Source organism: Hydra viridissima, unplaced genomic scaffold (assembly GCF_058129835.1).
Source record: "Hydra viridissima isolate aposymbiotic clone 2 unplaced genomic scaffold, HvirCarnegie_v1 scaffold_8, whole genome shotgun sequence".
Taxonomy (NCBI): domain Eukaryota; kingdom Metazoa; phylum Cnidaria; class Hydrozoa; order Anthoathecata; family Hydridae; genus Hydra; species Hydra viridissima.
The window spans coordinates 13,743,228-13,887,406 of NW_028324307.1; the positions used below are offsets into that span (position 1 = coordinate 13,743,228).

At 29.5% G+C, this 144,179-nt stretch overlaps 13 protein-coding genes, 1 long non-coding RNA gene and 2 pseudogenes across 26 annotated transcripts in view; 7 read left to right on the forward strand and 9 right to left on the reverse strand.

Moving 5' to 3' along the window:
- The first annotated feature begins 3,891 nt into the window (after nt 1-3,891).
- On the forward strand, nt 3,892-4,743 carry LOC149885227 (Golgi-associated plant pathogenesis-related protein 1-like). Its single transcript, XM_090094655.1, has 2 exons — nt 3,892-4,512; nt 4,606-4,743. Exons 1-2 carry the CDS (start codon nt 3,892-3,894, stop codon nt 4,741-4,743), a joined length of 759 nt encoding a protein of 252 aa, XP_089950781.1.
- A 3,484-nt stretch (nt 4,744-8,227) lies between these two features.
- Nucleotides 8,228-25,631, reverse strand: LOC145186230 (serine/threonine-protein kinase 31-like). Of its 2 annotated transcripts, none has more exons than XM_090095561.1 (29): nt 25,508-25,631; nt 24,030-24,118; nt 23,180-23,267; nt 21,158-21,198; nt 20,862-20,896; nt 20,618-20,652; nt 20,446-20,505; nt 19,742-19,846; nt 19,562-19,636; nt 19,039-19,203; nt 18,792-18,855; nt 18,591-18,694; nt 18,128-18,207; nt 17,961-17,982; nt 17,083-17,865; nt 16,826-16,926; nt 16,547-16,580; nt 15,064-15,189; nt 14,815-14,850; nt 14,673-14,741; nt 14,406-14,483; nt 10,271-10,402; nt 10,075-10,194; nt 9,733-9,969; nt 9,509-9,634; nt 9,302-9,364; nt 8,964-9,173; nt 8,693-8,791; nt 8,228-8,609 (listed from the first exon to the last, which is right to left on the reverse strand). In XM_090095561.1, the coding sequence occupies exons 1-29, from the start codon at nt 25,559-25,561 to the stop codon at nt 8,421-8,423; spliced, it is 3,420 nt and encodes a 1,139-aa protein (XP_089951687.1). In that variant the 5' UTR covers nt 25,562-25,631; the 3' UTR covers nt 8,228-8,420. The 2 variants fall into 2 exon arrangements, with proteins under 2 accessions (XP_089951687.1, XP_089951685.1); XM_090095559.1 differs by having other exon boundaries at nt 17,949-17,982.
- Nucleotides 25,632-26,686: 1,055 nt separating this feature from the next.
- LOC149885228 (uncharacterized) lies at nt 26,687-29,344 on the reverse strand. Its single transcript, XM_090096557.1, has one exon. It carries the CDS (start codon nt 29,270-29,272, stop codon nt 26,789-26,791), a length of 2,484 nt encoding a protein of 827 aa, XP_089952683.1. The 5' UTR covers nt 29,273-29,344; the 3' UTR covers nt 26,687-26,788.
- Nucleotides 29,345-32,442: 3,098 nt separating this feature from the next.
- On the forward strand, nt 32,443-56,180 carry LOC145186426 (gamma-aminobutyric acid type B receptor subunit 2-like). 6 transcript variants are annotated; one of them, XM_090096095.1, is made up of 16 exons: nt 32,443-32,463; nt 35,767-36,155; nt 36,269-36,406; nt 45,353-45,526; nt 45,858-45,986; nt 46,354-46,419; nt 46,881-47,069; nt 47,349-47,673; nt 47,780-47,863; nt 48,250-48,400; nt 52,901-53,033; nt 53,182-53,292; nt 54,954-55,076; nt 55,160-55,340; nt 55,460-55,617; nt 55,762-56,180. In XM_090096095.1, exons 2-16 carry the CDS (start codon nt 35,814-35,816, stop codon nt 56,002-56,004), a joined length of 2,547 nt encoding a protein of 848 aa, XP_089952221.1. In that variant the 5' UTR covers nt 32,443-32,463; nt 35,767-35,813; the 3' UTR covers nt 56,005-56,180. The 6 variants fall into 6 exon arrangements, with proteins under 6 accessions (XP_089952221.1, XP_089952222.1, XP_089952220.1 ...); XM_090096096.1 differs by lacking the exon at nt 32,443-32,463 and adding an exon at nt 35,070-35,175 and having other exon boundaries at nt 55,753-56,180; XM_090096094.1 differs by lacking the exon at nt 32,443-32,463 and adding an exon at nt 35,070-35,175.
- Nucleotides 56,181-59,406: 3,226 nt separating this feature from the next.
- LOC149885229 (uncharacterized) lies at nt 59,407-62,631 on the forward strand. The gene has a single exon (XM_090096639.1). The coding sequence runs from the start codon at nt 60,027-60,029 to the stop codon at nt 62,592-62,594; it is 2,568 nt and encodes an 855-aa protein (XP_089952765.1). The 5' UTR covers nt 59,407-60,026; the 3' UTR covers nt 62,595-62,631.
- Nucleotides 62,632-68,600: 5,969 nt separating this feature from the next.
- Nucleotides 68,601-72,476, reverse strand: LOC145186232 (uncharacterized). Its single transcript, XM_090094656.1, has 3 exons — nt 72,229-72,476; nt 70,113-71,375; nt 68,601-70,027 (listed from the first exon to the last, which is right to left on the reverse strand). The coding sequence occupies exons 1-3, from the start codon at nt 72,275-72,277 to the stop codon at nt 68,715-68,717; spliced, it is 2,625 nt and encodes an 874-aa protein (XP_089950782.1). The 5' UTR covers nt 72,278-72,476; the 3' UTR covers nt 68,601-68,714.
- A 572-nt stretch (nt 72,477-73,048) lies between these two features.
- LOC149885230 (uncharacterized) lies at nt 73,049-75,586 on the forward strand. The gene is made up of 3 exons (XR_016454677.1): nt 73,049-73,884; nt 74,601-74,646; nt 74,743-75,586. It is a non-coding gene; the product is annotated as an uncharacterized LOC149885230 (long non-coding RNA).
- Nucleotides 75,587-81,289: 5,703 nt separating this feature from the next.
- LOC145186429 (uncharacterized) lies at nt 81,290-86,984 on the forward strand. The gene is made up of 3 exons (XM_090096604.1): nt 81,290-81,341; nt 83,375-83,430; nt 83,868-86,984. Exons 2-3 carry the CDS (start codon nt 83,394-83,396, stop codon nt 86,495-86,497), a joined length of 2,667 nt encoding a protein of 888 aa, XP_089952730.1. The 5' UTR covers nt 81,290-81,341; nt 83,375-83,393; the 3' UTR covers nt 86,498-86,984.
- Nucleotides 86,985-89,427: 2,443 nt separating this feature from the next.
- LOC145186233 (uncharacterized) lies at nt 89,428-93,457 on the forward strand. Its single transcript, XM_090096703.1, has 2 exons — nt 89,428-89,492; nt 90,307-93,457. Exons 1-2 carry the CDS (start codon nt 89,447-89,449, stop codon nt 92,925-92,927), a joined length of 2,667 nt encoding a protein of 888 aa, XP_089952829.1. The 5' UTR covers nt 89,428-89,446; the 3' UTR covers nt 92,928-93,457.
- A 5,778-nt stretch (nt 93,458-99,235) lies between these two features.
- LOC145187134 (uncharacterized) lies at nt 99,236-101,089 on the reverse strand. Its single transcript, XM_080063443.2, has 6 exons — nt 100,975-101,089; nt 100,699-100,827; nt 100,228-100,487; nt 99,908-100,147; nt 99,654-99,798; nt 99,236-99,536 (listed from the first exon to the last, which is right to left on the reverse strand). The coding sequence occupies exons 2-6, from the start codon at nt 100,818-100,820 to the stop codon at nt 99,278-99,280; spliced, it is 1,026 nt and encodes a 341-aa protein (XP_079919569.2). The 5' UTR covers nt 100,821-100,827; nt 100,975-101,089; the 3' UTR covers nt 99,236-99,277.
- A 14,292-nt stretch (nt 101,090-115,381) lies between these two features.
- LOC145186237 (transcriptional activator protein Pur-alpha-like) lies at nt 115,382-118,360 on the reverse strand. The gene is made up of 7 exons (XM_090096369.1): nt 118,180-118,360; nt 117,132-117,244; nt 116,748-116,850; nt 116,607-116,652; nt 116,199-116,493; nt 115,986-116,055; nt 115,382-115,765 (listed from the first exon to the last, which is right to left on the reverse strand). Exons 1-7 carry the CDS (start codon nt 118,262-118,264, stop codon nt 115,737-115,739), a joined length of 741 nt encoding a protein of 246 aa, XP_089952495.1. The 5' UTR covers nt 118,265-118,360; the 3' UTR covers nt 115,382-115,736.
- A 3,118-nt stretch (nt 118,361-121,478) lies between these two features.
- On the reverse strand, nt 121,479-124,072 carry LOC149885231 (uncharacterized). Of its 5 annotated transcripts, none has more exons than XR_016455055.1 (5): nt 123,560-124,056; nt 123,015-123,179; nt 122,631-122,821; nt 121,771-122,072; nt 121,479-121,644 (listed from the first exon to the last, which is right to left on the reverse strand). XR_016455055.1 is itself a non-coding variant. In XM_090096190.1 (5 exons), the coding sequence occupies exons 1-5, from the start codon at nt 123,633-123,635 to the stop codon at nt 121,624-121,626; spliced, it is 813 nt and encodes a 270-aa protein (XP_089952316.1). In that variant the 5' UTR covers nt 123,636-124,031; the 3' UTR covers nt 121,479-121,623. The 5 variants fall into 5 exon arrangements, 4 of the variants coding, with proteins under 4 accessions (XP_089952316.1, XP_089952317.1, XP_089952318.1 ...); XM_090096190.1 differs by having other exon boundaries at nt 122,573-122,821; nt 123,560-124,031; XM_090096191.1 differs by lacking the exon at nt 121,479-121,644 and having other exon boundaries at nt 121,795-122,379; nt 122,573-122,821; nt 123,560-124,072.
- A 750-nt stretch (nt 124,073-124,822) lies between these two features.
- Nucleotides 124,823-129,673, forward strand: LOC145187141 (F-box only protein 30-like). Its single transcript, XM_090096554.1, has 4 exons — nt 124,823-125,384; nt 127,962-128,094; nt 128,186-129,105; nt 129,294-129,673. The coding sequence occupies exons 1-4, from the start codon at nt 125,088-125,090 to the stop codon at nt 129,435-129,437; spliced, it is 1,494 nt and encodes a 497-aa protein (XP_089952680.1). The 5' UTR covers nt 124,823-125,087; the 3' UTR covers nt 129,438-129,673.
- Nucleotides 129,674-133,210: 3,537 nt separating this feature from the next.
- LOC145186740 (uncharacterized) overlaps nt 133,211-144,179 on the reverse strand; it is a 14,047-nt gene continuing 3,078 nt past the window's right edge. Inside the window, exons 3-10 of one of the 3 annotated variants that reach the window (XR_016454974.1) lie at nt 142,995-143,155; nt 142,263-142,395; nt 136,960-137,111; nt 136,655-136,729; nt 136,398-136,447; nt 134,249-134,374; nt 133,965-134,118; nt 133,211-133,599 (exon numbers count right to left, since the gene is read on the reverse strand). Coding sequence is in view for 1 of the 3 variants with exons in the window: in XM_090095906.1 (XP_089952032.1) it covers nt 134,050-134,118; nt 134,249-134,374; nt 136,398-136,447; nt 136,655-136,729; nt 136,960-137,111; nt 142,263-142,395; nt 142,995-143,155 (766 nt within the window). In the remaining 2 variants the exon portion in view is untranslated. Of the gene's footprint in view, nt 134,119-134,248; nt 134,375-134,957; nt 135,685-135,776; nt 136,448-136,654; nt 136,730-136,959; nt 137,112-142,262; nt 142,396-142,994; nt 143,156-144,179 lie in introns of those variants that run through there. The other 2 variants (XM_090095906.1, XR_016454975.1) reach the window with 2 other exon arrangements.
- On the reverse strand, nt 138,336-139,179 carry LOC149885232 (uncharacterized; annotated as a pseudogene).
- Nucleotides 143,699-144,179, reverse strand: part of LOC149885233 (uncharacterized) — a 2,650-nt pseudogene continuing 2,169 nt past the window's right edge.

The window sequence follows — 144,179 nt, forward strand, 5'->3', positions numbered from 1 at the left end:
TTCCCTTCGAATCTTTTGTTTAGATCTTCATTAAAGTATTGAGCAAGCTCTGATGACACCTCGGTTTTTGGCTTGATCATCTCGCTTGCTAATCTTCCTCTGATGTTGTATAGGCAATTAATAACGGAGCAGATGCTAACATTCTTTTCGCTGCTGCATTTCTCAGAGAATTCTGAAAAGTCATTCAGAAGACGGATGACAGTTTAAATAGGTTCCACTTCATCTTCTGTTGGTAAAAGATTGGTCAACTTACAACCTCCAGAAACAGTGGGGTTCGGATTCTTTAAAGAATGGATTGCGGAAGAAGATCCACCACAGACTCCATTTGATGGAGGTCAGAGTTCTATCCTGTGGGGCATCTCTGCACTAACTTCGTTCTGGAGCTATTCAAGACTTCGGCAGCATTAACTAAAGTCATAGCTTTTTAAGAGGACTGTTTAAAGTACCTACTAATTTTGTTATTTTGTCAGTGGCGGATTTACCATATGCGAGGCCACAGGCAAGTTTTCTATTATATTAGTTGAGTTTTTAATTCTTGTGTTCTATTGTGTTTTGGATATTTATTAGAACGTAACGAAGCAAAAAACGCACATAGGTTTTAAATGTACATTAAGTATTTTTTTTATTTTGGATGAAGATGCACTAATAAGACTACTCAAAATGCGATACCATTTATTTTTTTCGCAGATTTTAGGAGGATCGATTACATTGACTTAAAACTTAACCTTTCTGACTTTTAAAGAAGCAAACTCATCAATTAAATCAGAACAGTCCAAGGACCGACTTATTTTATTTTCAATGGGAATTAAAGCTAATGCAGATAAGCGGTCTTGACCCATAGTGGAACGTAAATAGTTTTTTATGAGTTTTAATTTGGAAAATGACCTCTCTGCGCTTGCCACTGAAATAGGGGAAGTTAGTAAAATTCGTAGGGCAATAAATAAATTTGGAAAAATTTCGATTAAAGAATTTGCCATAATATACTTCAAAATTTCCAGTGCATCTTTCGATTCCGCCGAAGCTTCCATTCTTAAAAATGTATTTATTTCCGAGTATAACTCTTCATGGTTCACGTCCGATTCTTCTGTACTAGGATTTCTCAGTGATATTTCTAAATTTTTACAATCATTCAACAATTCATTTGCATCTAAACTTCGTATTTTTTCGGTACGGGTTAAAAAACCTAATATTTTGATTCTTCTGTACTAGGATTTCTCAGTGATATTTCTAAAAATATAAAAGCCACAACAATAATAAGGGAAGTGCCAGTCGTAAATCAAAGAACCCAAGATGGCTTTAACAGCAATGCAAGGGGAGTCTCCAACTTTAGACTTCACCAACTCACCAAGGATATTCACCAAGGATATGAAGGCTGATAAAATTTTTTTATATTACTTGTACTAAGAAAAAAAAAAAGCGAGGCCACCTGAGCGCGAGGCCACCGGCAAATGCCTGCTTTGCCTGTGCTTAAAACCGCCGCTGTATTTTGTGATTGAGAATTGACCACTTCGAACTCTTTTATCATCGACAGCATCACTAACAACTAAATTCAGACGGTGGTTGACACACCAAATTGCACTTTGTACTCCAATTGAATTTCTAACACCTGTTTGGGTATTAGCTGCACCGTCAATCGTTATCCAGGTTTTGACCTTAAATACAAGTTCAATTTTGTTAATAGATTCATTGAACTTTTTGGCAATTTTATCCTCAGCATAGTGTTCAGGGAAGGAGAACATTTACACCAAGAAGCGCTTTAGTTGGAAATTTGAATCTATATAGTGGAGTGTAATGCTCATGAAAGACAAATTGGTGTGATCAGTGGTCCACATGTCGAATGTGAAGGCCACTCCATCAAGATTTGACTTATATGTTTTGAAAATGTTTTTTACTTGTTCCTGGATGAATTTAAAAAGGAGAGGAATGTATTTTGTAGACATTCTTTGCAATGGCTCTGAAATGACCGTTAGTTGCAGTTTTCATCAATCACCCTTCTCTTAATGTCAACAACAGTTCTTATCTGATTAATATCAGTGACTTTCCATTCTGGTTTGGTAGCCTGTTTTCTACCTTGCCTGGTCTGAGTGTCACAAGTTCCAATTGGTCCTGGCTGTAGTGATGCTGGTGTATCTGTGTGTGTATGTAGACATCTCCTCTTCTTTCCTCTTTCTTGCGTTTGTTCAAAATCTGAGTCTTCAGAGGCAAGCTCATAAAAAAGTCGGGAATTGTTGATTTTTCCTTTTCTTTCCTTTCTAATTGTTTATATAAATTCAAATAGATTGTTATCAAATGGTTTCTTAAAGGACTTAAGGTTTTTTTCGTTGATCAAGTATGTTTTGCCACAGGCCTTACATTTTGCCTTGTTTTCCTTCCCCTTGTTAAAGAATTCCCAAATATTAGATAGCTTAGGCATCTGAAAAGAGAGAGAGAAAAAAAAAAGAAGAACATAAAAATGAAACAAATCGGATTGTTTTTATCGAATTTAAAATCACCAAAAACGGATCAGACAATAATACGGATTATTTTTCAAATAAAAATCCGAAAACATGGATCGAATTACATTTTGGTTAACGGACTTTTTTATTGAAATATTTGCTTCACTATTTCATTAACATTTTCCACAATAAAACATGATCTTTGATGCATGCAAACATTTTCCAAAAAAGAAGTAATTATTTAAAAGTTATTTAAAATTTTTTCTTAACATTTGTCTTAATAAAAAATGATATTTTAGCGGCATGCATAAAGTTTTTAATATAAGAACTAACTATTTAAAGGTTTTTGCCTTAAATGTTGAATGGAGAGTAACAATTTTTCAAATTAGTTTTTATTTCTATTTCTATTTAAATAAAAGAAATATAACCTAAATTTTATCGGACCAGTTCGCTAACCGAAGCAATTCGCTAAGCGAATTAAAATTTAATTGATTCGAAAATATTTTTCGGGTTAATAATCCGAACATCAAAGAGAATCCGAAAATAATTTTTCCCACGTATTTTGTAAATTAATTTTCGAATTATGATTTAACGACCGGACTGTTATAATCCACAAAATAAGTCGGGTTGGCTTTTTGCGGATTTTACGAACTAAATCGCCGGTACCTAAAAGTATTTCTAAATAATTCAAAAACTGAGCGTCAAAAACATTCCAACTTAATTTTGTCACGTGGCATAACAAGAAATATGATATTTAGCATGTGGCAGGTTAATGCCTATTTTGAGCTAATACAAACAATTATAAAAATTAAGCGTACATCTAAAATGTATTTAAAAGTACTAATTAATAACAATTACGTTGAGGTTTTGTGGCATAATCCTTATTATCCAGCAGTAAAAATTGTAGCAACTTTTAAATTTCTTTTGGGATACGACAAAAAACCTATAACTTTATTTTTACTGTAAAATAATCAAAGATTAATATAAAAATAGTTAACGAAATTTGAATATTTAACTTTGATGAAATGAAGTTTAATTTTTAATTAAGACATTTTATTAATGCGTAAACAAATAGGGGGAGGGGGGTAAGTTACTGTTATAATGCGTAAACAAATCGATATGCATATTTTTTATTTACATCTGTGATGCTAAAAATCCTTTATAAGAAATTACTCCAAAATCTCCAAAGATTTTTACTGATTTAGCACCAGTTTGTTCAAGATTGGGTTTATAAAATAATTAAAACTACCCTTTGTGTTTTTAAATATTCCCCAAATTAAGTATACAGACTAATTATGCTTTTACAAATTATGCAAGTATTTATTTTTTTTTAGTAATTAACAACTAACTAAATAGAATAATTATGTCTTTACAAATTATGCTGAGTCATTTTTCTTAAGTAGTTAATAAGTTAATAAGTAAGTTACAAATCAAAAAATCTTTAGCTCAACTAGAGATGTGCAAATTTCGTATCTTTACATTATTGATAGCCTGTGTGCTTGCTGAATATGAAATCAAAGAACGTGTACTTTCATTAATTGACAATGATGGAAACTGCGCAAGTTTCTTCACTACATGTTTAGAACAGTGTAAAATTGACGGCACTTATTCTTCCTTCCGGGGTTGTGGAGAAATTTATATCGCCGACATATGCATTGCTTTTAATATACCCGTTTGCAAATGTCAATGCAAAAGGAAAAGGAAAATATTGCCTCTAATATCCAAAGATATTAGGATAGAAACCGGGAAATTCGTTGACAACGCTTTTTGTCTAAACATGCTGATTCAGCATAACAACTACCGAGCTCTACATAATTCACCACCATTGGTATTGAATAATTCTCTGAATGTGTTTGCTCAGGAATGGGCGGAGTATTTAGCAAAAAACAGTCTCTTTGAACATAGAGCAAACTTGTTTTCTTTAAACCGAGGGGAAAATATCTACTATGCATATGATTCCTCTTTACTGCCAAGCGGTGAAAACGCTGCCGTTAGCTGGTATAACGAGATAGTCGATTGGGACTTCGCATCCAATTCCCCAAAATCATCAAATGCAGTGATTGGGCATTTTACTCAAGTCAGTTTTTCTCAACTTTTTTTTTATATTTATATTAATTTATTACATATAAAAAAATTTCAGAAGTTTTGTGTGTGTTTTTTTTTCGTTTAGATGGTGTGGAAAGCGACCTCACAACTGGGATGCGGCCGAGCTTATCAAGGGAACACAGTTTACGTTGTTTGCAACTATTACCCAGCCGGAAATTACCAGAATAAATACAGCGAGAATGTGCTCCCACCCAATTCATGAAATAAGAATTTTATTTTTGATGTACAAAAAAAATTTACAACGACCTCAATTGCTATTCTTTAACAGCTATTTTGTTTCGTTGCTTTGTTTTTTTAAAAGCTTCTTTTGCAATTTTTTGTAATCATGATGTAATCGACGTAATTAAATTTCTTTTTTATTTTTTGTAAATGTTTAAAAATTCACTGAAATTTTTAGACTCAAAATTTTTTTTCTTTTATCGCGTTCTTAATAAAAGTAATCTCATTTAAAACATATTGACGTTATCACGTCGTAAAATTTCACATCTAAAAACACAGCATAAAATTGCTGGTGATATATTAAATGTTTCTGCCCTTATATTTTCCATTTTAAGTTTTTTTCGGTTAGTGATAAAATGTAAAATTATAGATAGAAAGAAAAAATAGTAAAAATAAATGCGGAATCACTTATACATATAAAGTTGTGCAAAAATTACTTAAAACAAAGTTTAGATAAATAGGCTGGGTTGCAGAGAAATTTTACAATAGAACCGTAGCCATTCTCTGGATTTAAAAGGTCAGATTTACTAAAAATTATCGAGTGAAAAAGCAAAATTACCGAGTGAAAAAGCAAAAGGTTCGCATAAATGAATACAAGTTATCATCAATTAAGAGTAAACGTTTTTTGATAAAAATATTTTTCTGGGGAGACAAAGTAAGCATAAAAATAAGCTGTAATCTTTCAAAACTATTTTCATTAATACTTATTTCATATTTCTAATATATGTCTTATTAATGCTATGTGTACTTAATTATGCAGTGTTTCTTTTTTATTACCAATAATTTAATGATGATCAAAACCCGTTAACCCTCTTCCCTCCCAAGATTAAATTTTAGGTGTGCCACAACTTTGTTAAATCTCTTATCAGTCTAATTATTCATGTAACACCATTTTTTAATTATGCGAATTTAGAACTCTTAAGTAGGTTACTCATATCCTCATAACAAAAAAGAAAGTACACGTCAATAGATTTAAATAGGTTTAATAAAAACTTTACTATCTTTACTTAATGCTTAATCTACTCGATTAAACAAGAAAGATGAACTCGATTAAACAAGTAAGATAAACGGAAATGTAATTAAAAGATTTGAATTGCTAATGTGTATTTCACACAGTGAGCCAAAAACACCTTTTTTTTTGTGCCATATATATATATATATATATATATATATATATATATATATATATATATATATATATATATATATATATATATATATATACATACATATATACAGTACTGTGAATAAGTTTTAGCCCACCATATTTTTTTGATTTTATTGTAAAAATATGAAGGACGTTTAAGTAAAAAAAAAAATCAGGTTTACAGAGTTTATATTACAAACAAAAATATCTAGAAATAATTTGATAAAATATGATACAAAAAGAAAAAACAATTAATACTTCGTATGTCAGCCTTTAGCGTTGATCACAGAAGCGAGTCTCCTGGGAATGGATTCATATAAAATTGTAATGAAATTTTGTGGAATATCGGCCAATATGTTCAATAATGTTCAAATCTGGACTTTGAGGAGGTCAGTTCATTACTTCGAGAAATCCCTCCTCACACATGTCCTGTAAATTTTTTTGGCCATTCGGGAACAATCTTTGGGATCATTGTCTTGCTGTAGAATAAAAATATTACCAATTAGTCTTATTCCAGATGGTATTGCATTATGTCTTAAAATTTTTATATATTGTTCTCCTGTCAGTTTGCCATCAATTCTGATTAAATCACCAACTCCAGATGATGAAATACAACCCCAAACTAAAACAAAACCTCCCCCATGCTTGATTGTTGGATGTAGACGATCAGGGCAATAAGCCTCTCCAACTGCTTCCGAATAATTCATATTTTGATTCATCTGTGTATAGTACACGGTTTAATTTTTCTTGCATCCAATTATTATGCTGTTTTACATATCTAAGTCTTTTTTCTTTATTGTAACGACGTAATAAAGGCTTTCGAACTGCAACACATCCTCTTAACCAAGCTTTTAGCAAATGTTGATGAATGCAAAATAAGGAAACATTTGTCCCAGTCGCAGCCTGAATGTCTTGGGCCAGTTCACTGGAGGTTTTTTTTCTGATTTTGCATTTAGAATATCCTTTTCACATGTTGATGGTGGACATACGACAGGATCTGCAACATCATTTTGTGTCGTTGCAAAAGCAATTATGTCTTAATGTATGTCAAGATGGATCTAAAAATTTCTTTCTTCTTTTGAAGCAGTGCTAGTAATTCAAGCCAGATTAAGGTAATGTATTTCTAGTACTGCAGAACAACAGTTATTTTGCTCATCCTAAACATTTACTAAAACGTATTTTGACATGATTGATTAGGAGAACTACCAAGTAACACCTTAGCCGTCACATATATCCAGCGATGACCTTAAGATTTTAGGCTAATGGAACAACATTTCTATGGCAAGTGTTAACATTTAATAGAAAAATTGAATTAATATTTTTTTTAAACATTGGGCCACGTAACAACTTTTTAATAGTTTCATTACTGCAACTAAACATTTATTACAATAATATATATATATATATATATATATATATATATATATATATATATATATATATATATATATATATATATATATCATAAAAAGCTTTTATCGAACATAAAAACTTTTATCGAACATAAAATATTAAATATTCACAAGCCTTCAAGAAGGCAGTCAGAGGAGTGAATCGATAGACAATATGAGTATTAACATTGTAATCTAAATTCGCAATAAATTACCAAATATTACTATAACAGTGGTTAAATAGTTTTTGCAATATTTTAAGAAAAGCGCTTAACTGCCTTAAATATTATTCAAAAAGACAAATTAAAATCGAAAATTTTTATTATTTTTCTTGTGCTTTAATGTGACCTAATATGTTATGTACATGGAAGAGTAGTTTAAAATGCAAAATTTTAAAATAAGATAAAATTTTGGCAGACCAAGGCCCACTGTACATCAGGGATCAGTTTTATTGATAATCTTTTGTTTACTTTTCATAAATATTGCATCATATGCTTTTAAGTTTACTAGCATTTCTTAATTGTGTTATATGGAAGTTTCTACTCCGACTTGAAATAAACTTTTGCGTGAGAAGACGCTAGATTTCTACGTAGGATTTCCTTATGAAAATTTGAAGAAAAAAAATGTTTATTTTATAGCGAGGAGATTTATGTAATATTTAAAAAATTCATCGCTTTCCTGTTACTTAAATGTATATTAGGTTTCTAAGAAAGTATTTCTAAGAACTTATTCGTTAAAAAACAAAAAGATTCCAAAAAATCTCAAGAATGTTGGGAAAAAATGTATCCAGTAAAAGTGTTTGATCATGATTATGGCTGTAAAAAAGCGCGAAGAGTTGCACGATATAATTGAAAATGAAACTAAAGTTAAAACACAATACGCTAACGTATGGAACTCGAACTTAGCGCGTAAAAAAACAAACTCGGTACTTTTACGTTGGATAAAGGAATTTTTTAGTCAACCGAATTCATCACTCAAAACAAAAACCTCGATCATAAAAAGCAGCAAGAAAAGGCATCTGTAGCTACAAAACGTGCTTAAAATGCATTTATAAAAAGGCTATATGTTCTCTTCAAGCTGAGTATAAGCCGTTCTGTAATTAAAAATGAAGTAAATAGCTTTTCAAAATTCATCGTCATCTGGTATGAGCGATTTTAAGGGGTTTTTGCTCAATGCCTTGCGTGAGTCTTTTTTTCTTTGTAGCATATCACTCCATGCTTCGACTGCAGCTTCGTTATTTTTTTCGTCATTATCGCTATCACAAAAATCGCTGGATGAAAAACTGTCTTCCGATACCCCATTTAAATTTGTCTGAAAATACAAAAAAAGTTAGCGGTGTGGATGTATTTCCTACGAAAACAAAATGCGAGATTATAAATGATCGCAAATTTTACCTTTCCATTTAGATCATCCTGATTATCTTGGGGTTGCGTCTTGATCAACTCACCTTTCTTTTCTAATTCAATCAGCAATTCCTCAGAAGCATCAGTGTTCTTTAGATAAAAGATTAAGAGTTGTTAAATCAATATCATCATTACAAAGTAAAATGATAATTCTTTTATTAACTGCTTAGATAAAGCGACGTATTGAAGATTTTACACCCATAAAAAAGATCGCTGATCCGATTATAAGTATCAAACTAATTAAAAATAAAAATTCATGAACCTCTTTAGTTTTACTGGTTTCTTCAGTTATCAACGACTCCTCACCAGATAGTATCACAGATTTTTTTGCACGTGTCTGAGATTCAGATACAATTTCGACCTCCGACTCCAGATTTTTAAAAAAAGAGTGGCTTAAAACTTCAGCAACAGTCGGCCGTTCATTCGGAGTTAAACTGAGGGCTTTACGAAACAACGATTTTAAATCTCCGTTCTACGAAAAGCAAAAAAAATAAAAAACAAGAAATAATGATAATAAAAAAAAGACAATAAGTAGAAAGATAATATTTTTATTATAAAGACTTTAATGTATGTGTCAATTTGACGCTTAATAATACATGCCTCAACAATAACTTCGATATCGGAATGTATATTCTGTGAAAAAGGTCCATTAGGATAAAGCGCCTGAAAAGAGAGAACATAAGTTTGTTATCAATCATAATTTGTATTAACAAAACAAGAAAAGTTAAAACTTAACTCATAAAATAATTCGGATGAAATAAACAAATCAAATTTACTCTGTGACAAACAAAACTTATCAATACCTACCCATAATGCCAAACCAGCAAAGCAAACAATGTCAGATTTTTTTGATGGCTCTTCTTGGAACACATCTAAAACGGGGTACCCCGATACGAACTTGTGTATTAACATGCATGAATTCATTTGGCGTTCCTATAAAAATTGACATCATTTCATCTTTAAAGATCAGATTGAACATAAAAATTTTCCGCAAACGTTAAGGAAAAAGAAATGAAAAGCACAACTAATACCAGTGTTTCTACAATGTTTGGTTCACTCAAGACTACATGATATTTATTTGCTTCGTTCTTTATATAGACATTGCTCGGTTTTAAAGACCCATACGTTTCTTCACAAAACTGTAATGCCAACAATATTTGCTTTAAAAGGATACTGATGACACTCTTGCTTGGTTTCCTTCTTTCAATGAACTCCTTGAGATTTCCTTCTTCAAAAAACGGTGTATGAACAAAAAGTTTTCGTTCTCCCTTAAAATTAGATAAGATTTTTTTGAAGACCAATTTTATAGTGAAATATTTTCTCACAAAAGTTGTATTAAAGTATGTCATAAAAAAAAAAATCTATGAAAATACCCTTTCTTTAAATAAGCATTCAATTTTCTGCCAACTTTGATTTTTATGTTGTTTTTCGTACTCTACGATTCGTAACAAAACATCACTGTAGACCACGACTTTATCGTCTAATATTATCTCCTAAAAACCACCGTGTTAAATAATATTGAGTTAAATCTTAAAAAAGAAACAAATATCTTTAAAGACTTGCACTTACTTTGATCACGCATGGTTGCCTATTGAAAAAAGCTTTATAAGTCGTTTGTTTAGGTTGCGTTCCAAGAATAGGCATAGGAGAATGGGCATAAAATTCAATAGTTCTACTGCTTTGAAGTAATCCATTAGTCAACTAAATATTATTAAAAAAATGCTAATGTATACATATATATATGAAATAAATTCTGTATACATTAGCACAAAAAAACCATGTCAATAAAAATGTTCCAGAACGATCTACAGGTCCTAATTGCAAGTGCAAATTGCGTTGTTACAGCAAAGTGCCGTTGCGATTGCGTATCAATATTATTGAACGAATAATTGCGTTTGACTCTAAAAACGAACAGGATGTTTATTTAAGTAAATTGTTGTCCGTTAAGAAAATAATCCGAAGAAACTTAAATCCGAAGAACTCTACAGAAGATCCCTTAAGGATCTTCTGTAGAAAATCATTCGATTATAATATTGAACTCCAGGGGGAAAAAATGAAAGTTTGAATAAAAGCGTTTACATAATTACATGGAATAACACCAAACCGACTTCGAAGATTGACAGATTTGAAAGTTTGTGATAAAACACCAGTAGATATGAGAGGGAAAAAACGAAGTTCTAATGCAATACCAGAAGAAGTTTGTATAAATATATTTGACCATATTAGCTCGTATGATGTGAAGATTAATCATTATTCCGGGAAAACAATAATAATACTTAACATAATTAATAATTATTCCGGGAAAACAATAAAGTATCTGGACGCACAGTTGAATATAATGTTGTACTCTTTGCAATAAACATCCAGGAAAAGTTTTATGTTTTCTTCAAGAGATATTTTAAAGAAAATTTTAATTTACGCTTTGACCGCCCCCAAATAGATGTTTGCAGTAAATGCGAAGAATTAAGTTGCAAATGTAAGTTACCTGTACTAAATGAAAATAATAAAAAGGTTGCTGTCACAGAATTAATAGTGCACAGAAGGAGAGCCCAAATATTTTACCAAGAAATGAAAGTATTAAAAGAAAATACAGATGATTCAACTGCTGTATTATCTTTTGACTTTATGCAAAATTTGCTATTTCCAAAATGTAAACTATACAAATTCTGCATACATTCCTGTTCAGGAAATATCATACACAGGCGGCCATGGGTTTTTATTTTTTGCATCCATAATATTAAAAACGATAGAGCAAAGTTCTACATGTACCATGAAGGACACGGGAGAAAGTGTCCCGACGAAGTGTGCACATTTTTGCTTGATTAAATGACAAACGAACTGCCACCAACAGTAAGGAGTCTTACATTGTTTAGTGATTCATGTGACGGACAGAACGAAAACCATACATTAATAAGATTTTGAAAGAATTTACCAGATAAAAAGGTCTTTGAAAACATCACGCATTAATTTCTAATCAGGGGTCATTCCTTTTTACCCTGAGATTGAGACTTTGGAAACATAAAAAGGTTGCTCCATCGATTCAAACGAATTTACACTCCTAAGTGATATGCAGAGCTCATCACGAGAGAAAGTAAAATATAAATCTTCTGTTAAGATGATCAATCCCACAAATATTCTCTCCTTTAAGTCATGAAGACCAAATAAGTATATAAAAAAAACAAAAACAGTAAGTCTGATGAAACCTCTGGTAGTGGGCATCCCAAAAAATCAAAGAATTCCCTTCCAAATATCGAAATTTTTCCAGTATGATTACAAAGCGACCAATTGCTTTAAGTTAAGAAATAGAAAGGTTTTCTTTACATGGATTTTGTAATATATGTGGTTTTTGCAGATCATGATTCAATTATTGATAAGTTAACAAAATACAACGAAAAGTTGTGATTATAAAAATAACACATCAAACAAAAAAATAGTACTGCATAAACATTAAAACACTAAAATTAACATCAATATTTTGTTGATTAGTCCTTATTCTTTACATCTTCAGCACATCTTGATGCCATACTGTTAACAAACCTTTGACATTGATTGACAGTAATGGCTGGTTCCAGACTTTTTGAATATTCTAGAACATTAATTTTATTTTCCTAAAGCCAAAATTTTACAGATCTCGCAGTATGCTTTGGGTTGTTGTCGTTCAAACACAAATAACAGATTATCACCATCATACAGCTCCATTACATTTTAAAACATATTTTTGTATTTGTATTGATAAAAAGAGTATACTATGGTTTGTTTTTTTGCTTCATAGGATATCTAACATATATCGCCATCAGACTAGAAACAATTAAACTTGGATCCATCAGTCCATAAAAAATTTTTCCAAAAGGAAACATTTTTATTTAGGAACATTATTACAAATCTTTATTAATTTGGTTGATTTTATTTTGAAACTAGGGGTTTTTTCTTTGTAATACAGCTAAAAAGGCCAACCTCTTGTAAATGACAATGAATGGTTGGGGGCTGACACAATTAAATGTTCTTCAGTTTTGGTTTTTACCTAATTAGAAGTTAAAAGAGGATCTTTTTCTTAATAATTGAAGTTTTTCTCAGCAGTGGTTTTCAAACTTTATCATCAGTGTTATTGTATTTTTCAAGATATTGTATTTTTCAGCCTAATTGATGTAAAATTTGAGAAACGTTAAGTCTATTTGATACACATTAAATTTTTTTTTTTGCACAGCATAACTATGGTTATTATTAGATTTCTTTCATCAGATCAGAAAATTAGCTTAAAATTTGTTAAAAAATACAAAATGGTAGCTGTCACAGTCACTCTGCAATAAACTAAAATACAAAAGAAGTATGAAGTCTTACATTAATTGTTAATAACTTGACCTGAGAGTGTTTAAAAACTTGATCATCATTGGGCTAACTCTAAATATTGTCCAAATACATTTTAGAACATGTATGCTAAACATTTTTCTTTTAGCACAGTGGCAAACTATTATATAAATATTAAATTGTAATACCACAGTTATACTGTATAATTTTGTGTAAGATATCATCTAGTATTTTTAGGCTACATGATTGGTTATTTAAAAAACGTAAATAAAATTGTTTTTTACAATTAATACATTCCGCAATACAAAACTAAATTTGAAATAAAAAGTTTCATTTCTAAATAATGTAAATTTTTTTTATTTCAGATGTAAAATATCAGTGCCAACTAGGCCTAAAACCCAGGTGTATTTACTTAGACTTTCTGTAACAGAACTGACAGAATGTAACCTTCCATAAGTATGACTTATTTTTTCACCACAGTGAATTAACAGAAACTTTAAAAAAGTCAATATCTGTTACAGTTAACGAGATTGCTAAGTTTTGGCATAAAGCTTGAATGCTTATAAGAGAACATGAAATGTCAAAAAAACTGAATCATTTGAAGAACGGGTGTTTGCTAAAGAAAAATAAGGAAAATCTGCAGCTCAGCAAGCAAGACAGGTTTCTTTTACCTCCAGATTGGATGACTTATTTGATGTTGTTCATGTTAATGCTATGAGAATGAATTCTATTCAAGAAACCACAAGCTTCTTGCTTGCACAGTAAGAGAAAGAAACCACAAGCTTCTTGCTTGCACAGTAAGAAAAAGAAAGGCAAGGATCATTAAGTTAGATTTAAGATTAACAAGAAACGAAAAAAGAGTCACTGAAAGAAAAAAGAAACTAAATTCCAGGCATTAACAAATAGAGGATCAGGATACACAGTACAAACAAACTGTACCAGAACAGAGCTCATCATTTGAAGCAGATAATTCAAATGTAAAAACTGATGAGAGTGCGACTGGAGCAGTTGGAGGCTTTACATGTTGTGCCCCAAGAAAAAAAAAAGAGTGGTACAAATACTGTTGTTACACCAGATCTGGCAGCTGTTCTAGACAGAATAAAATTACCTGACCACAAAACTGCATTAGTCAAAATATAGAGTTTTTGGTTATTAATCTTGAAAAAATATAACATACATACATACATACATACATACATACATACATACATACATACATACATACATACATACATACATACATACACACACATACATGTATATAAATGTACATATATATATCATATCTAAATGTACATATATATACACATACATATACATATAAATATATATACATATAACATATGTATATATAGCGAGAGAGATAAAATACTAACAAGTTAGGAATGTAACAACCTACTTTGAATTCATGCAAATGTAGTTCAGGATATAATTTGTTTAACTCAGGAAAGTCATCATAAAAATTCAAAAGCACCCTCTGAAAGGAAGAAAAATTTAAATTGATCAGATTTTTTACAATTAGTTTCATGTTAAAATAGATAAAACTTAATGCACCAATCACCAGATTTAAATGCTTTTGCTCCTCAAGAAACTGGGATTTAACAAACTTCATTGTTATTTTAGCAATAAATACTTCTTAATAAATCATAAAAATCATAAAAAATACCATTTCTTGAAGTTCTTCAACAAAAGCACCATGAAGAATATTACGTAATTCTTCTATTTTAATTTCAAGCTGAAAAAAATAAAAAAGTTTAAGCAAACAAATATTTGCTTTTAAAAAACTGTAAAGCAAATAACAAAAATACCATTTTTATATTTGTGCTGTCATTTTCTTCAGAATCCTAGAAAGACAAACAAAATGAATGCAAATCACTTAAACAAAACTAATAATGCCTTACTGCATTGCACATGGATTGAAATACAAAGTAAAACTGATTTTAATATATTTCTTAAAATAAGCTTTACTATATAGTGTAAATGATCTTGTTTAAAAACTTGATTCAAAGGTTTTAAAAGTTAGTAGAAATGAGGACCAGACTTTGACTCATTTTTACCTCTTCAACATCATTAACATCAGCAATAAGATGTCTATGTCTTGATTTTAAACTTTTGAGTTTTTTACGCAATTTTGTAATGTTACTTGTTTCAGGTTTGTTGTTCAGAATACTTTCATACTTCTCCTGAAAAAAAATCAAAATTGTCTTTCAGAACTTTGTAAACAAATACAAACCAATAATTATTAAACAGTTTATGTAAGAAAACAGGCACACAATGATGTTTTGGGTTGTCTTAGACTGAAATCAGGTTAGTCATTGAAGTTCAAACCCCAATTTTGAGTCTATATTTTTATAAAAACGAAGTTGTCGTTTTCTGAAGTCCACAAAGATATCAAACCAGTTTGGAAGCACTTTTTGCACTAAAATGAACTTGAATTGGTCAAGTGCAAGCTCTGCGACCAAGAAATTAAGTGCAATCGAGAACCTGAAGCTCCATGAGGAACCAGCTGAGGACAAAGCAGTACATCACATTTGCTGCTGTTGTTACTCCTAAGAGGAAACTCGAAGTCATCAAACCCATTGAATCATTTTTTAAGACAAAGGATCCTGCTGATGTTGTTTTGGCTGAGCTTACTTCATGTGATGGGCTGTCCTTTTGTATTTTCTCAACTAGTCAACGTTTGAGAACAGCTCTAGAGACACAAGGATGTAAATTGCCCAAAGATGCTAAATTGATTAAACCTCTGCTGATGAAACATTATGAAGATATCAAGAAAACATATCAGCAGCAATTTGTAGAAAAGAAGCTTGTTGGTCACAAATTTAGCTTAACCCTTGATGAGTATACTTCGTCCAGAAACAGAATATATATGGACATAAATGTTCATATGGAAGGTGATTATTGGAACCTTAGAATGATCAGGGTACATGGGTCTATGCCAGCAGAGAAATGTTGTGTAATTGTTGATGAGAAACTGAAAGAATTTAGGCAACATTTTGCCTGTGATATTGTTGCAGTAATCACAGACGGAGTTGCTGTAATGAAAAACTTTGGTAGCTCAATTTTACCAGACCATCAGCTCTGCCTCGCACAAACTAACCATTAAAAAGAATTATTTGTTTGCTGCTCAGTTGTATTTAACATTGTTGCTATATTTATTTTTGTTTTTGCTGCTGCTGTTCCCCTGAAATACATATTATAAAAAAATACACTAGAAAACCGGAAAACCGGTTTTTAAAACATTGAAAACTGTGGTTTATTCGAAAAACCGGTTTTAGAAAAAGCTTAAATATTTCCTTTCCCTAGTGCATAGTCTATTGATATACAATTAAATTCTCTAAATCCTCATAAATAAATTTCTTATCATAATAGAAAAGTGGATCAATTTATAACCTTTAACTAAGTCAACCCATGTCTGTTTTATGTTCTTACATAAATGAAGTTTAAAGACAAATTTCTCTAATACTTTTTTCCACTCATTAATTCCATATCTTAATTTTTATTTTAAACATGCTGACACTATAAACAACTGAATCTAACCTGTAGTTCTTCATATCTTGTGATCAAAGTTCCTCTAAAATATATACATGAATTAATCAGGTAAATGAAACACTGTGTTTACACAAACCATATTTAGGATGTAGTGAAAAATTCATTTTTAACCTTTGAAAGAAAAAAAAACTTTCAAATAATCACCATAAACAGACAACTGTGAGTAAATAACACATTTCTACATTTAAAACATCTGACTTAAGTTTTTTTAAGTAAGAAGCAAAATGAAAACAATAAACAAATTTTGAATTTTAAAATTTCACATACTGTAACATTTGAATATCTGATATTTCAGATGAAATTGTCTTTTCTAATGCAATAACCACATGGCTTAAGACATCACATTCACCAAAGGATTTTTCTAATGCCTTATAAAATATAACTTGTTAATAATCTTGGTTTTGTGTAAACCTGAATATTTTTTCATTACCATAGTCACATACAAAAACACTTAAAGCATTAAATTAAAAATATAAAATTAAAAAATTCTATTCCAAAATGTTCAAATAAGTGTAACATTCTACCATTATTCCATAAATCTCTTCATGAATTGCATCTTCATATTCCTGTATCAAGACATCAATATTTTGTACATCACCAACAACATCTGTAACTATGCAATGACAATCCCTTAGTGACTCACTAAGAGATTTATATAACTTATTACTCTTTTCATTAGCAAATAATTGCAATTCATGAAATTTGTTCTTTTTTTCTATCATTAAGTTCTCATATTGTTCTACAGCACTTTGCAGTGTCAAAAACGATATGGTGGGATGTGAGTCCAGTATTTCTTTATAATCAATATTGAGCTCACTAAGAGCATTTTTTAACTTATTCAACCTATCTGCTACTGGTAACAATGCCACATGCTTTAAAAAAGACTTTATATCACAAATAGCTTTTTTGATTGCCTTTTCACGGGCTTCTATTAAGGATGGGAGTTCTTCTTTATCAATGCAACTAGATATTTGGAAATTCTTATCTTTTACAGTACTTTGTGAGGTTAAGACAGTTTGATAATGCTTCATCTGCAAAAGATTGATGCTCTCATGTGAACACAAAACTAAATCAACTTTTTGCTGAAGTTGAGCAGGAAATAATTCATTGCATATTGCAACTTTACCTCTAGCTTTACGCAAGTCCTGAACATTTATAAATAGCTTTTGCAATCGAGATGTAACTGCTGTCTTCATAGCAACCTCCATCTCTAATTTCTGTCCCTCAAGTTTATTCTTAAGTGCAATAACTTCAGATTCTGCTTTTTCAAGTTGTTTTTGCAAAAGATCAGCTCTTTCACCATTGACCTAAACATTAAATGACTTAACGCTCTGATTATTTCTTTTATTAAGACTTTAGTTTTACATTAATTTTTAAAAATTCAAGTTACCAAAGAACTGACATTTAGATTCTCTGTCATTGGACTAAAATACAAAAAAGATTAAAATAAAAAAAACAAACAAACAAAAAAGCAAAAAGATTATAAAATTTTATAAATTTACTAACTTTTTTCATTTATTTTCTTGCATTGAAAAAACATTTTTGTAAAACTTTTTTGATTTATGTTACCTTTTTTTGTTTATTATGGTGTTGTTTAAAGGTGAAAAAGAAGGATACGTAGATTTGCCATTTAAGATTTTTACTGGTGACTGAAAAAGACATTTTTTACAACAAGATTATCATATATATATGTATGCATGTATATAAATACATATGTATATATATATATATATATATATAATAAATTTAAAAATTAAACATTTTTTTCTTCTTTTACTTTGTTAATCTACAACAAAACAAAAGAAAAAAAAATAAATGAACAAAAAAAACTTGAAACATAATTAAAAATATTTCAAAAGTGAAAATTAAAAATTTATTTAAAAAAGCTAAAAGAAAGAATTAACATTTTATTTCATTTTTAAGGCATTTTATCAAACCATTTTTTTGAAATTTGCTTTTCTTTTATTCCTACTTTCTCTTTATGTATTTTGTTTTGACCAGTCAGAAATTTAATCAAACAAATATTGCTTACAGCTTTGTTTTTCACAGCACCTGTAGAAATCAACTTTTCAATAACATCTAATCCACTTTCTGTCGTATTAACAGAGTGAATTGTACACAAAACTGCATCATTTTCTAAAAGTTTATAAAGTGAAGCATTTCTACAATTCTGCAATTATAAATGTAAAGGGAGATTTACTCACTTAATGAAGTTTATCAAAATGAACATTACCTAAGCTTTCAGTGCTGATTTCAATAGAGCTATCATTAATCAAGTTGACCATAGTTTCTCTTCCCTGAAGAAAATGTTGTAATTAAAATAATACTGGTTCTGTATCTTTTCTTTTTTTAAAAAATAAATACTATGCAAAAATAGAGCAATCAACAAAAAAAAAATTAAATGTATATAAAACATATAAGAGTTTTTTAAGTTTCATTCCAGGAACAAAATAAAAAAGAAAAAAAAAATTTAAACAAACCTTTATAAACAATTCAGATGTATTTTCATTATCCACAAGTTCTACTCCAGCTAAACAATAACAAGAGGCCACAGGAGGAAAACTAGCCAGTGATATAGGCAGAGGAATAAGACTGCTTCTTTCAACAACTTCACTATTTCCATAATCAATATAACGAACTTGTACCTACATTAAAATCAAACAAACAAAAAAAAAATGAAGCAACAACTAATTTAATTCTTTTATAAAAAAAAATTACAAAATGTTTTTTTAACTTTTTTTAGCTGTTGTCATGTTGAACTAGCAAAAAAATAAAACTAATATTTTATTTTAGATTTTTAAATTAATAATAGTAATTGAATAATATAAAGATGAATTTATCTTTATCTAACTAATGTACTGTATCTAAAAATCTGATTGACAAATAGAAAATAGAAAAAGCAGTATTCTGTGTTTTAGTTATGTCCAAGACACATTGATTTGCTAAAGAGCTATTAGCAGAACAACTGAAAAAAACGTTTTTTTGCGGAGCAAAACATTATACCATGTTATCAGGTAAAAACTTTTCAATACAGCATCTATACCACTCTCCATCAACAGCAAACATACTTCCATAAACCTGAAACATTAAGAAAATCAAATCACACAAAAAAAAAAACTTCACTCCATTTTTTTATTTTACTAAACTACTTAAGGAACATTGAAATAAAAATACTAGATGAACCTGGTGCATGGAAAGTTGTCCTACAACCTTTGGTTGTGTTGAGCACAAAGTAGACAACTGCTCAGTTATTTCTTGAAGAATTTCAACAAAAGCTTGATCAATTTTCTACACAGAAAATCATATATTATTAAGCAGGAGAGCTTTACTATTTAAAAACCAATTTTATAGTTATGAGATATTAGATTGCAAGGTGAAAATATTTCATGATAATACATAACTTGAAAGCACACAGGATTTATTTAAAAGAGAATAAAGAGAAGTTTTGATGTAATAAAAGTTTTATCACTTAAAGGATTTTTAATATTTGTATTTGTTAAATTATTGTTTCTTTAAATATAACTATAAGAATTTATATAGATTTTTCATAACATGCTTCTGGCTTAGGTAAGGAAAGCTAATTAACTAAATGATTTTAATCAATAACTTTAACTACAAAACTTGCAACAGACCAAAAAATGTTTCTGAATGGAAAAGTTAGTTTGTGTCTTCAACGCTTCGACTACCAACAAATTGAAAGTGGAAAAAATAACTGCAAAACAAAATAACTTTTTTTTTGAAGTTGAAATGATTTTTTCTTCACTAAAATTACTTCTATAAGATAATAACTGATAGTAGCAGTTTGTTAATTAGATTTTGTTTGCAGAAAAATTTTTGGGAGTAAAAGAAAAGATAATATTTTTTAAAAGTGTGAAGAATATTACTACCTGAGCATAAAATTTTATTGCTGATTCAACGTAAACAACCATCACCAAAAACCTTTCACTCTAAGCCAAAAAATATAATAAAAAAATAGAAAAAAATAACTAAAAAAAAAAAATTGCTAAAAGAATAATGATGTTAATTCTACAAAAATGAAAAATGCGTGAGAAACTTTACCTTACTTTTGCTTTCATTCAACTTGAATGGTGTTACTTAAAATAAAAAGCCAATATAGTAAATAATAAATACAAAAGTTTTATGCTAAAATCTAAATTTTATTTCAGATAAAAATTTGTTACATAGCATTTAATGTTATACAAAAGTATAAAAAGTTTGTAATTTTTTCATAGCAACAAAATGTTTACTAAAAGAAAGAAAGAAAAAATTAATAAAAAAAGAAATAGTTAAATAAAATAAGAACCTATTTCATTTTGATGAGTGGGTGTTTCGAAGTAGCTAGTAATCAACAACAAGACACATTTGCAATTATCAAGTAATAGATTATTTGTCTCAAAAAACGTTCTTGACAAATTCGTCAAGATTGTTAATAAATAATGCTGTTTACATCTCAAAATATATTGATCATGATAAATTTGATTAAATAATCAAGTAAACCAGTAAACAGAACATGTGTTTATATACACTGGATAGGAGAATCCCATCTTAGCAATCCTTATTCAAATGACATAATAAATTGCTCTTTTAAAAAAGATTTACCTTTTTATTGCAGGGCTTTTATTGTTATTGTTGTATCTTACCTGAAATAAATGTTTCAAGTAAAAAATTTATTAAAACCTTAGAGTAAACTTAGATAAGTATTTTTTATTTCTATAATTTCTTTAGCAAATTCCTTTAATATAGCATGGCAACTCAAAACAAATTTTAACTGATCAAATTTTAACTGATCAATTTTTAATGATCAGTACATAGAATTAATCTTTCAGAATATTTTTACATTTATAACTTGTTGTTACCAAAAAAAAGCATATATGACCTTGTGGTTTAAAAGTGACAAAAATGAGATGGTGTAGAAAGATTGGATGGTGGATGTGGACTGATTGGATGGTGGGTGTGGACTGTTAATCTAACTAGGTCTATTCTAGATAAATACATTTGTTCATCCTTAAAATAAAACAGTTTAGGTTAACTTTAGCATTATGAATCTTGAAAGAAAGAAAAAAGCAACAATTACACAACAAATCTCATTCTAACATTAGTATTAATATCTGAAATTAATAAAAGAAGGAGAAAAGAAAAAATTGTCTGAATGATTAAATTAAGTTGTTTAAATAATTATTTTTTGTTTATATAACAAAGTAATTTAAATAAAATTTGTTAAATTAAAATTCTAGTTTATTTTTTCACTGTAATCAATATTTACCTCATTTAATTGAAAGCTTTTTTTGTTTTTTTTTTTAAAAAAAGAAAAAAAATGTTTAAAATTAATTATATCATAGAAACCATCTGAAATGCAGTTTTTCATTTCACCAAACTTGTTATTGCTAACTCTTTGCTGCCATAGAAACTCAGCTATAAAAGATTGAAAAAGTAGCCTACTGGTCCTGTGTTAACAGTGCAACTACTTTACTTGCATCTAAATGTTGTCCAGAAGCTGAGTGTATAGTTGTATCATTGGGATTGACAAGGTTTGTTTGGTGAACAATTGCATCATGTATACAAACATTCAAAAGTTGTTGAATATCAGCATAAAATATCCAAACATCAAAGAATATAAAACTACGAGCTAAAACCCATTGTTCCACTATGAGTAGCAGTGTTTCTTGATGTCTGTCAGGCACCTCTTTAAGACAGGAGCATCCCAAATGTTAATCTCAATAACCCTGCCACCAGTGACCAAGATTACATTTCCTATGAAAATATTTCAAATTGTCAATCTTGATATTTATTGGATCACAAATCTCATCAAATCCTACAGGATACTATTGTTTCTTATAGTTACACCAGTCTTTTATTGTTTTTTCTGAAGAAGCAAAACTCTTAAGTGATTTGCACTTGTGTAAAATCAAAGCATTACATGTACAACTGCAAAATTGGAGACCTCAGAAGCAGATGACTTCTTTCAAAAAAAAGAAATGATGGTACACAGATGACTAAATTTGTCTGGATTTTAATACTACCTCTACCCATCTTGGTTTTGACTGTATTTGTTCAACTAGGATGGTAATGTTCAACTTAGATTGTTAGCATTAATCAATGCCTTGCTGTCTATTGCAAAACAGAGAAATATTAATTGATTTCTGCATATAAGGATAAATTTGTGGTATTCTCAAAAAAGATTTTCTATTGCAGGTAAAACTTTACCAAAAACTGTAATACTGATGGTCAAGCAGCCATTTTTCAAAGTAAACCAACTAGCTTAAATTAAAAACACAATTTAGAAAAATAGAGGTTTCGACAAGCCTTATAAAATGGAATCAATGACATAACTATTGTTACAAAAATAAAAAAAGGAAGAATACTCAGTTTAAAATAAACAATTAAAACAAATAATTAAGTAACTTCTATTTTAACAAATAATTTTATTTAATAACATTTGTAGCGTTAATTCATTATTTCCTTCCTACATTAATATTAGGATGTTAGCATTTGCAGTTTAATTATTGTTTTTTTTTTCTTTCAAGATTTACAATGTTAGAATTAGTCCTTAGCATTAAAACTTTTTTTTTAAAATTACTTTTTCCTAAAAAATTGCTGTGGTTCATTTGTTCTAGAACTTACAGTCAAAAGTGTGCCATCTTCCATAGCATAACGCTTTAAAAAATTTGCAGCATATTCTGCATCGCTTTCTTTGAAATACTTTACAAAGCTAAAATTCAATAAAAAAGAAAATTACAAAATTTAATTTTACATGCAGGATGATCAATTGCAACTAAAAAGTTATAAACTGGTTGTGACTTTTCAATTTAATATTCAGCTAATGGGCAATAAATGGAAAATTTTATATCCAGTAAAACTATATATATACACACATATACATACATACATACATACATACATACATACATACATACATACATACATACATACATACATACATACATACATACATACATACATACAAAAAGGCTTTAGTGAAGCATCTTTGTATCACTAATCATAAAAATTAAAATTTTTTATGTAAAATTTGTAACCATTAGACTTAAAGGCAATAAACTTATTAAATTGACATTTTATAGTCATCTATCGATTAATAATCAATTTTTAGCTTCACTAAAAAGATCAATATAAAACAAAAACTGAAGGAAATTTAAAAAAACTTAAAAATTTATTAGAGCATTCATTAATGAAAATAATAAATAGTATATAAATAGGCTGCAAACATCTTCGTAAGACTGGGCCAAGCTAACAAAAATGGGATGAAAACTAAATCCTTTTTTTTTTTTTTTTTTTAAAAAAAAAAAAAGGATTTAGTTTTCATCTTATTTTGTTTTCTTTTTAAAATGTGTCCTTTACTATAAATAAAAGTTTTTATAAATTATGACAATTATAACTTCACAAAAATTAGAAGTATGTCAGTTATATCAATTATCAATAAGATATAAAGAAAAAATATAATTATTATAAATACCAGATTTTGTTCCCATCAACTTTTTTTGATGATGTAAATTTCACACCAAAAATATTTCCTGCCACACCAAAAATATCACGAATCTTTCTCTATGAATGTTCAATTTAAAAAAGTTTTGAATAAGAGAAAAAAAAGTGTCTTTGGTCTCTATAAGTAAATTATCTCTGATATACTTACAGAAAAATTTACAGTAAGTACATAAATATGTTAAAATTACAACAAGAGAACTTGTAGTGTATGTTTTAACCATAGTATATGGCTTACATTAGAGCTACAAACTGATAAAATGCTACTCAAATAAAGAAAGAAATACTTTTGGAAAAGTTTTTTATAGAAAGATATTAAACTATACAAACTCACTTTTTAAAAGAAATACTAAACTTACAAAGGATACAAAAGAAGTAATTTGCATAGAGTTTTTTGTGTGCATGTGTGTGTGTACAAAATAGGGAAATAACTTTTTTATAGCAGTTAAGAAGTTTTTTGTAAGTGATTCTACAACCCTGAAAAATAGCAGGTTCTTTTGTGAACAACACAAACAATAAAAGATAATTATCTTATTTAAAATATTTGAGCTTACACACTTATAGGTATTACTTTTCAAAAAAACAAAAACTTTACAATGCCACCTTCAAAGTCAAAAAATTTTTTGATCCTGCTCAACAAAGAAATTCACAGCTTTTATTTAATGAAACTTCATTATGTCCATGTTTTTTATATTTGTAGACAGTTTGTCTGATGTTCTTTGTTACTTTTTTTTTTTTTAAAAATCTTTGATCTGTTGAGATTTTTAGGAAATTCTCTTGTTGCATACAAGTCTGTTTTGATTAAGTTATACCTTTCCACATTTATACTCTCACTACTAATAACACTACCAAAATATCAGATTGAATTTATCTACAATGCAATCAATTGTCTTAGTGGTACCTTAACATCTCTAATAAAATAAACTTAGTAAGTTTAATCAGCTTACTAGCCTGTTTTAGAAAAAGATCCACAGATTCATTGTACTCCCCTTTTTCAATCCTAAAAACGGACATTAAGGCAATTATGCAGACTGGAATCCTGAAAACCCTGCTGACACATCACTCTGATTTAGTATGAATATGGATGGCAATATAAAAACTTTTTTCTTCATTTTTTTTATCTAAGGAACTCAATCATTGAATCAGGAAACTCAATTTTTGCTTTGCAAACTGTTGAAATAAGACATTAAATAATTTTGCTTCAGTTATCTTATGTAAAATAGAATTGATACAGACAGCAATTTTTCCAAACCTAAAAAATCTCTTTTGATGGTTCCTTTAAGTTTTCTTAATTTTTCAGTTCTTTAAGTTTCTTAATTTTTCAGTTTAACTTTTTTTTATTGTATGCAATGTTATTATATAAAATATAACAGACATTTTTAGTTTGGTATATTTAAAAGCACAAGAAGCCTGTATAAAGAAGATAATTCATAAAGTATAAATTCAACTTACCTCATCCACTCCCGCAGGGATGTTTGCTACGTATACATCATATGTTGTTGTCATTTTAAACTTCTAAATTTTAAAAGAAAATTTAATATGGCTTTGTTAATGATAATATGTTTCCATAATAAAGATGAATTTTAAAAAATTAGTGATAAAATCTTGTAAGTTAGATTGTTATAACTACATTCCCGAAATTTAGACAACCAAGCGAATAAAATTTTATTATATATACACGTGCAATTAATTTCATGAAAGAAATGCACGAAAAACTTATGCTTGAAAGAAATGCACGAAAAACGCTTCCATGCGTCAATCCTCTTGATCCATTACTGATTAGTATTTAAAGCTCTTTGTAGAGGTTCTACAGAGATTTTTAAAAAAGGAAAACTATAAATCTTAGTCGGTAAAAATAGAGTTTTGAAGAGAAATTTTTGAAAAACCAATCTGTATTTTGGTAAATACAGAAAATTTACTACATATAAACAAGCAAATGGGAAAGTACTAGAAAGTTTCTTATTTTAGGATACCTTTTTTTACAAATCTAAAAGTTTCTTAAGAGTTTCTTAAGTTTCAGATTATCAAAGAAAAAGAGAGTAAGAGAAAAAATAAGTAAAATGCAATTTGAAAACATGTTAACAAGTAAGATAAAATGTTTTACAGTCAACTAAAATTATTTGAATTCCATCAATATCATTCGATGAAATATCATTCTAAAATTTGTCCCTGAACAGAGCACGAAATTCTCCTGTGTGTTCAATCTACCGCCGATCGTAATATCCACGAATTGGATAGTTTCATGGCTTACTATATAACAGGCCTTGCCAACGCGCGGCTTGCGTAAAAAACTGGAGGCAAGATTAAAAATATTACTTCGCAATAATTTACATTCTCAGTTAGGTGATTTTTGCATGAATATAATATTTGTATGATATATCTACTAAAAGTAACTTATAAAAAGTGAAAAGATGAATTTATTACTATTATTTTTTTAATTTTGTTTATAACTAACATTGTAATATAACTAACAAATAACATTTATAACAATTTTAAATTAACTTAAATGTATCTAAAGCTAATTATGTTTAAACAATTTAGTTAGTATATATAGATTTATATTTTGCTGTAATTTAATGTTAGCATTTACCACAAAATTTATTAATGGGTTTTTTAAGTATTAAAAATAAATTTTTGAGAAAAAAGAGATAAAATCTTTAGAGAATAAAAAGTAAATACAAGCTTTTTAGATATTTTACTAAACACTATTTTACAGTTTTTGTTAAAAGCATTTTACTTTGTGCTGAGTTTTATCAGCTTCTGCTTTGGCTCCTTGTGTGAACGAGGTGAATAGAGTCGACAATAATTATTAAATAAAATATTTGTCATTGTTAATCCATGATGTCTTTGCATACCTAATGAATAAAATTCTGATAGCATCATAAGGAGGTTACACAGTGATGACCGACAAGTGTCATTATATACTTCATAAAAAAGAATGTAACAGTAAGTTGCCCATTGACAAACTTTGTCACCAGGAATTGTTAAACCTCCTCGATTTAAGTCCTTTACAATGTTTCCATACGCTTCATAGAAATAAAAGGTGTCATCTGGATTTTCATCTTCACGAATAATGTACCCTGCAATATAAACTAATGACATTTTAATATCGACGGTCAATGAGTCACACAGAGCAGGTAAATTGTCAATAACGTTGCAAATACCCTCGCTTGGTAAAAATATACATTTTGGACAAGAGTGATCTGAACCTAGATTGGCTAACACATCTGAACTTTTCTCAAACTTTAATAGCAACTTTGTACGGTATATAGTTACTTTTTCAAGAACTTGTTGAACGGAAATAAAATAAGTTCCTCCTGAGCCTTGTCTTAATTTTCCAAAAAGCTTTTCTAATGGATCTGTTGTAAAGTTGCCTAATAACACATACTGATGAGTTGTATCTAAAAGATATTTTGACAACTGAACCAAACCATAACAGGTCTGAGCTAAACAACTAGCAGTGTCTCTTGTTAGTAATTTGACTCTTTTTCCTTTTTCTGTATTTTTTATTTGTATAGCAAAATCACCCATTGCAGAAAGTTTGCTTAAATTGTCATCATTAGCAGAAGCAATAGCAGCTCGATTAGAATCTTTCAAACAAATGTCTGCATACGGACTGTGAACATTACAAATTTTCCAAAATTCAATGACTTTAGAGATGAAAATAATCGTCCCTTCATTATCATGCAGGTCTGGATGACTTTTTAATGCTGACAATGTTTCATCGCAAAACACTTGCAGACAAGTGATAACTTTTTGTCTTTCAATCGGCTTTGGATAAACAGAAACTTCCGTTAATTTAGACATTTTAACAATGTTTTTCGTTTCAAGCTTGTACAAATTAATAATATCAACCCACCGTGCTATTTTTTTTTCACCATCAATATAAAATTCAAGTTCTTGAGTTTTTTCTGTAATCCAGTTATTACGTATACTTTTTAATAAATGAACATAATCAAATAAAAGAAAAATATTGTCTTTAGTGCACCATGCTTCTTTTTTTTCAAAAAAGTTATAAAATTTCTGATTGACTCTGTTACCATCACAGACAATAGCAACAACATTGCCCCCATTATTTTTAATTGCATCAAGAATCAGGGTTGTCTGTTCAAAAAGAAACTCAGCATCAAGTTCTCTGACTGGTAACATTTTGTAAAGAAATTTTGGTCCATTAAACAATGTTACAACCAAAAAGCTCAGTACTGTGTTTGCTAATAGATGAGGTTTGTTAACAGATTTACCAAATACTATGCCACCATGATACTGCAACATTGGTTTAACATAAACCTCATCAAGAAGTAAAATGCATGTTTTTTGTCTATCATCTCTGAGATTAGAGAAAATATGTCTGATATAAGTGGTATCATCTAAAGATTTACATTTAGATGTAATTCTTCCTAAAGTGCGTAAACTTGGAAGTTCAAAATCTTCTCTGATACGATTGTAGGCTGATCGTGAAAGAGAAAAATACTCAAATGCTCGCACAATTGTTTCAACTGGATACTTTTTTTCCCCAATACATGTTTTATTCATTGACAAAATTTGTTGATATACAACTTCTTTTTTAGGTGTTATTTCACAACAATTTAAAAATCTTAATGCTTCTTGGATATGAGAAAATTTGTTCATAATATAAACTCGGTTAGATGATAAAGTCATAACACTAATTTTAACTCCACAATGAAATGCTTCAAAAATGAGATCTTTATTTATGCAAAGAAGAAATCTAGGAATAGCACTTTCCTTTAAAAAGTCTGAAGACTGAATATGTAATATATCATTGCATAAATAATTAATAATAGCAAAATTAAATTGATTACTTTTTAACTTTTCACATAAAACATTAATACTTTCTATTTTTTCTTGTGAATTAAATATTGCTAACTCATCCTCTTCTTGCCAGCGAGCACTATTAAGACTTTTTGATGTTTTTCTAAGTGGCATGGGTACAGTAGGAACTAAACTTGGCTTTATGCAATCAAATACTGACGGAGCATCACGAGGTCTCAGCTTCCCATAAACAGTAACAGTTGAATAACTTTTTGGCCAATGTCTTTCACATACTACGGTGTTATCAGTATCAGGAACATTATCTCTTGGTATTATAGCAATCCAACGTTTTCGTTCTTCAATGTTTCTTGGAAGTCTAAATGTTTTAACTCTATTCTGAGGATTATAATTGCCATTGCAATTTGTTACACAGCATCGACGAACCATTTTCTAAATACTAAATTAAATCCTTTGCTTAATCCTTCACCTCTCAACTAACTTTTTTATTTAATTTGGAAGCTAGTTAAAATAATGACGGGTGTTTGGTTATTGTTAATTTTATGCAAATATTAAATTTATGCATATATATATATATATATATATATTCAACTTTAATTAACTTTATCAAATAAATTTTAAATGAAAATTATTTTGTTAATTTTATAATAATTATTTAATGTTATATAATTATTATTGTTACAAAAAAAACACCCCCGTATTTATTTTGTAAAACGGCTTTCTAGTTTTTCAAACATAAAACTATCTTGCCTCCAGTTTTTTACGCAAGCCGCTCGTTGGCAAGGCCTGTTATATAGTAAGCCATGGATAGTTTTCATCGGTAAGAGATGGGGGTGGGGGGGGGGGATGGTGGCACTACATAGTTCATAAGACCTTCTGGATTTACTTTATAAACTTCCAATCCGTCTGCCGTAATCAAGTATCTAGTTTTTTCGAAATTTCTCCACCACGTTTTTTGCATATTAGTCACCTATCAGTTAACAATTTGTCTCTCCTACCCAATCGGTGATTAAAATCCTTCGCACTTTAACATTTTCTTTCAGTGTTTTCTAGTCACAGGTCAAGGTTATTATCGTCGCACCTCTTGAATGTTTGCAACAGCTCGTTTACCCTGACCTATGCCACAATGTACAGGTTGCCATATATCTGTAGCTCCTGATATACCAAACTAATCCACTTACCTCTGAACGAAATAATTCACTAATTTGTGCAGTTAGATTATCACAATATAATTTTAATTCTTCATTGTTATCAGTTTTGACAGCTGGTTTCTTACTCACTCGGTACTAAACTCCGAATGCCTTTGGTTGCCAATAGACATCAACGTTTTATGGTAAGTTTACTTCTCATCGGGGCTAATTCATTTCCCTTTGAAAAATCACCGCCAACCGAACTTTGTTCTCAGGTGAAGTACAAACTCGAAGAGTACATCGTCGTTTGCATAGACCTGGTCCTGGTTAATCTCTGCGATCAGTTTTCTGTATGATGTAGGTTTTCTTCTGATATTGTAGGTTTTCTTCTGATTATATTGTAGGTTTTCTTCTGATATTGTAGGTTTTCTTCTGATCCACTATGAATTGCATGAGTACTTGATCAACGTGGAATCGACCGTTCTTCCCCATGTGGCATTACATAATGATTTTTTGTTACCTGATTTTATAACGCCTTCGCTAAGTTGGGTATGAACTTTGATCAGTTCCGGGTTAATTTTTGCTTCTATTGATCTGATTCTATTGATCTGCTTCTATTGATCTGATCATTGCACGCGTCCTAACTTGATTTTGTAAAGTCAAGTTAATTTGGTAATTTCACTTTTAGAAATTACCAGCGTTTGGATGTATTTGTTTTTAGATCTTATTCACATTTATGTATAACAATGCAAATGGAACCTTTAACCCTTTCACTCGTGCACCAACAAAGTTGTCATTCAGTTTACTAAAACGGGTTTATATCTCTGGTGCTGGGTCTGTTCTTTTTTATTGTTTATGTTCAATAACAGCGGCATCAATTGCAAAAGGCAATTGTTTTCCCATTTAGTAATTAATTATTTGTCAATATCATATCTAAATGATGCGTCATTATCAAACTGTGAGTGATCACATTCCCTGATTACTTTGCATTTGAAATGATTGGTATACGATCGACGCTTATCGGCACCGCAACGACCCTTCTTTTTGTTCTTCGCGTCATCAATTTTCGCGTATTTGTACAGAGTTAAGAATTTCCTTGGTTACAAAATTCACTTCAGTCTCGATGTCATTCACATTATACAGTAAGGAACCGTTAGTATTACCTTTTCAATCAATGCTAATCGACGTGTTTTCTTTTAATTTCTGGCACCAAGCTTCCTGCGTTTGAGTTAAGTCGCTCGATACATACGTCACATCAAAATATGGCAAGCTTACTTTATTCCGCAAACAAAGGAGCAGAAATACTAACAAAGGAGTCTCGATGTTTGATATTTTTACTGAAGTAACATTTAAATGAAGTTGTCTGTTTTTTGCAATTGTCCTATGATTTTGCAATTATCCTATCTGAATTATATTGCAACATAAATTATTTAAACTTGCTCATATGTTTTCGGTTTGAAATTTCCATTCGGTTGATTTAAAAGTTTTTTTCCTTTTCCTTTAACTTCGAATTCCATTCGATTGCGCGTTAAAATTAATTACTCTTTAAAACTCTTGTTCTCCATTGTAGATAAATTTTCTTTTAACTTCCTGTTATCTTGATGAATATGTAGATGTAAAATTGAGAAAAATTCCTCGAACTCTTGATAAAATAAGTTTCTTATTAAAAAGTAACTTAGTAATATAGTCTCTTAAGATTTTGGAGCTTCTAGTATTAGTTTCTTATAAACAAGTTTCTTGTAAAAAAAAAAAAAAAACCCGAGTCTAAAAGAGCGTCATTTACATCATTTTAGATTAGAGCTGCACACGAGAATGAGAAACGAAGAAATCAAATACTCTCAAAAAAAAGCCTATGGGAATGGGAACCTGTTTTATCAAAATCTTGATCGTTGGAATGGGAACCTAATTTTTCCAAATCATGGGCGTGGGAATGAGGTATTAGAATATAGCATCTTTGAAAAATCTACTTGATTTTAATCTTATTAATCGTATTCAATACCATATTTTTAAGCGTAAATTAGTAATGATTAACAGTTTAACACTACAACATCGGATGGGAGTAAAAGTTTTGATAAGGATTAGAATGGAAATTTATATTACAACTGTTATTGGAATGAGACGTCTGATTTAGGAATAGAATATAAGGGGAAAATTTACTTAAAAAAGTTAACTAATGAAGAAGAAGCCGGTAACTGATTTACTTTTACTAAAGAATTATAAATTCTCACCCTCCCCCCACCCCCCACCCCCTCGTCCATACATATTTACTTTGTACAGTAATATTTATTCAGACAGAATTTTTAATTTATAGAATAAATTAATCGTTGTATGATAAGAATCGATTAAATAAGAAACGCAGTTAAATAAGACAAACTTTGCTAAAAAGTTCATTTTAAATTGCAAAAATCGAACTTATAAAATCGCAAAATGAGACGCTGCAGTTACAGAAAATCTTCGTTTTCAGGACAATTCACTGGATTAAAATAAGTAGTAAGTGACAGTAATTGACTAATAGTTTTAATGATACAAATTTTGCTATAGAAATAAACAAAGACCAATTATCCCTTAAAACAAAAATTACGAGGAAAAATTTGATTTACAATTACAACCCAAATAGAGCGGCGTCACATGATGAATATCATAAGATCGTCTTTGAATTCGACACTGTAAAAACTAAGAATATTTTTTTTTTAGAGGTTTTTATCTTAAAGATATCTCTGATTACAAATTCTTCCAAGTTCTGTATTTAGAAAACGAACAGCTCAATCATTAAGTATGCTTACTGGCAATCCGTGTAAAGTAAGGATGGATACTTCATAGAAAAAAACAGATATAAAAAAATGATAAAATAATGAAACACCCAAAAAAATTCAATTAAAAAAAATTTGCTTAAACTAAAGGAAATCACAAAATGGTTAGTTTGTATCTCATAAAACAATGTCGCATGGTTTTAATAATGTGCCTTGAGCTATTCAAACGAATACCTGATGACAAATACGATAAAATTAAGGAGTGTTTCAAATGAGCACCCACACCCATGGCCGCCGAGAGGGGGAGGGTGGACGGGGAAGATTCCCGGGGCCCTGTGTGTGTACAAATAACTTTTAAAAATAATTTTTAAAAGATTTAAATAGTTTTGAATTTTAAAAGGTTTAATTAACTTTTATTTTTAATTTTCAATGACCAGAGCACACTTTTTCAAGTGCTTAGTCACATTTTTAAGTACGTAGTATCATTTTTTTTTTAACCATATTGACAGGAATGGATGTTTGGCGATTGTGAACAAAGAAATTTTTTTTGTGTCATGTAGCTAATTGTGATATCACTGTTTCTAATCACACAACAATGGATCCTTCTTTTTCAGGTGCTTGGATTCACGTGTCGACTGTATATATCCTGCAAAAGTGAACAACTCTGTTGACACTGACTCAGGGCTAAAAAAAAATCATATAAGAGCAACATGTTGTTGAGTTAAAGCTAAGATCAAAGTCTTTTTAAACCGAATCCCTGGGTGCATTTCGGCTAAATTTATGTTATCGTTAAGTTGTGTCGTTTTATTATTTTGGAGAACTTATTTCAAAGGTGATTATAAAATTAATTTTTAAAACGGAAAGTTAAAAATTTTTACGAAATGATGAACAATCTTCAATCTGTGTTTTAATTAATTTAAAAATTATTTAATAGATCCAATCGTTACCGGAAAATAAAATTTTGTTTTGCTAAAATAGAAACCAGCCCGATATTTGAAAATAGCTTTTGCTTATCAAAAACTTCCGTAGAATTAAATAGAAAGTATTCTGAGGAAATGCATTTAGTTTATTTACCTCAGTTTTCTTTTCTGTTCCAACTTAAATACTTTTTAGGGGATATGGAATTGAAATTGTTCATGTTAAAAAAATAGTGAATATTGGCGCCTTTCGGTAGGCATTTTAATATTCTTCAACTTTTTAAACAAGAGTTTATTGCGATGGCCAAAACATACTAGTGTCCATTCTTCTCAATATACTTCATTCATTTTGTGTTCATGCTAGTTTTGGGCTTCCAGTTTGTAAGCGTCTTTATTCACAGGAATGATTGTAAAAGTAATTATTTGTAACCATAAGTAGTTTATCGCACGTTATTGCGCATCAGCACGTTAGCGTTTACGTTTGAAGCGTGAACATTTTGCGTCTTGATTTCGTCAAAACTGTCATACTTGAGCATACTTTTCATTCAAAAACTGACGTTGTTTTAAAAAAGACGAAAAAGCTTGTTCGTCCTAAATTTAGTTCTTTTTTTACCTTAAAGTTTATTGAGTTTAAGATGAGTTTTTTAAAGTTTAATCGTCATTGCCTGATGGAAATGGCATTAAGTAAAAAATGATTAAACTATTATTAGTAATTAAATAATTAAATTACTCATTTCAAACTTAGTGTAACAGGGGAATTAAAATATTTTTGGGGTAATGTAATTAACAAAATAAAGAATTAAATTGGTTTTGACGTAACAGGGTTTTCAAAATATCTGTCTTAAACGCTCCATCAGTATTAAGAAAACTTCAAACGTGTTTAAACTGGTTCAAACAATTTGTTATAGAGATATGTAAAATAGAGAAATTAATAAGGAAGAAAAAAAGATCATTAGAAATATAAGTGAAAAATTAAAGATGGGCTAATATTCTTTAAGAATACATATAATTATTCGTATGTAAGAGGGATATATATGCCAATAAATAAAAAAGTTATATATATGATGCTGCATATGCTATTTATGCGTACCAACTATTATTTAGGCCGAAAATTAGGCATAAAACTCATATATAGTTAGAATTGTAGCGTGCAATATAAGCAATAAAATGCAAATATAGATAATATAATGCGTACAAGATAATATAAAAAAGTAATAAATTTAGAAAGATTAATTAAATAAAATAAAAAATAATTGAAAAAATAATTTTCTCTCTTTTCTAAAAATTTATTTATTTATTATTTTTTTTTTATTGATGCATAAAAGTTTTCTTAAATTGAACAAAATATATATTGACAAAATATTCTCGAAATATTTCAATATCAACCTAACAGTAGGTTCCAAACCTCTTCCTTTACGTACGTTAAATAATTTGAGTTAATTATTTTCAAGCAAAACGATTTTTAATTTTGCTTAAACAACGCACACAAAAACAACCGAAATTGAACATTACAGAAAATAGATTTGTTTTTTATAGTAAGTATTTGATTATTTATTGAACCTCTCTTTACTTTTTTTCCAAATTCATTTCTACAATCAAGTTTTTGTTTGTTTGTTTTTTTTTAATTTAAAGTTCATTAACTTAAAAAAAAAAAAATGAATGCGATATGAAAAATTTTTATTAAAAGTTGAACCAAGCCATAATCCTTTTTATTACATGAATTGCCGTTGATATAAAGATTTTTTCGATATTATATATATATGTGATAGTTATTACGATATATTATGATGCTATTAATGTAATAATTTATAATACGGATAATATTATAGAGTAATGTAATATGGCGTAAGCAATATTAAAAGAAATCATAAATCATCATAGGAGATAAACCTCCATGATGTTTGTAAGTGTTATTAAACGGATTTAAATCATGACATGGTCATTAATATAATCAACTTATTATAATTTATTAATTTATTAGTTGCTATTACATTTTAAACACGAAGAAAAAATAAAACAAGACTTTTAAAGGAGCATTTAATAAAAAGATTTTTTTTAAAATTGCAAATGCAAAAACGCAACCTTAATGAGTGGTTTAAGTATATCGGATTTTTTTTATTCTTTAGATTAAAAAAAAGACCTTCCACAAACGTGATGACAAAATAATTTAACAATGCTTCTCATAAAATACTCCCTTTTTGAGGCTATTTGTACTTTGATGGTCATGCTACTTAGCAAAGCGGAAAATATTACAACTGCGTTTGACCCTTCTACTAACCAACAATCAAGGGTTATAACAGAGGATAGCGGAACTTTAAATGAGAACCTCGTCACCAGTACCTTTAAACAAAGTAACTCAAAAAAAAACTTAACTTTCGGAGCACTTCTCCCGTTCCTATCCAATAATGACAAGTTTCATTATGCATCTGCTTTAAAGGTTGCTGTAAACTTAATAAACGCGGATCCAAATATATTAGCAAATTATAACATACAAGTTGAAGCTCTGGAAACTGCGGTGAAATATTTAACTTATTAATTTTGAAAGAAAAAAAAAAAGATAAAAAAGATAAAAAACTTATGCTCACGCCACATTTGTAATCAACAAAGAATTAAAAAATTATTTTGTAGGGTCAAACCGGTTTTGCATTGGTAAACCTGTTTTCTTTTTTGGAAAGTGATGCACCAATAGCTGCTATAATTGGGCCAACAGATACCAAAACTGTAAAGATTACTTCAAAATTATGTTCTGCAAGAAACATACTCCAGGTGAATAATACTTTAGTAAATTTTATGGGAAGGATACTTTCTATTATTAAGAAAGCGAACGAAAGTCAAACGTTTTAGTTTTTTAAGAACGAAATGTTAAATGAGACTGTTACTCCTCTAACTTTTGTTCTTTTTTTCTATTTCTTTTTCTTTTTCTATTTCTCTGGTTCTAGTTTCTGTTTTTTGAATATACTCCAATTCTTAATCAACGTCATTAAACATTTTATTTTTTACCATAATTTTCTATTGAGGTTTTTTTCAATCTTAGCTAAATCATTATTTTTATATTCTGACTGCTTTGTTTCATTTTGAACTAAAAACTGTATTGAGACGTTTTTGGTATACATATATATGGCCTAAAACTCTTCTCTGACCTCACTTTCCAATTTAAGAATATCAAATATCAATTATGAAGGAATATGCCTTCTGTGGTATTTTCGGGTCTTCAAGCCTTTTGTCTCTTTTGCTCTCCTTGTTTTGTTAAAAAATCAAATGCTGCTCGTAAGATAACGTTTGATGGATTGTTAGTTATAGATTATTAGTTGTAAGTTGTAGGTTAGTGCGTATATATTTAATTGTGCTTTTTCTAGTGACTCCACCAAAAGAAAATTTTTTTTTTTAAGGAGGTTTGTGGAACTTACTTTGTAAAAAGAAAAAAAAAAAAAAAGAAAAGCAACAAAAACAACTTCCTCGAAGCCTGGCCCAAAGAGAGTCCCTACAGTGATACCCTGGTCTGTAATGTCCACTGTTACTACGAGCCTTTAACAAATAAAGAAGAAAAAAAAAGTTTCAGTCTAATTTGTTTCTTTATTTTCATAGAAAAACACAATTCAAATAAAACTGATCTCATTTCGTAAAAAATAAATCGTACCAACGTTAAGCCTCAGTACATAAACAGAGCCTTCTTAGCAAAAAAGTTTGAAATAACTTCTAGATATGATGTTTGATAATTGGGTTAATCAGATTCAATTGAAAGGTTCATCAATTAGCAATGTCGCTCCAAGCCTATTGTGGAACGTAAATATTCTTTGATGATAACCAGCTCACTCAACGGTTTCTCGTCTTCAGACGCAGAAAAGGTCAATGTCAAAAAGATTCAAAGGAAAAAAGATACTTGGAGAAAAATTAAATGCAGTCCCTTTGCATAAACTTTATTTAGCAGTTCAAGAGGCTTTCAATAACTATTATATTTCCTCTCATCGAAAAAAAAAGCCGAACTTCCTCGACAAATTCTATGTTACTCAAGTCTGCTAGGTAAAGCTTGTCATGGATTCTTGAGACCAAAGGAAGAAAAACTTGTTTCATTCCTCTTCAATTACTTTAAACGTTGCTCTCATTTAATCGGCAAAATTGTGTGCAACATTTGAGGTAGTGAGAATCAAAGTGGTATAACTCACTTCACTACAACTTCTCAGGGCAGAGCGTCTTATCCCATTAAGTGCAAAAAAATCAGGTTTAATGTTAGAAATTTGGAAAATATTGGATGATGTTAATAAAAGACTGGTTTATTTATTGGAACTGTTTCAACTGTTAATGTTTTTACAGGTTTTTAATAAAATTAAGGTTTAAATGAAGTTATACCACTTTGACTCTCACCACCTCATTTGAACACGTTGCACTTAAAGCTCTTTTTTCACATTCTCTTCTCAGCAAAACATGATTTCATCGAGTTTCCATTTTTATTGCATCCTTTGTTTATTTTAAGCATGCTAATAAAGAAAGCAAAAATATTATCGAAAAAAATTCGGTCATCTGTTAAGTTTAAAGTTTTGCATATATTTTTTCGCTGATTAGTTTTGAAATTTTTATCAAGTATTTACACAGTGAACTACTGTTTATGATTTTTTTTTCTTTCGGGTTATGTTATACCCTTTTTGCTGGGATGACCGTGACAAACTACATTAAATGCCTCCTCCCCTCTCGACGCTCTTTTAAAGCCTCAATAAAAAATCCAGTCCTATTGCCAAATGTAAGTATTTTTTGATTGTTAGATGTTAAATAGTATTATTCGGAAAGGTCTTTTCAAAAAGGCAATTAAATGCGGTACAAAAACTTCAAGTTTTGCTTAACATTTCAGTCGTCGGAGTGAGCCGGAATAGTGTAATATAAGATTCCAAACGTGACCGGGCTGTGACGCTACTTTTATTAATTTAATCAAAAACTGATTTTAATATTTTTGGTCATTTTCACTAAATGTGTCAACTGCTATCAAAAAAAAAAAAGTTCAACCGTTTTTATGTTGCTAAAAATTATTTAAAAAACGTGACAAACTTGAAACCATTCCTTAAAAACAACAAAATTGGTGTAATTTGTTCATTTATCTAACAATTGAATTTTTAAAATTTGAGTTATTGTTTGAACTTGAAAAGTTATTGAAATCACAAAGGTTGCAGCTCACTTGCGGTTTAAAAATGTGTTTGACGGGTTTTACTTATTTCCTAAAATTAACTTGGAGACAAATGCGGAAAGAAAACAGAAAAACTCTTAAATCTAAAGCGAAAATAGAAAATGATTTAGCCCAAGAAAGGAAACGAAAATGCTGAGTGGAACATTGTGTACAAAAAATATTACGTTAAGGTTAAAGTGTCATGTTAACGAGAAATACAAAAAAAAAAACAGTTGAAGTGGTTAACGAACGCAGTAGGACTAGAAGAGTTCAGTGTTCACAATTGCTTCAACAAAAACCCAAATTTATAAATTTAAAATAAAAGCATGAACTTTATTCCCAAGAATGTTACTGCAAGCTACTTCTAAGCTGGCAGTAACATTCCTGGGTTTAGCCTCCTAGTTCTTAACTTCTTATTTCCAAGTGCCAGTAAAAAAATAAAAAACCCGTTAGAATCAAGAGGAGCTTTCGTTGTTTTTTTGCAACAACCCATTATTTAAAAGACGGTAAATAGGGGCATATCAACCTAATATCATAAGAACACAATTTCATGACTCACAGTATTGCCCCCATCCACCTTCTCCCCAATCTTTTGTTAAAAAAGTTTATGAACAAAAGTAAAAAAAATTTAAAACATTGATAAAAAGCAGTCGAGTTGAAGAAACTGAACTCAAGACTTTGTTTACCAATTCATGTCATTTGTCAGGTACTACCTATTGATCTTCACCGTTGTAATTAACAGTAAAACCTTTACTTGCTTTTAGCTAACTGGATACCTATCATTATTAATTACTGGTTCCAAACTAATCGATTGCGAACTGGTTTTGAATTTTTTCTTTTTGCACGACACGTTAATGAAAATATCCGAAACCTTATAACAAATTAATAGATTGCGTGTATTGTTATCGAAACTTTTAAATCTTTTTGGAGAATCAAGACAACTACAAGACAAAATTCGGTATTGGATCTCATTTCTCTCTGGAAGGATTGGATCAGTTTTTTTAAGAATAAGAAACGCACAAATGATCTTGGTGAAAAACGTTACACCTTCTTGATGAAGTTGGATTGTCTTTCTGATATTGGATCACCTAAGGTCAAGCAAAAAAAATCATGGAATGCAGACTGTAAAGATGATGGCTCGAAAGATGATGACGTTGCATATGATTTGGGTCAACCAAGAAATAGAAAAGCAACAACAGAAAATTATGACAAAACTTTTGAGATCAGAGATAAAGTAAAATACAATAAAAAATCTCATCAATTTTTGAGATGAAAGATAAAGTAAGATACAATAAAAAATCTCACCAATTTTTTGTTTTAACTTACTTCTACTAAGTTCGTACGAAGAATTTACGCATAAAAAATGGAAAGCAGCATTGAAAAAGGTCACTGAAAGCAAGATCCAGCCCATGATGGCACCAACTCTCCAAAAAATTCGATTACTTTCTTAGCTTTCTTTGAAATCTGTACAAATTGATTAAAATTTTTAAATGATAATCAATATAAAAAATTTTTTGAATAGATTCATTAAGTAGTTCTCAATTTATTGCTAATTATATCCAAACCAAAATGTTTTGAGCTCAACCGATGTTCTGCAAAATTAAGCAATCGTCGCAGTTTATAATATATATATATATATATATATATATATATATATATATATATATATATATATATATATATATATATATATATATATATATATATATATATACACACACACATTTAACTTAATGGTAATGAAGTTCTTAGTGGTAATGAAGTTCTCTTGTTCGAAGAGACTTAAAAAGTTCTTAATATAATATTTGTTTTTTTTAAAATATGTTTATTACTTTTGCTATTTGTTTCTATTGTTGCTGTTTAATTATTTTATCATTTATATTGTTAATACTTATTATATATAACACTGGTAAACAGCTGTTTTGGTGCCAGGATATTTTTAGCTGATTCTATATGAATTTCATGCCCTGAATTCAGATATAGCATTAGTTTTTTTCTAGGAGCTCTAGTTTTTGAGATATAATGGTTTAACCATTTACATTATACACTAAGATTAGTTGAATCAATCTAACATAATTAAATGTTTAAAATTATTTTTATCAAAAATATTACCACTTTTTATATACAAATATTCACAAAAATGTTCAGCTGTTACAATAATTATATTATTATAACAATAAATTAATGAACATTTAAAAATTTTTTTCTCTTTGCCATCCTTGAATACATTTTGGAGCAGTCTTTTTCCAAACTCCAACAGTAATCTGCCATCATATGCATATCACATCTTCCTTGATAGCGATTTTCTAGGGTTTTAATGTCCTGATGAAATCTTTCCCCTTGTTCTTCACTGAAGTCACCCAAATTTTCAGGAAAACATTCCAAGTGGCCGTGTAAATAGTGCACCTTGATGCTCATGTTACACCCCAGAGATTCAAAACTGTTGAGCATTTCATTTATCACTTCCATATAATTTTCTGATTTGTGATTGCCAAGAAAATTTTCTATTACTGCTACAAATGAAGTCCAAGCTTCATTCATTGATTGTAAGAAGGCAGTATCATTAATTAGTTGTCTTATTTGTGGGCCATCAAATATTCCTGCTTTTTTCTATACTCAACTGAGGCATATTTTCTACTAAATACAAAAAACACAAACTGCTTCATTAGACCAAACTTGATGTGCAGTGGAGGAAATATTATTTTTTCTCTGTCAACTAGAGGTTCATTAATGATATTGTTTTTCCCAAAGTCCATGCTTTCTCTGTTAGGGCAATATCTTTTTATCCAGTGGTTCATCTATTTCTGCTATCCCAAAGACACAAGAAGCAAGGAAACTTGGTGTAACCACTTTGCTGTCCCAGTAGAAAATTTACCATTTTTAAATCCACACATATGACCCAATGATGTTCATGGTATTTTATCTTTTCCAACACCAAAGATATTGTGTTATAGTCCTCTTTCATTTTTGTTGAATAAGCTATTGGTATTAAACCTAATTTGTTCCTATTGTGTAAAAAAACACATTTTAAACTGCGCTTTGAGCTGTCAATAAACAATGTGGAAAAAATTCTGTTAAACCCATGTGGAAAATATTCTGTTTAACCCTTTTTTTCCTGAAGTCCTCTTACTTCGTGACAATATACAAGATTGTTTTCTTGAGAGAAGAAAGTTAAAAGATTCTTTTCTCTTGTACGGTAACAAGTAATTTTTGTTCCTCTTTCCAGCAAGTTTTTGTCATTCAATCTGGAAGCAAGTAATTCAGAAGCTGCTTTTGATGGTTGAGGTCTCTAACCAAATCATTTAATTCTTCCTGTCTGAAACGTTGAGGTACTGATGACATTCCTTCATAATCACCATCACCTTCATTTAAATTGTTATCAGAATACTGATCAGATGAACATTGTCCATCTTCGAGTTCTGGTAGTTGGTGAAACATTGGTATTGGCACTTCATGTGAATGAGGACTCGGGCGTCTAGCAGAAGGTGGATCGGGATAGGTCCACTTGCTACGGTTATTTCGATTCATTTCAGTAATATTTACCATGCAAAAATAACAGTCAGCAACGTGATTTTTGGGCTCTCTCCACACCATTGGGATACCAAATTTCAAATTCTTTCTTTTTCCGGTAGCCCACTGTCGTAAATGTTCTGTTCATGTTTTACAAACCTGGTGGGGCGCCCAGTTTTTATCTTGATCACCAAGTTTAACACCGAAGTAGCCGAGGTAAGCTTTTTTTTATAAATTCACTAAGAGTTTTTCGGTTTTCCTTGAATGTGTATTCGCCACATATACAGCAAAAACTTTTAGGATTATTTAAACAGCTTCTTCTACCTGAACTCATTTTATTTTATTTCTGAAAATCCCAATGTTTCTAGTCAACTACTTCAGAACTAATAAAGTATTAGTTTGCCGCCAAACGACAAAAAACAATAAAATATGGAGTGTTAACCGAAAGTTAAAAGTGAACTTATCTAAAAAAGTAGAGCTGCTAGAAAAAACTGATTTTATATTTGAATTCAGCATACCAAATATAACTAAAATCAGTTTTCAAATTCTTGGCACCAAAAAAAAATTTTTTTTTCTGTTTACCAGTGTAATTAATTGTAATTCTTACTATACATACAATCTTGAAATATTATAAAGTTAAATTTTATTAATTAATGTAATAAAATTTAACTTTATAATATTTCAAGATTGTATGACTTTAGATTGTTTTAGACCTGTTATTACAATTATAGAATATAGGATACTACAATTTATAGGATACTACAATTACTGTTTTTGCCGATGTTTTTAAAAGATACCGTGGCGTGAACTACAAAGTCCTATGCTTAAAGAAAGTCCTAATTTAAGAAATGACAAATTTCGTATATTTAAAATAAGTATTTAGATATCTAGTTAAAATAATTAAGTTATTTTCCCCAAATGTTTATTTTATACGAAATTTGTCATTTCTTAAATTAGGACTTTCTTTAAACATAGGGCTTTGTTAGGTCACACTAAGTATGTGGCTATGAAAATAGCCGTTTAATTCGTCAACTTCAAAAAATACTGACGAGACATACCAGATAGAAATGCCGAAAATTTTGGAAGCTCTTTGAATATTTGACACAAAATAAATTCGTAAAGATGCGATGTAAACAAGTATTAAATTGCTGTCGAAGTTTACGTATAGTTTATAATATAAATGAAAAAATAAAAAAAACTTCACTATTACTTTTACTTATCTTTCGTATCAAGCTTTTCTTTTCTTTTTCTTTCTTTCTTTCTTTCTTTTTTTTTTTTTTATCATATATTTCGAATTTTTCTATATTTCGAATTTAGCTTTCTTATACATTTCTAAACGTCACTTTCAGATTGTTTTTATTTTCACTACCACAGAGTTTATTTAAGCAAAAATATTAAATTATTGTACGCCGCTTAACTGCAGGATTAGCCGCCATTGAATACGCAATCTATTAATTTCGCGGATTTTCAAACCTTTTTATGGCTAAAACTAATTATTTTTTAGCAAATTTTTTTTTACTTTGTCTAACCTCTCAGAAGTTTTAAATGCCATAGATGGTGTCTAGTAATGTATTCCTAACTAGTAAACAGCTTTACCTGGCGGTCACTCTGGTCCACAGCGATACTCCCATTCTTTTCGCATAGAATATATTACCATAAAATGCGTAGAATGAGTAATTCGCGTTGAAAATGCCATTTTTTAAGTATAGTGCTATTCTTTTTTTCCAATTCCTTTCTAAAACTCGGCTTGAAGTTATAACTTAAAATGTTAAAATTGTCACGATAACTGAAACCACAATAACTCACATTGTTAATAACAAAAAAAAAAAAAATTTGAAATTGTTTCATCACAAAAACTTCTTTTTGATCCAGTAAAAATTTTTTAGAATTTGAAAGACCCTTTTAGTTCTCAAATCTTCAACTAGATATTTTCATGAAGAAAAAAAAGAGATAAAATCCACAAAGAAATAGTTTGAGAAAGTGAGGTTCTGTTAAAATGTCTTTAAAATTCCCATTTCTCCTATAAATGCATAGTTGGTTTGGCATTGAAAAAAATCCATATAGTGTATTGATGACAAAATATCTAATTGATTAAATCTATCAATACTATAAAACGTGTGCTGCAATAAAATCTTGAATGAGCTTACTGTTCCTTTCTGCAGCATCGTTAACAACGGAAATGTTTTTGATCCATACAATAAACTCCTGGAGCTGAAGGTGGTTAAGGGCACTGCAGTGTTGAAACTATTATTGAGCCATTCTTTTACATCTGTCCTTGATGAATTAAAATATTTGAAGAAAAGGAAGTTTTTCTCAGATATCTACACAGGCAGCTCTGTAATCTTCAATCTCAACCACAGCTTGCAGCTATTGCAACTGAAAGGACAACAAATCTATTTGGAGAATTAAGTACCAAGTATGGTATCCCATGCTTAGAAGCAAACTATTTCCAATCTTCTTTAGTGATCTGTACAAATACTATTTTCACAAACAAGATCCTTAGATTTTGATTTCAACTTGCAACCAACATCACTGGAAATAGGTTTGTACTTAACTTGTATTCACATGTGTGTGTTCACAGGTGCACTTAGAATTCTTGTACAATTTATATAGTATCTTGGACTAAAAAAAAAAAATTTTTTTTAATTTTAAACAAAATTTCTATAGTTTGTAATTATAATTTTTGGCATAACTTTCTCAAAAGAAATACTTATCTGAAGTTACAAAGAAATTGCATCTTAAATACTTTTGTCTTAATAGTGCACCAATATTCGTGTCATTTGCAGCAATGATATTTTAAAAGACTTGTTTTAACATTTTGTAAAGTCACACATACATTGTTGTCTGGAAGAAAACTAGTTAATGAAATTTATATTTAGTGTAGATGGATTTTTTAAAGATGGTTCATGATATGGGGAGCTTTATGTAGGAATGTAATCAAATGTATCTAAGATGCTATTATAGCTGAATCTTTTTTTTCTGTTGGTTAGTTAAAAATGAACAAGTATTGAATTAAGGAAATAATTTTACTTATTAGTTTTAATTTTTAGGTGAGTTTTTCTGCAGTTGAACCTGAGCTAGGAGATAAAAACCAATTTTCAACATTATTCAGAAGCAATCCTGATAGAGTCTCTGTAAATCTGGCACTTTTCAGTTTGTTTAAATACAATAATTGGAAAAGGACAGCTATTCTGTATGATGTTGAAGACTTAGTTCTTTTTCAGGTAACAGATCTGTTTGTTTTGTTTAATCAAAGTTACTTGGGTCTTTAAATTCTTCCTCTAAAAGTTACTTATTTATTTTACCATTGTGCTTTGCTATATTCTTGGTGTTAAAGCCTTAAACTTTCAAATTGTTTTATGGAGCATTAAAACTAAATTTTAATCTTCAAGTAAATTGATGATAAATGGCAAACTGGCAAAATGTATTGAAAATTAAAAATTAGTTTTTTAGTGCTTGGCAAGTTATGGGTATCAATCCCACAGAATGCCACAAGGCACTAAGGTATTTTAAACAAAAATTATAATTCAGGATTTTTTTTTAACATATACATAGACAGCTCAAGATTTATTCCAATTAATGATTAACAATAGTATCAATGTTACTGCTTTTGAAGCCTTTGCAAGTTCACGCCAATCAGCAGAAGACTATGATGTCATAGAAAGGAAAATAGAGCTATTTAAAGTATGGTTAACTTTATTTGTTGAACTTTATGTTTCTGAGATGTTTTTTTTTGTATATGCATAATTAGAGTGTTTGATGAACTTTGTGAACATTTAAAAATTACCCATAACACTTGACAGCTAAGCATCCCAATACAATAAGCTGAAATTTACTTGATGAGTGTCTTAGACTTGCTTAGTAAAATCATATATAAAATATGTACTCATATAATTTAGGTACTTAAAAATAATACATTTTATTTAAAAAGTTCATAAAATATATATTGTATGTAAACAAACCTTAATAAGTCTATTTAGGGTGATGTCATCATATTAGTTCTTATAGTTAGAACAGAAATATAATATTACATGCATATTTATATTTTTAGATGAAGGATGTTCGAATTATTTTATTAGGAGTAAAAGCTGTGAGCTTGAAGTACATTTTTTGTGAAGTAAGAGTTATCTGTATTTCAATATAGTTTTCTATTTTTATTCTTTTTTCAATACAGTTTTCTATTTTTTTAACCTTTTTTCAATAGTTTTCTATTTTTTAAAGTGTAGTTAACTAATGCAACGTTTAATTTTTGAACTGTTTCTCAAAGTAATTCTTTATTTCAACTATTTCTCATAGTAATTCTCTAATACTTTCATAACTTTAAGTGTTTCCTATTAAAATAAGCATGTTATTATATTCTACAAGTGCATGTGAATTTGAGTAAATATAGGGTTCACTTTGCATTGAGAAAAAAGTATGAAAAAATGTTTAAATCATTTTCCATTAAATTTCACTGCAATAACCAGGCTTCTTGTAATGATTTTATAGACATTGGTAAGTTTAATTATTTAATTAAAAGTAAAAGATTATGTAAAATGATATGAATAATAATTTCTTCTTTAATTTTTTTGACGCCAGGCTTACAAACAAAATATGATAGGCCCAAGATACTTTTGGATTGTTTTATTTGAAGACATGTTTAGTGACTGGTTTAGTTCTAAGAATGTAAATTGTACCTCTGAGCAACTTCTTGTTGCCAGCAATGGATTCATGTATGTATCTTTTGCTGCCTTAAGAAGAGATGGGGAAGTGACCATAGCTAATAAAGTAAGACAGTTAAAAGTTTGTTTACATTGTATTTCTTGTTTTTATATCTAATAAATTAAAGTTGTAACAATACTTTTTTTTTTAAGAAACAAATCATCTTTTTTTTTATAATAAACATGCAAAGTAATGAAGGGTTTCAAATATATATTTTTGATTAGTTTAACAAGTTTAAAATAATTTAAGTAAATATTTTTTTCCATGTATAATTGATTAATTTTTTTTTTTTTTCATTTTCTTAAGAGAGATTTTGAAAACTTTAAAATAAAGCTATTTTTTTAGACTGCAGATGAAGTATGGCAACTTGTAAAAGACCAAGTTAATTCTTTGTATTCCGTGCCACCAAGTACTATTAGCTACAATGTACTTTCAATGTATGCTTATGATGGACTGTGGGCTTTGGCCAAATTGTTAGACACTGCTGAGAAGACATTAAAGACTTTTAACATAGATTTGCTATTAGAAAGAAATGCAACTCTTGTTATGCAATTAACTGACTTGATGGAAAAAATAAAATTTCAAGGAGTTTCTGGACAATACAGCTATTTGGGAAAAAACTCTAGAGATCGAATAGGAGATGTTCTGTTTATGCAGTTCATTCCAAATGGTTTGTTATACTACTCTCTTCTTCTTTTTGCATAAATGCTTTTTGCAAGTTATGTATCAAGAAATTTTTATATGTTCCTTTATGTAAAAATTCTTTTTACGTAAAGGAACATATACTGAAGTTGGCTATCTCAATTCTGAGCTGGATGAAATTTATTTCAACACCACCAAACAAAGCCTATTAATGCCAGGTATGAATTTCATGATTATGCAGATGTAGCCATTAGTTATAACGTTTTTGTATTCTAGTTTTTGTTAAGGAACATTTTAAGTTAAATGTTTAAATTTGAATTTTAAGCTCTCATGCAGAGTTTCTTAGTAATTCATATTTTAAGCTCTCATGCAGAGTTTCTTAGTAATTCATATTTTAAGCTCTCATGCAGAGTTTCTTAGTAATTCATATTTTAAGCTCTCATGCAGAGTTTCTTAGTAATTCATATTTTAAGTTCTCATGCAGAGTTTCTTAGTAATTCATATTGAAGCAATTTTTTTGTTCAACTATATGCAAAAAGCAATTAATATAGTATTTATGAATTGGCGCAAACCATAAAATGTCCTTCATTTTTTTCCATTGTAGGTTTTTTTTTCCCAAAGGATGGCCCTGTTGTTCGTGAAATACCAATGATCTTCAGTTTACAAGTTCTTATCGTAATTTGGTCATTTGTTGCTGCTGGCATAATTCTTTCACTGTCTTTTCTTTCTGCCAATATAAAATACAGAAAAGTTGGGTTAGTCTTTTTTCTGAATATTTGGCATATTTTGATTAATGTATATTTAGGATGAAGATGCCTGTATATTTTTCTAAAGTTCATACAAAAATCTTTCCTCTCTTTACATGTGATATGGTTGTTAATAAAATATTGAGTATTCTTAAATGAAAAAAGTTAATTGTATTTGTAAAAATTTTCCTTTGGCTAGTTAATGCACACATGCAAAGTTGTTTTTGGATCAGAGTTGATTTCAAAAAGTAAATAAAAAGGCATATTTTATGTACATTTAGTTATAACACAATGGTTGAACATTAAGACTAAAAATGTTCACGTATTCTTATTTCTATTTCTGTGGCTACAATAAAGAATTTTAACTTATTTATTATATGCTTACTTATTGTAAAGTTTTAAGCTCGAATACATTTTCATGACATTTTGTAAATGATTAAATGTCTACTAAAAGTCTCAATTATTTAATTATCAATACTTAATAGCATGTAAGCAATTGTAAGACTCAAAAATGGTCAAATAGAAAATATCACTGATAAGAGCACAGTGTCATATAACTGTTTATGTCTAATCCCTACATTTTACAGCCTAAAAAACTCATATCAATAGTTTCTGGCCTCAACTTACTGATTATAGCAAATGCATCAATTACTAATGACATTACTAGCCAATCAATTAGTAGACCCTGTTTGGCAAACTATCATTTATTTGACTGACATCAAAAAATGTTTTAAATTTTTGAATCATGCTGGTTAAGTTTCTGGCTGAGAATCTCTGGACCTAATTATGACCCTAATGAAGCTACCTGTACACTGCATTTGCTGAAACATGACCTGTCCTAGCGTCTTTGAAGAATAACTAGTAACTTAGTTAATCCTTCAAAAAAAAGGCAGTAGTACTGACAATCTATCAAAGGTTTCCTTTTTTAGCATATCTAGCAGAAGCTTACCATCCTAATGAACAAATGACTTTGTTGGACGATAGTTAGTTTGATGCCTATATTCTGCTTTCTCAGTTCTACCGATCCTGGCAATAAGTTTTACTGTTTATAGGAAATAAAACAGATTCAGTTCACGACTCAATCAGCACACTTCCCATAATTATAGCAGATTTATGAATGCTTGTGTTTGTACAATTTTGTACTCATACCAGGAATACAAGTTTTTTTCAAAAAATGAATGTTTATGCTCTAAGTTATACTAAAAACAATAATGGTACTTTTTTGTATGTCATCTTAATTCTATTGTGAATAGGATGTTATTTAGCATGCATATTTTTTGTTTCATGCTTCAATTGGTCTATAATTTGTTGCATAAGAAACTTAGTATTGAATAGGCTTGTAAAAAATTATCTAACCAAGCAATATTTAGGTAAGTTTAATTAATTTCATGTTAAATTTCTTGAAATTTTTTAGTAGATTTTTATCGAATTAAAGAAATTGCATAACAAAAAACTTGAAATATTTTTTTTAGTAAAATGGCTGGAGGTAAACATCACTAGACTGTTGCTCAGAGAAATTTAGCTGTCAATTTAGTCAATCAGGCTATAATTTATTTCCAGGTGCAGCAAGGAGACTGGAATTCCTCAAAATACAGTATCCTGCATAATGAAGAAGTATAATTTCATTGGAACAACACCCATAATATATAATATATAATATATATATATAATATATAATAGATGGACAGGCTCAAAAGAAGACTTCTAAGAGTTTTGATAGAAACTTAATTAAACAAGTCAAGAAAAATTTATTTCTGCACAAAAACTGGCTGAGCAAGCTGAAGAGGGTTATGTAATCAAATTATCCCATCAGAAATCTTATCCAAGCCCAAAGTTTTCAAAGACAACTTGTGTGTAATAAACCATTTTTGAGTAAAAAGCAGATGAAAAGAAGATTGGAGTTTGCTAAGAAGTACAAAACATGCCCTTAAATTTCTGGAAAAAGATCCCATGAAGTGACAAATTGAAATTCAACTTAAAATCATCTGATGGACCCCAAAAAGTTTGGAGAAAAGCCGAAGAAGCCTACAAATTAAATTGTGTGAGAGCAACTGTCAAGCATCGTGGTGGTAATGTGATACTATAGTGTTTTCTGGCTTGGAAGGGTGTTGGAAAACTCCACTTATAGATACTACAATAAATCAAATGTGTAATAAAGAAACATAGTAAAACAAATTTTGAAGTCAGCTGCTAGAAAACTCTGACTAGGATCTGATTTTACATTTCAGCAGAATATTCTAAATTAAAGAATGGTTTTCTGAAAACAATATTGAGTTTTTAGAATGGTCACTGGATCTTAATTCCATTAAACATTTGTGGGAAATTTTGAATCAAAAAAATCAAACCTCAGTGTGGCGATTGATGAAGCAAGAATTGATTAAGAACAAAATTCAACCAGAAGGCACAAAATTTTTAGTCAAATCAATGTCTAGTTGTTTAAAAGCTGTAATCCAAGCAAAAGGATTAAAATTGCAAAAGGAAGCTCTGCAAAGTATTAAAATAATTGTTTTGTTATTTAACCGTTTTTTATGAAACAAAAAATGTGATTGATAAAATATTTTTTTGACAATAAAAAAACATGACTTAGGTTTCTTTATTTAAAGACTAATTCATATTTTACACCAAAACCTATTGAAAAACATGTTCTTTTATTATTTACTTGTCTTGAATTTTCTAAAAAACTTCTTGTTGATTTTTTTATTTTTTAAATCAGTTATAGTGTTAACTATGTATATAGTTAATACTAATAACCTTATTCAATTTTAAATTTAGTTTTCTGCAAACTTTTGTTTAATTGCTATAGAAGGTAAATTACAGCTATTTAAAGCTCAGGCCTATCACTCATGCAAACCATAAGAAAAACTTGAAGCTTGAGGTTGATTAACAGATTTTCCAAAAAGTTCCCCAATGTAGTAAGTTAATGAAGATTCAACATCTAAGATTTTTCATCTACCATTAAAACACACTGATGTTGATAATCAGCAAATTTGTAAAAGACATGTAAAATTAATCGTTGTTTAATTTAGAAACTTTTGATGTAAGTTTTTGCAGAGTAGAAACACTGGGAAGCTGATAATCATTTCTAATTTGCTTATTAAATTCTTTAAAAACAGAAAAATATTCGAAAGCAAAAATATTAGTGACTAAAGAATGCAGTGTATCAACAATAAACATCCACAATGATGCATCTCATATTTTAAACAAGAAAGAATTAGTATAGGAAAAATTGCAGACAAAATAAATTACTGTGATTTAAATCTATTGGTAATCTTGTTTTATAAATACTAACCTAAAAATAGAAAGTGGAGAAGGTCTCTACTTACAATGAACATTTATTTTTCTAAAATTTAAAGGCCAATACTTAGAACGTATTAGGTATATTTACTATCAAACAGGGCTGTGGAGTTGGTAAGCTGCTGTTCCGACTCCAACTCCTTGATTTTATCATGGACTGACTCTGACTCCAACTCATAACTCCGACTCCTTCATAAGTAACCAATTTTTAACAACAAATTTACTGTAGTAAAATGTTAACATTGGCTATTTCATCACCATGATACAAATAATCCACCACTTAGTGCTTTAAACAGTATTTGTTAGAAAATAATTTCTGAACAAACAACTTTTCTAAACTCTTGTTATGCAATAAACTCTAATGTAGTCACTAATAAATTTATGAATTTGTCAAAATCATGTTTGAAATATTGTCAGTTGGACAGAAAGAACTTGTTGTTCTTTAAGTTCATATTCTTGAAGAATCTTTTCCACCAAGACCTGGAGAAATTCACTCATGCCTTCCATTTGTTGCAAACTACAATTCCCATTATGTCTGGATATCCTACAGCTATCAGAGCATCACGGGACTTGTAGTTTTGTAACAACTGGAGGGCTAGAGTTTGATACTTGTGCTTTAGAATGACAGAACAAAATATTTCAATGAGTAATATCTACAAAATCCTTATTAAAGTTATGAAACTTGGAAAGATTTTTTTTAAGCTGGAGTCGGAGTCGGTACAATTTTCGAGTCCAAGTCTGACTCCAGCAAAAATGTGCTCCGACTCCACGACTCTGACTCCGACTCCACGACTCCGACTCCACGACTCCGACTCTGACTCCGACTCCACAGCCCTGCTATCAAGAATGCTATTTCTTGGATCAACAAATAGCCATTTTCTATGCATAATAACATTTTCATGTTATCATGATCTTTTAGTAATCTGTAAACAGTACATTTTTTTTGTCTGTTAAAAAGTTTGTAGAACAATTAGTAACACAACATTTCAAAGGCATAATCAGTTCAGACTCAGAAAATGTAAATGCTTTTTAATCTAAAATCTTCTATATGTTGTATATGATATGAAAAACCTTCTGCCAGCTTCTCTGAACAAATTGGACTCCAGTTTTTCTTAAAGGTTGCACAAGTAATAGACTTGGGTTTTAGGTAGTAGTGAGTTAAATGCACTGGTTTTTTAATGACTTAAATATGTAAGATTAATCTAATTGTTTTAGGCTAATAAAGCTTTCATCACCAAATATCAACAATGCAATTATAGTGGGATGTATGCTATGTTATGTATCAGTTGCTCTTTATGGCATTGATTCACGGATTGTTAAAGCTGGAAACATTCCTTCTACATGCAATGTAAAAAATTTAGTTTGTTTTAACTGAAAAATTAAAATAACAATTTTCCTAATATCAATTTTTTCAATTTAAAAAAATTTCAACATAAAAATATCTTTCTAGAGCAAAAATTTAAAAAATAAAATTGTTTATTTTTTTTTTTTTTAAGGCTGTGATCATCATTTTGTCCACAGGATTTACTCTTTCTTTTGGTGGTTTATTTAGTAAAACATGGCGAATTTACAAAATATTTATCAAGTCAAGATCTTTAAGTTCAAATGTAATATCTTTTATTTTTATCTATCTTTTTACATTAGTCTTAAAACTAAATTTAAATTTATTTACTAAATTTAAGTTTAGTTTATATAAACCAATATTGCTCATAGCATATTAATTTTTTTTAAAAAAATAATTTTTTTTAAAAAAATAATTTTTTTTAAAAAAGTAATTTTTTTTTTTTTAATTAGAAAAACCTTTTTTATTCAGTTTCACAGATTTCCAAAATATTTTTAGCAAAATTGTTTGAAGACAAAAACTAATTTATGCAATAATTTTACAACCAGGCACTATTTTTTAATTTTTTACTATTTTAATTTCTGATAAGGCCCAGGCTAATTTTTTACCTGATGTCTTTGTTATTAACTCCAAAAAAAAAGTTTTCTATAGCAACAGCAAAATACCCAACCAACAAATTAATATACAGAAAAAATTGAATTAAATGAAAATTTTTTTTTTAAATAACAAAATTTTCAGAATGTTTAAAACCAATTTATCCAAACGTTTTAATGATTTTATAAATTTCTTAAATTTTGTTGTATTTTCAGGATTTGTAGTTCAAAATTATATTACAATAAGTTAATATTAACATCATTAATTTCAAACTGATAAAAGGATACGAGGGAAATAGAAGAAAAAACATCCATTTTAATTGGAAATAAAAAAGCACATTTGACAGCCAAAACAGAAGAGGATTTACTGAAATATTAGAAGTAGATATCTGTATATAGATATCTGTATGAGAAGAAAAAAGAAAGAAGAAAAATAGAAATCTGTACTACAAGAAAGTGAAGTTAACAAACAAATATTGTGTTTTTCTAGGTTGGTATGGTAACAAAAAGTCTCTTTCATCTAACAAAGCTGCATTTGTATGTGCTTATTGAAGATGGAATCAAATTTCAACACCATAACAATCATACATTTGATGAGCAGTTGTAAGAAGTGTGAAAAAAAGAATTTTAAAAGAAAATCAGTTCTGCTAGAAAGGGAATTTTTGCCTTCACTTTGATGGTAAAAAGTTGCCAGATGGAATTCGCTTCAAATAAGCTCTTATTTCTTATTATCTCATTCCTAAATGGAGAATGCTACTGGAACTGTCATGCCAAAAACTTCATTGATTTCTACCAGAGGCCCCAAATTTTTTTGTCATAAACCTAATATATATACACCCCTTACTAAAAAAGAAATGTGTAAATTCCTAATGAGCACAAATTTTGAGAAGTTAGCACATTTTACAAATTATAACCTAATGTTCAGGTTGGTTTTTTGAAAATCGGCTAGATAAATAATAAGAAATGCAGCTTTTTTAAAAATACTTAAAAAAGATCCCAAATTCTGAAGCTATATGATGTGACACATTTCTAATTTTCACAAAACAATTATCATCAATTTGCACAACAAAAATTATAATTACTTCATAGCTTTTCTAATTTTTTTCTAAAACTTGCCTACAAATGAATACAACTTGCCAAAAGAAGATTAAATTATGATGTTAATTGAAAATAATGTTACAGGACCTATAGCAACATTTAAGTTTTAGGCAAGCTTGTCTCTATTAATAACGGTCTTATTGCAAAGAGCATGTATTGAATAAAAAAAGGTTTTTCTGGAGATATTTTTGATTTAAAGAAAATATTTCAAATTTTTTTTTTTTTTAATTTTAAGGGTATAAGAGATTTGCATTTGTTTGGAGTCTTACTTGTGTTGCTACTGATTGACTCTGTGGTGTTTACTGTTTGGATGACTGTTTCACCATTTAAACTGCATTTTGATTTCATGGACTCTGTTGTAAGAAAATTATAAATTTTTTAAACTGAAAATACTTTTCAGTAAATCCATTTTCTATTGTAAATAAGCTCATTTTTTTTTAGATAAACGATGTCGACGATACTGTTGTTAAGCCAGTAATTTATCGCTGCAGATGCAAATACCAAAACCAATTCTCTGTTGCTTTATATGCATACAAAGGTGTTCTCCTTATCTTTGGTTTATTTGTTGCATGGGAGACAAGAAACATTAAAATAACTGTCATTAATGATTCCAGATATATAGGTGATTTTTTCATTTTCTTGAATAATCTTGTGTCTGACCCCCGTTCTTAAAAAATAACTTAATGTTATGTGTTATGCGTTGATTGTGGTGGGTTTAACTTCAGTTTAAAATCAAATTAGGCATGGCAGTCTATAATGTTGCTGTATTATCCACTATTGGAGCAATTAGTACAGCCGCCATTCAGGGGACGCCGTACTTTCAGATTGGATATTTAACATTTTCAATTTGTATTATTGTTTGTACTACTTTGACCCTTTTAGTTATCTTCGCACCAAAGGTTGGTTTATATAATAATTTTTCTTCCTGAGATTTGTTTTTTATCTTCGCTCCCAAGGTTTACTTTTATTAAAACTTAAAACTTTCGTTAAAAAAATAGTTTAAATTTTAAAACTCTTAAAATAAATCGCTTTAGTGTTTTTAGATTCGAATGTTGTCGAACGGTTTCGAGGACCCTCATTTTAAAAACGGCCGACCAATTATAAGTTCACACAGCTCTATGCAGGGTCGTAAAATGTCCACTCAAGCCACTTCTCTAAAGTTGCATACAATTACCGAAAACTGGAGCAATCCCATGATGCTTGAGAGCACCGACACTGCTTCGAGTACAATGAACTCACTGACGAACACGTGCGGCAGCTACAACAATACAGCATATGAAACTTAAATTATGAAAGGAAGTGGGAGCTGCAAAGTTCAAAGTACAACACTTGTGGAAACACCAATAGCGTGCAGGTGTATTCCAACAATTCAATACGTATGTTTAGTATGTTACGGATACATTTTTACAGCCCGTATTTTGTAACGATTTTATGATTTTATGTAAAATAAATACATTTTAAATTAAGGTTTCTAGTAAGCGGATTAAAGATCCAACTCATTGTTTATTGCGATCAGTCTGGAATATTTTTGAAGAACAAATAAAATTTAAGTTAATCCTTGTTCATTCAACCAGTTGAATTGAGCAATAAATCGTTATGAACTTTAGAAAGTTTACAGATAATTGGATGCTAAACCTAAAAATTTTGAAACTAAGAAAAGTTATTCTTTAAATTTTTAGTTAAATAAGTATTTGTAAAATAATTGTCAACATGACTGTAGGGCCGGATTAAAGTATTCGTAGACTCTAGGTTCTTTTTTTTGCAGGCGCTATTTGCATGATTCCTTCCTTGAAAAGATGCAAAGTAGACTTCTTTTATAAGTAGTAAATTTTCTCTTTTCGGATCACATTTTTAAAAATAAAACTTTGTATTTCTCTTCTTAAAATTTTAACAACTTCAAAGCAACTGAGAGTATGGCACAGTTTCCTACAAAGCAGCTTACACAGGATTACATAACAGGCTCTTTCAGGAAAACTTTCTTCTTAACAGATGATTGTCAAATGATGAAATTTCTAAGTAAATAAACTTAGATATATTCAGCAGATCTGGAAAGAAAAACACAATCTGTTGCTAAAAATGATGGTTTAAATAAAGAACAAGTTTTCCAAAAGTAAATATTGCTTTTCGATTTTAACTTTCAAATTTTGGAACAAGTTATGAAGGAAAACTTTTTTTAAAAAACTCCAACTTTTTAGTTACAAGGGGACAGGACAACTTGCTGGTACCTGTCTGCAGGACTTAAAGCTATAAACAAATTCAATTCAGCTCTATGACCCAAACTATTTAGGTGGTTTTAGTAAAATTGGGAATCTGAAAAACAGTGCTTACTTTAAATAGTGAGAAATGATCAATATACCTGTCCGGTTAAAGAAAAAAAACAAAAAAGTTACCATGATAATTTCTACCAATGTTCCAAATCTCATCGCCATATCAATAGGAAAAAAAGAACACTATGGTAACCCTTCAGTAGTGCCTAGTAAAGCGTAATACAAAACTACTTTTTGTTCCCCGATGACCGTTGCACCGTAGAGTTCAAATTATAACTGTAGGCTTATAAAAAGATAATATATCAATGTAACGATGTGTCAATTTCCGAAAGTAGTTGGAGGCAATGTGTTCATTTTAATCAATGAAAGAATTTTGAGAGAATTTAAAAGAGTTTGAAGAAAGTTCCACTTGAGGCCAAATGCTTTTCCGTAAGGTAATGAAGAAAAAGAGTTTTTAATTTTGATAACAAAACTTTAATAAAACAATTTTGAAATAATGAAATTATTCATAAGAACTGTGATTAAAATAGAAAATAGAAAAAAAAAACAAAAACAGTTTTTCAAAACCATCAACGGCAACCGACGGCAATGGATTTGGTAAACAAATATAACGATCGTAAACACATCCTCGTCAAATATTCATCAATTCGGAGGTTGAATGAGTAGCTTTTTTTTGAAAGATTTTTTTTTAGACAATAAGCTATTTTCATAACTTTATTATATTTTCAAGAATTCTTACTTTTTAATAAAAAGTTCTTAGGTTCAAAGATAAGATATATTTTTGCGTAATTTTTTCTTTCCATTAAAATACCGATATTTTTACTTATTGAGTTTAAAAGCAATTTGCATTTAATATCTTACGTAATATTTTAAACTAAAAACAAATCTTCTGAGTAGAGAACCAGTTTTTGCCCTCTGCTCACACTAGCGAAAAATCTAAAAAATTTTTATAGGATTCATAAAGCTCACTCGCCATTATTAAGGGTGTTGTCGTCTCTTAGATTATCTAGGAATCTGGGATTGAGTATCAATAACTACCATGCAACGAGAAAAACGGAAACTTCTTTTTTCCTTTTTTACAAACTTTTGGTTTTATCTCGTCACCATTTTCTAACATAATAGAATTTCTCAAACTCTACTCATATGGCCCTAAGCCTTACACTTGTGTCAGCTTGAAAAGTCAGCTAAAGTTCTGAAAACTTATGATGAAAACTGCTTTATATTTAAGACTGCTATTAACATACTGTGGAGTCAAACGGATCAAATGCCTTGGAAAATATGTTTTAAAATGGTCAAGCAAGTGATTGAAGTTGATCGAAGGCACTGTTTGCGGTATTACAGCTATTACCTTACTTCAGTTATAAAAACTCAACCTCAATTTCCTATAATTTCAAATTTAAAATGCTTGGTATTTCAACTTTTGCAAACATTTTTTTTGGAGTTTAAGCATTTTTTTTCAATATTGGAAAATGAAAATTGAAAACTTTGATTGAAATGTCTGGGGAAAAAATAGGAAACATTTGTATACTTTATTGTCGGTTATTGGATCTTTTTTTTTTCTTAGTTTCGATTTTTTTATTCTTTTTTATTTTTAATTTTCAAAGTTACGATTTTAGCATTAGCAATGTTAAAAAAAAAAAAAATGGAAACAAAGTTGTTGAAGCTTTTAACTTTTAATCGCATGACCCCCCCCCCCTTCAAAGAAAGCATTATTGAAATACTTTGAAGTAGCATGCACGAGTCACAAATAAAAAAACGAAACCATTTTTCAAAACACAAAAAGCAATCACAAGATTGTTATTGGAGAAAATAAGAAAAATTTTGTCATCAACTCATTAACTTATTTAAATTCTCTCAAATTTTGAAAAATAAAAACGAGACGAAGAATATTTTCGTCCTCAAACCACAAAAAAACGAAACATTCTCATGAGAGTAATGTAAAGAACAGAATTCTTTTATCTCCGTAATAAGAGAATAAGAATAGAAAATTAATACAATATGCGAACAATGACAAATATTGCGAGGGCGGGAGTTTTCAAGTGGGGCGATTGTGAGTGATGAGAATGTGTGGGAAGTAATAGTGTGATGGCGTCAATAATGTAAGGACATTGTGTGTAATAGCATCAGTAATGTGAGGGCGGTGTTTATAAGTAGCGGAGGAATAGAATGTGAGGATTGTGTAACTTATCAATAAAACATTAATGTATATAGTAACAATAATAATAACAGCTAAATCGAAATATTTTTAAAAAAATAAAACTTACAGGGTTTTCTTTTCTCATATTACATAAAAAATATTCTCAATTATTTATCTTATGTATATAATTTTTTTAAACTTTAACAAATGCATTTAATAATATATTAATACCGATAAAAATATATAATCAGAGTCACTCAAGTTCGTTTAGTATAATTGTTTTAACCTCTGAGCCTTGGTTCTCTAAAACAGGTTTAACCGGTTATCATTTGGTAAGTGTTTGTCTCAGAATGGCTACAAAAACTTCGCAAACTTTACTAAACTAATATCATTTTATCAGTGAAGTTACAATTGAATTTCTGGTCCGTTTTTTTGCGAAAACAGTTTTAAACTTTAATGATGTGATTTATTTTTTATGTGATTGTACATGTGTGTCCATCTGGTGTTTTGGCTGTCTCGCTTTTTTGCTTCGATCGAATGTTATATCTTGCAGTCGGGTAAAACTTAATGACAATGTATGTAGTTTTTCTGATTTTCACTCGTCACAATATCAAAAATAGTTTTTTTAATTATTTAAACAAAAAACCTGCTGATCCAACTTTTTGTTATATAAATTAGTTTAAAAGTTGAAATCGTAAAAGAATAAGTAAAAGTGGAAAACTTGTGAATGCTTTTTAGGAAGCGAAAAATATTTTTATGAACCATGAGTTTAAATAAAAAAAGAAAAGCAAATAAAAAAACGAGGAAAGAAACAAACAATAATTAAACAAAAAAAGTAAGTTAAAAAGATAAAACAATAAAGAAAAAAAACAAAACAAAACAAAAAGCAAATATTAATCAAAATATGACCGAGAGAAAAATCATCTTTTGGATTATGGCATTAATTTGCGAGATGAAAGATGCAAGCTGCACCCCCTGGTTTCCTTTAAATGAATACTTTAACTTAACAAACACTACTAATATCGGCGCAAATGAATACTTATGCCTCGGGGCAAATACCGAAATTAAATACTGTAGCTGTAGAGATGATTGTTTTTTAAACGAAAGCTCCTGCATAGATAATAACTGGAAACAGACAAGTCCTATACCTTTAGAAGATCATATAGAAATGCTAGTGAAAACTTCAAAACAATCAAAAAATGGTGTCTGCGAGCAAGTTGTACCTGTTGCAACTAACTCAGGACATAAAAGTGTAGAGATACTTATGGTACATTCTTGCCTTCAAACTTCAACCAAACAAGATGTAGAACTTTGCTTAAACAACAAAAATTTATCTCTAATGACAAACGTTCCAGTTCTTGGTTCGGATAACATAGTATACCGGAATTACGCTTGTGCAAGATGCAATTCCATTTGGGATTTCGAGGCTTTGAATTTATCAATTAATTGTAAATTCAACACCAGCGAAACGTCGAATACTAAGAAAGGCATACTAGACAAGTTTCATAACTGTAGTATAAATATCGGAGAGGAAACAAACATATCTCGCTGTCCTGACTATAAAAACATCGCGTGCGAACCTGAAAATTTTTATAATGATACATGTAATTCATACTCTGGGATTTTTTTAAACTACGAAAACTACAACTGCTACAGCTGCGACTATTTGCATACAGATGTGAAGAAAGTGCTATCAGGCTGTAAACAAAAGGCTCCTCCAAGTATACATAGGATATTTAGTTGGTCTATAACTATCAGAAAAAACGAGGTTTCAGTAAATAAAGAAAAGCAAAATTTCGATTCTGAAGAGAGAATGTGTACAGCAAGTTATAGATACGACGTTTTAGGAGGAACTTGTGAGGCGATTATCTGTTCAAAAGGTTACAAACTATCCGGTTCAAAGTGTGAGTTGGAAATGGCTACCGTCGACAACGTTGAAGAAAGCAATTTTAAAACTTGTTTGCTCGGTCAACAACCCGGATTTTTTTTAGTTGTAAATTCTGCCGCAAATGCAAGTATATTAGAGAAGTTTTTTGCGAAGCGAACAAATGGTTCTGAGAACATGATCAAGCTCGACCCTTTTCAAGAAAATGGAACTTTGTACAAAATTGTCGGTGCATCTTCGAAAACATTAACTACAATAAATTTAGATAGCGCCTTTATTTTCAAACTTGCAACTTTTATCATTATCTCCTCAGTTAACCACCAACAAATAACGGAAATGTACGGCTTTGATGTTAGCAGAAACTTTCGTGGAAACCAGTTTTGTGCGCAGCCTGAGACATACGAAGTAACAGCCGGAAAGTTTACCAACTCTTGTGATTATCAAGTCCAAAAAACAATCAAAAGTGATGAAATTATATTGTGGATGGAACTTAACGAAACTCACACGTCACAGAGAGTAAGTTATTGCAAACAGTTCCATTTGCGTTCGCGATGCCCTCTCGAAAAGATTACAAAAGACTATCAGGTGGACACTAACCAAACACTGATCCGCAATATCTTAAATGTTGGTTATTACTTCTATTCCAACCAGTATGTTCCGCTACCTCAAGGTGTAGGAGTATGTCAAAACATAAAACCAACATTAAAACAGGAAACAATCTTTAACAAAATTGAGTACATTATTTCCGTAGTTGGGACAACAGCAAGCATTCCTTGCTACTTGTTTATAACAATAACATACTTGTACTACAAAGAGTTACGAACAACAACTAGTTTAAGCTTAACGACGCTTTGCGCAGTTTTATTCGTTGCTGATAGCATTTTCTTAATTGCAACGCAGGTTGACGGGAACAAAAGATGGTGTTGGGTGATTAGCGTTATGCTTCACTGGGCGTTACTGACAGTTCATCATTGTGTTCTTTTTTTGGCAATTGATATAGCGAAGAGATTTGGAACATCAGTCTTAAAAATTTCGCATAAAAGAAGTCTTTTTGCATATGCTGCTGTGGTGTATGCAAACCCAATCGTAATTGTCATGGTAACGTTTACTTTGGACCACACAGGTATAGTATATGTTGGATACGGTGGTAACGGATTTTGTTGGATTGATGGAGCTAATGCTAGATATATTTCATACGTTGTACCAGTAGCGATTATTTTTGTATCAGCCTCGTTTATTCTTTTATTCACGTTGTATAAAATCAAAAAGTCGGAAAAAGCGAGCCAGAAAATATTCGGAGTGGGAAGAAAGTGTCACATTAACATAGCTATAGTTGCTACCAAACTAACTTTGATGCTTGGTACAACAGAAATTGTTGGCTTCATTCAAATATACAAAACTTCTTTATCGGAGAATGAAAAAAATTTCAATTCAGTATTTGCAATTTTTTTCGCATTTTTTCGATCTACAAAAGGAATCATGCTGCTCGTTGTTTACATATTCAACAAAAAATTGATGAACATTTTTAGAAAAAACCTCAGAAAACGAAACTATTTTTTCCACTTAGAAATGAAAGCTGTTACTTAAGGTTTATCAACTTTATCGTGGATCAAATTATTTGAAAGAATTGTTTTTTTTTTCAGGCTAATTTATACTTGGGTTTAGTTTGCTATTTGTGTTGTGTAGCTCTCTGCTACACAACACAAACAGTAATAGCTATTTTAGTTTCACAAACACAAACAGCAATAGCTTTTTTGTCTTTTACAACTCGGAGGCTACGCAAAGTTGAAAATTAAGAAACTCACGTTTAAAATATGTACAATTATAGTTTATGAATATATATAAAATTTAATTTACTAAAAAACTAAAACAATTTTTACATAGTTTTATAAAGTTTAGAAAACTTGTTTTTTAATTTAATGTGGAATCATTATGATTTTCTAACTATTTTACTGTTTTAGTCGTTTGGGGGAGGGGGGGGCATAATCAATTTTTTAAACAATTGTTGTAATTTTAATTGAAACCACCTTACATAATTCGATTCAAGTTTTTATTCACAAATCATTCTTTAAGTAAATTCATATTTAGTGAACGACCATAATCCATAATTTCAAAAAAAAATTTTTTCCGTGCTAAATTTTACACTGGGAAATGATAGAAAAAGAAATGATTCCAAATACGCAACTTGCAATATCTGCAATCTAAAAATATCTCATAAATTGGACAATCAAAACTTTAATTAACTAGCGGACATTCATCTCATTTAAGAACTCGGCAACCACAATTTATTTCAAAAAATCTCGTAACGGAAAAAGCTTTATTCACAGCTACCGGCAGTCCTGAAAATATGCCAATTTCAAATCAGTTTTAGCTTCTTACAATTAAAAAAAGAAGATTACCCTTATTTGTCATCAGATGAAAACGGCAGAGGACTGAAATGTTACAATCTGCAAATCCTGGTTGAGTTGACAATAGCTCAAAAACTGGTTCAAACTCAGAAAAAGGTCTGAAGTTTCATAGGTCTATTTTTAAAATGACTTACAGCCTTGTTCAATCGTGAATGATCCAGGATTTTTACGCCACCATACAGTTTTTACACCTAACTTTGCAATTGGAAGTGAAAAATTCTAACACAGCATCCTCAATCTATGAAAAAACTAAGCTTGAAACGAAAGGTATTTTTTTCTTGAAAAAAATACTGTTTCAACAATTTTTCAGAAACTTGAGAATGTTGCACAGAAGTGGAAGCTAAAAGACAACATTACACTCTGCTTATGAGACAATGCGACAAACTTAAAAGCAGCTTTCAAAGAACCAGAGTGTATTTACAAATCTTCTGTGTGTCTGGAACATTCAATTCAACTTGTGATTAAAAAAAAATTTTTTCACTTCAGAGTGTTTTAAGCTTAATAGAAAAATGTCGAAAACTTTGCACTCATGCTTCTCATTCAAACTCTTTTTTTTTCTGAGCAAAAAACAAGAGATTCAAATAAACATTTTTACAGGCTCAAAAATCCTAACAGGCTGGAAATCAACTTATCACATGCTTGAAAGAATTCTGTTCTTGAAATCAGCAATTGGTATCACACTGCTCAGCCTTCTTTCCAGCGAAAGAAAACATTGAAACACACTGGATTTTCTTCAACAATGAAAAATACGATTGAACAGTCACGAACTGTAAGGTCTAAAAGTCCAACATCAAATTTTAGCAAAGGAAGTTTTTTGCTGTTTAAAATTTTGAAAAAAACATGAGAAAACAGCATTAAAAACAAGGTTTGGTTTACAAAAGTTGCAAAAGATTTCTACACCACCACCTACAGAAGTTGAAAGGTTCTTTTCAACTGCTGGAGACATTCCTTCAAATGTAAGAAATAGACTTTTGTCAGAAAACATGGAGAAAATTTTGTTCGGTTCTCTCGGTTACGGCTAAAATTTTGATCATTCACTATTTAGTATTTTACTGTTGATGAACTAGACTGGACTGCACTTACGAAATCATATTATACAACATCTTTGTTTACACATATCTTATGCTAATGTTAATTAATAGGGGACAAAAAATAGGGGACAAAAAAAGGAGGAAGAAAAACATTGATACTTCGCTACGATTACTAGTGTAGTGGTTATGGTGACCTTTTCGTCAATCACGATTGCCATCGTGGTATTTCAAAAAGACTATAGCGCTACGTCCTATGACTTACACCACGATATACACCCACAATAATGTTGAGTGTTTGTCTTTTAAATTGGAAGCTTTTTGCAACCTGGGTTTGAGTCATTGAAAATACCTAAAAACTACTTTTTATTTTACAGTGAGTAATCAAATATTTTATTTAATGTTTTACTAAAAATAGAACAACAATCTTCACTACTTTATACCAACATTTTTACATCTATGAACAATCATTAATGATTGAAAATCAACTGATCAAAATTTAATAATTTACAAAATAAAATAATTTTTTTCATTTTTTTCAAATTATTTTTTATCTCAAATTAAAACAGAGACGAAAAAAATTTCTATATTTAGAACGAAAACGATTTCATTGATGAAAAATTGACTAATAGAGAATTAAAAATTCGATGTTGGGGAAATGTGAAGTTTTACAAAGGTAAACGTATAAACTATTACATCAGTTCTAAAAAAAGTTGAGTAACAAAATGAGTTAAAAAAATCTTCTACAATACATTTGCTTCGTTTCTTAATGCTTATAGAAAAGTGGTGTTTATTGATGATGGAAAATTCAACTGATATTTTTTAAAAATTAATCCCGATAGCTCGTGAACAAACTGATAGCGCGAAAGAAAATCTTATTCATTTGGGAACAGCTTTGTTAAATTTTTTTTTTAAGGATTATTCATGAGGATTTTAGTATAAACAAAGGTTCAAAAAATAACTAAATACTTGTGAGTTTTGGAAAAAAACCTTTCAAGAGTTTTGACAGCAACATCGCGCCATAAACATTTTATGATTTTCCTTAAACCTTTATCACTTTTTAAGTTAATACATTAGGAAAAATTTCCGAACTCACGCGAATAATAGAAAGCTAGGTCGTGTAAAAAGACACCGAAACATGATTGACGGGTATATTCACGCGAATAAGTCGCTATAATAAAGTAAAAAAGATCTTAAGACGAAATTAAGTTTTGAAATATTCCCGTCTTCAAAAGAGTTTTTAAAGTTTAAAATTTTCAACCAATAGTATTCACCTAAAATCTAATCGATTTTGGTCGATCGAGACCAACTGGCGTGAGTAAACAACACATTATTATTAGTGAATTTATGAAGGCACGTTAATAAGTTAAATAAATTTTCCATAATACCTTTTTAAATAGAAATGCACAGTTTTTTTTAGCTCTCCTGAAATATATATATATATATATATATATATATATATATATATATATATATATATATATATATATATATATATATATATATATATATATATATATATATATATATATATATATATATATATATATTTCAGGAGAGCTAATATATATGATATATAATTTTAACCTAAAACACTTAAAGTAAATTTGTTCATTTCAGACTTGTCTCAGGATGGTAGGGGTGCATCTAGTACCATAACATTGCATGAAAACATGATGAGCAAATTAAAACCATCATAGAAAGTAAATTTTTTTATATCCTATATGGTTTTTTATATCATTCGTAAAATGTCGTTACAGTAAATTGGATTAGAGATGTTGAATGTAGCTTTAACATTATAAATTAGGTTTTCCCCAACTTAAATTAATATAAAAAGATAGGCAATTATATAGGACAGATGTAACATTTTGTTTGAAAAAAGCATTTTTTTAAAGTAAATTTAATAATTTTATTCGAAAGCACGAGAAGAATTCTCGTGTTGTTCATCCTCATTTTGTGGATCTTCAAAAAAATTTTAATCTGCATCATCACTTGTTATTTAGTAAACCCATTGAAAATAAATAATGTACCACAATTATGAAAAAAAAATATTGCTGGTGTATTTATACTTTTGTCAATATTTCCCGATTCATGGGGTAATTTAGACACCTGTGATAGACAGTAAATAATCAGTACATGCGTGTTTTTTTCGGCAAATACAAACATCAAAAACTGTTTCTACATTATAACAATTTATTTAAAGATTTTTAAAATATATTTTTTTTATCCACAATAGAAATAAAATAAAAAATAATATATAGAAAATAAAATAGAAAAAAAAGCACTTTTCTTGATAAATAAATAAATCATTTTATGATGGCAAAAAAATAATTCAAACAAATAATGAAAAAAAAAAAAAAAGTTGTGTTTTAAATTCTACGAAGAGAATTTTTTAAGAGCTCATTCTTCATGAGTTTTGCTCTTAAAGCTGCAGCAGTCGAACTTTGAAAACAATTTTAGATCGCGAATCTAAAAGGCTAAAAGATATCACTCAAATTTTCGCAACCTTCGTAGCAGATTAAATTTGGGTAACTTTTGGTGTCACAAATTTTGGTGTCATGTTGATGCACTGTCTTTTACAAGGAGGTGCAGAAACCTTGAGAAAAATTATTCTTTTCGATTTTTGCATCGCTTTTAAGTTATGCGAGCGTCATCATCAACGTTAAATAAGTTATTCACTCCAACAAATATCGTGAATGTCTGTGGTTGGCTTAAAAAAATGCAGTTAAACTAAAACTTGCACCTTAAAAAAGTACTGAAAAAAGTTCTTTGTTATAAAAGTTGGCCAAGGTATCAAAATTATGACAAATTCTCATTTTAAGTCCTTTTAATTCAACGATCAAACGTTCAAACAAAATTATAATGATTTGTATTAATCATTATAATCCTATTATACCTCTAGTAGCATTGTGATAGGTGATACAAATTATACCGTGTTCGACGCTTAAACTGGAGGAATTATACTACTATATGGCTTTTAACTTAGTTGTGCAAACGCTGCATTGGGTTTGTCTTTTATTAAAGACAAACCCAATACAGCAAATGAGAATCCTGAAAAATTATTTATTCATTAGATAGCTCCACCTGATTAGCATTTGTTGATGCCATTAAGGTTTATGAGCAAAATATTATGGTTCATTTGGGAACCTGATTTTAAAACTTGATTTTCTTGTTATTGTAATAGTTTTTAAAGTTATTACATAAATTGATGGGATGGAGATAACTTAAAGCATTGGGGAAACTAGATTTAGTAGGGTCAGAGGAAACATATCGTTTTTTAATCACTGGATAAACTCTGAAGACATTAAAAAAAAAGTTTGCTAAGCAACAAATAGATTTCCCTCTACCATATTTCTTAATAATCTTTTCCAAAGCTGCAAATGAAACCAAAATTTGCTCATGCTTTGCATTTAAGTTATCCATGTTACATTTTTATTATTTAGTATCCATGGTGTCTTTCACAAATTTCACGGATGAAATCTATAAATATTTAACTCAACAACACATAATAATAAGAACACTATATTATGCAGTGTTACTATGGCTACCTGTCCCGTTATTAATAGCTTCAAATTAAAACATAAAACATAAAATTTTGTGAGTTATTTCCTCTATATTTTATCTATTGACGCCATATCTCGGCGGGACCTCCAAAATTCTCTGACCCTCATCTTCTAAATGCACAAAAACATTTTTTTTATGTAGTGGCTCATGAATTCAACATCGAACCAAAGATTCCTATAATTTCTGTCCCACAACAGGGGAAAAAAAAAGCAAAAGAAATTTTTAATAAATTTGTAGCATTTCTAATAATCGTAACTGTTAAAAGGTAAAAAAAAAAATAATAAATACCAGAAAATTATCATCAAGAATAAAAAAAAATAAAGAAAAGATAATTATAAATTTGTCTCTAATTTATAATCATTTCCACTAATTGTAATCCAAGTCAAAATGATCCAATCATAACATTCATTATCACATCTGACAAAATATCTGTGAATATACCTTCAAACATGTCCGTCGATAGGATGAGCAAGGCCCGGACCAAATTACAATGGTGGAGCTCAAAAAACTAATTGCTGCTACAAGGATTGGCGGTGGTGGGAGGAGAGGGGGAGGAGAGGAAATTTCCTGTTGCCACTTCAATTGAAAAGACATTTTATATATCAATTTCGCTTTTTACTTTTACCTGTGGCGAAGAAAAAAATTATAAAGGTTATTTTAAAAAATTTTCCCAAGATGAAATACTGCAAGATAAAAATTCACAATCCTTAAGATGAAAAGGTAAAAGTTGTTAAAGAATGTCCATCATCTTTAGACGAAGAATTATTCTTCCACTTTTGATTCAAGTTGGTCATAGTTTTATAATAAAGTTTCTTGACTTTGTTCGTGCAAATATACACAGCAAACAGCATGATTCCTTTTAAAGACCTACAACACGTGAATAGAAATCCAAACACAGAGTTGAAAATATCTTCTTCCTCTGATAACGTAGATTTAACTATTTGAACGAAGCCAAGTAACTCAGTTAAACCAAGTATTAAAGTCAGCTTTAAAGCGACCGCTGCTACATTAACATTAGATGTTCTTCCTTCTCCGAGCATTTTCTTGCTCGCTATTTCCGACCTTTTGATTTTGAAAATCGTAAAAAACAAGCAACACGTGGCTAACAAAAATATAAAAGCAATCGGAGCGATATAAGAAAAAACTCTGGCATAAAAGCCACCAATCCAACAAACTCCATTATCGCCGTAGCCAATGTAAGCCCCGCCTGTGCGATCCAATGTCACATTTACTATCACAAACAATGACGGTATCACGTAAACCACAAATAGATACTGCATTAACCGCTTACGTTTTGAAAAACATTTGTTGACACCACCAAACGTTAGAGCCAAGTCAAACGCTAAATATAAAACGCAATGGTAAGCTACCAATAGAAACATATGTAAGAGTACGGAAACAACCCTGCACCATTTCTTCATTCCATTAACTTGTGTTGCAATTAGGAAAGTGGTATCAGCAAGCAACAGAGTAATACACAACGTTGTTGAAATTAAACTCGACCAAGTTCTTAGTTCATGGAAGTAAACGTAAACTATTACGATAAGTATGTAACATGGAATGCTGGCTGATGTTCCAACTATTGAAACTAAGTATGCAGCTTTCGCAAGGTTGGTTTCCCATGACTGCGTTTCAACACTGTTTTGACATATACCAACGCCTTTTACAAGCGGAACGTATTCGTTTGCTCGAAACAACAAACGCTTGTTTTGATAATTATAGTAAAGGGTTTGGTTATCGTCTATCGTGTAACTCGTTATTTGTTGCTGAGTGCAATTCGATTGTAAATGAAAATGATTGCAGTAACTAATTAGCTTTCTTTCGTTTCCTGATGACGAAACGTTGATCCAGAGAACAATGTTGCTGATATCTATGGTTTTATTATCCATAATAAAGTCACATGTAGCAGAGAAGTTTCCATCAGACAGGTCGATGGTTTCTGAATCAGCGCATAGCTTTTCTCCTGTGTAGCTTCTTGTTACATCGAAGCTGTACATTTCTGTAACTTGCTGGTTTCTCACTGATGAAATGATCATCGACGATGCGTAAAGGAGGACGCTTGCACTGTGGTTTCGAATATATTGCAAGACATCTGCTGATAGAACGTTGCAAGACATCTGCTGATAGAACGCCGTTTAATCTTAAAATCGTTTCGTTTTTAGTAGTTAAACTTGTTGAAAACGTAGAAGAGAAGTTTGTTATTACTGAAAAGAGATTTTCTATAGCACTGACATTGGTGCTTCTATTAACGAATAAAAATAAAGCAGGTGACTGGTTAAGCAAGCAACTATCAAAGTTTGCCTCTTGATTCTTTGACTGCCATTTTAATCCTGATGCTTTAAACGCGTTTATGAAAGTAACTTTTTCACATTTACCAGTGAACAAGTCGAAGTATTTGTTTGCATCACAAAGATTTTCTGTCGAATGAAGCTGAGATAAAACCCCGGATTGTTCCTTCATTACTTTCGTTTTATCGATGATAGCGATTGTTACATCCCAACTATAATAAGGTATCATTGGGTCGGGAGGTCCTCGACATTGAAAACTGTTTTCATACAAGTCTTGAGAATTAAAGTTCTGACATCTGTAACAATCGTAGTTTTCATAGCTTAAAAATCTTCCAGAATATGCGTTGCATAAATCGTAATAAGGGCTATCTTTACTGCACATACTCTTGTGATCGTTTAAAGACTGTTTCAACTTACATTTTGACATGTATTTGTCTTTAATGTTATTTTGCTCGATTTCTATCTTACATTTTTTAAACTCGTCTAAAATTCCTTTCCTCGTTGTTTTTGTTGTTTTTGATTTATCTGTTGTCGTGGATTCCTCAGTTGTATTAATTTCAATCTCATCAAACGTGGGTGCTAAAAATGATTCTTGACAGCGGATTGTTAGATTCACTGCTTTGTATTCTACTGAGTTGCATCTTGCGCATGCATCATTTCTATAAAGCATGTTATCGGATCCAAACACCGGGATGTTTTCCATTAAATGGTTGCTGTTGTTTATGCACTGTTCTTTGTCTTCAACTTGAGTATTTTCCAGGCAGGAATGTACCATCAACAACGTCTCACTAATATGCTGAGAGCTTGAATCAACAGGTAACACCTGCTCACAAACAGTGTCTTTTATCGACTTAGACACTTGAACGATCGTTTCAAGGTATTTATTCAAAGGTAATGGATCAGTTTGGTTCCAAAGCATGTCGATACAGCATGTCTTAGACACAAAACAGTTATCATTACAGCTGCAGCACTTTTTCCAGCTACTTACCTGACAAAGGAAGGGGGCTGTGTCAATGAAATGCGTAAAGTTCGACATGTTCCAATATGCTTGTAAAGGAAACGGAATCGAAGCAAAATTACCTAAATGTATAAGATAAATAAAGTAATATAGTTCAAAATCCATTTTTGTTTTTGTAAGAATCTGTTGCGAGTGTTAAATATCGAGTGTAGAAATGTTTCTTTTTCTTTTGCATTTTTTTCTTTTGCATTTTTTTTTTGAAAGATTTTTTTTGAAAGATCTTTTTTGAAAGATTGCTTATCATAAATGTAATAAGACTTTGATAAAAAAAAAAAAAAAAGCTACAACAATCTTTTAAATCATTTACTCAGAATAATTATTCATCTGAGATTTTCATTTCAAGTGTGAAAGTTTTTAAGTGAAAATTTTTTAACAACTTTTTTAAAAAGTTTGTATTTTTGAAACACTATTTTATTGGGGTGAGGGACGAGTTTTTTTTTTTCGCTTTTTTCAAATAACCTATTTACATATAATAAATGTTTTATGTGTTTTATGTATAAAAGGTATGTAGAGGCTAAAAATAAAAAAAAAATCTATGCAAACACATTTCAAAAGATCTTAAGTTTTGTAACTTAATCTTACATTTCATTTTTAATAAATTGTAAGTGATTTTCTTCTAAACTTATAATTTTGCCCGCTGCCCATCGAGCAAAAATGATTTTTATCTTTTTGAGAAGTATTTTTTTACCTGCATTTAATTAAATTGCTATCGTTTTTTTGATTTATTATTGTAAGATTAATTGCATTTTTATTATAATGACGAAGAATAAAACTACTTAGATAAATAAATAGATAAATAAATATTAAAGATAAAGCATTAAGAGTTTTTTTGTCATTTTCATACGCATATACTTTAAAAAAGAAAGCTTTAGAGCGCAACGTTGTGAAGGGAAAAAATCATAAAAATATTTTCACCTTGATAAGTGATGACATACAAAAACACGAAAACCAGTTCATTCGCCATGAAAAAAATACGAAACAAACAATAAGATGATAGCGGGTGAAGAAAATATTTATGAATATTCGGCAAAGAATCTGAATACAAACTTAATTTTTGAACAACGTTCTTGTGTAAAAAAATTTAAGAAAAGCGTATCAACTGGTTTAATGATGTTTATGACGTGTTACGTTCATCAGTTTGAATATATCTCGATAATATGACATTTTCGTTCAATTAATTTTTCGTTTTATGAATGAACAATGTTAACGATTTATGTCGCTTTTGAAGACAAGATGAATGTTGAAGTCGATGATAACTAAATGAATGATAAAAACATTACATAATTTTTTTTAATTTTAACTTTGGTTTCACAATAACAGACCAGGAACACTATTCTTTATATCAGTAAAAGGCAAAAATTTAGTTTTAAGATTCGCGCCTAACTTTTCGAATATAATTATTTCAATGGTTGTTTGCATTCTGTAAATTTATTGATGGAAAGTAAAAAAATATTGACAATTTATGAATAATATAACAATATATATATATATATATATATATATATATATATATATATATATATATATATATATATATATATATATATATATATATATATATATAGTTATATTATTCATAAATTGTCAATATTTTTTTACTTTCTATCAATAAATTTACAGAATGCAAACAACCATTGAAATAATTATGTTAGTGCAGAAAGGATTTAACGGAATTAAATATCTTCTTTTATTTTTCTTAAAAATTATTATAAACTTTTTGTGATTTTTACAAATTTTTACAAATAATAAGTTTAAATTAACGTTTAAGATAATCGAAAGAAAATATGGAAAACCTGTTTAGAGGGCCATGACTCGGAACACTCAAACTTCAAATGAAACAAGAAAGATAAAAATGATTATCTACGATGAAAAAACACCTTAACAAACATCTGCGAAATCAGAAAAGGAACGGTTAAAAAACCTTAAAAGTAAATTTGTTTGCGAAATTTAAGAAAAAAAAAAAAAGTTCAAGGTTTAAAATACTGTTTTGATGTTTTATATTGAGAATGGTGAAAACCTTAGTTCAATCAACGACGTTCGAACGTGGCTCGAGTTCACATGGAAACCAATTTCCTAGTTTTTGCACCATTCCCATGGCCTTTAGACGGCTTGAAATCGCTTGTTGAGTCACTTGAAAGGTTTTAGTGTGCTCATCTTGAACTTGGCATGAATCTTGGTCCAATTACATATTTAACTCAGGGTCTGACTAGCCTTCTATCGCGTCCTTTGTTGCTGGTCATCGCAACTTTAAAAAGACTGGAACCGGTACTCACATGTTTTTATTGATACAGTATGTTCCCCTTGTGCCTCACACAACCGTTGGAATCAGTCAGCTGCACTTTTCTTCAAACTAAAACAAAAAAGCAGCGCTTCCCACAAATTGTGTTTTGTTACCACAAAAGTTGGCATGGTAAGAGCACAAAGAAAACTTGTTGTTTACACTTCAGTGGCATGGCTCCAATTGACCTTTGGCGGGAAATGTTGATGCTTCAACATAAATATATTTACAAAAGTTATTTATGTTGAAGGTCCGATACGTTTAATGCCAATTAAATCCCTCAAAACCAATTTGTAAGTCCATATATGTATATGTATATGTATATATATATATATATATATATATATATATATATATATATATATATATATATATATATATATATATATATATATATATATATATATATATATATATATATATATAAGTAGTTTGCTAGTGTAAACAGCCACTGTTACCTTAAATATCACTATTATTTTTTGTGTATGATTATTAATATGCTAGAAAATTTTTATGGTAATTTACAATAACATTTTAATTATTATACTTCTAAATTACCATCAAAAAGCTGTAATTTATTATTATAGAGATGAAATAAAGTTTGAAAATTGCCCTTGAAATCTAAGAAGATTGTATTTTAAGAACTTTTTAACAATTGACTTATTTAAGTTGTTTTTAAAGTTGATCTGCAATTATTAGTAAACTTATGTATTTATTCAATGATCTAAGCCGTCTAATTTACAAATTATTAGAAGGTATTTAAACAGGGTTAGCTTAGCTTAATTTTTTAGTTTCTTAACCATCACTGGAAAATTTTGTGGTTGCAAGGTACTATTGTATTAGCCTGCTAATCAAAATTATATTTTGTTAGTTAACAATAATAGTAATTTCTTACTATGAAATTTTATTACTAAATTGATTATTAACTATGTTAAGGTTTAAAGGTGTATTTTATTTTGAGATCTTTAATTTTTATTTAATTTAGTTTTCTTAATTTTGTACCTTCTAGGTTACAGAACTAGTTTATAACAGAACTTTCAGAGTTGGATCATAAAGTTAAGATTTTTTTTAACTTACAGAGTTTTTAAACAGTTATATTTTATTACGTTATGTTATGTCAGTTATTGATGGTTTATGTTTTTGTATTTTAGATTGCCTAGATGATTCACTAATGTTTAAAATTGACTGGTTATTGTATAAAAAAGTAATCATATAAAAAGCCAAAAGTAAAAGCAATTCATTTTTCGTGTTATTTTGTTTCTTTCCAGTAAAAAAAAAACCTTTAATAAAAGTGTAAATGGGTTGATTATAGATCATTTTGTTTCAAAAAGATAAGTATTACCCATTAGAAATGCCACAAGTTTAAATTCAATGTGATATTTGTTAGCAAGAAGTTAAATAATATGAAAGTTTGAATAATGGTGAAGAATGTTTATCAGATTCTAGGATTTTTCTGTATTACATATTATATTTTTTCTATTACATATTACATTTATTTTCTGTATTATGTATAATATTTATTTTCTATATTATATATTATATTTATTTTCTGTATTATATATTATTTATTTTTTGTATTATATATTGTATTTAATTTCTGTATTAATGATACAGCTTTTGTTTGTTAACACAGATTAAAGAGAGTTATTTTGTTAAAAATTGTAAAAATATATTTTCTACTTTTATCCTAGAAAGAAATCATAAAGTTATCCTGTTTCCTTACATTTTAAAAGATTAGTTTTTTTTTCTTTTTTTTTAAATATTTTCCAATTTTATTTTTTGTTAAACAGTAATTGCAAGACAAAACATCAGTAGTAATTTCACATTTTAATCTATTTTTGAAGGCAACTTGTTGATAAGTTATTATTAACTTATTGATTGCTATACTTATCTTTAAGACACCAGTGAAATCTCTAGTATTCTTGAGAGTGTCAATCAAAAATGACAATGTCTTTATTCTTGAAGAATTTTTTTATAACACTATACCATTTAGAGATATAGATCCCAATATATTTTCTTTCTTGAAAACTTTTAAAACCAAAAAAAGTTCAGTGAAGTTTAAAGTATCCTAAAAAAATGGAATTCTTAGGTTTTAAGAGACTTTGCTTTGTGACAGATTTTAAGAGACTTTTAAGTTTTATAATAGAAAAGGTTTGTGTGTTTGTATTTGTAGATTATTTTTATAATTTAAATTTTTTTATTTATTTCTTGTATTTGTTGAATGTTCTATAACTATCAGCACGGTATGTCTAATGGCTAGTACCAATATCTGACAAAAATTCAGATTAAGAATTCCTTTTGATTAAAAATTACTATAATGATTACTTAAAATATAAGTTTAAGTAATCATTTTTAATCATTTTTTAAGTTTTCAGTTTTGAACTTTTGATCTTTGCAACTAGCTTTTGTAAATTTATTTTGTTTATTGTTTGTTGTTTTTCGTTGTTGATTGGAAATATTTGTATTTTTAACATTCTGTTAAAATTTAAACAAATGGCAGCAAACTTAAAGGGGGCTGGTTGCAGTTTAAATTTTTAAAGTTTTGATAATTATATCTGCTGTTTGGGAGCAACATAGAACTCAATTTTTGTTTGGGAGCAACATAGAACTCAGTTTTGCATATTTTTTGTTCTTATTTTAAAGTCAAATAGAATGAAAACAGATGGCATGTTGAAGTGCATGTCAATAAATGTTCAACTTATGCCTTCAACAGTAGCTTGATATATTTAATCTATTTTCGTTAAAATATATAGCAGCAAGTATTCAAGTCTGATTGTGCTTCTCTCGAGATGACATTTTTCTTATAGTAAAATATCTGAAAAAAAATTGATGGGGTGTACTTGTTTTGATCCCTTTGAAATGATACCCATCTTTTGTTTTTTTTTGTATTTTATTAAATGGTAAGCTTCAATTTTAAAGTACTTTGTAGGTGTTCATAGTTTTCACACTAATCAATGAATAATTTAAATCCACTTGAATCTTGATCTTCTAAATGATCTTCGAAGCTGATGACATTTCATTGTTTTGATCTGTTTTGTTACTTATTGATTAATTTTTATTGTTATCGACTTCGACTAAATCGACTAAGAGTCGAAAGTCGAAACTAGTCCACTTTGAAAAATTGAATAGTCAATTTAATCGACTATGGGTTTCTTCCTGACATCCTTGTTTCTATTTTTTCACCTGATTTAATTTTATCAACCTTTAATATTGTTATGATGCTGACCAACTAGTAAAGAGATATCTTTATTATTAGTTTATCTTTTAAAGATAAATTATTTATAAAGATTGAGCCATGCGTAAGAACATCATTCAAAGCAGTTCTTTTAATTCAACCAAAATATCTGAACATTGAACCTAACTTGCTGTATCACAAAAACTTAACTCTTAGCTTACTGTATGTATCACCACTTCATTATTGTTTCCTTTTTCTCATAGTAACCAGTTGGTGCTTTTTAAAACAAAAAGTTAAGTTATGTGTTATGGTACTCAGCTAAGGATGTGTAAAAGCTTTGTAAATCTACTAATCCAAAAAAAGTTTAGCCGCCCTATCCGCCCCCACCTATTTGCGCCACTGTTTTTTCTGTTAATTTTTTTTGCTAATTTTTTGCTTTAATTGTTGTGAAGAATAAAATAAAATGCCCATCTGTATTTTTTTTTTCTTTACTTTGTGATTTTAATTTCCGTTTTTGTTTATTCGATTTTAATTCATCTAAGAGATTAGATGAATTAAAATTGAACAAAGAAAATGCTCTCGATATGAAACAGCATGTGTAATTATAACTATTACATACCACCTAGTTTTTGTGTTTACTCTTAAAGTTATATTTGTTTTATAGCATCTAAAAAATAAATTGTCAAGTGTTAAAGTATGTAATTATAATAAAATTTTAATTCAAATATTTCGACCAAATCAACTTTTAGTCGACTTAGTCGATTTTAAAAATGTATTCGTCGATCTTGGTCGACTTTGAAAAATATGTTAATCGATTTAATCGACAGTTTAATAATTTCAAAGTCGTAACAACACTATTAATTTTCAATGACTTTTAATTTGATAATCTTCTGTAACTTTCTATAGTTCTCAGTGGATGAACATACAAAGTGTTCTTCCCTCTTCCTAAGCTATTGGGTGAGACCTTATCAAAAGTATGCTTGGAAGGGGACAAATGAAAGGGTAGGTGTGCCAATAAAATTTAAAAAGGAGAGTAAACTAAGTTTTTTTAAGAGATCAAACGCCTCTATTATACTTTTTCCTAATGTTAAAGTTAAGAATAATTGTAATAATTGCAAACGGAAGGTGGAGGGGGATATTTTTTAAAAAAAATTTAACACGTAAGAAATAGGGAGGATTTTTTAGGGAGGTGGGGAGGCATATGTACATATAGGAGGCACATGTACATTCATTTAATCAATGGAAGGTCTGACTAAGGAGTCAATATGTTTTGGAGTGATGACAAATTTTCTTCAATGCGGTGGAAAAGTCAGCATGTTTTTTGTTAGCTTACTCTCTGCGTTTGAACAAAAAATTTGAAATTTATATTTTATTTGAGTTTTCAATTCGCCACCATTTAATCCTTACATAAATACTCTACGTATTTTTCTTTTTGATTGAAGAAAAGTTGTTCTTCTTTTGCACATTTTATTTCTATGTTTAAGTAATAAGATAAGTAAATAAGTATTGATCCAAGGAGGAAAGAGGGGGAGGGTGCGGAAGAATTTCTTTTTTACAGTCATACAGACGAGGAAACATTTTGATAACTGCGGAAGATTTTAATGAAGTAGAAGGACACCCTGATACAAGTATATACATAAATAAAACAAGGGGTGCTAATCTACATCATCCTCAAACGTGATTCGGTTTAGTTATAAGACTCTTAAAATCGATGCTCGACGCGAGCTTGATTTACTTACATTAATACTTTTTTTCAACAAAGCCTCATAACTTAGCATTTTAACAAATTAGGAGATATATAAGATATACAATATATAAAAGGCTATTTCTTATAAGAACTTTCTCTCAAATATTTTAACTTTTGGTTTGAATAGTTTATTTTACAAAGTTTTTATTAAACAAAGAGTGGGGGAGTGGCTCAACTCCGGTTTTACAGACTCTTTTTTTTTAAATTAAAAATTAGGATTTTTTTTAATTTGAACTTTGGGATTATTCGTGGTCAAATTTTAACTTAAAAATAAAAGTAACAAGCATTGAAAACATTACGTACAGCTTTTAATGTCAAAAATTTATGTGAGTAAACGTTTATAATTCAGATAATTTATTTATATTATCAAACGTGAAAACTCAAGTAATTCTTTTTCCTTGAGTTGGAAAGATGATTTGAAGACTCAAAAGTCAGCTACAACCGAACAGGGGGTAACTTCATCCTTTTAAAGTTAAATTTCTTAACTTTTTTGTAAATTTAAGGAAAAATTGGCTCTAATAAACTTAACTAATAGAATGTCGTTTAAAAAAAATCTTTTTTAAAGAAATTTTCTTATCTAATCCGCAATTAAAACGCGAATTCTCATTATCAACCTTTTATAATTGGACGCCTTCTTGGAAAAAACGCATTTGAAATTTCAGGCAATGTTTACTAGTGGGAGTTGTAATTTAAAAATATATTAGATTTCAAATTTTTCAACATACTCTTTTGATTTTTAGAGTCGTCAATTTACTAGCTATCATCTGGTCTATTATTGTAAAACATAGAACTCATGAAATCAACTCATGAAAAGTAATATGAGAGTATTAACAACTCAAAAATGAAAAAAAATCATTGTCTAGTTATGCATTCACTGTCCAATTAACAAATATATGGAATTATATCATTTCAGTATCAAATTTTCATTCCAATTGAACTTAGTAAACTTCGTGAACATGTCATCAATTGTCATAAAACATTAAAATATAACATCAAATTGTCAAAAAATATCAATTGCTATAACTCTTGAGACATCTTTAATGAAGACTTTGTTCGTTCAAAATGACAAAATTTGAATGCTTTTGAAACTTATGATAAACTCAAAGGTGTAAACAAACCCTAGCAACAAAGTATTTTAATTGGTCAACAAGTTGCATGTGCAAAATAATTTTCAAAATTAAATCCAGGTATAGAGATTTTTCCTATCCAAGGTGGAATTGTTGAAATATCAGGGGGTATTTTAAACGACGTTCTGAGATTAAACAAAAAGCTTTTTTTTTTCACATTTTTAAATATTTCGTTTTTTTTTAAATAACATTGATTTAAATATTTCGCTTTTTTTTTTAAATAATACTGATTACTTCAATTATTTTTAACAATATAATCAACAATATTTGGAATCAGCAAAAAGTTCTTTTTACGCCCGTAAGAGTGTTAAATACAACATACAACAAGTGCGATGTCCAATACAACATGCAATAAGTGCTACGTCCCTCCCCCCTATTTAATAATATGCATAAAAAGTAGCACACATTTAAAAAAAATTCTATTGAAAATCTCTTGGTCTTAACCTGAGGATGTTTCCATATTTTGAGAGATGCCGCTTAACGACTACAAGATGTCTATAAGTTTATTCATCTTGCGATAATAACGATAACAAATAACGATAACGAATAATGATAACGATAACAATAATACCAATTTTTTGAATAGTTTCATTATGAAGCACATTTTCTGTTAAATGTCAATAAACAGAACTGCCGAATTAAGTGTAAAGAGATTACGTGAGAAGTACTTCAGCGTCAACTACACCCTCTTAAATTCACTATTCACTAGATGTGAAATTATGCATCCACAATACATCGCTGGGGTAGTAAATTGAACCACATAAGAAAATTTTTCTAATAGTCCTGAAATATCCTGGCATATGTTTGCAGCAAGATCGAGCTACAGCTTAAACTTAGAGAGCAATAATTAGCTCTTTTATGAAAATTTTTCGATTACCAAATAATTCAAAAAAGTGCAAGTTTCGCTCAACAGCCTCGTTCCCGTTCCTTGATATTTTTGAGGGTTTTCTTGAAGCAAAAGAGTTTACTTGAACAAACCACAAAACACTCGGAAACTAAAGCAGAATATTTTATAGAAATTGTAAATTTGGACCAAGTTGTGAAGCACACTGTAATTCAAAAAAAAAAAAGCTCTAGAAAGAGCCGTTAACTCCCTACAAGAAAATGGAAGTCATTTAACGGATATTTTTATAAACATTATTATATATATATATATTTATTTTTACAAATAGATTTATAAATTTTTCATAAATTTCACTTTCGTTTAAAAAAAAAATAACTCAATAAAAGGTTTTAAAAATAAAAATATTGAAATAAAATATTGTATGCAATAAAAATCAGTCCTCGTTGGCCCACCAGGTATCAATAAATATTTTTATGTAAGCAATTGAGTATCATATTTCATATTTCACAATTTAATGATCATGAAGATGCGATAAGAATATAAGAACTCCCTTGATAATTCAAAGTGGTTGAGTTTAAAGGAAAATATTAAATATTCCGCTTGTTTAATATTTCATTACAAAGAAAACAATGTTATTGAAATTTGTACTTCTATACTTTTTCTATTACTGAAGAACAGTTTAAAATCCTGTGTTTGACAATGTAATTTAAACCACATTTCTAATTTTTATATCACATAATTCTGAACTGATTTTGATTCAAAGAGTCAAAGATATTCGGGAGATTTTTTCATGTAAGCTCTTTTTTTTTAAATCAACATTTAATTTTATTTGGAATTTTTGTAGAAGCCAGCACCAGGTAAACTTTGGATAAAGTCATAACAGTTTTATAATATGATCAATTTGGAAAACAGTTTTCTTTATCTCCAGCGAGTAAAACAAATATTTCAATCAGTGAATATTTACTCCAACACTACAAATAGTAATTTTGCGCAAGGAAGTTGTCTTAATTATCTTTTAAGAAGCTTTTTTAAATTGTTATTTTATATTATGTTATTTTTTTTAAATCTACAGTCAATCTTACATGAAATTACTGTCCAATATAAAACAGCATTAAGAATAACATTTAGAAAGCTTGCGGAAAACCTCTCAACTACATTATGGAGATTTTCATTATAATACATTATGGAGATTTTCGAATAATATGCAGGGTGTTCGAAAAGTAACGCACAATTTTAACATTAGCTAGAAACAAGAAAAAATAATCAAACTACAGCAAACTATATTTCCAAAACACTAAACTAAGTTAACAATATTTTTTGTAGTTTATAATAGATGCTAGTTTCCAAACGGACCACCAGATTGCCGATGGCTGTAGCTGTTTTTTCTTACAAAATATTTGCTATTGCTTGTTCTATTAACTAATTCTTCTTTAGACGATATAAGGCAGTTCTTTGTATTTATTTTGCCATTGATGTAGAAGTGGCATTAGTCCGCAATACAGATTCTAAAGATTACCTAATTAGCAAAACGAAGTACCTAATTAGCAAAACGAAGTCGAAATGGCAAGTCTTTTGCTTTTAACTCCTGTAGCATGAACTTTTAAGGAAACATTAGAAGCTTTTTGCGGAGGATATGATGAATAGATCTTTTAGAGATTTTAGTATCATCTGCAATTTGTTGTGTGGAGAAGCAACCTATCTCCAAAGCAATACGATCCAGTGATTCCGTCACAACTAGTATTCGTTCTTATTCTAAAGATGGGCAACCTGATTTTTGCTGGTCGCAAACATTGCCTGTTCCTTCGAATTTATCAACTAATCTTTTGATGCTGTGTGTGGCTAATGGGTCTTTTATTAAACCACGTGCTTGTTTGTACTTTCCTAGTGCTGCTGTTGCACTTTCAGTTCCTTTTCCACAATAGCATTTGATAATAAAAATTTTGTCTTCCATAGAAATATTTTTCATGACTGAATTCTCAAAAATAGCAATCTACAACATAATATTCCTTCCTTATATATGTTTAAAAAAAGAACATTTTAGAAATATTCTCATTGGCTAATTAGTAACAGACAAATGAAATTTTGCGTTACTCATCGAACACCCTGTACTGTGAGGCAGATCTTACTACGTTTTTAAGCGAATTTAGTTGTGCAAGTTGTGGAAATCCCTCATGGTTCTGTGTAATAGTGACACTCTACGCGCTTACTTTCCTTACTATTAAAAACTGTTTAAAGTCTTGTGTTTGGGCGTTGACGTCTGTTTGTTTTCCCTTGTTAGTGTTTTAAATATTTAGAATTTATTTGGGTGGTTAAATAGTTTTGAAATCGTGTTTACATTTTTCTATTAGAACTAGCTTCCTCACAAAAAAGCGGGAAAAATAAATTTATCAATCGTCCTCGTATGCTTTTTGAAACATGATTTTTTCAATTCTTTTTAAAAATCATACTTTAGTGTTACCTACCATTTTTTTTCGTTTTTAATTATTTCCGTCCTTATTTTTTCTGTTTCCATTTTTTTCACCGAGCTACTGCCATTTTGAATTTTGACTTTTCTTCTTATTCTTAGAGTAAAGTTTTCGGTTCTATTCTTCTTCCTTTTCTGATGTTTTTTTTTTTCCGTTCTGAAAATTTCTTGTTTGATTTTCTTTCCCTTTCTACAACTTTTGATACAAACAATTTGACTTGAAGTTTATTTAGTAATCAAACTCGGTTTGAAATGGTCATTCAAAAGCGAAAAGCTGATTGAAATACAAGTCCCGTGAATCCAGTGAATAAACTTTGCTTAAGATTACACTTTTAAAGTTTAAATTTATTTTCAGGTTTCCTTTTTTCTGAATATGAAAGGCATATCCTTTATTTTTTACCTAATCACATTGTTTTTTTGTTGTAGGTTTTTTTTTGGAAAAGAAATGCTTTTCATTTTATTTATCTCCATCATCTTAAAAGGTAAAAAACTGTTTAACTTTTTTTTATTTACATATAACAAATTTGTTCGGAAAATTTTATACATCTAAAGTTTATTCAAAAAAATATAAATTTGTTCGGAAATCTTTATGCATCTAAAGTTTATTCAAAAAAATATAAACTTGTTCGGAAATCTTTATACATCTAAAGTTTATTCAAAAAAATATAAATTTGTTCGGAAAACTTTATACATCTAAAGTTTATTCAAAAAAATATAAATTTGTTCGGAAAACTTTATACATCTAAAGTTTATTCAAAAAAATATAAATTTGTTCGGAAATCTTTATGCATCTAAAGTTTATTCAAAAAAATATAAATTTGTTCGGAAAACTTTATATATCTAAAGTTTATTCAAAAAAATATAAATTTGTCACTGAAACAAATAAATATGTTAAATGTAATTTTTTACCTATTAAAAGGTAACTTTGCTTCGATTCCGTTTCCTTTACAAGCATATTGGAACATGTCGAACTTTACGCATTTCATTGACACAGCCCCCTTCCTTTGTCAGGTAAGTAGCTGGAAAAAGTGCTGCAGCTGTAATGATAACTGCTTTGTGTCTAAGACATGCTGTATCGACATACTTTGGAACCAAACTGATCCATTACCTTTGAATAAATACCTTGAAACGATCGTTCAAGTGTCTAAGTCGATAAAAGACACTGTTTGTGAGCAGGTGTTACCTGTTGATTCAAGCTCTCAGCATATTAGTGAGACGTTGTTGATGGTACATTCCTGTCCGGAAAATGCTCAAGTCGAAGACAAAGAACAGTGCATAAATAACAGCAACCGTTTAATGGAAAACATCCCGGTGTTTGGATACGATAACATGCTTTATAGAAATGATGCATGCGCAAGATGCAACTCAGTAGAATACAAAGCAGTGAATCTAACAATCCGCTGTCAAGAATCATTTTTAGCACCCACGTTTGATGAGATTGAAATTAATACAACTGAGGAATCCACGACAACAGATAAATCAAAAACAACAAAAACAACGAGGAAAGGAATTTTAGACGAGTTTAAAAAATGTAAGATAGAAATCGAGCAAAATAACATTAAAGACAAATACATGTCAAAATGTAAGTTGAAACAGTCTTTAAACGATCACAAGAGTATGTGCAGTAAAGATAGCCCTTATTACGATTTATGCAACGCATATTCTGGAAGATTTTTAAGCTATGAAAACTACGATTGTTACAGATGTCAGAACTTTAATTCTCAAGACTTGAATGAAAACAGTTTTCAATGTCGAGGAACTCCCGACACAATAAAACCTACTTTTAGTTGGGATGTAACAATCACTATCATCGATAAAACGAAAGTAATGAAGGAACAATCCGGGGTTTCATCTCAGCTTCATTCGACAGAAAATCTTTGTGATGCAAACAAATACTTCGACTTGTTCACTGGTAAATGTGAAAAAGTTACTTTCATAAACGCGTTTAAAGCATCAGGATTAAAATGGCAGTCGAAGAATCAAGAGGCAAACTTTGATAGTTGCTTGCTTAACCAGTCACCTGCTTTGTTTTTATTCGTTAATAGAAGCGCCAATGTCAGTGCTATAGAAAACCTCTTTTCAGTAATAACAAACTTCTCTTCTACGTTTTCAACAAGTTTAACTACTAAAAACGAAACGATTTTAAGATTAAACGGCGTTCTATCAGCAGATGTCTTGCAATATATTCGAAACCACAGTGCAAGCGTTCTCCATTATGCATCGTCAATGATCATTTCATCAGTGAGAAACCAGCAAGTTACAGAAATGTACAGCTTCGATGTGACAAGAAGCTTCACAGGAGAAAAGCTATGCGCTGATTCAGAAACCATCGACCTGTCTGATGGAAACTTCTCTGCTACATGTGACTTTATTATGGATAATAAAACCATAGATATCAGCAACATTGTTCTCTGGATCAACGTTTCGTCCTCAGGAAACGAAAGAAAGCTGATTAGTTACTGCAATCATTTTCATTTACAATCGAATTGCACTCAGCAACAAATAACGAGTTATACTATAGACGATAACCAAACTCTTTACTATAATTATCAAAACAAGCGTTTAATGTTTCGCACAAACGAATACGCTCCGCTTGTAACAAGCATTGGTGTGTGCCAAAACAGTGTTGAAACGGTGTCGTGGGAAATCAACCTCACGAAAGTTGCAAACTTAGTTTCAATAGTTGGAACATCAGCCAGCATTCCATGTTACATACTTATCGTAACAGTTTACGTATACTTCCGTGAACTAAGAACTTGGTCAAGTTTGATTTCAACAACGTTATGCATCACTCTGTTGCTTGCTGATACCACTTTCCTAATTGCAACACAAGTTAATGGGATGAAGAAATGGTGCAGGATTGTTTCCGTACTTTTACACTGGTTTTTATTGGTGGCATACCATTGCGTTTTGTATTTAGCAATCAATGTGGCTGCAAAGTTTGGGGGAGTAAAGAAATATTTTTCAAAACGTCAACGTATATTACAATATGGAATTGTGATTTTTGCAATACCTTCTTTAATTGTAGTAGTAAATATCACAATGGATCAAACAGGCAGGGCTTACATTGGTTACGGCGATAATGGAGTTTGTTGGATTGGCGGCTTTTATGCCAGAGTTTTTTCTTATGTCGTTCCAATCGCGGTTATTTTTTTATCTGCCACGTTTTGTTTATTCTTTACGATTTTTAATGTTAAAAAGTCGGAAATAGCAAACAAAAAAATGCTAGGAGAAGGAAGAATTGCTCGTGTTAAGATTACTGTGGTTGCTTTAAAGCTGACTTTAATCCTTGGCACAATTGAGTTACTTGGCTTCGTTCAAATAGTTAAATCTACTTTATCAGAGGAAGAAGAAATATTTAACTCTGTGTTTGGATTTTTATTCACGTGTTGTAGGTCTTTAAAAGGAACCATGTTGTTTGCTGTGTATATGTGCACGAGCAAAGTTCAAAAAATTTATTCTAAAACAAATAGAAACTTGAATAAAAGAAGGAAGAAAAACAGTCTTCTTAAAGGCGATGAACATACTTTAACAAGTTGCATCTTGTAATCTTAAGGGTTGGTTCTCACTATACGGAAGGCTGTCAACCTTAAATGTTTTGTAAATTTACATCTTCTAGTTATGTATATAAAAGTTCTTCTGTCTGAAGCAATACGTAAATAACTATGGATTTTCTTTGCGACTGATCAATACTTGAAAAGACACCATTAATGAATTACGCTACCTAAAGTTGGTTAAAATGCAATACAGGTTAAAAAAGGTTTTTTAATCCCTGCTGTGGGTGAGAGTATCATTTAAAAAATATGGATCTTTGTTTAGTTGCAGTTTAACAAACTTTATTTAAACCTTTACAGAGGAGAATTTTTTTTCGTAAGGAGGATGACACTACTAACGTCCATCACCCTACGTCATATATTCTAATGCTTATAATGGTGCAGACTTTTTTCAAACCTCTGCGCAATTGAGAAACAAATCATCAGCAACAACACACTTTGTATAACTAGATTTTTGATTTTGCTAAATAAAGATAAATGGATATTTTCTCTGATTTCTTGTAAATTTCACCAAAAAACAAATTAAAAATTATCCCATATGGATGTGATGTGACACCTACCATTATTAACTAGCTTTGATTTATTTTAGGATTACTCAAACAATCTATTGAATAAAAAGAAGGAGAATATATTAGGGTGAAGTGAAAGAATATATATATTTTCTAAACTCGGCAATAAGAGAGAAGTAAATTTTCTCTTTTTGTTGTAACCATAATAAAAGTTAGTTATTGTAAACAGAATGGTGTGGCCTAACTTTCTTTGGTTTTGCGAAGCTCAATGATGTTTCCTAACCTCATTTAAAATTTGATTTGATCATCGATCAGCTTCGGAAAATCGACACAGAAGTTCTTATGAACTAGTTTCTAAAATATCATTAAAAATTCCAGAATCTGCGAACATCATTTGGAATTATTTTGATGAAGCAAATGCTAAATTTGCTACATTCAATAAGATTGAAAATACATGCATTAAATATGACCTTTTTCATATTTAATGCATGTATTTTCCTAATTGAAACACAAGTAAATGGGATGAAAAAATGGTGTTTCCGTACTTTCATACTGGTTTTAGATGAGATTTTTCATTTCAACTGAAATTTAAGAAAGACACCATGGATCATAGATAATGTCACCTGAAATTAAAAAAATCTTAAAAGAAGTTTAAACTTAACACAGACTTCAACCAATTTGGATTTTATATCCAAATCTATTGAAGCCTGTGTATTTTATATTCTGTAAATAAATTTTGATTTAATTTATATGGCAGGTTGATGAATCTTCGTGTTTACGTCTTTTCCCAGGTGTTTTCTTAACTTTTCTTCTTTCTGTTTTATTCTTTACTAACGTGACAGGTTGATGACTCATCTTGCGTACGTCTTTTTTGATCGTTTCTTTTTTTCTTGATTCTCTCACCACACAACACACACAACACACCTAATGGGGAAGAGTGTGGGAAGAAAATGAGACCCGAGCAAGTTCAACAGCAGCTGTGGACAAATATAAACCTAAGTGAATATGACATGTCAATAATATCGAATATTATTTTCATAGAAAGTAAAGTTTTATATATATATATATATACACTATATATATATAAGTTATTTATATATAAACCAACAAGTAAAGTATGTCTGCTATATTTGCATTAGAATAAAATTATTCTCTCATTCACAAATGCCAAGAAAAAGATCTTCATTTCATACTTCAGTTTCTTCATACTTCATTTTCATAGTTTTTTGTTTCAAAAATGCCTAAAATAAAAATAGCTAATTACAGAATTCAATTAGATTTTGATGCTGCTGGGCATAATTAGATAGTTGCTATGTTACTTCGTTAACAAAAAATTGGGCTCAATAAGGCTTTTCTAGGATATCTGTAGGCTTTTTATCACTTGAGCGCATGATTTTGTTTTAATATGCTAGAAGTAGTATGAGTAAGAAAAGCAAATACTTTCATATCAGACCTACAGACTTAACGCCGCCGTCATAATGGATTTTTTTTTAAAGCACATTCTATACAAATATTAATTTTTGGAGTGTTAGTCTTTAATTCTAAAAAGCATCATAGAAAATTGTCCAAAAGAAAATTGTCCAGGAGAAAATTGTCCAGGAGAAAATTGTCCAATGAATATTTCGACTGGTGCCAACTTTCTATTATTTGTACAGAATATCTGAAAATGAAGACAATTTTAAGACAACTTACAGACTTTACCTGGATTTCTCAGGCAACCGCTCAAATTAATATTACATAAGTTTTAATAAAATGTACACTATTTTATAGTTTACAAATAATAATAACGTATGATAAAGTTCATCCGAAACTTTTTTTCTAATCACCATTTCATCCGATTATCTTCGGAACTCTTGCCCAAGACGTCAACTTGTGTTTTAACAATTTTTAACGTAAATTCTCGCAACATTATTTTAAACCCAAAAAATCTCTTTCATTTAAAGCTCTTCTTTTTTATAAATTTCAATCATTTTCACTTCCCTTTTCCACAAATGTTTCATTATTTTTTGAATTCCTCTGAGCAGGTTTCTAATCTTTTTGATTAAGCTAGTGGTATCTCTCATCTGTCGGTAAAAATCCCAATATTGTCATGATCTTGAAAACTTTTGCAGTTTGTAGAAAACATTTTTTAGTTGTTATTGCAAACGGTTTTTTCTTTCGTAGAGTTACTATCGAGTTCAACATTCATTTTCCATTCAATGGCGGCATAAAGCGTTTATAATGTTCATTGATCAAACGAATTATTAAATTGAATCAAAATATCATATAAGATTTCAAGCTGAAAAACATATGACGTCATTAACACTATAACAAAACTTAGTTTGAATTGATACAAAAAAAACCTTTTTTCAAAAGTTCACTTTGTTTTCGAACTTTTTTTTTCAAATGTTTCCTATTACAATAATTTACCATTTTCATTTTTTGTTTCACGTCAAATGAAAATGGTTTTCACGCTTTTTCTGAATTATATCACTTTTCATGGTAAAAATAGTTTTTGCTTTTTTTCCTTCAGGACTTTGCGTTCTAAAAGATAAGATTAGGAAAATGACAAAAACCTCTAAATTTTGTGGCTTAGATGTTTTTATAAGTACTTTTATTCTTTGTTAGCCATTATAATCAAAATGTAGTAAATCATACTATAAAAAAATCGGACAAAAAAATGCTCACTGCTCAAATAAATATACAGGTAGTACATCTAGGTTGGATAAGCGATGGACTATTAGTTGAAAAATAAAGTTATACAAAAAATAAATATTATAATTTAAAAGAAATACGATGAAATATTACGTATATTGATAAAATAAATAATTTTTTTTAGACTTATAAAGTATATATCTAGTATACAACATATGTACATATATATATATATATATATATATATATATATATATATATATATATATATATATGTACATATGTTGTATACTAGATATATACTTTATAAGTCTAAAATATATATATATATATATATATATATGTACATATGTTGTATACTAGATATATTATTTGTATATCTACTATGGTGAGATACTATATCCAATAATTTTGGAAAAATATCTATTAAAGATTTTTTTTAAAAAAATCTGAAATTTTTTTGACACTTCTATTGGTAAACCAAATGGAAAATTTTCAAATGGTTTGTTAAACCTTTGTTATAACATATTTTATCGGAGCTATTGATGTAAGAAAAAAAAAGGCGCAGAAATATTTATACTTATGAACACTCCAAATTTAATAAACGCAATTCTTACTAAAATAATTTTTTGAAAGTTAATATATTTGTTTTACACCACAGGTGTTATTGCCTCGACTCTGTTTCCTTTACATTCATATTGGAACATGTCGAACTTTACTGATGTCATTAACACAGCCCCCTTCCTATGTCAGGTAAGGAGCTTGAGGAAGTGCTGCAGCTGTACTAATAACTGTTTTTTATCAAAGACATGCTGCATTGACATGCTTTGGAACCAAACTGACCCACTGCCTTTAGATAAATACCTAGAAATGTTTGTACAAGTGTCAAAGTCGATAAAAGACACTGTTTGTGAGCAGGTGTTACCTGTTGATTCAAGCTCTCAGCATATTAGTGAGACGTTGTTGATGGTGCATTCCTGTCCGGAAAATGCTCAAGTCGAAGACAAAGAACAGTGCATAAACAACAGCAACCATTTAATGGAAAACATCCCGGTGTTTGGATCCGATAACATCCTTTATAGAAATGATGCATGTGCAAGATGCAACTCAGTAGAATACAAAGCAGTGAATCTAACAATCCGGTGTGAAGAATCTTCTTATGATGATACTGAAGTTAATGCAACTGAGAAAACCTCGACAATAGACTCAACCCAAACTACAAAAACAACCAAGAAAGGAATTTTAGATGAATTTCAGCTTTGTAAGATAGAAATCGAGCAGAATAATAGTAAAGACAAATATATGACGAAATGTAAAATTGAACAGTCTTTGATCGACCGAAAAACGTTGTGTCATAAAGATAATCCTTATTACGATTTATGCAACTCATATTCCGGAAAATTTTTACGCTATGAAAATTATGATTGCTACAGATGTGAGAAATTAGATTTTCGTGACTTGAATAAAAGCAGTTTTAATTGCCTATCACGTGCCACAAGTTCTTATTTTAACTGGGCTGTAACGATTACTATTATCGATAAAACACAAGTGATGAGAGAACAATCCGGTGTTTTAACTCGCTACGATTCCACAAAAAACCTTTGCGATGCAGACACTTATTTTGACTTGTTTACAGGTAAATGTGAAAGACCCACTTTTATAAACGAATCTAAAATATCAGCTATAAATTCTCAGTTTAAAAACTTTCAAAACGGAAGCTTCGAAAGTTGCTTGCTCAACCAGTTTCCTGCTTTGTTTTTGTTTGTTAATAGAATTGCTAATGTAAATGCTATAGAAAACCTCTTTTCAGAAATAACAAACTTCTCCTCTACGTTCTCAACAAGTTTAACCACTAAAAACGAATCAATTTTAAGGTTAAACGGCGTTCTATCAGCAGATGTCTTGCAATATATTCGAAATCACAGTGCAAGCGTCCTCCTTTATGCATCGTCGATGATCATTTCATCAGTGAGAAACCAACAAGTTACAGAAATGTACAGCTTCGATGTGACAAGAAGCTATACAGGAGACAAGCTATGCGCTGATTCGGAAACCATCGACCTGTCTGATGGAAACTTCTCTGCTACATGTGACTTTTATTTGGATAATAAAACCATAGATATCAGCAATATCGTGCTCTGGATCAACGTTTCGTCCTCAGGAAACGAAAGAAAGCTAATTAGTTACTGCAATCATTTTCATTTACAATCGAATTGCACTCAGCAACAAATAACGAGTTACACGATAGACGATAACCAAACTCTTTACTATAATTATCAAAACAAGCGTTTGTTGTTTCGCGCAAACGAATACGTTCCGCTTGTAAAAGGCGTTGGTATATGTCAAAATAGTATTGAAACGGTGTCATGGGAAACCAACCTTGCGAAAGCTGCATACTTAGTTTCAATAGTTGGAACATCAGCCAGCATTCCATGTTACATTCTTATTATAATACTTTATATATACTTTATTGAACTAAGAACTTGGTCGAGTTTGATTTCGACAACGTTGTGTATTACTCTGTTGCTTGCTGATACCACTTTCCTAATTGCAACACAAGTTAATGGGATGAAGAAATGGTACAGGGTTGTTTCCGTTCTTTTACACTTCTTTCTATTAGTGGCTTACCATTGCGTTTTGTACTTAGCATTCGACTTGGCTGTAGCGTTTGGTGGTATCAATAAATGTTTTTCAAAACGTAAGCGGTTAATGCAGTATCTAATTGTGGTTTACCTGATACCATTATTGTTTGTGCTAATAAATCTCACTTTGGATCAAACAGGCATAGCTTACATTGGCTACGGCGATAATGGAGTTTGTTGGATTGGTGGCTTTTATGCCAGAGTTTTTTCTTACGTTGTTCCAATTGCTGTTATATTTTTGTTAGCTACGTGTAGTTTGTTCTTCACGATTTTCAAAATCAAAAAATCAGAATTAGTGAACAAGAAAATTCTTGGAGAAGAAAGATCGTCTCGAGTTGATGTAGCAGCAGTTGCTCTGAAGCTGACTTTAATACTTGGTGTATCTGAGTTATTTGGCTTTGTTCAAATAGTTAAATCATCTTTATCAAAGGAAGAAGAAGTATTCAACTCAGTATTTCAATTTCTATATGTTTTTTGTAGATCTTTAAAAGGAATCATGTTGTTTGCTGTGTACATTTGCACAAATAAAGTTAAGAAAGAATTTTTCAAAATTGTGAGCAATTTAAATAAAAAGCGAAAGAAAAATGATTTGTCTAAATGTGATGGACAATCTCTTGCGACCTTTGTTTTTTCATCTTGAAGAACGCTTGTTAAAATTCATTTGGAGGGCAGTGAATTGTTTTTGATGAAAGACGATCTCTGTTTTTCTGACGTATTTTAAAAATCTTTGATTTTAAGTTTTTTAGAGAAGGACATTTTTTTTTTTTGATAATTTCGTGATAAGATCATCATTATTATTATATTTATTATATTTATTACTTTCATTATGTGGAACAAATTTACATTTTTAGTATTTTTCTTTTTTGTATTTGTTTGTTCTTTTTGGTAAATTTCTGCTGTTGTTTTCTTTTTTTTGGTTTCGGTTTTGTTAACTTTACTTAGTTACGGTTGTCAACGATGTTAAAAATAATATTATTTAATTTAATTTTTTATCATAACACAGCGTATTGTAGGAAATCTTGTAGAGTGGAGTTCGATGCTGAATTATGATTTTTCTTAGCAAAATAATCGTGAACACAAAAAATAGTTCTTATACTTAGATAATGGGGGGAGGGGGGGGACTACAATATTTTGGAGCTCCAGCTGAGATAAGAGTTTGAAAAAATCTTATAAAAGTTACAGAGGAAATAAAATATGTTATGGTTTCTTCTTGTACTTTCAACAGAACATTCGAGAATCTTCTATATTTTATAGAACCTTCTAGATTTATAATAACATTCGAGGATGTTCTATATCTTTTCTAGAACATTCTATTATTATATATATATATGAATATATCATTTATGTATGTATGTATGTATGTATGTATGTATGTATGTATGTATGCATGTATGTATGTATGTATGTATGTATGTATGTATGTATGTATGTATGTATGTATGTATGTATGTATGTATGTATGTATGTATGTATGTATGTATGTATGTATGTATGTATGTATGTATGTATGTATGTATGTATGTATGTATGTATGTATGTATGTATGTATGTATGTATGTATGTATGTATGTATGTATGTATGTATGTATGTATGTATGTATGTATGTATGTATGTATGTATGTACGTATGTATATCCCTTCTAGATTAAGATATAAATGCTTGTAAGAAGACCTTAAATTTTTTCATAATGTATTATATAACAAATTTTTGAATAAAGAAATATTTAAATCTACTATACTTTTTATTAACATTACATACTGTTATACTTAATGTTATTCTTACTATTATTTGAGATTTCTTCACAAGCAATTAATAAATTACTATGTTGGCAGCTCCCAACAGTTGTAAGATGGTTAGCAATTATCATTTTAGACCTATATAACAACTAGGTTTCTTTGGTCTAAATTTAAAACTTAGATACTTTTTCTTCACTACTATTGGCGCTAATTTGCTTCTCTACCCCCCCCCCCCCCCCCCTATTTTTATTTTTGATTATGATAGAGAATTTTATCCTGATTAAGAATCGTATAAAAATATAGACTGAAAACCAAAGGAAAGTTCTCTAATTTAATGTTGAAGTGTCAAAAAAATATACTAAAAACGCTAATAATCGCCATCTTTTTAGAACACGAATATTAGCGTTTTTGGTATATTACATAAAAAGCACCAAAGTTTCAACAAATTTATGTTATAGCATTACAATGGGGCGGGTCTTTTTGTTTAGCGGAATTATTTTACGTTGACTGCTTTGTTAAGAGTTATGGAATAGGGTGTATAATAATGTCTCAACTTTAAAATGAAATAAGGCTACTTCTTATGTCTTCCTACTTCTTTTATAAATCTTTACCTCGGCGTTAACTATACATCTCCTGTACGCCTGCCCGTATATCTCTTTATCTTGTCTTCCCACGTCAAACTTCTTTAACTTCAGCTTTAAATTCTTAAATCTTGTAACCCCCCTTCAACTTTAATAATCTCCTTCCTCTTTTTCATGTTTTGACTTTTTATAAAATATTAACAGTTATATTTGGGTTGTTATAATTGAAAAAGTATATAAATTTACGAAGAAAAACAAACAAACACAAGTTTAAATAAAAATATAAACATATTCATATTTGTATTATTAATTTCTAAATATTCGTCAACTTATCCTACAAAAATCTAAATATTTTAATCATAGACATTGTACTAGAGAGTTTACACGAAGAAAATGCATTTAAATATTTAGTAAATGTTAAAATATTTGATTTTATGAAAATGTAGCAAGTATTTCCTAAAATTGTTCTTCTATTAAAAATTAGCATCTTTTAGAATATTGCTTATGGAATTTTTAGTAAACTACTAAACGTTGAATATTAGTGCGCCATTAATTTGAATCAAATAATAATGCAAGACGGAAGAAGTTTGGTACAGTTTTTGGAAAATAGTTGGATAATCTAGACAAATTTTTGTGGACAAATCAGGCGTATTTCCACCTAGACGGAACTGTTTACACTCAGAACGCTTTTATATAAAGTGACATAAATCCTCATACTCGTGCCAAAAACTCGCATGCCCAGAAAATAATCACTGACAATATTAGACAAATGCTTCTGTCTTTAATTGATCGCTTTCAATTAATACTGGAAAGTCATGCCAGTCATATTGAATGATATTTACAAACCCAGTTTCTATGATGTTTACTGATCATTGAAGTTTGTTTGATTAAAATGGAAAAATGAAATATAATATTTAAATGATCGGTATGTAACATCTAACATATGAAGCTTAAAGTTTGTTCTTTATACAAATCCACAGACTTGATCTCCTCATTTTACCAGGGGAAAGTCATAGGCTACTTTTGTTCCAGAATTTTACCCTAGGAGTACCTTATTTACAAGAGGCAGCCTGATTTACTACACAGGGTACCCAAAAGAGGCAGAATTTCACAATGTGTCTTAAGCAAAAGTTGTTCTTTGTGGTTTGTATAACAAAATTTTAAAACTGTACTATATTAATCAGGAATGTATTTGTAGCTATCTAGGCATAATTTTTTTTGGAACTAAACCACACTTTTAAACCACCACAAATTTAATGTTCATTTTTGGTGACACAAAATTTTTTTTCAAGAAAAAAAAACTTTGAACTATAGTTTTGGGAAAACCTTGGTACCAATCTTCAAAGGAGTTAATACACACTTTTTTTTAGCTCCTAAAATGTGTTTTGTTTTTGATACAATTCCTTCTTAAAAAAAGATCCCGGAAGATCCACTTCCGCTTCAAGAAAGATGTCTGCTTCTAAAGCAATGGAAGCAAATGAAGATATCCAGCCGGCACAACACCGCGACATATTACGTGTGGTTTCTGCTGCGTGTTTAAAACCCGCTAAAAAAAACAACACGTTTCAAGAATCGGTATTCAATCCGTGAAATAAATAAGCAATATTAATCGAAAGACCGATTATAATTGTTATATATTTTATAGAATATTCTGTTTTTATGGATAGTTTCATCGTTGCAGAATCCAAGTATAACATTATGATAGGTTTTCATAACGGTTGTGAAACCAGTAATAAAAAAACACGCGATGTTAAAAAGTTGATGTAATTTACACTGCGCTCCAAAGCAAGTACGGAAAGTGGAAATTGACGTAGTTTCCTTAATATTTTATAAATACAGCTTGAGCGGTTTTTTTTTTATAAACATATTTGAGGCATTTTTTTAAAAGTATAAATTGAAGGCAAAACTTTTGTAGAACAGAGTTTTTAATGAGTAAAGAAGATTTAAAATTGCAAAGTTGTATACTCTGCGAGAAAGCTACAGCTGCTTCAATTTATATTTTCTCGAAGGTTCAAAAGTACACTTAGAGTACATTAAGGGAAATATTTGTCAAATAAATATATATTTATATGCTAAATATTTACAGTTTTTTTTGAGTATTTGACTTTAAAGCGTGATTGAAACTTAAATATAAACACGTGTCAGAATTTAATATTTTCGTAAAATCTTCGTATTTTTGGTTTACGCTTGGACCGTCTCGTACATGTGTTTGTTCAAGATTTAACTTCCATACTGAAACCTCATTTAATACGTGTTTGAAGCCTTTATAAGACACGTATTTAAAACCTCAATAAACACGTGTTTGAAATCTCAACAAGCACGTGTTTGAAACTTTATAAAAAGCGTGTTAAACTCCATTTAAAATTCCCGTGAAATCAACGAGTTTTTGGTTTTGCCTGGATCGTGACGAACACGTGTCTATAAGGCTTTTAGTTCCCAAAGTAAAACTAGATGTGCCAGCAGGGTAGAGCAAAGCGGTTAGCAGGAAAGAGGGATCAAGCTTCAACAGTATAAAAAAAGTGAAACTTTTTCAGTAAGGGATGTTAGACTCCAAGTAAAGAGGGATCATGTTTCAGCAGTAAGGGTAAGTGAAACTGTTTTGGAAAGGGATCCCAGGCTCACAGAAATGAGGGATCATGCTTCAAGACCCAGGGGAAATGAGACTTCTGAAGAGGGGCAATCTTGGTTTACAGCTGTCAAAGAAGAAACTGTTTTGAGAAGATCAGTTTCAAATCAAGCAACCTAAAAAATATTGCTTTTTCATATGAACCATCTCATTATTACTACAAAAGTTTAAATTTTGAGATTGGAAAAATCAGTATTCTCTGTGCTCACCGTGGAGCTTTAAAGTTTAATTTATTTTTTAACAAAATCTTTGCGCAAATTTTGTTTGATTGTTACCAGTGGAAAGGATAAGAAAAAGCATTATTGTGGCTATAAAATTTTTAAATGTTTATTTTGGAGACTTTCTTTTTTTATCCCAGGCAGCGCCCGGGTACTGACCAGTTAGTAATTGAATAAAAATTAGAATATGTGAAGACATTTTAATCTTTAACACACATGTGCACACAAACATGCCACATGCTTAGATATTATACAAAACTAAAAATAAATTGTCGACTCAGTTATATAATTCATACTCAGAATCCACCTACACCCACCAAATCTGCACTCTGCATCTGGGTCTCTTTTGGCAATGAATAATTTTTTTAATAAGGAACTTTTTTTGTTAATGTATTGAAGAACAATTACTTTATTTTGATATTAATAAAATGATAATTGTAGAGACATAAGACTGATAAATACTTGTGATTTACATCAATATATTAGAAATATATTTACATAAACAATTTATAAATAAACAAATAAAAATAAACAAATAAAAAAAATAATTTTCACCATAAAAAGTTATGAAGTTTAAAAAAAAAACTTTTTGCTAAATCTGAAATAAAAGAATAAATTAAAAGAAATATCAATTTTAGAAAAATGTGAAAAAAAAAACTGAAAGTAAATTGTTAAAGTCTATTTTTGGAACATATCAGAATGAACATTTTTTGAAATGAAAACGAATCACACAGAAAATCGTAAAAACATAAATATGTCAGAAAAGAAAGGCCACAAAACCAAAAACTGTTTCTTTAGAAAAGTAAAATGTCATTGTAGAAAAAAAACTTTCTGATTGGGCGAAAAATAAGCGCGCAATTAGAATGGAAAAAAAACCAAAAACAAAAAAGATCAGTTTTAAATGTATTCAAATTTAAAAAGGTTAGAAAAAGAGCCCAAAATGGCAGATAATAAGCTTATTCTGTTAATAATATTCGAAAATATCCAGTATGTAAAATATAAATATAAATTATAGTGCCTTGTGACATTTTAAACTAAATCGTAAAGTTCATGCCTTCCATGTTTAAAATTTTTTAAGGTTTTGACTCCAATCGTATTTTCTATTTTCATTAACAGTTAAACCATTAGGTATTAGTCAAATAAATCAATAAATAATTTAGAAAAGTACTTTTAATGCTTGCCCTATTAATGCAGCGCCAAAAATTAAGTTATTTGGATTATATACTACGTCCAAAGTACAACTGAATTTTCACGTTTAATTAAAAACTATAAGCTTTTTCTATTTAACTGTTAAACTGAGTAAAAGTTTTACGAAAACTTTTGTTAAATTAATAGTTTACTAAATGGAGAATCAAAACCTTTGAGCTCTTTTTAAGGCGGCATTAGAGTCGAACCACCGTAACTCCCAAAATCACAGCATAAATGCAGCACCAAAACAAATATTTAATCGATGTTGAATGCGACAAAGACTACAGTCAGTGTCAGAAGTATCAGAGCACGAAGTAAATTGTATGAAAAAAATATATATAACTAAAAAAATTTTAATTTATTTTTCTTTTCTTCTTTTTTTGGTCCAATTAACCCTTTATTTTGGCAAATCTTTAAACATCAATTTTTATATACTAACGATAAAAATGTTTTAAGTCAAAAGTATTTTTAACGTTAATTTGTATTAAAACTTATGAATAGAATTCTTTTTTAATAAACCAACAAATTTTTGTTTTTTTAAACCCATTTACAAGTTTTGTGTTCTAAGTATGGGTACTGTTAAAAATAACACCGGACATTCATAGATATATTTATTTGAAGAACTGAACATTATAAATTGTTACATTCTTAAACAAAAGCTTTCAGCTAATTGTAGAGACCCGTCAAAGCCATGGCACATTACATCGCTTTTGCCATCGCCATTGAAATCTCCAACTTCAATGGTACGAAACGACTTATCTTTTTCAACTTTTGGTTGGAAATCAATTTCAACGGGTTCATAAAAATTTCCATTTCGGGTATTTCTAAAAACTAGTGGTATTTTGCCAGGAAGTTTGCAAAATAAATCATCATATCTGTCGCCGTCAACATCAGCCAACCTGAAAAAAAAAAGCAATAAATAAAAATCTCAACTGTAACACATTGATAAAACACCAAACAATCAATACATTTTCTCATTATTTTTTAACATTAAAGCAAGAATCAAATATGCTCACATAACGCGAATGTGATCTCCGGTACATTTCAAAGTTGAATCATATATGACCTTTACTTGAGTTTCGTCAAAAGAAGCGATCTTAATTTTTCCGTCGCCTTTGCTATAACACACGAGATTGGTCTTTAAGTCGCCATTAAATTGAGCTAAAAATTAAAATAAGTAACTTAAAAAATTTCTATCAATAAAGTTGTTTTGACATTATATATATTAATATGTAAAGCTGAAACAGTAAAAACGATATGAAGTACTTACCTGTCAACACTTCTCCTCTGCATCTAAAAGTTTCTTTAAATGTGTATTCTGGTCTGAACGTCCCCAACATTGTACTCTGGCCGTAAATAACCCACATGAAACCAGATGTACCATCATAGCACAGGTAATCGTCAGTTCCATCACCATCAAAATCACCCACCACTGGTCTGTATCCACTTTGAGTGCACCATGTTTGAATACTTAGCGTACTGCTTGTTTTTGCCTTCACCGTCACGTAAGCTTGAATTAAATTATTTAAATGTTAAACAAATTATTTAGCGCATCTTCTGAACGGTTAACGAAGCATATGTAAGACTTACTTGATGGGAAAGTTCCCATTTTAGTGGCAAAGTAGATGTACTTTTCACCAGTTGGATATTGACAGAGCAAGTCAGTTCTATAATCCCCGTTAAAGTCGCCTAGGACAACATATTTTGCACCTCTGCAAGTTTTTGGTCCGCTCCACAAGTTTCTTCGGAAGATTGGAACAGTTGAGAAAAAGATGCTGACATCACCAGTTTCAGTGTTATGACACATCAAATCGTCATATTTGTTTCCGTCAAAATCGCCAACATACAACCTATAAAAAGAAAATCTTTAAGATTACTTGTAAAAAAGAAACATTCATTACCTGCAAAAGTAAGAAAATAATTTTCAAATTTCTTGTGCGCTTTATATTCCTTTATATAAAGCTGCATTAATTTCAATATCAACTAACGTCAGAAGTACAAAAAAAAAAAAAGCTTTCAAATTTAATTATTTAAATGACGTAAAAAGTTTAATAAATTTACCTGCTTCCAGTCAATACACAGTACTTCGAAAACTCTGCCTCCCTGATTTTAAAACTGCATTGAGTCGTACTTTGGCAATACGACACTCCAACACAAATCAACAAAATCAATGATTTCAACATCTTTGAACTAAAACAGGTGTATGTTTAAAAAAAAATTCATATATATGTATATATATATATATATATATATATATATATATATATATATATATATATATGAATATTAAATAATATTATATAACTAAAAGAAATATTAAACCCAATTGTGTCTTACTATATTGTATGTTTTTAGATTCCCTTTCGTCTACTGAGAGTTAGTGTTTGTCCTTGTTACTGTCTCTTTTATACTAGTTCAATAAAAGTTGTAGCTTGTGCAGAACAGAATTTCGATTGTGCTTAAAAGCAGTCAAACTGGTTTGAATATCCCCTGGGAAAAAAATGAGAAAATAGAAACTAAATTATCACTTCAGGAAGCACTACCGTTGTAATCGATAGTTAACAATTTTAAAAATAGAAAACATTTTGAATTTTTCACAAACTAGTAATGAAATATTACAATATTTTTTACATTCTGGGGTGCTATTTTAAATAAATAACTGTAATTTTCCTAAACTAAATATTACAATTTTTTTTTTTTAAATGAAAAAAATCAAATCCTATGTAAGTTCCGGATTATTTAAGAGCAGATTGAGAAACTCAATATCGGGCAGCCGTTACTACAAATAATACTTATTTTAGTCATAGAAGATTTTTGATAAATCATGCTTGGTTGGTTGGTTTTTAATGGCAGGTCTATAAACAGGCTTTTTTGAGCAGTGAATAAAGGTAAAATATCGCTAAAAGACTGCGTTGGTGTTGCTTTAGTTTGTCTGTGAGTAAGGGAGTTGCAAAATACTTCTCATAAAGATGCATTAGTCATAGATGCGTTTTTACAGAAACTACCGATATTGACGTCACTATTAAATTTTTTTCATGGAATATGTAATTTAAATACAAATATTTTTATTAAGACTATCGTATTCCCATATTATTAATGCTGAGTTAATGATTCGTTTTTAATTGTACAGTTTTTTTATTCACTTGAGTATAAAGTAATATTATTAAAATAGAAATCAATTAGCATTTACAATATAGATTCAAAAACCTAAAAAAAGACTCTGATTTAATGAAGAAAATGTCGAAGTATCTGAAGTATAATGAATCATGCAATAGAATCCTGTTATTGTTAAGCTTCAGGTTTTTTCTTTTTGTAATAACGTCTCTGAGATTTGAGCATTACTACAAAAAAAAAAAAGAAATAGTTTTACAAAAAGATGAATAATGACAAAACTCCTTTATTAATTCATAGTTTGAAAGAAGATATTTTGAAACAGAAGTATCAACCAGTTAAAGCAAGTTAAAAGTATTGATGCAAGTTTATTTCTGAGATACAAAATTCCCCCTGTTTACAATCCCACTAGTAATAAATCTAACTAAAAGTTTTCTTAAGTAGAAAGGCTTCAGTTTTTTTCTCGGGGTTTTCTCCAAAAAATATAACTCTGATATATTGTAAATAATGATGTCTGGCAAAAAAAAAAATTTAAACTGCTCCTTCATATTTAGTCACTTTAATGAGTAAAAGGGAAGATTTTTGGTGTCAAATCACGAGTCCGACATTTAAAAAAATTGGTGGTTTGGAACCTTTAGTTAACTGGAAAATGTGTTTCGAAACTGAAAAATATTATATATAAAAACTGTTAAAAATGGTATCACTTTAAAGTTAAGTTGAGCTTGGCGGATATTCACAGGTTTTTTGCACTGTTAAGTTTTTTAAATTATCAGTTGAATTTTTTTGAGAGAAGACAACGTCAGAGGTTGAAGTTGAGGTTAATTGAAGTTGAGGCCGAAAATACTAAATTATAAACCTAGTATGCTGAACTTCCATGTCAAATTTCGTTTTGGTTTAATGCATAGGTTTTTTCTTCAAAAACCGTATGTTCATAGAGCGCTGAGATAAAAAAAAAATGTTGAAAATCGCTTACAAAGAGCGCTTTTTAATAATGAATCAAGCCATGTTTTTTATCATAATTTTAAAAAAATGACTTCAATCATTGAAATTGATTGAAATTGATGTTTAAAAATCGGCGAAGTTAAATTAATATTTAACTTTAATATTGAAACTACCTTAAATTATCAGAAGTTTTATTTGTTTTAGCGAAACCTTTCCATAATATTTAATATATAAAACGACATATAATAAAATAAATGATAAAAGTGTTGTTTCGCTGAGTTTAAAGAAAAATTTACTGGTTTGTTGATTGAGGCCTTTGCTCATATCGGCGGAAGTTTTTCATAACTTATCTTTTGGCCTTAAAACGACTGTTGTGGTATTGAGTACCACCAAAAATTATCCACCTTAATCAGTGTCAGGATGACAGATTTAGATGCATAAGTTTATCAATGGCTGAAAAAAAATCTTTCATCAATTAAGTTGAATAACTTTTTTTTACAAATTTATTCCACCAAAAATCAATGCTACCAACAAATCATTTGATGGTTTGTTTATCGTTTTTTAAATCGACTATGGCTAGTCTTGTTTTGTCTCAAACTTTAGGAATTTCATAAACTACTTGCTAAACTTTACTGTTAGTAGAGTAACAAAGTTTTGCTTTGTTTTTGAGAGTTCAAGAACACTTAGTTTGATGAGGAATAACTGCTCTTTCTCCTTGTCTTACAATCTGATATTCCAATGGTGACTTTGAAAAAGCTTTGAGAGCTCCCGCCTCAGATAAACAGAACGTGGACCTTTTAGAGAGATTTTTTGTAGTCATTTTTCTTCTTACAATTCCAGAAGTAGAAAACTTATTTCAAAAGAGAACTTTCATACAAAATTCAATTCAAGTCGGTTTTCTTTTTTAAGTTTCTTGGTCATCGAACAAGAAAAGACTATCAATATTTTCCACAACGTAATATGTTGATAAAAAATGTAAGCAAATGTTTATATAATGTTTTTAGTAAATAAATAAATTTCTACAAGAAATGCTTTCCACAAAATAATGTTTGAATAGGGAAATATTATTGAATTTTTATTGCTGTTAATGTTTTAATTTAATGCTTTTGTTAACTATTAATGCTTTAAGCTCATGCAATTAGATTTGCTATCTTATTTCTCTAGTATTTTATTTCTCTAGTACTTTATTTCTCTAGTACTTTATTTCTCTAGTATTTTATTTCTCTAGTATTTTATTTCTCTAGCATTTTATTTCTCTAGTATTTTATTTCTCTAGTATTTTATTTCTCTAGTATTTTATTTCTCTAGTATTTTATTTCTCTTGTATTTTTAAAGTGAGAAATCAAAAAAAAACGATTTACTTAAATACAGTGAAACTAAATGTTCAATTTTTGATAAAGTTTCCATGAAATAGTCTTTTGTGATGAATATCCACAAGATGACGTAGCACTGTGATATAGTTTTTTAGTTTTTAATCATCTGAGTTTAATGTCGAATAAAAAGTTTTTTGTAGAAATAAAAAAAAGGTTTAAAATTTAAATTTGATGTTTCGCTACACCTTTTTTGTACAAATTGTAATAACCTGCTTGGTTGAACTCTAGAACAATATGGCGCTAGTTTGCAAATATAGGAGCAAGCTGATTAACCTCATACATAAGTTTAACCTTAAATTTTGTTATTCCGTAATGTTAAAAGGCGTTTCGTTTGAAAACAAATTTCATATTTACTTCTTTCCCTTTTTGACATAAAGTTCATAACTTCGTTGCAGGCTTTAGTTTTGGCAGAGTTGCTGCACATTTTTTTGAAATATTATTTTTTAACGCGTGTTATTTTATCTTTCAAATTCCATTTATACAAATCCAGTCTACGGCTATTAGAGTAATCAAGGCTAAAATGGGGCAAAATGAGAGACTTAAGCATTTGTTTATCTAATGCAGCCCACGTAATAGCTTACTTTTCGTAAACCATGAACTTATGAGTTCATATTGGTTCGCTAAAAAAACAGCAGCATTATTCTTAACTTTATCTGGTTTTAGAGGATTAACTTTATCATGTTCCATGTTCTGAAGTTATTTTTGAAAAACAGCTAAAGATTCATGATGTGACGTTATTTTTAAAAAATAAGTTTATAGGAGTCTGATCTTGTTGTTTTACTTTTGATTGCAATTTGTTGATTTTAGAGAGTCAAAAAATATTGATGAAATTTTTTCTTTTAATTTTTTGTTAATTATTTGTGCAGTAAAAAATTTCCTTAGATTTTTTTTTAACACTGCTTTCAAATGATCTCTCTAGAGTCTTGATTTTTCACAAGAATATAAATATTAAACAATATTGTGTATTTCAAACCTTACCATGTAGGGATATTTAGTAGGGATATTATAGCGTTCAGGAACCAATTATATTTTTTTTATTTTCACAATAAAACTTAAATGCGTTTCGCGAAGATTCCTTAGGTAATAATTGTTTTGAAAAAAATGTCTGAAATTATTTTACGTTTCTTTTAACTTTTATTTACTCTGATTATTATTTGTTTTTTCTCTCTTTATTTTCATTACTTTCATTGCTTCAAGCATGAAAAAAATGGAAAAACCGGCTACTCTATTAATAGCCTGAATATAATGCATAAATAAACTTAATTTCGCGCCATACAATGTTAAATGTACAAATTTTAACAAGTTAGCATTTATAGTTTATAATTTCGCTCCTCAATCCAACACTAACTTAAGTGTTAAACATGATATTGTTAATGGTTGCACTTTTTAAGTTTAAACTTTTTTTTTAATTTAACATTCTACTTTTTATAAGTTTGGTTTTAACTGCTTTTTGTTTGATAAAACATTGTGTTTGTATTATATGAGTTTAAATATATCAATAATCTGACGGAACGTAGATCATTTAAACTCTTATATTTTAGTGTACTTATCCCATTTTGATAAAAAATTTTTTTTTAGGTTTGTTTTTCATCAAGGGAGCAATTTAAATGAAAAGTGTTGTTCGTTTAGACAAGTTTTTTTTTTACATACGTCACTACTTTAGGGTTGTAATTATATTTTTTACAAGGTCTTTTTTAATTGTTTTGTTTTAAGTTGCAAACTTCAACTGAATATCTTTTTTATAGCTTATTATTATCTGGTAAAAATAACTTTTGTGAGTTATTGAATATGCAGTAATGGCCAAAATATTGTTCCCAGCAGGCATTGAATTAAATATTGAGTTAGATTTTTCATTTTAAGAGAATAAACTTCAACAATTAATTGACGTCAAACGTAATTATTTTCACGAATTCCAATTAAATTCATTTTTAGTGCCCCAAATTTTCACTTAAAAAGGTCAATTGGATTTATCAATCCTTTGTTTTCAAAATAGACTTCACGAGTTCAAGTTTGGAATTAAAACGTTTGTGCGCGTTTAACACTTCCACACTGCATAATGGGCGATTTGGCGGACAAAAATCGGAAAGCCGACTTGATTTTCGCCAATCCTCTCTGAATTTCAATCAATAGAAAACACTTCAAATAGAAAAATTTTAAAAGCCTCTAGCACGTGTAGTTCCTGAGATATTGGCTATCAGTTAAACAAAGTACGCTTTTTTTCTGCAAAAGCACCTTTATCTAAAATCCATTTTTGACTAATATTATCAAATTAACCCCTAGGTGATGATATATTGCGAAGCTAGTTATCAATGAGCTTCTTTATAAGTGAATGATTTGCTGGGGGAAAAAAATTTTAAAAAATCTTGGAACAAGAAAACAAAAAAATATAATATAGAAATCTCAACTTAGTTGACCAGCAACTTTTTTTCCCCACATTTCCCCAGACTTAATTCAAGTTTAAGGGTGTAAACTAACGAATTCCGAAGAAGTATCTTGTGCCAGTTTGTGCCATTTGAAAACAAAGCAATTTGGAAATTTTTGGTTCTTTTTTAATCTCTTTTTAATTTCTAAGCGATTCGCAGTTCGCTGTAAAAATGTTTAGCTGCTTTTTACAAATTTTACTTCCATTTGCTTTTAAATGATACCTTAACTATGGCAACTATTGTTAATAATAGGCCGGGTGAATAAAAATGAGCAATTGCTTTTACTCAGTAATTGGTCAGCTTTACGGGAATAAAAACTTAAACAAATTTGCTTCAGTTTTTATTTACGTAAAGTTAAGCAATTTACTCAGTAATTGCTTAACTTAACGTGAATAAAAACTTAAGCAAAGTTGTTAATGCCTAACAATGATATATTATGTAATATATCATTGATGCCGAACGTCTGTAGCTCATAGTTGCTACCACCGACTTCATTTTTTTGTTACCCGCACTGGTATGTAAACTGCGTGAAGTAATTCAAAAGCTCATTATCATAACCGACAATTAAGTGTAAGCATGATTATTAAAACAATAGTTTCTTTTCTTGGCACAAATTTACGTGCAGTACTAATATCCAAAAAAGTTCTTAAACACGTTTGTGAAAGGTTGTCAAGCTGTCATTTTTTTAAATTTTTTGTTGTTATTTTTCTTCGATTTTTTCAATTTTCAAAATTGAAAAAAAATCGAAGAAAAAAATGACATAATGAAAAAGACCAATAAAAAAGTTGAAAAAATGACAACTTGACAGCCTGCAAAAGTGAATTCTGGCCCTCTGTGCCACGCCGCAGAAATTATTCATTCACCAGGACCTCTTGGTATATTTGCTGGAAATTAACATAAACAACAATTTTAAACATACTGAGCCTATTATATTAAAAAACAATGAAGATTAGAAAACTTGCTTGATGTCATCGTTCGTGCCACAAATGAGTCAGATCCACTCATCAAAAAAAGACGATACAGTAAAAAATGGCTACCGATTATCCTGACATCCTCAAACGTTTTACTGTTTTCGAAGAGTTTGTAATTGAAGATGATTTTGTTTCTGATAACATTGAAACAGAATGTTTATGCAATTCGTCAATTATTATAATTATGTAATCATATCGCGAGGTTAGAATTATTTTGTTCTATCTCCTATTTCAAACGTTGGAAGAAAATGAGTAATTAATATTAGTAAGTAATGATTACTTTTAAAATAGACTTTATTTTTTAAATTTTTTTCTAAATAATTTTTTTAAACATTAATTATTTAGAGCATAATTTTATATTTCATTAAAAATTAAAGCTAAAATTTTAGGTAATTTTTACTTTTCGAAAATAATCAAAAACTCTTTCCCAACATTTAAAATTGGAGATAGAACAAAATAATTCTAACCTCGCGATATGATTACATAATTATAATAATTAACCTCGCGATATGATTACATAATTATAATAATTATTATGTTAGACTTCGATCTAATTATGTTACATTCCGTTCTAATTATAATTGTTGAAACAAGTATTAAATTGTTGAAACAACCGAATTGATTATTATATAGAAGTTTATTTAGATTAAGATAATTGTATGTTCTATTGTATATAATTCTTTCTAAAATTTTCCAGAAGGTTGAAAAATTAGATAGGGCGATAATTACTAATATTTGATTTTTTTCCGTCTTTGTAAATTGGAGTAACTTTAGCTATTTTTAACTGGTCGGGAAAAACACCTTGTTGTATAGATGCCCTGAAGACTTTATAAAGAATACATTTTAAATTTTCAAAGCAATCCATGGCTAGGTTACCATTTATTTCATCCGCACCCCTTTGTTTCTTTCAAACTCATCAAAAGATAAGTCAGAATATAAATTATCTATAAAAAGCGAATCATTTATAAGCTCTAGGAAATCACTAAACGTTTTTTCCGTAATTGGAAACTTACTTGCCAAATTAGTTCCTATATCAATGAAATGTTTATTAAACTCGTTTGCAATTTTGTTTTGTTCATATATATTTGTTTTATTTATTTTAATTACTTTAGGGAGGGAATTTTAATTTGTTTTTTGTTTTCCTGTTATTTCTTTCCACGTTCTCCAAGTATTTTTTGTGTCGTTTTTAAATTTACTAATTAAATTTGAATAATAACTTTTTTTAGTTTTTTACGAATTTTTTCAAATAAATGTTGGTAATTTTTATATTTTTGTTGGTTTTCATCTGATTTTGTTTTTAAATATTTTATATATAGCTTCTGTTTGATTTTAGAGGATTTTCCAAATCCTTTGGTTATCCATGGACTATTCAAGCTTTTTATTTTTGCTATTTGTTCACAAAGCGGAAAGTTTGCATTGTATATAGACAAGAACGTATCAAAGAATTTATTATATATTGTATTTGCGTCATCACTAAAGTTAATATGTTTCCAATGCAGAAGTGATAATTGATATTGAAAGGATTTTATATTGTTCTCGTTGAAGACACGTATTTTTATAATATTTTGTCTTTCTGGGTTATTAGAGGATACATCATGGATTGTTAGAAAAATGGGGAAATAAAAACTTTCACTTAAAAAAAAACATTTTTCAACAAACTTTTTTCCATGTAAAAATAAAATTTTTTAATATTTTTTTATGAAGTTCAAAAGTATCTTCAAAACTGTATTCTTTAGAATCACGGTTCGAGCTCTCTAATTCTTTAGAATCACGGTTCGAGCTCTCTAATTCTTTAGAATCACGGTTCGAGTTCTCTAATTGTTTTCGTGATGTTATATTTTTAAAATCGATAGAAAAATCCCTTTTGAAAAGTTGGTAGAGAATTGCTTGATAAATACTCATTAAACAACATTTTTAGATCAGCCACAAAAAACTCCAAAACTCCCGAAAAAAACTACGAAGTTATTTTTGTTCGATTATTTGCGTGAAAATCATCCATAGTGCACTGTACGGATCTTAAACGCACCTAAGCATAATTTTTTAAATTTGAAATCTTATAATTTTCTAATAAACCTAAAAGAAAATTTTTTTTGATAATCACATGGATACATTTTAAATACTGATATATAGATGAGAACCTGTTGTAACTTTGCTGTATCTTAAAATAAGCATCTGCGTCTCTTTATTTTTTTTATTCGAGACGAGACGAGACGATGATATCCGGGACACAATTTTTAAATTCCGAGACAAAACTATTGTCCCGATTTATAACTTTATTCCAGGACAGTTTTTTCCTTTGTCTCGTTATTTTTTTCGGAACATTTCTCGTCTCGTTACGCTTTTTCCGGTTCATTTCGAGAAAACGATTACGAGACCCAGACTCTTACATCTAAACACTGTGTACAAAAGGCCCACCATTAAAATTTCTTGAAACCGTGGAATCCTTTAAAGAAACTTTAACTATTGTTATAGTTAATCTTTCTTGAACTTCAAATTGTTCAAATTTGAACTTTGATGAAATTTATTATTTAATAATACTTCGTAACGTTAAACTTTATTCTCCGGAGAACATGGCTTTATTCTCCGGAGAACATGGCTTTATTCTCCGGAGAACATGGCTTTATTCTCCGAAGAACATGGCTTTATTCTCCGGAGTAACATGGCTTTATTCTCCGGAGTAACATGGCTTTATTCTCCGGAAAAATCATGTTGCTGTAAATCAAAATTAAAATTGTGTTGCTTAAAAAAAAAACTACTTGTGCTCTTTTACTTTTTTTATAAAATTATTTTTATAGTTTTATTTAATTAACATATTTTACTCATAATACCAATGATTATGCAATGTAACCATTGAATCATTGACTTTTTCAAAGAAACAATCATGATTAACCAAACAAACGGTCGCTTCATAATAACATAGTCACAATAACAGATAGCCAGTTAAGCCGTTTTCGCAAGATTCTATTGTTTTCAAACAATAGAAGTTAAAATTTTGAATTTATGTTGAAAATAGTTAATTTATCGTGCCCAGTCTACTAACTAGTGCACAAAAATCTAAAAAATGGCAAACTCTGGAGAGGAACAGTCCATTGATTCTCTTATATTAGATCTAGAATCAGACGTTTTTTTTGAAAAAAGTAAGTTCCTTAATGATGTCGATGCTTTTCTTACAGAAATTGAGAATGGAAGCGTTTCGAACAACTTTAACTGCCAGCAGTGTGTGAAAAAAAGCAAATCAGAGAAAGGACTCAAACGCTACATAACAACACATCACTTTAAGATTGACTCTTCAACACTGCAAAGAAAAGCAGCAACTGATACTTAGCGTGCGTGTACTGCAAAAGAGTTCACAACTTTCATTAAAAAAGCATTAAATTTGTGGAAAACGATCTTTGCTACCCTCTATATCAGAGATGATAGGTACAGTTTCTCAGAAGATGATGCAAAGCATTCATTCGATCTGATAAAGGAAGTTATTGAAAATTCTAATGGTGATGCAGAAGTTTTTTATCCAAAATTTTACAAAGTTGCTGGTCAGAAAGTTTTTATGAAAAATCTCACAGATAAAACCTCAACTCTTGTAGGATATGACCTTGCAAATCACATTTTGGCTCACTTGACTAAGTCTAAAAATACCACCTCAGTTTTAGTTATTGATGATGAAATTAAGTTTACATTTAAAAAAAGAAATTTAATTGAATATTTGGGTGGGTATGTATTTGGTACTTTTTATTGAAAGATACGTTATTCAAAAAGTTGACAAACCAGATTTGACAAGAAACACTCTCAATTTTGTTGGCGGGAAATTTGTAGAAAATGATTCAAATTATTTTGACAAGTATAATCATGATACTAATAAAAAATTTACTATTTTAAAAAATCAAGGTGGTCTTTGGTTTATATCAACTTTTGTTGAACATAATTACACGACAAAGAGGCTCTTTAAATCCTAATATATCGATAAGACAAACTGATCCTCTTCATTATTTAAATGTTTCGGACTCGTAAAATTCTAACGTTATTGCTGTCGTATCGACTTACAATTTATGAATTATGAAGAGCTATTGCAATTACTTTAGCTCTAAACCTCGGGAAAATTGTAACACCACAAAAGCGTAGCTGCTTACAGCAACTTTAAAATATCCTCGGCTCCTCCGGAAGTGCCGTACATGGCCTTAACTAATCTGTAAAGGGGTAATCAATAAAGTAAACAAAAGCGTTATAAAATAGTATTTTACCAACCATTTCTACTCAAATTAAAGATGATTCGCTTAGAATCATTAATGTAGATCTTATTTTGAGTAAAAATTTTCTTTTAAGTGAGAGCATCTTTATGACAGGCTTCCAGTCGATAGCTTAACAACAACAAAAAGTTTAAACCATCTTCTGTAGTTCGTATTTTAATAAAACATTTCCTACCTATTTGGTAGGAAAAATAATGAGGAAAAAATATAAACTCACGAACATACAAACCAAAGCGTAGATTTCAACTGGGGTATGGTTGGTCGGAAATCTCAATTAATGACGGTTACATCGGCTGAAGTTGAAATGTTTGAAATGTTAGCTGAAAAATTTTATGGAAGAAAATTTGTCGAACATGAAAGACTGTATTGATTTTTCCCAAGCTACCTAAGCAGAATTTGGAGCCGCACATGATCATGAAAAGAACAATGTTGAGGTTGAAGTCGAAGACGGGTGACAATATTGAAAGTAACAACTTTCAGTTAACTTAATTACATCAGCTTCATATTTTACCATATATTCAAAGAAAAAAAAAAATTTTTTAACAACTTTACTAAATTGTAAATTTTTTGTGTGGCATGTCGTTTGAAGTGATGTCAACTAAACTTTGTTACTGTTGACTGGTGATGGTCAGGAAGCTACCTCCACCAACCAACGGTAAAAATTCATTTTACTTAAGTTTTAGCTGCCAGCTGCAAAACAGCGAAAACTTAAGCAAAAAGAATTTAGCTGTACTAACATTGAGATTAATAACAAACAACCAATCAAAACACAACATTTTTTGAAATCAGTTAAAATTTAAAAAGTTTTTAAACACTTGGCTAGCGATTTTGCAGAACTGAGCTTGGAATCTCTGGCATACCTTCATATAGTTATTGGTCTGTTAGACTATTTTAGAGTCAATTTTCCTGAGTACTTAAAAGAAGCCACTAACATTGCATTGGGAAATCGCATTGGCGTTTAAGGTCAAATTTTAAAAATTAGATAAGGTTTATTGAACAACTTTGCAAAGTAAAAAAATTGGAATGTAATGTATGACCGCAGTAAAAACTAGATAGATTGGGAATAGCATAGTTTGCGTTATGTTACTCAAAGTTTTTAAAAATGATAAGTGGCATAACGAAATCAATGATATTCCCAAACGGATGAAAAACTGTATTTCTTAAGGTTTCGGTTACCGATTACTTTCTTTTCAAACCTGTTTTAAAACGTAATGCAGTTCTAAAACTTTATAAGTTAAAGATTCTTCAACAACAACAACGCTAGTTTATTATCGGGAAGCCGAACAGGCTTCAACAATACGCCGTGTGCGCTGCTTTTATTTAGCATTTGTTGGTTACTGTTGCGTCAGATGAACGATTCCTCTCAAAACCTTTTAAAGATAAGCAGAAATAGATTATCGTTTATTTCAATTTAAAATACACGGGCCTGACAATTAAACATTAAATAAATATTTAACACGTTTACTCAAAAATATATAACTTCTCGCATAATTCATTTTGACGCACAATTAAAATAAAAAATTTTGGACAAATGAAATTATATTTTTTTATATGTAAATTATTATAAAGTTGGATAGAATACAAAGAATATTACATCCACATTAGAGTTTATATCTCAATTTATTAAATTGCTTGCTTCAGAAGTAAAAAACTTTAGTAATGAAAAGCCAATTTAGGTAGCTTTAATCACGAACTAAATTGAAACAGCGGTTACAGGATTTAAAAATAACTTGTTAACGAATATCGTTATGTTTCACCATGAAAGTGTAAAAAAAAAATAATAATTACTTTTATAGGTTTAACCAAATAGGAATCAAAGATAAATAATTTTTGGGAAAGCGTAATAGTATCGAAAATTAACTGATCGAAAAAATGATTAATATCGAAAAATAACTGACCGAAACCCATTTTAATTATTAAGATCGAAAATTTGATTTTTAGATTGATATCGAAAAGTTTTTATATCGAAATTCACAAATGCGGAACAATATCGAAAACAATAAAAACGGAATAAGATCGAAAACTTGTTTTAATGACTAGCATCGAAAATGTGATTTGCTGATCACACTCTTTTTTTTTTTTTACAAAACTAGTGCCAGGAGGAAATCTTAAGAAACTTCTAATACTTAGTTACTTTTCAATAAGAAACTTATTTAAGAGTTCGATGAATATTTCTTAACTTTTCACCTAAATATCGGATCAACTTCACACGAAGTTAGCAGATCTACAATGGAGTCCCTTTTCGATATTGTTCTTTTTTTCACAATTTCGATCTAATTCCGTTTTTTAAATTTTCGATACTATTCTTTTTTTCACTATTTCGATATTATTCCGGTAAGTCCCTTTTCGATATTATTCTCTTTTGAGCTATTTCGAGATTATTCTGCTGTTCGGATTTTCGATACGATTCCATTTTTAACAACTTCGATGTATTCTCTTTTTCGATATTATTCCAAAAAGTCCCTTTTCGAGATTATTCCTTTTTTCACAATTTCGAGATTATTCTGTTTTTCGGATTTTCGATACAATTCCTTTTTATACAATTTCGATGTTATTCCGAAAAGTCCTTTTTCGAGATTAATCAGTTTGACTGTTTTCGATACTGTTACTGCTAAGCCTAATTTTTTGCTAAAATGTAAATTATTTGTAGGTTTGTAACCATTTTTAAGTTTGATGGTTACTTTTTTCTTCTTGGTTCTTCTTTTTTTTTTCGTCTTCTTTGGTTTGGAAGTATTACTAAATACCAATTGCCTAATTCTACCAACATGGTAGAATTAGGACATTGGTATTTAGTCAATGGTATTTTTTATTTTTTTTAAATGAATTTAAATAAATCACGCTGCTTGAATAGCTATAAAAATACTATAACTAAGTTATGAAGGGAAAAACGAAAAACAACTTAAAACAATAAACAATTCATTTCCTGCTCATTGCTGAGTTATGTTAGATATGCGGCCAACAATACTTAGAAACGCCAAACCACTCAATTTACCAGACACCATTTTACCCGTTTGCAAAAAATCTGGACATGGACGGAAAAAATAGCGACACAAAAAAGATAAAATACACCTTTTCAAATTTCGAGTATAAAAAATGGCATTAAACTTTAACTAAATTATTAAAAATGGCATTACTATAGCACAAAAGGAATAGAAATATAACATTAAATTTAGTTGAGGTTCTTAGATACGTATACTATGGTCAAATAATTATATTAGAACCGTTTATAGCTTGGCTTTAAGACTTGTTTAAAATTTTTTTCAAATTCTCATTGAGTATTCTAAAAAGCAACCTTACCATAAACCAGGTTCTTATTGAGATCTATGTTATTGAACACTTTTTCACTGAATTTTTAAAGTCACAAAAAAATTACCCAGATATGATGGTGGCATAACGATAGTTCGTTTTAAAAATTTACTTTAGGGCAATGGTATTGACACAACGCCTTAATATATATAGAAACATGCTGACACGAATAAACATTTATTTTAATGAATTGCGTCAAAGTCGATACTCTACACTGAAACGAAAGATAAATTCTGGAATTATCATTTAATCGTTTTTTTTAATATAGAGGAATTAAATACCAATTTTTGGGGAGTGTGTTGTCAAATTGAAATTTTTAAGCAATACAGATATTTTCGTCGGGAAAGGTGGGAAAGAAAATCAACAACAAAAGATTTTAAAAGCAAACAAATCCATTTACTTTTTTGTCATAATTAGACAAAAGACACAAAAAATGTATATGGACGATAATTGCCATAAATAAATTGTATTTCTTAAGTCTATAGTTTACACTGAGAAATTTTTTATAAGCTATTTTGACACAAAAGAAAATAAAGAAAATAAAAGATCACCACAAAAATAAGTCCTTAACAAATATAAAACCTTTTTTCTTTTAGAAAACATAGGCATGTTTTAATGTTAATTATTTAATGTCTTAAAAACTATATAATAAAAAAAATTCCTCGTCCACTTTCAAAAATTCCTCGTCCACTTTCAAAAATTCCTCAAATAAGAAACATAGATTCGTCATCAACCGTCAATCTTGCTGATTACGTCACCTAAACGGAATATAGAAATATGAAAAGATTTCAGAAATGACCTTTAAAGTTTCTGCTTGATACTCAGTACTTTTTTTTTTTTTTTAAAGAAAAGTAATGATTGAAAATAGTTCTGCTTCACACCAACAGCTGCATATCTAACCTTTCTTTAATCAAGCTCAGGATTTTTTCTTATACTAACCTTATAAACATAAACGTATGCAATCCTCTATTAACTTACTTAAAATATCTTTGAACTTGCTCAAGCCTTGCTTCGGAATGGTAATGGAACTCCTGTATTTGCTTGTAACCTGGAAGAGAAAATTAAATTTTCTTTCTGTGCATTACTTAACTTAACCAAAAAAACTACCATCTTAAAAAAACTACATTCTTAAAAAAAACTACCGTCTTAAAAAAATTAATTCAAAAGTTGAGAGCATTTTTTTACACATACCTCTGATATTCTTAAGAAGGCTCCTCTATCATTAGCCCCAGAGTCAAAGTAAAACCGCTTACGCTCTACTCGCATCTCTTGAAATTCTGGAGTTTCTTGCCGTTCCTCATCTTGTCCATACTCATCAATAAACTCAGTGAGAACATCACGAACTTCCTCAATTCCTTGTGCTGGCAATGCAATGGTATGACGACTAGAGCCATATGAGGCAGTACAACTTACACGCAAAAAAATTCCACGTTTATTTTCTTTTAAATCAAAATAAATTTTGCGCTGAGCTGAACGAATATCATCACTAGAAAAACAAACAACAGAATAAAATAAGGTATGAGCAAATATCAATTTTGTTAATATTTTGCAAGGAATATCTTGAAGTTTTTACATAAATTAAACATCTTAACTACTCACCTACGCAACTTGCCATCCTCAGGAATCTCTCGCTCAGCCTCAGTATCTAAGAGATATTTTGAACATGTATAAACTGAAACTTAGTTTATGGTTTAATTTACTTTCGGATTCATTCTCAAATTAACCATCAAATGAACTTACCAAGTTTATTATAGAAATCAGCAAACTGTGAAAGCTTATCTCTCACCTCAGGCACCACAGACATTGGAAATGATAACCTATTCTTTGTACCATTCGGAAGACCCTGCAAACAATAAAGTTTAACATTCTTACCACCTGATAAAAGATTTTAAATGAAACAGCATGATAATAATTATTTTTTTATTTAGATTATTTATTGTATTTTAACACTAAATAACTCATCTGCTCATTAATCATATTGTTAATTGCATCAATTAGTGCTTGAAGTAATTGACCTACAACCTTTGAAATTCCTTGTTGATAATTATTTAGAAAAAGTAAAATCAACAAATGCAAAAGTTTGATATAAATATAATTATTTTTTTAATAAAATTAGAAATTAACCTCTACAAGTTTTATAAACCTTCCTCTCGAATTTTCTTTAACATCCACATAATATCGCTTGGATTGGATTCTCAATGATTTTGAAGCAAGCTCATCATTATCATCACGATTTCCTAAATTTAAAAAAAAAAGTTATTTTGTTTGAAAATCTGTATGGTATCTTCAGTTTTTTAAAATGGCTGTCATATGTTGAAGGACGTGTTACATTTAGTACACAGTAATGATCAATGACTGATAGAGAACAGGTAAAATAGAAAAAAAGGTAAATACTATCAGTTCTATCTGGTCTAGTTAGTGACATACTGAGTTAAGTTTAACAATATAATAAAAGAAGACTCAATTTTTTTCAATTTATAGATATTTGACACCCAAGTAAACATAGCCTAAATTATCATTATTCAATTAAAACTTACCTGTGATTCCTATTTTTACTGTTTAAATGCTTAAAATTTTAGTAGTGATACTAAACAACTAAACAAACAACTGAAAGCTCACTATTTAATTATTAAAATAAAGAAATATTTGAAGAAAACTAACTGCACATGTAGAAAATATCCATAGATGACAACCCATAGGGATGTAAACAGATATACATTTTTACTATTTTGAATAAAGACTTTTACAATTTTAAGAAACATATTTTTTCTTTTAAATATGGCCTTCTAACAACTTTAGAAGTAAAAAAAAAAAGACAAAATATTTCTGCCGATTTTTCATCTGTCATTAAACACCACTTATTATATTCACATAATAACAGCACATAATGTATTCACTGACTTTGGCAATTTATTTAGTCATAAATGAGAGATTTAATTTAAGTGTTTAGTATAGTTAACAAAAAACTATATTTAACTTAAATTTCATTGATATTCTATTTAGGTGCTTTATTATATCTAATAATTTAAATATATATGATTACAACTATCTATTAGTCGATTATCTTGATAGTTAGCATCAGATAAGCTAGGTAGTTCTCTCTTTCTAGTATACAGCCTTTAGCTAACTATATTCGGATTTAACACAAAAGGTGGCAATTTAAAAAAGTTACCGCTTCTTTCTGGCGATTCATCCCTTCGATCCCCATCGCCTCTTTCTCCGGAATCTCTACGGTGATCGCTATCACTTGATGCCATTTACCCTAGTATAACCCCTTCGAAAGGCCTTTTTACCTGCGCTACGTCCACTCAACACGCCAAGTTAAAATCGATCTCCGATCGCCTAAAGTGCGAACGTGAATTTTTCAAATTCTTTTAGAAAACTGGACACTAGTTTAGTTTTAAACCGTAATCTTAAACCATTCCGTGGTTGAATATTATATTCTTAATGGAAAAATATTTTAATTTAATGTATTTGAAGACCTCGTTGCTAAAAGTATTTTAATCATAAAATAACTGTTTTTATTTTTTTATATTTTTTTAGCGAGGTAGGCTAAGTAGAGGGGCCCCAAAATTTAATTGATCTTCTTACATGATATGAGAACATAGAAGACAATTTTTAATCTCTAGTGAACATTAAAACAAGGACCATCGTTTTCTGAATTTTATTCAAAAATAAAGAAAGACCACTTGGGATCAACTTTTCCAAGTACTGAAATTTCCTTGGGAAATTTTTTTTCAATGATTGTCTTAAATTGACTGGTGAGCAATCATTTTTTAAAACTAAAGTTTATTAAAAGTGAATTCCGTTCTAGTATGTTAAAAGAAATTTAACTTTTAAGGTTGAACTGTCCATTCTTAACTATGATTTTTTAATTAGAGGTTCTTTTCTCATTGGTTCTGATCGTATCGTTAAAACATTTTTAAGAAAAAAAACACAAAAACGTTAGAATTTAAAACGGTCTTAAAACGGCCCTGTAAAGAAACTGATTGCTAATGTGTGTTCTGGGGCCAATGCTATAAACAATTCGAAGTTTTTTTCGAGAAAAAAAATCTTTCGTAAAAACGAAATTTTTCACGTACGAAAAAAAGTTCGTAATCTCGAAGAATTTATCGCTGTTTGTATTTTTTTCGGCCATTGCTATAAAGCATAAAACGCATACGTCACTAAAATTCACGAACTTTTTTTATCCGCAATATATTGTGGTAATATAATAGTAATTTTTATTGTAAATTTTATTTAGTAGGCCTACTTAATAAATTTTATTAGTCATTAAGTATGCTGTGCTGTCTATTCTATTTATATGAATATTTTTACATTCTAGTATTTGGTGTTTAAAAAAATTGTTTAAAATTAAAGTAGAAACATGGATTTAATTTTTTCGGATGAAGACTTACATTTCGAAGTTGATGAAAATGAGCTTCGCCACCGATTGCCTCGAGAGGTTGGTGTTTAAAACATTACTTAAAATTAATAAATTTTGATGTTTTTTTTTAATGATTTTTTATCGAACAAAATCAGAAATCATACTAAATATGCGCAGAAATTATATTTTTGTTTTGTTTTTCAATTTCATTTTAGTTTAATGGTCGCTTTTTTAACGAAGATGTTTCTGACAACGTTTTTCGAGAACAGTATCGAGTACCAAGAGCTGTATTAGATTTTTTAGAAACTAGGCTTAAAGATGATTTGCAACATTATACTAAGCGAAATAAAAGCATTTCAGTACGTTTCCAGATAATGGTATTTCTTCATTTTATTAGCACAAATGTTTTTTTTCATGTTCTCAGAGACTGTCATGGAATCTCTACCAACACAATTTATCGTATTATACACAGTGTAGGAGAAGCTATTTTCAATGTTAGTGTATTAAGTTAATAAAACTATTGAAAGTTTTACAATGTCATATAAAGTTGCTTATTATTTTTATTTTAGTGTGAAAATTAAAAACTAAGTTTAGTAAAGAGAAAAATTGTTATCTTATAAGATTAGATTCGACAAGAGATCATAAAATGGCCGAATGATTGCTCCACTCTTCCACAAAAGTTTATGGAAATCGGAGGTTTTCCGTGCGTATGTGGTGTTCTGGATGGGTCTCATATACTCCTTTCTAACCCTCCTCAAGCAGATGAAGATTCTCTAATCAATCGCCATCATGTCCATAGCATAAATGCAATGGCAGTATGTGGACCCGACACGTCCATATTTTATGCATCGACCAACAGTCCAGGAAGGTGGCATGATGCACATGTAAGCCTGTCACTAAGTTATATTTTACAACTGTTAGTTCACTAATGCTGGGTATTCAACTAGTACGTGACATTCTTCGGTATGTTCATATTGAACATACTATTTGAACTATTATGATTGCTAATTAAAATGTAACTTAGACTAACTAATATAATGTATTATAATGTAACTTACAGTAAATTTAAGTATTGTGATTTTACTACTATTAGGTTCTAAGAAATTGTAACCTATGGAACAAGTTTGAAATTGGAGAGCTTCCATTTAATGGAGCTGTAATTTTGGCTGACTCTGCGTACCCATGTCGAGAATGGTTAATTCCACCTTTTCCTGGTGATCCAGACGGAGCTCAAAAACGTTTCAACAAAGCACAGAGAAAAACTAGAAACATAATTGAGCGATGTTTTGGCATTGTCAAAAACAGGTTTTATGCTTTGAAAACTGGAATTCGTTTGCATAAGGTCGAAGATGCCTCTAAGCTTATCATGTGTGGATTTGTTATCCATAACTTGTGTATTCAACATGGAGACAACGGTAATGACTTTGAAGAACGCGAAGAAGAACAAGCTGATGAAAATCTAGCTCAAGAAAATCAGAATGATGGAGCTTTGAATAGACGATTACAGCTACTTAACTACTTTACTTAAAAGTATTGTTTAAAAATTCATATACAATTTGCTCTAGAGCATAGGATCTATCAAAATAGTTTGGACATGGATCATAGATTTGTGCCTAAATTAGTTGAATTAAAATTGGAAAAAAATTCACACAATGACTTTTTAATAAATGCAAGAAATTTTTATAAAATATTAGACCATAAAAATATATGTTTATATCTGTTTTTATATAGTATGTGTATTTTGTTTTTTTATAGAACACGCTTAAAAAAAAATTAGGAGATTTGTTAGCTTTTGTTGTTAGGAGCAATTCTTATTAAGAGTATTTTAAAAAGGTAAAAAATGCTTAATAGCATAAAATTAAGATATGATCGTATTAATATTAAACTAGATTACAAAATAAATTTAAAATATGAAAGATATTGTTTTGTTTAAATTTTAAAATCAACCACTAGCCAATGCAATACCTTATATATAGTTATATATAGTTGTGATGCTTGTATCTATTTCACATCGCAACAGCATTGGTCTTAATGTTTGTGTGAAGTTTTACAGAACTTATTACTGTAAGGTAATGGTGATAAAAAAAATGAAATAACAAGAACAATTTCAGGTTGAAGTTATATTTTTATTGTTACTAAAAAATGTAATTGGTCATGGCTTTACAGTTAAATACCTTCAAGGTGAATGTTTAAATATAGTTATACAACATTTTTCGAAATTTAACATAAAATTATGATGTAGCTCTTCTCTTAATGCTCAAGAATTTCCTCCTAAAACAAAAAAAATTTGTTAATGATAAAGTTATACTAAATACAAGCTACAAGTTATACTAAATACAAAAAATTTGTTAATGATAAAGTCATACTAAATATTATTACAAATTAATTTTAAAATACCGTTTCTGTATTTACAAAATGTTGCTGGTTTGAAGGTTGCAATTTCTCATTCATTAGCTTTGTTGCTGTTGTGTAATATATTGTTAAAGCCTTTTCTTTTCGAATTTGCTGTTGTCTGAGAGCAACGTCCAATTTCAGAAGTTTTACTCTTAATTCTTGTTCTTTTTTTAATCTTTCTTTTTCTAACCGTAAAACACTTACTTTCAATTTTTTAAAACTTCCATCTACCAGGAGACTTTCTCTAGCTTGTTTTCTTTTTAATTTTTTTAATGCCCCCCTTGATGGTTTATTTTGAATTGAATCTAAAATTTAATTCTAGGTGTCAAAACAAGATCAGTTAACTAAAATAATAAGAAAGGTGGTTTAGATTCCTTTAAAAATAAGAAGTTTTTAATGGTTTTGGAAATACTAGTTGTGTAAAAATTAAGCACAAATTGATGTTGTCTGTTATATAATTATAAGTCTAAAACCTACAATTAACTAAATTAAACAACTGAGATTTAAAAAAAATTAATTTATAAATTGCATTAGCTTGAAGTATCTGACAACTGTCACTAACAAGAGTGGTATTGTCTAAATTAGGGGAGGACATACAATCAAATCTTGCATCTAATATAAACAATCAATTAACTCTATAAACTATAGAAATAGAAATAGAAATATATATATATATATATATATATATATATATATATATATATATATATATATATATATATATATATATATATATATATATATATATATATATATGTATGTATTTTATAACACAACTAGTCTTAACCAACAAAGAAAAATATACCAGACATAGACGAAATAAAAGAAGCTGTATCAGAAGATTGTTTCAAAGTAAAGTTTACTTCTTTACTTGATGAAGAAAGGGTGGCAGTGGGAGTGGAAAGTTGGTTGGGAGTGGATGACAATGCATCATCTGTTGTACAAAAAGAGATATTAAAATCAGGAACATCGATTCCAGATACATTTATTGACTTCCTGTCAATAATGTCTAAAACAACATTATCTAATTCTGTTAGTTGTCTCCCTGCAGCACCTTAAAAAAAAAAAATTATATATATATATTTGTATATATAATATATATATACAAAAATATTTAATTATATATATATATATATATATATATATATATATATATATATATATATATATATATATATATATATATATATATATACATATACACACACAGACATATATAAATATATATATATATAACAAAACTATACCTGTTTTTAGACTCTTAGCAAAATTTTGCATTGTAGCTCTTTGCAAATAATCCCACTCTCTACTATGTAGCTGATTGATATCTTCAATTTTTGCCCCTAAACTATTTAAATGTGACATTATGTCTTCCCAAATTCTATTTCTATGCCTCATAGTAATAGATGGACCTAAAAGTAGATGAAATAAATAATCAATATATAGTATAATATAGTCTTATATAGTAAAATACTAAATATTCTATAATAATATATTATTTTATAATAGGAATCATACCTAAAAAAGCTTACCTATATATACATATATATATATATATATATATATATATATATATATATATATATATATATATATATATATATATATATATATATATATATATATATATATATATATATATATATATATATATGTATATATAGGTAAGCTTTTATATATATATATATATATATAATATATATATATATATATATATATATATATATATATATATAAAATATAATGCAATTATACATATTTTTATTTAAATAGTTTGCTAATTAAAACATACCAAGCTTCCCAAGAAGAACCTCTTTGTTTTCTCTAATCTTTATTGCTAGTATCATTTTAAGTTCTTTAGACAGCATTTTATTTTGTTGTGTATTTGTGTATTATTTTTTTGTGTATTTGTGTATTATATGGCATATTTGTTGACTATTTATACTTTTCTTTAGTCAAACATTATGAAAAATTTGTTTAACCAAAATTACTATCGAAAACCTAACAAGGAAAAACAACAAGGAACTGAATAATCGATTAAATGCAGATTTTAAGTAATTAGTTTATTATGGAGTTACCAAAATCCTTTTCAGTTTTATCTATAAAATATCTACATAAAAACACAAACAAAGAATGTTCAATGATTTTGAAGCGCTAACGTTGTTCCAGCAATGGCCGCCAAAAATCACGAAGAAAATATCTAAAATTGAGATCAAAAATCTATCTGAAGTTTTTTTTCGAAAAAACGCATTTTTTATCTGAAAAGGCGATTCCCTTGTTCGTTTATAGCATTGGATTTAAAAACGAAGTTTTTATCTTAAAAACGGAATTTTTTGAATGTTTATAGCAATGGACTTTTTTTTTCTTCGCTTTTTACGGTAAAAACTTCGTGTTTTACGGAAAAAACTTCGTTTTTTATGTTTATAGCATTGGCCCCTGGTTACCTTAGAGAAATGTTTGCCATTATCTGCCAATCGAAATTCCTTTATCAGTTTATTGTGTGGCCTACTACAATTATGAAATGTGGGCCCCCCAGTAAAAGTGCTGTCAAAGATAGAGCGAGAATCAGAACCAAAATATTTTAATTTTTGTCGTGCCAATCTTAATTTGTTGGTTTGAGTAAAGAATATTTTAAATAAAAATTATTCCCAAGGAATTAAAGAGTTTATAAAACTATTTTGTGGCCAATAACCATGATAACTGGCTGTCAACCTGTTATAGCTATAACAATGTTACCATGTTATTGCTATATATACAATATTATTATGTTATAACTATAACAATATTATCAGATGGATAGTTTCATAATTATTTTAAGTATAATAAAGAACACGTATATATCAATAGTTAAGTAAACACAGGTTTTGGCGCTATTCGACTTTCTCCCTTCTCTCCCCCCCCCCCCACCCCACCCTTTCCCCTTTCCCCTCCCCCAAAACAAAATCAACAATGAAGTTTGTTTACTCTAGATAGTGAATACTAGCGAGCGATAAGTCGTATAATTTTGTACTTTGAACTTCTGATTGGAGCACTTTTCTTTGATTTTGAAACCTTTGTTTTTATGCGACTCTTAATCAACATAGAATTCTCTATAATAATCAATCATAAAAATACAAGAGAACAGGGGGGAGGGGGGAGAAAGTCGAATAAAATGGTTCAAGATTTTTTTCCCTTTTTTCAACCTTTCAAATATTTATTTCCGTCAAGAAATTGTTTTTTATAATTAATGTTAATTATTATACATTTAGAACCTATCAGCAACTTCAATTTTTTTTGTTAATATTAAGTTTTCAATATATCAGTTTCAGTTTTTTTAAATAATGAATTCTGATGAAGGTATTCATATTCATTGTCTATCATGTTATGTCAAATCATGCTTTCAGTTTCCAAACTGCCCCATTATTTTGTGCAAGTCTGATTGTGGTCTTCAGTATCATAGTTGTAAACAAAGAGAACATGAATTTGTGTGCACAAAGCAGATTCGGCCATGTATTAACTTTGTTAATGGTTGTCCATTTAAAACTAACAGTATCAAACTTATGCACCATTTGGAGGTATGTCCAGCAAGTGTTCTTTATTGTGGGATTAATTGGAACAGACAACCTTTGTATTCCAAAGTAAGAAGCTTTTTTATTGTTAAATATTTTAAAATAGTAAATAATATAAAAATAAAAGTGGCACTTGCTCTTTGTTCCATTAAAGTTCTTTAATTGAATTTGTTACATTTAATCTCACTTAAGGCAAAATATATATACAATAAAGACGGAGAACAAATACTTAAAATTTTTTCTAAATTTAAAGAAAATAAGCTGCTCATGGCTTATTGTTGACCTCAAATTGAACACAAATAAAATCACTGTAATAGATAAAACCCTAAATTTTGAGAAAGATATCAGATAGTATACAAGATACACACCCTATTTTAGCCTTATTTGATGTTGAAAAAGCACACAGCAGTGTTAAAGGTGCTATAAAGGCCTTTATTTTGTTGTACTATTGCCAGATCCAAACTGTACTGTCTACTATTAGAGGTGATAAGACTGCTGATAGAGTCTGTACTGTCTACTATTAGAGGTGATAAGACTGATGATAAACCACATCTCCTGCAAGACTACCATCTACTGGTGCTAAAAGATGAAATGCATAGTTTAGCACAGTGAAGTTTGGCAAGTAAGGAATTGAAACTGTTGAAGATCAAAAGAATTGAGTTATCATCTAGAATATGTAATGGTAATCTCACTTAAGTGCACTGGTTGACATTAGCATTGATATGACCAAAGATGAAAAATTTAATGTTGATGTCAACCATGGTAATACTGCTCTTATATTTTATCTAATTGAGTTGATAAAATGTCCCTTTGTTTTATAGATTATACAGCTGGTCATCCTAGATTAAATTTTTACAAGGTTACTTATAAGTCATCTCAGTTTTTAATGAAACTTGTTGGAAGTGGTGTTTATCAGTGAGATCCTGAACATTTTAACTCAATATTATGCAATATGGCTTGTTAAACAAAACAAAATTTGAAAATTGTTAGAAAACTTCTAAAATTTCAGGATGTGAATTGAATGTCATAAAAAGAAGAAAGAAAATATAATGTGTAATCTATTTGAGGGGGCAGGTTGGTTGATGTGTATAAATGAACCTCAAGAAAAAAATTGATGCAATCATAGATGATAGGCCTTTTGAATTGGAGACAATTTTTAAAAATGGACTACTTTTTGATCATTCATAGCTTTTAAATAAGAAGGTTTAATCTCTGGATTTTATCTAAAAGGTCTATCCAATGTTGATCAACATCCAATTTGATTTGCAGTGTTTCAAAATCAACCTTTTAAAAACAAGCATTTCAAAATCATGAAAATTTAGTTTAACAAGAAAATTTTCAGTTTTAGGCAGATATGGAAAAGTGTCAGTTTTTTAAATTTTTTGGTCATCTGAAAGTATCCAAAAAGTACATGCTAGCCTGGAAAAATTGAGGTATGTTAAATTTGTTCAAAAATTATCAATCTTTGAAGAAGAAGAAAAAACTGTTTTTGCTTGAGAAATGAGTTTTTTGGTGCAAAATCATTTTTTAGTTAGTTGTTTCTCTAGAATTACCTAAGGTTTTCAGGATTTGCTTGATCTGACTGATATACACTACCCCAACAACTTATCTCATTGATATACACTACCCCAACAAGTTTCATCAAAATCTGTGGTGGTCCTTTTGAGGCCATTAGTCCAGTTGGTATGGAATAACTCTCTTTTTTTTTGCATGGGAGTGTACTAAAGACTCTCTGAAATAATGACCCATGAGTTTTTTTTAAATATTTTGAAAACTATGTAATTGATTTTGATTGTTGTTTATTATTTTAAAGGAAATTTATCTTCAAATAAAAGTAAAGTTTTTAAAAAACATGAACTTCAAGCTGATCAAATTTTTTTAATTTAGTCCAGAAACCAACAGTTTTTTGTAAAAATTTTTGATGCCACACCTCAATTTTTGCAGAATTGATTGATATCTGCTGCAATTTTACATATTTTTTGTTTTAATTGCTTTTCTGCAAAACATTAGGCTTTATTCTTTTTAGAAAAAAAAATAAATTGCTGGCCCGGGAGCATTAGGTTTCATCATTGATTATAATACATTTTTGAGCTCCTGGTAGCTTTTCTCAGCAGTTTTTGACCATATTTTTGGCTCTAGCTGAATTGGTCCTGGTCTTTTACAGAAAATTTTCTACTTCTTGGTTGGTGACTTGGAACCAGTTTTTCTTTTTTTTTTTTTTTCTTCTTGATATCCTGAATGAGTTGATATCTGGAATTGCATCAATCCCCTCGCCATTTTTTTGATCAATTTTTTTATCATTTTCTTGATGGACTTGTTTCTCAAATTCTCGAGTTTTTTCACTTCTAGTTGCAAATACATTTCTTTGTTTACAATCTTTTTTTTAAAACTACCGTTATATTGTTTGGAAGAGAGATAATTTCCTTTAAGATGATTTAAAAAAAAAAATCAAAATTGAATAAGTTGTTGTTGAAATACTTCAAAAACCCCATGGATGATTATCATTCCAGACAGTTTATGCAATTAAATAGCAATAAAAAATAAGTTTCAACTCTGACAAAATACTTCTTATGTAGAGACCTAGTCTTGGTTTCTTTCCTTTTTCATGTTTTTTTTTTTTAATTTATGAAATATTTTCTCCTGTAGATACGTGAGAAATGGCTACCGTTTGAAAATTTTCAAACAAACCCTGTTCCAGTTGAAGGTGACCTTGATATGGAGTTTGTAATTCTTGACCAAAAACAGTTAAATTTTGAATTTAACAAACGGATGAGAAATGGTATTGTATTGGACATTTTTCTTCTATAATCAGATCTACATGTATAAATAAGTAATATTTGTATCATTTTTAAAATTTGCTTTGTGATTAGGTAAAAAGAAAGTCAAATCAATAGAATCTCAACATCGTTTGAAAACCTCTAATCGTATCTTAAAGCTTCATGACTTGCTTATAAAATCAAAACAAACAGTTTCCCAACCTTCATCAAGCACTATGAACAATCATGCTTCTCAAGAAAATGATTTTTTAACGCACGATGATTTAGTTTTGACTCATTCTTCTAATTTTGCAGCGAGTGTATCAAACACAAACATATGCGATGGCTACTATGACATACCAATGACTGGTTACAAATTCTCATTAAAGAATCAAAAAAAAAGTTCAAGTTCTTTTGATGTTGATGTTGATTATTCTCTAAGTGCAGATGAAATACATTCTCGTTTAAAAGTTTACAATCGCTTGAAAAAACTAAATTTCCCTCTTGGTTTAAATGTAGTAGTAGAAAGGTTACCACCGTTTCAAGACCAATATCCAATGTATAGCTTTGTCTGTTCAAAGTTGTTCCGTCGTGACCAGTATGCTTCACACTGCTTGAATATTCATAATGACATCTGTCCTCATTTAAATGATTGGATGATTCAGAGATGTCCTCTCGCTGCCTATGGCTGCCCCTATTCACAAGTTAGGTTTAAGCCTAAAGGTAGAACAGTGTGTCTATCAAAGACATTTGGGTGTTTTACATCTGTTCAAGACAATCAAACCAACATAGAAAACATTTCGATTCAAAATCGCATAAAAGGAATTTCAATATTGGATTTACCTGAAGAAATAATTGAGTATTTGCTTACGTTTCTGGACGGTCTAAGTTTGAATGCTGTAGCAAAGACTTGCAGTTCATTAAAGAATGTGTGTTATAATTTGTTAGATAAAAAAGGAATTGTTGTATCGTTTTGGAGTAAGCAAAAATCCCATAGTTCTCTTGCTAAGAGCTCCTGGAAAGAGGATAGTAAAGTAAGTTTGCTGATCAATTATTAATGTATTTTGAGAAATAAAAAAAAGTTCCTTTGGTGTTGCAAAGAAAACCTTTGTATTTTGATAAAGTAAAAAAATTGTCGTAAAGTAAAAAATTTTTTTGTATGTTTACAAATGATGTTTTCTGTTAATTTAAAGTTGGTTTCATTATAATCAGTTTCTTTTAGATTCGTTTCTTCTCCACGGCTTGTTCTGAAATGAGAAATTGGTATTTCACTGATAGCCCTGCCATTGGAAATCATTTGCGCACATGTGCATTTTTTAAGCGTCCGAATTATTCAAATAAAATAGTTTTAACTTTAACGAATTAATTTTAGAAATTTTAGAAATTGCTTTTTCCATTTTTTTATATTAAAATTTTTAGTACAATCAATTTTTTAAACACTCGACGACGAATTTTTTTGAAAGACTTTTTTTGTTATTATTGAGATTTTTTCATTTAATTTTTTATTTAATACGTTTTTTTAACATATTTATACAACAATTTTTATGTACTTTTGTGGACAATATTCTTCACAAAGTAAACACTTTAATGCACCATTCCAAATTGCGTTTCTTCAATAGTAAAAGGAGGTTTGTCACAACTCTGCACATGAATTTCAAATTTGTATCAATAGTTCCGTCTTAAGACAAAAAAAAAAAATTGATGAGACTTATTTAGAGAATACAAACCTGTAAACAAACTTTGCAGCTTGAGTTGCGGTACTTGAACATAGTTTCAAACCAACCAAGTATTGCAATGTTGTCATCACTTGTAGGCCATCAACGTAAAGTAAAAAAAAATGAATGCTCGGCAAAATTTGTATCGTTATTTTGTATCTACACTAAACTTTAGTGTTTAAAAAATCTCGAAATTTCATGATCAGATTTTAACTTTATTTTGTCTTAAAAAGTCTTAATTTTAATGCTTTCATCTGATTGCCCAGAACAAAGTCTCGTACTATATTGAAATATAAGACCACTCATGGCTTACTTAAATAGGTGCTGGCTAAAAAGTACACACCTTGGCTGAAGCCATAAATAAAATTAAATTTGTTTAAAGAGAATTTCGCAGTAATTTTCTTAAGAAAAAACATTTTCTCGAATTTGGGATTTCATTATGAATAATACTATCTATATGAAAGATACTTTGGAAATGTCTTGAATGTGTAGCTTGTCCCTTACCTAACAACTTACTCTTACACGAAAGTGAATTAAGTTAAATATTTTATTTAAAGAAGTCTGTTTCTGCTCTCGTAAAATTTCATGATCACCGAACCGGCACACGAAATGTCAAAAACTTTTAAAACATCGTTATTGTTCTTAAATTATCGGTTAGTAATGTTCACGTTTGAAAACGCACGGCTTTGGATTCAAAACGTAGAAGCAATTAGTTGTCTAAAGCTATGGGTTTAACTTTGAAAGGCAATAGAAATATTTCAGTACCTTTTCATAAACTTTGATAGATTTAAAACAAAAAGTTAACAATTGTATGTACATTTGAGTGCATCACACAAATGTCAGTAATTAAATTTTGTATGATTTTTGGAAAATAAGTTTTGCAAGGAGGAATCATTTAGAGGAACATTTTACATCGATGATCCACTTTACAATGCAAAACTCGGATGAGTTCTACCTTAAGTAGTGCTGCTTTTTTAAACTCAAAAAATGGGTCTTCATAGCTGTAAAAAGAACTGATATTGAAATAGCGTATGTTGATTGTTAATATAAAAGTCTGAACAGGTTTTCACTCATTAGCATAAATGAAATGAATATTAAAATAAATTGCTGAATTTGAAAGTTTATAACTTTTACTATATACTTGTTTTACAAGTAAGTAAGCATACATTTATAACACATTCTGTTTTTTTTTAATTAACTCTTTCTGCAGGAAATTCTCGTATAGCATTTAGTTTTTGTATTTCGTATGTTTCTTAGAGCCATCCTCCTCACTGGAATTAGTAAGCAATCCATGATAAACTTCAGTTACAGACTCTGTTAAATAAAATGTTACTTTCTGCCGTCGATCAATGTAATCAATATAACTTTTATAGGTCAATTTCTTAAGTAAGTTGGAATTCAATCATATGCATTACTGAGCACAATTCATATTGTCAAAAAAAATCTAAATGCTAAATATGTATATTTTCAAACTTAAAACATATAGTTTTTTGCTTTTTTTTTTCTCAAAGTTTTAATAAGGTCAGCCATTATGGTAGTCAAAATAACCCATTTACTTTATTTACAAAAAAAAACAAAAACATATACATTTATAACACAAATGATATTAACGCTACTGTTTGTTTAAATTAAATTTTTTTTCAAAAAGCCGACCTCCCCTTAAAACTAAACTGAGGATCCCTTAAATCTAGACTAAGGATCCGTCCTTTCATTAAAGCTAGCTGACTAAAAATTCATTTTCTGTGTTAAGCTTTAAAACGAATAAAAAGACTCAAATGGAATTTAGCTTTTCTCCATAACTTTTGTGTCCTACGGTTCTTTTATAGCTCACCCATATTTTTTTAAGTTTGTGATGAACAGCTTCACCAAATTGTTCTGCATTGTTACCTAAGTTAATATTATTGTGTTCTACAAAGGGGAGAATAAGACAAAGTATATATTCTCCAAAAAACTACCAAATTGTATCAAAAATTTCTTTTGTATATATCTTTTTTACCCTATGTTATATTAACTTTTGTTACCGTAACTACTAAACAATTACAATGAAAAAGTTCTTCAAGTATCATGCAATTAAGATTTATTTTAATGGAAATGAAATGAAAATGTTTCTACGTAAAGCGTTTAAATTTTATGCTGTTTATACTAACCACCGGACAATATTCATACTTGATGTTTACGTTTACGGGTACGGGTCAAGTACTAATGCCCATATAACAAGCATTATCGTACGTTCATTGCTAGTACCTTTTCGTACACAAGTACGTTCGGGCATTTCCCGAACGATGTGTATCTTGCCCAAATATGCTTAATATATTTTAAATGTATTTTCATTATACTCCTATATGCCCATTAAAAAGAAGTTAGTTTTGAGGTTTAAGGTTTAATAAAATCTTAGCATGAACATTTTCTCTTAAATAAAATCTCTAAAAGAAAACTTTGTGATCCCAAAGGGGGGGGGGGGGTGAAATTTCTGTCTGAGACTCTTCTCCTCCCCTTGCTCTGCGCAGTCAGAAACTCTAAATTTTTATTAAAATTATGAAGTTCTCAGTTCAAAGTTCAGAAATACCCTCTCCATAATGACTATAAATTGAGGAATTTTTATTGTTCAGCTCTTATTGAAGTTTTTAATTTATTCAACTACTTTGCTTATTCACCAATTCACCAATTTTGATAAAATAAATGTATGCTTGTGTATATATGTGTCTGTTTGTGTGTATAAATGGATTTAATTTGAATTACAACTTTTGAATAACAATTGAAAATGTTTTCATTTTATGCTGTCTTTTAACGGGCATATACGGGCATCCTTAAGGTAATAGCTAAAAGGAACGGGCTTTTACGAGTAGTAGCTTTTTTATACCAGTAATACTTGCGTATGCCTGTAAAATTGTGCGGGCATATACAAGTACTTGTTTAAATTATGTGAGTTGTACGGGCATTTAAAGGGCAGTATTGTTTGTAGTTTCCCACTTATCGAACCCGTACACCTCGAGTATCTTGTGAAAACCGGACAATCGTTTTATACAACCGTTTTAACCGCAAAAAACAAACAGTTCAATTGGCAATCATTTTTTTGGCATCCTAAATTGCCATATGGCAACGCTGATTTAATTGAAGAGAGTAGAAACATAAATACTTGATTCCAAGGCATTTACAGCTAGAGCAAAGATTTCCGGGACATCAGTTATGTATTTATAACACGCGCCAATATTTCAAGTTTCTGTCAAAATTAGCATAGATTTTAAGGTTATCCGCCTGGCAGCTGTACACTGATGTTTTAAAGACATACGTAATATTAATTAGTTCAATGCCTAATGATAATTTTGAAAATAGAAAACTTACGATTTTCTTTTTGCCCTGCTTACAATGACACCAACTATTGATACAATCAGGGCAACGAGCTTGTAATAATCATGAAACAATGTTGCTTTTCCTCTTTTTGCTGCACTAAATATTTTGCATTGAGGTTAATATATTTTAAAAAAACATCTTTTACAACATAGTCCATCTATCTAGTCCATCTAAATCTCAATACGATAACCAACTGTTTTGTTTGTAGTCTGATGTTGTGTTTCAATATTTTAGTATCTTTTTGGAGGATAGCATTAATAAAATATTAGAAGAAAGATTATTATCTTCGAGACTAATATCATTGTGCAAATTTCTGTTACATTGATTTCCACGAAATCTTTGAGCTCTTTGAGCTACTTTGCTTTACTCTTCGTACTTTGGTCATCATTAAGAGTTTATAAGATAACAAGAATATAGATACCAGCTTGCAATTTTACGAGAAATCCGTTCCCATGCGTGTTGCTAAACAAAAGTCGAAGGAAACGTTAAATATAATTAAATTTGGTTTTCAAGTTCGTGGTTCAACAATTAATTTTGTGCCAGAAAATTTGGAGCGATCTTATAACCTTAAACTAAGTTACAATTTTTTTAAAACTTAGTGTGATTTTTATATTTCTTCCATTTACTACAAAAATTAAAAGCGTGTTAGATGTCGTCGAGAGTGTACAATTAGACCGGAGTAAAGTCCGAATTAAAAGATAGCAAGTAGAAGCACTTAAAGTGACATTTGTTTTAAAGTTGTTTTTTTTTTCAAAGCCTTTAGAAGTGTAAAGGATTTTAACTGTAAGCTGGATGTAAGAGAATGTCGAACATTCATGTTATCTTACTTATAGCAGCAGAGCAACAGCCAAAGACTCGGTTTTTTATGGGAAAATAAAAAGGATCGCTGTTGGTACAAAACGATTTTCTAAATTAACTTAATATATCTATTTCCTCTTCGTTATCATCGTCACTGTAAGGAAGGGCTGCAACTGCGACGACCTAGAGAAAAGATTATTACAATTTATAACCATTACCAAAGGATCACAATTTAAAAACCAAAGAGAAAAAATTAAAAAATGCATTTTGTTGAAAAACCATTTTTATATTTGAAATTCTTTTTAATGTTTACCTGTTCGTTCAAAAACAAACCACTTTGTTGTTCTTTTCGAACTTGCCGAACTTTTTTTGGATACCCAGATCGCTTTTTACCAGGTCGCGGTTCAGGCCGCTGCAAATTATCGTTAAGATTAACAACCTTAACACAATAACTAATAATCAGCCATCATGAAAACAAGGTGAAGCCTTTAGATAAAAACAAGAAGGCAGGGCGCCGCTTAAACAATTTATTTTTATAAGAAAAATCCCAACCAAAACTCTTAATGGTTAATTCTTTAGGAGACTTTTACGAACATTTTCCCTTTGAGGGCAAAATCCTAGCAGATTTCCTTTCTGAAAAACATTTTCGTTTTTTTATGCGTATATTCTAATTTATGCGTATATTCTAATTTATGCGTATATTCTAATTTATGCGTATATTCTAATTTTGCTCATTAAAAAGGCTTCAAAAAAAATGAATAAATTTTTCTCAAAAGTAAAAAAAGTGTGGGTCCTCCCCTGTTGTCTTCACTTAATAACCCTGTAATATTATATTGTATAGAGAATACTTACACGCAGATGAAAAAAATCAATCAATTTTCAATCCTTGGTTGAAGATGACAGTACAAAATCTACTAGAATGTATTTACATAAACGTTGTAGAAAATTGTCTATAAAAGAATATTATTAATATTACAATGCTTATATGGAAGCAATCATGATGTAATTAGTAAATAAAGCGATTTGAATTTTTATTATATGATCTCAACATATTTATTATACATACTCTCATACATATACTTTCTGTATTTAACATATATGTACTCAAGAAATATAGCTTTATGTATTATATTTTATAACTGGATAAAAATTCAATGAAAGCTCGTTTTAATTGCACTGAATAAGAGGGATCTGATCATTTTTATCATATAATCAATCCAGTATTTCAGGAACTCGCGGTGAAACGCTTCTCCTGCTAGTTCGGGCATCATTTGTAAGCCATCGCTGTTTATAAATTTCTCACACTCTTCAATATGTTTGAGTGAAAAATTAATTTTAAAGGTTTGTCCGTCGCCAGAAACTTATATTTTATACCAATGAGTTTATGTGGCTTGTTCTTAACTTTTGAAGTTCCAAATCAACAATCGATTACAAGATCCATGCAAATGATCTAGTTCTTTGTAGATATCAACATCATTTAATCTCTTCACTTGTTTTAATTGTTTTCGGAAAGCGTTTACTTGCCTGTTTATTTATTTTCCTTCGAAAGTTACTCCTTGATAGTTTGCTACCAGTTTTAGAGTTTTGGACCAAATCATAATTCAATCTCTTCCAACTAATGGGATCTTGATCTTGCCAAAAACAATTTACATAGCCTTGCAGCAAATGTATTCTAGGTTTATACACTTTTCGAATACACATATTTTAACATCATCATTAAAGAGCAGGATATTAACAGTGGTACAGCATCTGAAAAATATTAGTAGTGACTTATAATAAAAAAAATTGGAAAGTAAATCATGAAACAGTTTTTATACGGAAAATTCATATTCATTTCTTACCTATATTCTCATCTTTAAAGTTGTTCTTCCTGATGTACTTATGTGTTTTCAGATTCTTCTGATGACTTACAAAAGTTTGTCTAATATTTTATTCACCCTGATCACACCTTAGTTCCTTGAGAGTTATAAAACAGTATGGGCAAGGATATGTTGCAGGTGCTGTTTATTGACCTTTCACAGAATCAATTTTTAACAGAGTTAACAATCAGAGAAGAACCTTTAGGAGAATTCATTTATATCTATCAACTTGAATAATAACTCAATGTTTTCATGTGTCTTTGTTTTCAGGTATAAAATTAAAAGTCTTTTGCCTACATTTTCAGGTAGGCAAAATTTTTCATTAAGTTTAAGAATAGTATCAAATTCTGGTAAAAAAAACTATCTAGGATTATAGCCATGGATTATTTGAAAAAGGAAATCTGCTAGGATTTTCACTCTAAACAAGAAAATATTCCTAAAATTGCCCTTAACAATTCTCCACCAAGAGTTTTAGTCAGGATTTTTAAGTAAAAAAGTAAATTTTTCAAACAATTAAATAAATACACATACTAAAATTGACATACAAATCAATTTTGCATCATCACAAGGACAACAAATAAAAATAACTAAAAAAATCTGTACCTTTTCTACTTTATCAGGAAGCCTCTTCTTTTTGCCAAAATTGCGTGATTCTAAAAAACATTAGCATGTCTTTATTTTGATAATCTATTAAACTCAACAAATGATGTTAAAAAAACATCATTCATCTGTATTATGATGTAACTGTATTCTGATTTTATAGCTGTATTTGCACAAAAACAGCACAAATTGGTAGGTGATTTTAACTGTTTGATGGTTTGCTGCTCTTTTTTATCTAGAAAAAAAAAAAAAAAACTTACTGTGTAGCTTTTGTATTTCTTTGTTGACAAAAATTTTCACCATCTCAAATTTATGATCATCTATCAAATGGAAATCTGTAATAGTAATAATAAAAAATTTATTTTCAACAAGAAATCTTTAAAAATATTTAATAAGATTTATGGAAGAACCTGTGTCATAAAAAATAAAAAACTAAGTGAGAATTGAAAACTTCAGCTGAATACTCCTCTTCTATCAAAGTGGTTGTTCTTAATTTTGTAAAAATTTTTATTTTTCAACTTAAAAAACATTTTAATTACTTTAACTACAGTAGAAATTTATTTACCGATAAAAAATTCGGTGTCTGATTGGCTAAGTTCAGCCTTTGGATTTATAATATTAATAACTTCAAGCTGCTCTTTGAGTCCGAATCTCCTTGAAACGATGTCCATAAGGCTTTCTAAGGCTTTGTATTGTTGTTGTTTCGTGAACTCACACCTATGAAACCAATAAGACTTAAAAACAAAATTCATTAACAGCACAATACATTCTTCATTATATTCAAATGTTATATCACACATTTCTGGATTGCATATTTAAGAAAAAAAGACAAAAAAATTTTTTTTCAAAAAAAAAAAAGATTTAAACAATAACAATGGAATAAGGAATATTAATCCATGATCAATGTATAAGTACGATAACTAAAGTTTTGCTTTGTCCAAAAAAAAAAGTTTTTTTTTAAATACAGGGTGATTCCATGTGAAAACATCCAATTTTTTTTGAAAATGCAACCCTAAGTCTCAGATTTTGCTGATTTTTAAACCACTTAAAGATTTTAGTAAATTATGAACATCCTGAAAATTTTATCATGTAATTTCGATCGGTTCCTAAGATATAGCTATTTAAAGTTTGCCTCCAACCAACAAAAATCCGCCATTTTTAAAAATGGTTTTGGTCCTAGTTTCTGTTATATGTGTGTTGGAAAGCTGAAAATTTGTACCTTTACATATTTTGGGCCCACGAATCCAATGAAACAACTTAAAATATTTAATAAGGAACATAACACCTAAAATTTAAATGTTTACCACAATTTTACTGGGGCGAGTCCAACCACAAAAATGCCGATGTAGCTCGATTTTTTTTTTTTTAATTTTTTTTAGAATTTGTCCTGAATAGTTAAGTTACAGTTATTACAAAGAATTGGAGAGTGGTCTTTTCTAAAACAGAAATAAAAACATGATCAAATCTACTTAAATTTAGTGCTTAAAAACAGGTATTTTGATAAATTAAACGAGAAAAAAAGGGTGTAATTTGACAGTTTTGTAACTGAAACTGTTTTGGCAACATCAAACTGTACTTTTAGCTTTTGTTGACTAGCTGTTTCTGTAATTTTATAGAATCTAATCCTAAAATATATTGTTTCAAAGGGGGAGATTTTATAAATGCAGATGTATATCGCAAGTTTAGTTGTTTTTTTCCGAGGTTGTATTAAATAGTTTAGTTGGAGTTATTAGAAAAAATCAGATTGCAAACTTAAAACAGAAATAAAAACACCTTCAAATATACTTAAATTTATTACTGGCAAAACATTAGTTTCATATTTATCAAACTAATACAAATAAACTTTAAAAAAAAAAGGCTCCAAAACAAATAGAGCACTTGGAAAGAAGTTCAAGAAACAAAAGTAATATATAAAATTTAAAAATTAGAAACTCAAAAAAATTAAAATTTATTAGTTATAGCGTTATAATCATTCACATTAATGTTATATGTTCGCCCTGATTTTGTTGTTGGGACTTTGATTACTGCAATTAAAATTGACAATGGTACCAACAGATATCATCCATCTGTGGCCAAATGAAGTTTTGAGAAGGACTGTGAGGGTGCATAAACTTAATTTGAATATCATTTGTAGTAATATCTATCTCTGTAACCATTACTATCCACCAAAAAGAATCGTACTTGCATGCAACAAAATCATTTAGATTTAGTACAATTGCAATATCAGACATTACTGCTTTTGACAATATAAATCTGTCAACACATTGATGTTCGCTTTTTCTTTTAAAACTAATTTCAAATTTTAAAATGGGTATGTAATGATGATAACTTCTGGTACTTGGAACAGTTTTTCCTGTTTCAAATTGCTCCTTTAGTTGCTGTTGCCTTGAATTAACTGTTTCTTTGGTAATTTTATAAAAAATGATTGTGTTTATATTGGTGATGCAAAACTCAAGCATATCATCAACATTCAATATTTGGTTTTCAAACTTGCTTTTGCTGTTATTCTTTTAACAGTACCACCTATGCCATCATAAGTGGATTTTCCATGGCTGGTTGCAAAAAACACCCATTCAGCTTTAATCTTGAAATCTTCCTTATGGTGGCATAGATTTATAAAGTTTTTATAGTTTTTATAATGAGCAGAACATCCATCAGAAAAATAATAAATTTTATTGATACCAACTAAATGTTCTTTAATGTACTCTACAATTTTCTTTTGAATATCATACACAAAGCATGTATCATAACACCATGTAACAACATTTTTGTTTATGTTAATTTTTTAATGTTTCTTACATAATTTTTGTATGCTGATTTCAGTGGTACCATTGGTTTTTCTCTATCATCAAGATTTCCTGAGAAAAAGCATAAAGTATATTTCGGAGTTTTCGTATATGTGTAATGCAATTAAAACATTATATATATATGCTGATTTTAACTATATTCGTGTGTTTATTTTCAGTTTAACTAATTACAACTGTTACATGAAGTGGTGAATATGTCTAGTAGATCCTGCAAGCTTTGTCCTGACTCATTCTGTTATGTTTGTGGTTACTATATTAGTCCAACACAAGCTAAACATAAGATTGTCAGTGGTACAAAATTCTTTACTGCATATCATGCTTATTTTGGCATGGCTATGGGAGATCAGGACAAATCGTGGGCACCACACTACAGTTGTGGTAGCTGCAGATCAACTCTGGAAGGATGGCTGCGTGGAATCCGAAAGTCAATGCCCTTTGCGATTCCGAGAATATGGAGAGAACCGACGAACCATCATGATGACTGCTTTTTCTGCATTGTTGACATTTCAAAGTATAAAAAACCGAAAGATAGGCTGACTCTAGTTTATCCAAGTACACCATCTTCTATTGGACCAGTTCCACACAGTGATGAATTGCCTGTTCCTACTCCACCTCAATCCGAAGAAGCAGCTGCATATCATTCTGAAGTAGACTCACCGGATGAACTCAATGATGACTGTGATTTCAGGGAACCGAATGATTCACCTCATTTCCCTATCCAACAAGAACTTGATGACTTAGTACGAGATTTAGGTCTCACTAAATCAAATGCAGAACTTCTGACATCACGTTTGAAAGAATGGAATTTATTAGATCCAAGCTGCAGAACCTCGAAATACCGAAAAAGACATGAAACATTCGCATACTTTTATGTAGTATCAGAATCACTGTGCTATTGTCATGACGTTCGTGGTCTTTTCAATGACATTGGCATTGTTCACAATCCTGAAGAGTGGAGATTATTCATTGACAGCTCAACAAGAAGTCTAAAGGCAGTTTTGCTCCATAACGGAAACCGATTTCCTTCGATTCCAGTAGCTCATTCCGTTCATCTAAAGGAAGACTATAAGAACGTGAAGTTGTTGCTTGAGAAAATCAACTACGACAGTTACAAGTGGGATGTATGTGGAGACTTTAAGATGCTAGCATTTCTTCTCGGTCTGCAAGGAGGATACACAAAGTACTCGTGTTTTCTTTGTTTATGGGATAGCAGGGCTGCAAACCAGCACTTCACAAGACGTGAGTGGCCAGTGAGAGAACATTTACAGCCTGGTTCGCACAATGTTATTAATCAATCTCTGATACCTGTTGAAAAGATCTTACTACCACCCCTTCACATTAAACTTGGTCTTATCAAACAATTTGTCAAAGCATTAAACCCAGATAGTGCAGCATTCCAGCATATTCGGCAGATGTTTCCAAAGGTGTCAGATGCAAAAATTTCAGCAGGTATATTCGTTGGTCCACAGATTAAAGTTATGTTGGCATGTAAGGAGCTTGAGGACAAAATGTCTGCTGTTGAAAAAGAAGCATGGACTGCATTTAGACATGTTGTTCATAGCTTTTTAGGCAACAATAAGAGTGATAACTACAAAGAGATAGTGGAAAACTTAATTGTACGGTACGCAGATATGAAATGCAGAATGTCAATAAAGCTGCATTACCTGCATTCACACTTGGAATTTTTCAGACCAAATTTGGGTGATGTGAGTGAAGAGCACGGGGAACGTTTCCATCAGGATATTCTTGCAATGGAGAAAAGATACCAGGGCAGATGGGATGCAGCTATGATGGGTGACTACATCTGGTGTTTGATACGCGATGACGAGAAACTTCATAAAAGAAAACCTCGTTCTACTGTTCACTTTTAGTGTTTTTTGAGATTGTGAGAGACTGTTACAATACAATATAATGTAACATGATTGCAAAACGATTTATATTAATTATATGTTTAATTGATTTTTTTTTTTACGACCAAACGATTGATGCAATAAAAAATCCAATGTCATATTCAGACTCAGCATACTCAAATTAATTAAGAAACATCAAAAAACTTTGATAAACAGAAATTTTTTTTTTTTTTGTTACATTGTGTAATCATTGTCATCACTTAAAAAACAGAACGACTTATGCTGAATATTTGTTTTAGAAATTTCTTTTAAATATATAACAACAGGATGTAGTGTACATTATTGTTTATTCCAATGATAACTTTGTATTTCATCCTGTATAACAAATTGATAGTTCACTGCAAAATCTGGCTGTATAATACATTCATTGTAACCTAAATTATTTTTTAGCTCCTTCAAATAGCGAGTTTAGCATTTAACAATATATGAATGTGAAGTTAGTTAATGTGAGAAACAACAATTACACCTTTTTTTCTCGTTTAATTTATCAAAATACCTGTTTTTAAGCACTAAATTTAAGTAGATTTGATCATGTTTTTATTTCTGTTTTAGAAAAGACCACTCTCCAATTCTTTGTAATAACTGTAACTTAACTATTCAGGACAAATTCTAAAAAAAATTAAAAAAAAAAAAATCGAGCTACATCGGCATTTTTGTGGTTGGACTCGCCCCAGTAAAATTGTGGTAAACATTTAAATTTTAGGTGTTATGTTCCTTATTAAATATTTTAAGTTGTTTCATTGGATTCGTGGGCCCAAAATATGTAAAGGTACAAATTTTCAGCTTTCCAACACACATATAACAGAAACTAGGACCAAAACCATTTTTAAAAATGGCGGATTTTTGTTGGTTGGAGGCAAACTTTAAATAGCTATATCTTAGGAACCGATCGAAATTACATGATAAAATTTTCAGGATGTTCATAATTTACTAAAATCTTTAAGTGGTTTAAAAATCAGCAAAATCTGAGACTTAGAGTTGCATGCCCTGGATGTTTTCACATGGAATCACCCTACAATATTAAATTTTCAATCTTTTTTCAAAAGCATGCAAAATTTTAAGTCATAATACATTAGATATACAAAATATGCTAAACTTTCTGCTACACATAAAAGTTAAGAACACAGAACAGGGCAAAATTTTCAGTTTACCATTTTTTTTGAAGCTTTTTTAAACTACCATGTTTGTTTGATTTCTTTTCCGTATAACATTTGCTGTTTACATTTTTTGTAGAATTGCTTTTGAGATATTCTTTAGACAGAAACTTGCAAGAAGACTCACAACCTTAAGAAAATAAAATTTATAGAAAATTTGATTCCATGGATCAGTTACCCACAAAATCCCTTTAAGCTTGAACTAACAGATAAATCTTTTGCATAAATGGGTTTGGAAATACAGTATAAATTTTTAGCTACTAAAAATGTGATAAGAAAACCAGAGCGATTCTAAAATCTATCAACATTCTATTGTACAGTTCTGTTAAATAAGACTGTTGGTAAATTTAAGTGAAAAGAAGGGTACTTTTTCAGTTCCCAAATCTTACTATGAATCAGATTTTTCAAATTTTTGACTTTTTTAAAATCAAAACTTTAAGAAAGTTCAACTTTTTCCAAATCCAAATTGAAATATGGAAAAAGTTGAGCATTTTCAAAAGTTAAACTCCTTAAAAATCCATAGGAAGTTTTCTAACCTAAAAAGCAGTGTCAACCTTTTCATATCTGCGATTGAAATAAAAAGCTGAAAGTAGTAAAATCTAGGGAACTTTTTAACTAAAAATCTCAAAAAAAAGGCAAAGAAGAAATCTTTTAATTTATCTTTTTAAGATATTCATTTCTTTTATTTACAAAAATTTCAATAAGAAAAGAAAAAAATTTAAAACTAACTTTGAGGTTGTAACCTTTCCATTGAAAAAACATCATGAGAAGTTATAAATTCTAAATCAGAAATATCCGAGGTGGTTGAAGGGCATGATGAACCAGAACTTCTTTCATCATCAAGTAGTGATGCAAAGAAAGTATCTTCTGAGTAACTGGAGCAAAAATTTCTAAAGTAAAAAAAGCAACTTTAAACTAAAACTTAATATGAGCAATTCCTTTAAGTATTTTTCTAAGAGAAGTAGATAATAAAACTGAAGGTGAAATGGCTGCACTCATCATGTTTCTTATGATATTACAATATATTACTCAAAACTACAATCAATTACACTGTAACTATTAGTTTTTTTATTGTAAACATGTTAAAGCTTCATTGCAATCAAGCTCAGCCATTATAACTTATTTTTCATAAACTGATGAAACTATTTTTTTTATTTGCTCTCTTGTGCCAAAAAAAAAAAAGCTATAGCATTTTGTTTTGTACCATTTTAAAACATTTTTATTTATTAAGTTGCTTTTCATCATTGTATTCCTTTTATGATAAGTATGGTAACTAAATCCAAATGATCAATATGAAAATTTTTTCCTATACTGGTATCTTGAGTAAGCTGTTTGACTTGTTTACCAGAAGGCTTCATAAAATTTGACAGTTCAGCAGTTTCAAGTAGTAATTGTAACTGTGGATCATCAACTAATTGGATTTATTATATTTATTAATATGCATATGCCCTACATATAATATCTGGGGTATCTAAAACTTCACCTACATTAACCTTTCTCATGGCATTAAGGTGCTCAAATAGAATATTAGATTGGTGAGAACTTTCTTTAGACTTTAAAAATCTAACTGCTTCAAATAAAGCAGATTTTGTTTCGATTAATGTTAACCTTTTTGTAGTTAAAGATGAAATATTACAAATGGTGCCATTGTGATAGATGGTGAGTTTAACGGTTGTTGTTTTCCATATTTGGTTACAAAAGGTGCTTCATCTGGCCAATGCAGTCAACATACTGCTGTGTAGTCAGAGACAATAAAATCTGCTCTTGGGATTGCATCACTCATCTTTTTCTTTCCTCTGAATCCTTCAGTAATTTATAAATCAAGATTTTCTTTTCAGTTGAGTGATAGTTCAACTTGCAGTACACAACATTTTAAAGGCATTTTTTAAACTGGTAAAATAACTTATCATTAAT

Bases quoted from the DNA above. Each gene is read 5' to 3' on its own strand.
- LOC149885227 (XM_090094655.1), top strand. From the start codon at position 3,892: ATGTGCAAATTTCGTATCTTTACATTATTGATAGCCTGTGTGCTTGCT. The intron at 4,513-4,605 runs GTCAGTTTTTCT...TTTTTCGTTTAG, and splicing joins TGATTGGGCATTTTACTCAA to ATGGTGTGGAAAGCGACCTC.
- LOC145186230 (XM_090095559.1), bottom strand. From the start codon at position 25,561: ATGACAACAACATATGATGTATACGTAGCAAACATCCCTGCGGGAGTG. The intron at 10,403-14,405 runs GTAGGTTGTTAC...AATAATATTTAG, and splicing joins TACATTTGCATGAATTCAAA to TTGACTAATGGATTACTTCA. The intron at 9,174-9,301 runs GCATGTATTATT...TGCTTTTCGTAG, and splicing joins ATATCGAAGTTATTGTTGAG to AACGGAGATTTAAAATCGTT.
- LOC149885228 (XM_090096557.1), bottom strand. From the start codon at position 29,272: ATGGTTCGTCGATGCTGTGTAACAAATTGCAATGGCAATTATAATCCT.
- LOC145186426 (XM_090096095.1), top strand. From the start codon at position 35,814: ATGCTTCTCATAAAATACTCCCTTTTTGAGGCTATTTGTACTTTGATG. The intron at 47,864-48,249 runs GTATGAATTTCA...TTTCCATTGTAG, and splicing joins ACAAAGCCTATTAATGCCAG to GTTTTTTTTTCCCAAAGGAT. The intron at 55,618-55,761 runs GTTGGTTTATAT...TAGTGTTTTTAG, and splicing joins TAGTTATCTTCGCACCAAAG to ATTCGAATGTTGTCGAACGG.
- LOC149885229 (XM_090096639.1), top strand. From the start codon at position 60,027: ATGACCGAGAGAAAAATCATCTTTTGGATTATGGCATTAATTTGCGAG.
- LOC145186232 (XM_090094656.1), bottom strand. From the start codon at position 72,277: ATGGCGAATGAACTGGTTTTCGTGTTTTTGTATGTCATCACTTATCAA. The intron at 71,376-72,228 runs GTGAAAATATTT...TTATACATTTAG, and splicing joins GTATGTCATCACTTATCAAG to GTAATTTTGCTTCGATTCCG. The intron at 70,028-70,112 runs GTTCTATCAGCA...TCATTTCATCAG, and splicing joins ATCAGCAGATGTCTTGCAAC to TGAGAAACCAGCAAGTTACA.
- LOC145186429 (XM_090096604.1), top strand. From the start codon at position 83,394: ATGCTTTTCATTTTATTTATCTCCATCATCTTAAAAG. The intron at 83,431-83,867 runs GTAAAAAACTGT...ACCTATTAAAAG, and splicing joins TATCTCCATCATCTTAAAAG to GTAACTTTGCTTCGATTCCG.
- LOC145186233 (XM_090096703.1), top strand. From the start codon at position 89,447: ATGAAAATGGTTTTCACGCTTTTTCTGAATTATATCACTTTTCATG. The intron at 89,493-90,306 runs GTAAAAATAGTT...TTTACACCACAG, and splicing joins GAATTATATCACTTTTCATG to GTGTTATTGCCTCGACTCTG.
- LOC145187134 (XM_080063443.2), bottom strand. From the start codon at position 100,820: ATGTTGAAATCATTGATTTTGTTGATTTGTGTTGGAGTGTCGTATTGC. The intron at 99,799-99,907 runs GTAAGTACTTCA...TTTAATTTTTAG, and splicing joins CAGAGGAGAAGTGTTGACAG to CTCAATTTAATGGCGACTTA. The intron at 99,537-99,653 runs GTGAGCATATTT...TTTTTTTTTCAG, and splicing joins GGAGATCACATTCGCGTTAT to GTTGGCTGATGTTGACGGCG.
- LOC145186237 (XM_090096369.1), bottom strand. From the start codon at position 118,264: ATGGCATCAAGTGATAGCGATCACCGTAGAGATTCCGGAGAAAGAGGC. The intron at 116,494-116,606 runs GTGAGTAGTTAA...TTGTTTTTCTAG, and splicing joins GAGGATGGCAAGTTGCGTAG to TGATGATATTCGTTCAGCTC. The intron at 115,766-115,985 runs GTAAGTTAATAG...TATTCCGTTTAG, and splicing joins CAAGTTCAAAGATATTTTAA to GTGACGTAATCAGCAAGATT.
- LOC149885231 (XM_090096190.1), bottom strand. From the start codon at position 123,635: ATGCTGTCTAAAGAACTTAAAATGATACTAGCAATAAAGATTAGAGAA. The intron at 123,180-123,559 runs GTATGTTTTAAT...ATCTACTTTTAG, and splicing joins GGTTCTTCTTGGGAAGCTTG to GTCCATCTATTACTATGAGG. The intron at 122,073-122,572 runs GTATATTTTTCT...ATTAAATTTTAG, and splicing joins TTTTATTTCGTCTATGTCTG to ATTCAATTCAAAATAAACCA.
- LOC145187141 (XM_090096554.1), top strand. From the start codon at position 125,088: ATGAATTCTGATGAAGGTATTCATATTCATTGTCTATCATGTTATGTC. The intron at 125,385-127,961 runs GTAAGAAGCTTT...TTTCTCCTGTAG, and splicing joins GACAACCTTTGTATTCCAAA to ATACGTGAGAAATGGCTACC. The intron at 128,095-128,185 runs GTATTGTATTGG...CTTTGTGATTAG, and splicing joins TAACAAACGGATGAGAAATG to GTAAAAAGAAAGTCAAATCA.